Below are 118,821 nucleotides of genomic sequence, written 5' to 3' on the forward strand. Positions count from 1 at the left end.
CTTAATCTGACGCTGCTACCAGTTACCCTCATGACATATGTTTCAACTCAAAAATGAGCCCCAGTGATCCCACAGAAGACAACCCAATATGAAAGCAAGATAGAAAATGACCCTTTGGAATAATTTAAGTCATCTGGGGGCATCTTAATATTAGACACCCCCATCTAACCCAATATTTATTACTGGGGCTTCCTTTCAGGAATCCGGAAAACACTTGTTCATCATCCAGCTTTCCCAGGTAAGGATAAAGGATATTAAATACAATATTATACATTACAATAATTTTATATGACCTCCTAAAATATATTATAATACAATCCAATAAATCCAATGGACGTCCCCGCATGTGAATCCCGCAGGTGATACATTATAACCTCCATGTAGCAGAGTGTATGCGCCGTAGGGTGCAGTTAGTCGGGACGTCCAGCAGGGGGCGGCGGTGCGGGTCCCATTATCCAGACGGAAGGGGAAGAGCCAGGCAGTGCATAGCTTGACAGAGAAGGTTTTGTGTTGCAGCTGCAGGTCTCTTGCACAGATCCCAGCTCCCTCCGCTCTCATCCAGTCCCTGAGTAATCCCCTGGATCTCCTGGATCTCTGTACTATGTCCTGCAATGGATCCTGCACTGGGGGGTGATCCTGAGCCTGTGAGCTGCCTACAGAGGGCTTTCTAGCTGGGGGGTTTGCATAGCCCATCCCTTCCTTTGCCTCATCTTCTCCTGTGAATACAAGGATTGCAAATAGGAGAATCTTATCAGCCAGGGGGGATCTGATTGTGATCTGAAGGGGGTCCCGGATTGCTGCTGCTGACCCTGCTGGATTTGCCTTGCTCTCTATTACTCTCTGGATTGATCCTATCCTGAAAATGGAGGCTGTAATAGAGAAGGAGTGCAGTGCCCTGGGAGGTCTGTTCCAGACCATCATCAGTGACATGAAGGTAAGAGGATGAACATTGTAGGGGGATTTAACCCTGTGCATGCTTTATGCAGGGAATAAAGCCTTGTCTCATCTATCCTTGCTGATAATTTCCTATAGGACAGGAACTTAATCATTTACCCATGTAAATGTTCTGCAGTTTTGGTAGTCAGATCATGAATTTTGTAGCTCATCTGTCCCTGTGGGGTGACCGTTCCTGTTACAGTGATCGCCTGGTCAGGAGGGAATCTTTGTGTGTGTGGTGGGTTATGATATCCCCTCTGATCATGGGTGATAGCCGCTTCCTATGCGCAGACTTGGCAGCAGTAGTCCCATTGGTATGGACATTGGCATCCCATTATTCATATTCAATAAAGGATGGGGGGGGGGGGTCGATGTTTACGGCGGGGGCTGTCTCATTGTGTCTGTGCTGTAAGCTACATACTAACAGCTGATCAAATTCTTCCCTGGGGGGCAGTATAGAAAACAGGTGTCAAGACTGGAGGTCTGCGGAGCACTTGGATGGGGGGGGTGTCACCCTTAATCATAGGGTTAGGGGATTATTTACGCCATTTAAGATAAAATATTTGGCATAATGTAAAATTTTAACTATAATATCCCCTTGGGTTTTCGGTGGTTAACCCATTCAGTTCTGAACCCCTGGTCTTGTATCCAGGTTAGAGGCTGACACCTGCCGCCAATCGCTGTTTATTATGGACTTGGTAGCCGGTTTGTCATTCCTCAGTCAGCGCAACCAGCGAGCCCCCCCTTGTGTGACTTCACGTATAGGGGGCAGGACTGAATTCATGTTGCTATGGTGTGAGGAATTTGCAGCAGTGTTATTAAAGGACCCGCCACATGGCGTTATCTATACTGTATCGATATAAGATCTGTCTGTATACTGCTGTATTTATTATAATTAGTGTTATATATATATGGGTGTATGTATTAATGTGTGTATATATATGTAGTATATTTTCGGGTTATATTTGTTGCAGTGTGTCCCAGTTTATACCTTCTTGCCCAGTATACGGATATCGGATGTCTGTATATCGCTGTACACATGATACAAGTGTTCCTTGGATGTCAGCAGCTTGCACCACCATAGGTCACACTTAAGGACCTGTCAACTAACTATGCATTCTCCAGATTACAACGGTGGAATATCCAGAATTGTTGTGTTGTTCTTAGAAACATTCAGTTGTCTTTGTTTGCCACACTGGTTTTATGTCTAAGACTCTGTTCACACCTGTGTTTACACTTTTTGTCTGTGAAGCAATTAACACAGCACAGTACTACTACTCCTATCCTGTATATATGGGCACACTACAGTACTTCTACTCATATATATATATATATATATATATATATATATATATATATATATATGAGCACAGCACGGTACTAATACTCCTATGCTATATTCCTAACCATAACACATTATTACTACTGGCATCATATATTTTTCAGTACAGTACTACTGTATATATGGGAATTGCTCAGTACTACTACTCCTATCCTGTATATATGGTCACAGCACAGTACTACTACTCCTATCCTGTATATATGGTCACAGCACAGTACTACTACTCCTATCCTGTATATATGGTCACAGCACAGTACTACTACTTCTATCCTGTATATATGCGCACAGCACAGTACTACTACTCCTATCCTGTATATATGGGCACAGTACTACTACTCCTATCCTGTATATATGGGCACAGCACAGTACTACTACTCCTATCCTGTATGTATGGGCACAGCACAGTACTACTACTCCTATCCTGTATATATGGGCACAGCACAGTACTACTACTCCCATCCCGTATACATGGGCACAGCACAGTACTACTATTCCTATCCCGTATATATGCGCACAGCACAGTACTACTACTCCTATCCTGTATATATGGGCACAGCACAGTACTACTACTGCTATCCTGTATATATGGGCACAGCACAGTACTACTACTGCTATCCTGTATATATGGGCACAGCACAGTGCTACTACTCCTATCCTGTATATAGGGGCACAGCACAGTGCTACTACTCCTATCCTGTATATAGGGGCACAGCACAGTTCTACTACTCCTATCCTGTATATAGGGGCACAGCACAGTGCTACTACTCCTATCCTGTATATAGGGGCACAGCACAGTGCTACTACTCCTATCCTGTATATAGGGGCACAGCACAGTGCTACTACTCCTATCCTGTATATAGGGGCACAGCACAATGCTACTACTCCTATCCTGTATATAGGGGCACAGCACAGTGCTACTACTCCTATCCTGTATATAGGGGCACAGCACAGTGCTACTACTCCTATCCTGTATATAGGGGCACAGCACAGTGCTACTACTCCTATCCTGTATATAGGGGCACAGCACAGTGCTACTACTCCTATCCTGTATATAGGGGCACAGCACAGTGCTACTACTCCTATCCTGTATATAGGGGCACAGCACAGTGCTACTACTCCTATCCTGTATATAGGGGCACAGCACAGTGCTACTACTCCTATCCTGTATATAGGGGCACAGCACAGTGCTACTACTCCTATCCTGTATATAGGGGCACAGCACAGTGCTACTACTCCTATCCTGTATATAGGGGCACAGCACAGTGCTACTACTCCTATCCTGTATATAGGGGCACAGCACAGTGCTACTACTCCTATCCTGTATATAGGGGCACAGCACAGTGCTACTACTCCTATCCTGTATATAGGGGCACAGCACAGTGCTACTACTCCTATCCTGTATATAGGGGCACAGCACAGTGCTACTACTCCTATCCTGTATATAGGGGCACAGCACAGTGCTACTACTCCTATCCTGTATATAGGGGCACAGCACAGTACTACTACTCCTATCCTGTATTTCTGGATATATCTCTTCTGATATCCCTATCTATCTGTTTCTTCTGTGGAGGTGATTCCAGATTCATTTACCAGTCTCCGTGTCTCCAGTGCTCTGTGAGGGCCTGGATTAGTAGGGATTTTACATCACTCTGCTAAAAATTGGATTACGGGATAATAATCTGCTTGGAACTCCCTGGTGACGTTAAATATTAGTGAATTCCTTGATTATCACCTCTGATAATTTACACTTTTTATTTCTTATTTTTTTAGAATTTTAAGTGTTTTTTTTAAGGTAGAAGTGGGCTGTGAGTAGAATCTCATGGTATGTGGTTTCTTCTGTGTGTATACGAGTATATATGCAATTCCCCTTTAAATATGGACATTTTGAGGAGAATTACCTCAGATCTTTGTCCTAGTAGTCACAGACACAAAGATCTGAGGTATCTGAGGCCTTTTATTCTGAACTACATTGGATGAGATTTCTCAAAATTGTCTAAACACATAGTTATGTCTTTTGCCCATAGCAACCAATCACAGCACAGCTTTCATTTCTCATAATGCTTTTGAAATATGAACGCTGCGTGCTGATTGGTTGATGCGGGCAACAAGATCCATTTTGCTTTTACACAATTTTCGGAAATGTTTTTTTTCTTGTATTTTATCACAATATGTCCCGTAATGTCGCTGAGCGAATCCATTAAGTGTTTTCCTGGAAGCTTTGGGATACACACTGCACTTTTGTGTAGGTTTTAATTAGTCAATTATTAATGACATCCTCTGTTATCTCTGTGTGTATATGGCCATATAGAAGCAGGAGTAGGCCAGATGTCCGCAATAGAGATGACCCTTTACTGGGGAGCTGGAGGCCGTGTGTGTATGTGCCGCCATATGGTGCATTCATATAAAACTGTACTAATGAGATACTCTCTAGTAAAAATAATGCCACAACATCGCCTTCTGGGGAACAAGCAGTGATTTTGGAGACATATAGAGGCCAAGTATCTGTGAGCCTTTACCCTTTGTAAACATATTGGCCAGTTAAAGGGATCTTCCAACTCCTTGTAATAGTAGATGACTGTCTATGGAATTACAACTTTTATGGCTCATCCACTAGACGTTTTAAACAAGATTTGGGCACTGTATGTGGACGCAACATTCCGAAAATCGGACTTGACTAGTATATATGGTGCCCACGTCAATAAAGGGGGTCATAAACCTAAAAACTGCTTGCTTTGGCAGGAAAAATAGACCCCCCCCCCCCCCACCCCAAATCTTTATTTTTTTGCAGTGATTTTGTTTAGAAGGGAACAGCGCCCCACATTTTCCTAGGTTGTGTGTGGTATTGCAACTCCATTGATTCCAGACCGGGGTGTAGCTGTATCTAGAAGTACAGTAATACTTTCTATACCTACAGGAGTGTATGTACTGTTCCCTGGTAACAGTTTAGTTACGAGTAGCCAGGAGGCTGTTTTGCATAGCCATTACCCATAACCCCTTGCTGTTGTTAATGTCTTCCCTCTGCTATAAGATCGTAGGACTGCAGATGTAAACGCACTAATAATCTCCATTAAACGGAGCGCTGTGGTTTTCTTCGCTTCGCTCGCTGATTTACATACTTACCGCCGCCGTGGAAGACATCGTTTTGGCTGATGGTGACTTAACACTGCGGGGGTTAACAAAAATTTAAGTGATCTCAAATTATATTCATTATTACACAGAAGCGGGAAAATACTGAAGATTTGTCAGCTTCGACTTCTCAAGTTTACGACTTGCGCTAAAAGGTGGAACCCCGCCGCACACACACACACTCCTGTGTAGTGGAAGGGGGGTAAAAACTAATTTGAGCTCTTATTGGTGAACGCTTGTCACATGTTTTTCAAGGGATTGAACTATTTAGGACATTTGGACGTTCCCCGTCCGGTTATAATGAGAGCAAGTAGAACAACATATAATATATCTATGACGGGAATTCTGATGGGAGACGGACATCGGTTTATCCCCTCCCTCTTGTCAAACGTGTGACCTCCAGCTCTAACTGGACATCCCATTTCTGGTAAAAACAGGATTCAGAATTTAAATTCAAACCAAAACAAAGAGGAAATCACCATCTACCTCAGGATTGGAATCTTTTTAGATCATTTTTATTGTTTTTGTTATTGGAAAGTGGAAAGCAAAATTTCCCTTTAAATTTTAAAAGTGAAAAACATTTTTTTAAAGCAAATCTATCCTGATAAACCAGGGACACTTACTCTTAGTTCCAGGCAGCGTAACTGTGGTAATGTTCTTATATTTCTTATCTGTGGCCTCCTTCCTTCTAAAATCAACTTTTATAATTATGCTTTATGAGTCTGGGGGAATTACCAAATGCCCTTCATGCTTTGTCATCACAGACTGTTACACTGTCTATCCCTGCACCCTCAGCACTTCCACCCTCGCTCTCTCTCCTGTAATCTCCCACAGTGAGAGTAAGAAGTTCTCCTGCACAGTGTAACAGCCTATCAATCTGCAGCACGGATGGACTCTGGTAACAACCTCCCAGAGCCCTCCAGACTCATTAGCATAATTATAAAAGTTGATTTTAGAAGCAAGGAGGCCGTGCATAACAAATATAAGAAGATACCCACAGTCACTGTGCCTGGATCTATGAGTAAGTGTCCCTGGTTTATCATACTTGATTTTGGTGGTAGATTTCCTTTAAGTGTTTTTTGTCTCCCTGATGCAACGTTTGCTTTGTATGAGCTGTTTACGTCTGATATCTGCGCGCCCATCTGTATTTGCTTTTGGCCACGTGTATATACAATGGAGGGAAAAACCACAAGGTGTCTGTCTGGAGTGTAACAACGTCATCTGTTGTGTAACCTTATGGACATTTCTGCTGACAAGGGCGTCATTATATAATGTCACCCCTTTAGGGGATGGGCGGCCACGTCAAAAACTTCTATAACTTCCCATAGCATATTATTAATGCTCCTCTATCAATGACCTCTCTTTAGCTTTACATCGTCTGAATGGGAACAATTTTTAGCACAAAATTCCGTTAGAAAAGGTAATTTTTATGGTTTCGGAATATTATCATTGAAAATTCTATTTTTTTTTTTTTTACATTACATAAATGTGCTGGCTTTTGCTGCGTCAGACTGACACCAAAATCCATATAGCACTATTATTCTCAAAATCACCATCACAATCCTGCATGTTTATAAGGTGTGATTATATACATGGGTCTGATTTTGGGATGGGGCACAGACATATGATGGATTATAGTCTTAAAATAATAAGTAAATAAAAGATGTAAGAATACCCCCCCTCCTCCGCGTGTAGGGGGCGGCGCTGCTATCAATATAAACAGAGGCTGTGTACTGCTCCGGATGGGGGCTTTGAAGTTGACACCACAGCACTATGGTCTGAGTCCTGCCTGAAAGCACCCGGCACAATTAAAGGGCACTGTTATTGTTTTTGGGTCACAAAGGTCGCCCTTGTTATTTCAAGGTGCCCTTGTTACAGATCTGCTGAAACCCAAGCCCCTTGTGTTTGGAGACCCCTTGGACCTCTGCTTGTTTATTTAGGCTTATTTTCCTACATTGGATTATTCTGCTTTTCCTTCCCTCAAATTTTATTTTTGATATCTACACGAATTTAGGAAATGGAACATCCTATCATGTGCGTGGACTGATACGCTTTCCAAAAGGCGTCTCCTTACGCGAATTAGTGGGTTCTCTTGTTTATATTATGAGTAGTCCTGGTGTTGGCGCAATGATGAGAACAAATATTGATTTATGACGCCCACGTATGGGAGTAGCATCGAAAAAACAATCGACTGATACAATAAGCCTGTCCATAAGAACTTATAATCTGATGGAGGTCAAGGAGGAGACACAATGAGACCTCATTCACAGGGATGTAATCACTCATTTGTAAGATCATGGAATACCATAGTGTCCACCCTCTTTATTCGTTAACTTTATCCAAATCTGGCAGAAAATTTTAATCAACTGAACAAGACCTTAGTGGAAGTGTAGATTTTGTTTGCTAAGTAAATGTAAAATTTGGGTAGATATTTCTGGAACGGTCACCAGTAAGCTTCCATGGATATATGGTAGATGTAATGAAGGTTAAAGTTAAAGGGGTGTCCGTAAGGTTGATAAAAAAAAACTTGCTTTCTTCCGAAAACAGCTCCTCTCCTGACCATGGGCAGTGTCTGGTATTGCAACTAAGCTGCTTTCATTTCTATAGAGAGGAGCTGCAATACTGGCACCAACTATGATCAGAGGTGGCGCTGTTTTTTGGAAGAAAGCAGCCATGTTTTTTAACCTCTGGACAAGCCTTTTTAAAGGGATGGAAAGAAGTGGTATGGCCATAAAGATATTTTTGTAGGGTGATTATGGATTGAGAACAAAGTGGCATATTATGTGAAAGAAGAGATAGTAGATGAATGTGCTGAGACAAGCATTCTAGTGTACAAGTGCAGCACAAGAGAAGACTTTATGTTAGTTTGTGTAGCTGGCAGGTAGCTTGGAGTTATAGATACTTAGCAATCTCTCGGCTTTCCCAGACTCCTGAATGTTAGAACCTTGTGGTTATATGACTTTGTCTTGTAATATCTACTATATGTGTCTGGCTAAGCAGGAGGTAGATAGTAGTAGCGCTGCACAGAATGACGTATGACACACCTCTGCCATTACATATGGACACTACACATATTTGTTATATCCGGTCCATGGCATTCTTTGTGACCCACATGTACTATGGTTGCAGCTACATTAACCACATAGGGGTTGCGGGGCCTAACATTTACCCCTCTTCCTAGACTTATAGGATTGTGCATGTTATTTGTCTTGGTGGCTATTGCTATAGGTAGCAATGACAATCGGAGGTGAGTAATCACACTCATGCTGGAGATGGCCTTAGTGGCAATATGCCCATATAGTACCATGTTGTATCATGGGTAACTAAAACCTAAACTTTTTCTCTTACTCCACCCTGCCTCTGACTCCAGCTATGACTATTTTGTAAATGGCTCCTGAATAATAATTAACAGATACTTTAATTATCATTAATATTGAGCTGGTAACATTTAGATTTTCAGACTCTTTCCTGTTTCCAAAAACAGTGCGATTCCTGTCTACAGTGTTTGTGCAGTATTGCAGGTTTGCTTCAATCTCTATAATAAGAAGTTTTCTACTTTGTGTTATCCCCTTGTAATAAGGGTTCCTAGATACTGACCCTTGAAGTAATTAAAAAGTAGACGGCAGAAAATATTGAGGGACTGAGTTTGTTCACCTTGTCTTGCATAACAGCATAAGCCCCGGGGGAGGGCTCCTGCTGCAGCTAGTTGCCTTACAGAGAGAGGTACAAACTGGATCTGGACCAAACTTACCCCTCTCCCCCCCCCACTCTGACCCCGTTGTGTATTATTACCCATATTTCTATGGGCTCCTAACAACTAACCCTGTGTTTGTGTTGAAGTTCAAGGTGGCTCAGTGGTTAGCACTACAGCCTTGCAGCGCTGGGAACCTGGGTTCAAGTCCCAGGGTCAACATATGCAAAGAATTTGTATGATCTCTCCGTGTTAGCGTGGGTTTCCACCGGGTCCTCCGGTTTCCTCCCACACTCCAAAACATACTGGTAGGTTGATTAGATTGTGACCCCCATTGGGGACAGGGACCGATTTGGCAAACTCTGTGCAGCGCTGCGTAATCTGTGTGTGCCATATAAATGAAGAATTATTTTTAAGTTCCCTCATGTCCCCTTATTGCGCCCTTCTGCTTATATTCTTGGTGATATTTTCATACATTGTAGCGGTAATAGGTTTTGACAGGTTCTTATGTAGCGCAGTTCAGCAATCAGCCGGATTATTGACCTTTTCAATGTTAATGCATGGTAATTGTTGCATGTGACAGATGATCAAACCGCTTTGGGGCATTTAGGGGTGAGCGCAGGGCAAAAAGGAAAAACATACATGCCTGCTTAAAGTAAACCTACCATCAAATTCCATCATGGGGGCACTTAACCACAGTCACGGTGCCTGGATCTATGAGTATCTTCTTATATTTGTTATCCATGGCCTCCTACCTTACAGCAGGCAGAGAGAGGGGGAAGTGCTGAGGGAGCAGTAGGGGTAGTTGAGACAGTGTACCAGCCTGTGAAGCTACTGAAGGTGGTGCTCTAGTAATGACCCCCCAGGGCCCTTCTGACTCATTAGCATAATTTGTAAAGATAATTTTGGAAGGAAGGAGGCCATGGATAACAAATATAAGATGATTACCACAGTTACGGTGCCTGGATCTATGAGTAATGTCCCTGGTTTATCAGGATGGATTTTGATGGTAGATTTCCTTTAGAGAACTTGGTGGGATATTTAATAACCTAACATTCTAGAACAATGGAGACCACATTCCACGCAAACGCAGAGAGAACGTAAATGTTGTTTTCAGTGTTGACTTTTTCAAACCCAGGACCCCAGTTACCCAATGGCGTCAGAGCTAATTTAGACATTATGTGGCCCCTAACCCAAATTTCCCCCAAATCCACTCCTGACCCTGCAGATTTCCTTATATCTGGAACCCGCGATCAGGTTTGCTTTATCCTCTGATCACCTGATACTCTGCACAATATTTACCTTCTGCTCTGAAAAGGTTTGGATAGATTTAAGCAAATAGCGTCTATTAAAGGGCCAGCGTGGCATTATATTGGCGGCTCAGACGCCGTTCTGTTTTCATTCCAAGTTTCTCCTTCTTTTGTCGGCTTAATAATAAACCTAAAAGATGGGCTGATTAAATACAGCCGGCAAACAAGAGCCTCTCGTCTCGGGCTGCACGCAGAGCGTATGCCAACACAAATCTGATAGTGGGAGGGTAAGACGGGGGTCACGTCAGGCCTTTTCTTACATCTGCCGGATTGTTTACTTAGCCCCCCCCCCTCCTCCATGTCTATTAATTGTGACGGATTTAATTATGACTCCAAAAGGGAGGGAGCCGGGGGAGGCTGATCTGCACATTATTCTGAGTCAGGGAGATTCACTGACAGGCGGTGTCTTACAAATACCTTGGTGGCCGCCATGTCCTAGGACTAGAGTTGGTGGTTACCTAAGCCCGATCCCTTAGGAAATTATTCATTTATGGAATAACAGAGCCACCAAAGAATTTTGTAACAAATGTTTCCTCTCTCTCGTAGTTGGTGGTCTACAATAACCATTACTCCAAAGTCCCACCACCCAAGATTCTGGCAATGTCCTGGACAACAAGTGGTCCTCTGGCTGTCCTTGGACTCTTGTGTACCATAATCTGTGGGTTCTCAACTAGTGGTAGATCTCTCTATGATTACTCAACCTGTCCTCATGTTGAGTCAGGGAGATTCCCTGACAGCGTGTGTCTTACAAAGACCTTGGTGGCCGCCATGTCCTAGGACTAGAGTTGGTGGTTACCTAAACCCAAACCCTTAGGAAATTATTCACTTACGAAATAACAGAGCCACCAAAGACTTTTGTAACAAATGTTTCCTCTCTCGTAGTCGGTGGTCTACAATATCCCCTACAATAACCATTATGCCAAAGTCCCACCACCCAAGATTCTGGCTATGTCCTGGACAACAAGTGGTCCTCTGGCTTTCCTTGGACTCTTGTGTACCATAATCTGTGGGTTCTCAACTAGTGGTAGATCTCTCTATGGATACTCAACCTGTCCTCATGTTGTGGCAAATGGCACCACAGAAGTTGAGATGAACCAAAAACGGAGAGATGTTCTGAAGGCTCCTAAGTGCACCACTTCTGAAGCGTCCAAACTGGAAAGGGTTGTCTCTTAGTAGACAGTTCCATGAATGGTGGCAGGTAGGACCAAAGCCTTACAGATTTATTCTATTTTATTCTTAATCTATTTCTAAACTAAGGACTTGGCCAACATTTTTTTGAAAATTTGACTGGAATATGGATCAAAATGAACATGATCTACCTAGAGTTATGGGCCCCAGGGTCTTACAAGGTAGGGTGATACATTGAGCACAGAGAGTAAATAGTGACTATGGGTATCGAAGTATAATCAGATGTCTGCAGCCCGGGCCTTAACACGAACACACTAGTCCCCACATCTGGATGTGTTTGCACATTGCACTTTCGTAATTATTCTTTGCCAAACTGCTGTCTCTGTAATGCTTGTTTGAGAAGTGGTGTGAATTTTGTCATACAACAAATACATTCAAACTATGTGGTAACTTTATTTATTGCTTGGTCTGTCTTAGTATGAACTGGTGCTATATCTACTACTGGAGTATAGATTTGAGTATTGATATTTGGGACTTGAAACACATGGGGCTATTTGCAACTTCTGATCAAGCTGGGACATGTAGGAGAATTATTGTAGTTATATTCTTGTACATAGGGGGCAGTATTATAGTGTTATATTCTTGTACATAGGGGGCAGTATTATAGTAGTTATATTCTTGTACATAGGGGGCAGTATTATAGTAGTTATATTCTTGTACATAGGGGGCAGTATTATAGTAGTTATATTCTTGTACATAGGGGGCAGTATTATAGTAGTTATATTCTTGTACATAGGGGGCAGTATTATAGCAGTTATATTCTTGTACATAGGGGGCAGTATTATAGTAGTTATATTCTTGTACATAGGGGGCAGTATTATAGCAGTTATATTCTTGTACATAGGGGGCAGTATTATAGTAGTTATATTCTTGTACATAGGGGCAGTATTATAGTAATTATATTCTTGTACATAAGGGGAAGTATTATAGTAGTTATATTCTTGTACATAGGGAGCAGTATTATAGTAGTTATATTCTTGTACATAGGGGGCAGTATTATAGTAGTTATATTCTTGTACATAGGGGGCAGTATTATAGTAGTTATATTCTTGTACATAGGGGGCAGTATTATAGTAGTTATCTTCTTGTACATAGGGAGCAGTATTATAGTAGTTATATTCTTGTACATAGGGGGCAGTATTATAGTAGTTATATTCTTGTACATAGGGGGCAGTATTATAGTAGTTATATTCTTGTACATAGGGGGCAGTATTATAGTAGTTATATTCTTGTACATAGGAGGCAGTATTATAGTAGTTATATTCTTGTACATAGGGGGTAGTATTATAGTAGTTATATTCTTGTACATAGGGGGCAGTATTATAGTAGTTATATTCCTGTACATAGGGGGCAGTATTATAGTAGTTATATTCTTGTACATAGGGGCAGTATTATAGTAGTTATATTCTTGTACATAGGGGGCAGTATTATAGTAGTTATATTCTTGTACATAGGGGGCAGTATTATAGTAGTTATATTCTTGTACATAGGGGGCAGTATTATAGTAGTTATATTCTTGTACATAGGGGGCAGTATTATAGTAGTTATATTCTTGTACATAGGGGGCAGTATTATAGTAGTTATATTCTTGTACATAGGGGGCAGTATTATAGTAGTTATATTCTTGTACATAGGGGGCAGTATTATAGTAGTTATATTCTTGTACATAGGGGGCGGTATTATAGTAGTTATATTCTTGTACATAGGGGGCAGTATTATAATGAATATGTATAGTTTTTACAATAAAATCTAATCTTGAGTGTGTATTTTACCATTGACGTTCTCATCACTTGTGATTGAATAATTTTTGTAACTACTGTTCCTCTATTTCCATGGTATTCATTAATACAATTGTCTCTGGTTAATACACGAGAAAGAACAAAGTAAATTGTATGAAAATATGTGACCTACAATCTCTTAATGCCGTCTCCTTCCCCCCTCTCTCTGGTTAGGAGGGATCGGCTCATGTTCTCAAGTCGAGTTAAATATTTGTCAAGCTTCCCCATTTGCTCTTGACGTCTCTCTCCTTTGCTGCGGCGTAGACCTGAAGGATATTATGTAGTAATTCTCAGCTGTTTTTGAGAATTTTTCTGCTTTTGTTTTTTCCATTGTCCATTGTATCCTGAATAACTGTAACATTGGGGTAAGGTGCGGTGTGGAATGAGTTATATTTGAGTCTCCCTGAGCCTCACTGTCCCATGACTGCCGTGTTTACTATGCTAAATCGTCTGTGCGGAGAATTGTGTGCAGCAGGGCATGGTGCACATTGAGCAAATGTTTACGGACAGGCAGTCATTATAATTACTCGCAGGCTCTGCCTTTAATATGGATATTCTGAACACATGCATTATGGAAACTCTGGCTAGTAGTTGGTTTGTAAGCATGAAATGCTATACCTCAAGGTCATACGAGTTCCAGGTAACTAACACACCAAACATTTTGAGACGTGATTCTCCACACATGAAGAGTCAACATACCTAGCGCCCTCCATTGTGACCCGATCAGGTTTCTTTAAAATGGCTGGTGACTAGAGATGAGCGGTAATGACTTTCAGCTTGGGTTTGGTGGTTTGGGTGCACCCCTGGGCAATTGTAGCCATTGTCCAGTAGCAAGGGCTGTCTTTTTGCCAGATTGGACGTTCGCCAGCCAATTCACAATATGTTCGGGTCGTGTAGCCGAATCAGAACTGGAACGTCAGACCTGCTCATCTCTGGTGACCTTTCTGCGTGTTACATTCCTCTATTTTTTACATCCCTCTGCTGTCGAGTTCTGCCCCTGTTTACACAACCTCAGGTTCTCTAATTGTTAATAAAATCCACTGAATGAGCTCAAAGAAATCACACCAAGCCAGAAGTATGTATAATATCTCTCTCTGAGGAGACCTGATGTTATGCAAGGTTAGGCAGATGTGAGATGCTTCATGTGAGATGCTTCATACAGAAACTTTCAGTGGGGCAGGACCTGGGCTTGGTTAGTTAAAGATAAAGAAATAATATCCTTAGTTCATTGGTTAGTAAATTATCACATGGGCATCTCAGAAACAAAAGACTTCTCTTTCCCTGGAATGGGTAGTATCGTAAATCAGCCCAGAGAGTCTTATGCACCTTTCACACTTGCGTTTTTCACGTGCGTTTTCTGCGCGTGCTTTTGACGCGCAGAACTTGCATTGCACTCTGACCCATTGTAACCAATGGGTCTTTTCAGACTTGCACTTTTTTTCACGCACACACAAGTCTATGGAGACGCATCAAAAACGCATTGCACTCTGGGACACACGCAAGTGCAATGCGTATTTCACGCATCAATTGCCATAGAAAAGATAAAGCTCAGTCCTGAGTCCATTTCACGCGAATTTTCTGTGCCTGAAAAACGCATTGAAATTGCATTGAAAATGCGCACGAAAAACTAAGACACTAAACAAACTCTGACTGAAAACTGATTGCACTCTGATGCAAAATGTGCGTTTTTCACTGACCCAACCCTGATCGCCCCCTGATCAGACTCTGACGTGATCTGCAACGCAAGTGTGGAAGGGGCCTTACATTCTCTACCATCTAATATCCAGGGGCACTTACTCATCGATCCAGCCACCGAGACTGTGGTAATCTACTATGTTATATCCATGGCCTCATTCCTTCCAAAATCAACTTTTGGAGGTATGCTAATGAGCCTGAGGGGGTTGCTCTAGCCCCTCCTTGGCTTTACAGACTGTTACGCTGTCTCACTCTCCCCCTACTCCCTCAGTACTGAGATTACAACAGGAAGTGCTCACTGCACAAGTAGGATAGATGGTAGGACAGTGTAACAGCATGTAAAGCTAGATCATAGAGGGTTAGGCTAGCACCTCAGGCTCATTAACAAAAGTTTAAAAGTAAATTTTTCAAAGGAGAGAGGCCATGGATAAGAAATATAAGAAGATACCACAGTCCCGGTGCCTGGATCTATGAGTAATGTCCCTGGTTTATCAGGATGGAGTCTGATGGTAGATTTCCTATAAGATGGTTGCGGTGTGAGGAATCCTGATATGCAGAAATATTTCCTGAGAATGTAAGCCAACCCAAAGTGCATCACCGATTCAGGGACTTGGAGCTAAATACTTCCAGCTCTGTGTCTATCTGTTTTCAAGAGAGGTAACAATCTGAAAGGTTTTTGTTTTTTTTTTTTGTCATAGGTTGTTTCAACTCTGTTGCCACCATAACCCAACTATTGATGGCCTATATGGAGTAAAGACCATCATTACGAAATCCTGGCTAACCCCTTTAACTTTTGGATCATGGACCACTTAAATTATATTCTGGTGGAATAATGATCAGTTGTTAGTTATTTCTGTCAGTGACTGGATCTTGCAGAAAATGTCCTGCCCCAACGCTTAGTCCAGATCACCAGAGTCTACATTACCAGTGGAATTTTTACACGGGTGTCTTTCTACCTTTAAGTTGCATTGAGCGTTCCTCAAAACATTGTAACGCTGGTTTCCAAAGCCCTAAAGCCCTCCATAGTTTGGAATATTGTTTATTGGAGAATCTTGTAAAGTTATATCTTTGATAAGACTAATTTTTTTTTTTAATCCAAACCAGGTTTTCCGTTCCATCCTATGTTTTGTAGATCTTGTCCATCTTCTCTAAGAAGACCATCTTTAAAGATTTTCAATGCAATAGTGGTCATCTAAGTTTTTGGAAACCTACAGTTACAGATAAGTGATGAGGATGGAGTTAGGGTCCTTCAGTGTTGAGCGATCACCGGTGACGGAGAACTAAATCCGAATTCTCCTTCTTGGATGTGTCTTTGAAGTGGTTAGAAGTTGGTTTACGATTGATGAACGACCATTGAATGAACCGTCCTTCCGTGACTATAGCTTACCTATATCTTACCTAACAGTTGTTCTGTTTGAAGATGTCCCCATCAGTTTTATACTTATGTATATGGCCACCTAAACTGCCACCAATATGGGAACCATCTTACTCCCTCTTATCGCATGTCTGAATATTGTGTCAGAAGATCTATCCTCTCACTTCCTTCAACATCATGGACATTGTAGATATTAAAAATTCGGTTGATTAGAGATGATTTGTCACTAGCAGCAGAGTTTAGGTGACATAAGGACCTGAGGATTTCATTTCCACAATTTTTTCCCCATGAACTGTCCATGGGTCTTGTCTGGTGTTTACCATTCTCCCTCAGTACCAGACAGACCCTACAAACCTTTAGACTATTGTTTTTGGCGTTTTAACTTTTTGAACTTTTTTAACCATTCACTTAAAATTTGAAGGAGTTTTTTAAGTGGTCTAACAGGTTCATAAATGCGACACAATTTTTTCCATGCTTGGCTTCACTGCATTTCATGCGTCACATCCAAAATGAGCTAAAAATATCATTTTGTGATTTTTTTTTTTTAGCTGTGATTTCTGGACCAGAGCGCTTCTGTGCGATTCAGTCACACCTTGGACACGCTGGGTTTGTTGCCACCAGCTAGGGTGTGTTTCTCTCCCAGCGTAAAATGTCATAGTAAATATTTTCTTTGTTTTATTTAAGTCTGTAAATGACCCTCAACACTTATCTGCTATTCTACATTTGTCATATTTACTGGTTATGCTTGTTGCCTATTTTAAATGCATGCGGTCCCCTACTTGAGGACACCCGACTTACAGACGACCCCTAGATACAGACGGACCTCTTTGCCCCCTGTGACCTCTGGTGACATCTCTGGACGTTACTGTAACAAATTTTGAAAATCCAATTGTCACTGGGACTAAATAAAAACTCTTCTGGAGTTACAATTATAAAATATACCAGTTCCGAATTACATAGAAACTCAACTTAAGTACAAACCTGAAGAACCTATCTGGTAGATGATATTAGATATTTTTAAGTAGGAGCAGAGACATAACGTAATCGCTCTTGGTCTTTCTCTATGTAGACATAGACACCATAGATCTACTTTTTGGAAGTGACCATGCATTGGCCCCCAAGGTATCTACTAGAAGACCAAAATAGGTAGATTATTGATAAGTTTCATGCAAATATAAAAAAAATAGGTTTTGGGCATTTATTATGAGTTTATCTATTCATGCACCAGGAGGATCTGGGATCTCTTACCCTTGGACTCGAAAATATGAAATATGTAAATTTTTATTGGGTTCATCAAGAACCTTGATTATTCTAAATTCTGATCAATCAATTTTCAATAAACTTACCTGCTCTGTGATCAGTGTTGAAGCACCTACGCACCAGTTTTCCACAAACTGGTCCTTAAATACAAATTCTTGTGTGATCATACAGGGAGCCACCAAAGTACAAAGAGATTACTGTAAAGGAAATCTACCATCAGGATCATGGATTATAAACCAAATACACGAACATGCTGGTGTATGCCCCCTTTATAAGGATCTGCTCTTCTTTTAAATTCTTATGCCCTCGATTTTTAATAATATTAATTCCATTATTTATATAGCGCACACAGATTCTGCAGCGCTGCACAGAGTTTGCCAAATCGGTCCCTGTCCCCAATGGGGCTCATAATGTAATCAACCTACCAGTTTGTTTTGGAGTGTGGGGGGAAACCAGAGGACCCGGAGGAAACCCATCCAAGCATGGAGAGAACATACAAACTCTTTCCAGATGGTGACCGTAGGACTTGAACCCAGGTCCCCAGCGCTACAAGGCTGTAATGCTAACCACTAAGCCACCCTGCTGCCCTTTAAGAAAATATGCTTTAAAAACTATGCAAATGATCCTGAGGGACTCCATGCTCCATTAACTTTTATGGAGCGTGAAGCCCCTCGGGCTCATTTTGAAGCCTTTTTTCGTAAAAAAACAAAAGCATAAAAAGCTTAAAGAAGAGCAGATCCTGACAAAGGGGGCACACACCACATGTAAGTATACTTGGTTTATTATCCATAATCCTGATCGTAGATATCCTTTAAACCACCAACTTGGACCTGAGGTTATGGAACCATAGAGAGAAGTTCCAGGCTAGAAAGCTCTTCCAAAGCCAGGTGCCAGCAGGGTCTTGAAGTAACACAATCTCTCCATTCCAGGTGGTAACTTTGGCAACAAAAGTTTCGCAACTTGCATAAAAAATTTCTTTTGGTGGCTCAGATGTTCTGTTTTGTTTTGTTTTTTTTCATTCGAGAGTTTAGTTTATCTTTGTGAAAATGTCAGGGTGAAACGTATGATCCAGGAGAGAACTGTCATTCAGGGACAACCGGTTGCTGTTAGACAAAAAGCCGCCATTGTCCCGGCTTCACAGAAAAATCTGTTATCGCGGAGAGAGGTTTGCTCCGACCTTTGAATTAATCCTGGTAATTTTTTTTCCTCCGTAATGAAAGAAGCCTAAGGCTTCACAAAGAGGCGACGTGAATTACTCCCATGATGAGGTGGATTATATTTCCTTTAAAAGGCCAAAGAGAGGGAACGTTTGTGGAGACTGATGAGTCCCCCCTATCACTAACTGGTTCCCAGCTCTTCCACTCTTTGGGACTTGTCTGCCAATGCCTCCATTTTAAAGGAAACAATAAACCTAAAATTGCTTATATGAAATGACTCCTTACAATGGTGAATGTACAAGTCTCGGAAACTGAGCAGCTTGATGCCAGACTATCCCATTTCACAGCTGTCGGGTATCGCCAAACAGGGACCATGTTGTTCGGGAAGATTTGTAGGAATAATGGATTTCAGTAGGGTTCCAATCATCAAGATGTAATGGACTTATCCGACTTCTTTTGTGTCTTCACTTCTGTTTAGTCCTGTATACATTATATTTGGTGCGGTTTTGAAGGACTCTTAGCTAATAGCTGGTGCTCTGCTCTTATTTTTGTTGAGGGAGGTTTCCTCCAGTCATGTATTTCCAAGTCCTTGCCGTTCTCTGCATTGGTTCATAGGGTTAAATCCGAAAGGGAAAGGAGATGTACTGGGTTAAAAAAAAAAAATGTACCGTAAATACTCGGGTATAAGCCGACCCTAATATAAGCCGAGGCCCCTAATTTTGACAAAAAATTTTCCAAAAAATTGGAAAAACCTATTGACTCAAGTATAAGCCGAGGGTGGGAAATGCATTGGTCACAGCCCCCTGTAGTATATAGCCTGCCAGCCCCATAAAGTATATAGCCTGCCAACCCCATCAGGTATATAGCCTGCCAGCCCCATCAAGTATATAGCCTGCCTGCCTGCCCCCTGGAGTATATAGGCTGCCTGCCTGCCCCCTGGAGTATATAGGCTGCCTGCCTGCCCCCTCGTGTATATAGGCTGCCTGCCTGCCCCCTGGAGTATATAGGCTGCCTGCCTGCCCCCTCGTGTATATAGGCTGCCTGCCTGCCCCCTCGTGTATATAGGCTGCCTGCCTGCCCCCTCGTGTATATAGGCTGCCTGCCTGCCCCCTCGTGTATATAGGCTGCCTGCCTGCCCCCTCGTGTATATAGGCTGCCAGCCCCTCCCGGTCCATCACAGGTACCATGACGTCAGCCGCAAGCTGACATCCTAGTGTGTGTCGATGTGGCTGATGTCAGTAACCCTGTGACGAACCAGGACCCGATGTCGGAGACGCGACGGATGCCGGGGAGCGCCAGAAAGCAGAGTTAGGGTTTTTCAGCACATTTTTTTTGTGCTGAAAAACTAGGCTTATACTCGAGTATATATGGTATTTAGAAATGGTGACACTGGTTATCTTTTGCATTGTAGCTCAACCCTTGGAACAACAATTGGGATGTTTTTGAAAAACAAACAGCCATGATTGTCTTAAAGGAAATCTACCATGAAAATCCATCATAATAAATCGGGGACCCTTTTCATAGATCCAAGAACCATGACTGTAATAATCTTCTTATATTTGTTATCCATAATAATAATAATCTTTATTTATATAGAGCCATCAAATTCCGTAACTTTACAAATCATAGGGGACATATACAAATATAATAGTACACTACAGCGTACAGACAGTCATATGAAACAATATCCGTGGCCTCCTTCCTTCTAATATCAACTTTTAGAATTATGCTAAGGAGCCAGAAGAGCCCATCCGTATTGTAGCTTCAAAGGCTATTAAACTGTGCAGTAGGGAGAGAGGGACAGTGTAACATCCTGTGAAGTAACATTCCCCAGGAGCCCTTCTGGCACAATAACATGATTTTAAAAGTTGATTTTAGAAGGAAGGAGGCCATGGATAACAAATATAAGAAGATATCACAGTCACGGTGCCTGGATCTATGTGTAATGCCCCTGGTTTATTATGCTTGATTCTGATGGTAGATTTTTTTTTTTTTTTTTAAATCTTAAATTAATTGCATTGTATTGGCTGCTAATTTTCGCTTCACGATTGTTGCTGAAATTTAAGATTTTTTTAAAATCTCTGGAGTAGATGATGAGTAAAGATATAGTTTGTGCCGCACTCTTATCCGTCCACATCTAAATCTGTATTATAATATGTCCGTACGGTTATAAGTTACATGATCTTTCCTTATCCATTAACATCTAAATCCATGTTTAATATTCACCCCTTAAAGTTTATAATGGAAAAAAACTACCGTACTTGAAATGACTCAAAACGGCTCCAAAAATTAGTAAAGCAAATGTATGCCGATTTGTATATAATGACTGCACAGTATATAATGTAATTAGATTTTTATTGGTTGTTTTTTTTTCAGGGAAGTTACCCAGTTTGGGAAGATTTTATTAACAAAGCTGGAAAACTGCAGTCGCAGCTCAGGTGAGTGATCCTAATAAAAAAAAACCTCTTTTTTTGTGGTGTACACCCATAATGTATAGATTTTATCTATGTTTGGATATAGAGATAATGGTGTGAGGTTTTATTGATCATTTCTACCTTTGATACTTGATTTTCATATCAATAAACCTATGATCATTGCTTTGTGGCCCTATAAGTGTTTGATACTATTGAGAAATATTAACAAAGTGATTTTAATTTATTATTGTATTTTATAGATAGATGAATTTTGCATATATGACATGTAAATATTACATAGATCCCCCCGATACATTGTACTTTCTTCTCCTATAAGACCCATTCTATGCCTCGGCTATGAGACCCGCGGCATCTGTGATGGACGGGAGGTGACCAGCGTTAGATTGAGCTCCGGGAGACGTGACAATTTGTCAATGAAAGTGCTGGCCTCTGCTTTCTGAAACTGGGTCGCTGACAGGGGGGAGGGGGCAGCTGACGTCTTCTCTGCGCAATCCTCTGCACAGCAACTCCATCCACTCCACAAAGGATTGTCCGATCTGTCGCCATAGTAACACCAGAGCCGCTAGCGCCGACCGAGAAAGAGCAAAGGAAAAATACCTCAATGTCCCCTGATAAAGCCCTTGTGTATAACTGCAGCCACCGGCTACTACAGAGAATTACTGCTTTATATCAATCTACATAGAAACTTGGCCATAACCTATATATCTTTCTCTTTGTCCAACACAACCAATCAGGTTCCTGCATATATTTCTCACTATCCCTATTTTCAATGAAAGCTACAACCTGATTGGTTGCTTCCCTTTCCATTACGGAAGTGTATACACATATGTAGCAGTGCTGACTGTGTCTATCTATATGAACAAAATGGATCTCTGCAGTCCTGATCCTATAAAATATCCGTAATTTATTCAATTCATTAAAAACATAGAAGTATACATGCCTATGCATTTTGGACAAGTATCTCCTTACTCATAGCTGATGACTACCAATATATTACAGAGACTCATACACCCCTTTATAACGTGGCTAGGTTTAGGATTCATCATGAAATCACAGATTTTTAAATTTACATAGGACTGCAGGTCAACCTAATACAGTGACTGCTGCAGATGGTCCTAAGAATAGTCCTTGTTCAATGTCCTCATTGTGGTCCATATGTTAATATCCAGAGCCGCAGGTTCTAGGAGAAAGCAATATGGCGGCCAAACCCCACAGGGACAAATGTGTGATGTCTGTGTACCTGTCTATAGTGTGTGATCACATGATGTCTGTGTACCTGTCTATAGTGTGTGATCACATGATGTCTGTGTACCTGTCTATAGTGTGTGATCACATGATGTCTGTGTACCTGTCTATAGTGTGTGATCACATGATGTCTGTGTACTTGTATATAGTGTGTGATCACATGATGTCCGTGTACTTGTCTATAGTGTGTGATCACATGATGTCTGTGTACCTGTCTATAGTGTGCGATCACATGATGTCCGTGTACTTGTCTATAGTGTGCGATCACATGATGTCCGTGTACTTGTCTATAGTGTGTGATCACCTGATGTCTGTGTACTTGTCTATAGTGTGCGATCACATGATGTCTGTGTACTTGTCTATAGTTTGCGATCACATGATGTCTGTGTACTTGTCTATAGTGTGCGATCACATGATGTCTGTGTACTTGTCTATAGTGTGCGATCACATGATGTCCGTGTACTTGTCTATAGTGTGAGATCACATGATGTCCGTGTACTTGTCTATAGTGTGCGATCACATGATGTCCGTGTACTTGTCTATAGTGTGCGATCACATGATGTCCGTGTACTTGTCTATAGTGTGTGATCACCTGATGTCCGTGTACTTGTATATAGTGTGTGATCACATGATGTCCGTGTACTTGTCTATAGTGTGAGATCACATGATGTCCGTGTACTTGTCTATAGTGTGCGATCACATGATGCCTGTGTACTTGTCTATAGTTTGCGATCACATGATGCCTGTGTACTTGTCTATAGTGTGCGATCACATGATGTCTGTGTACTTGTCTATAGTGTGCGATCACATGATGTCCGTGTACTTGTCTATAGTGTGCGATCACCTGATGTTTGTGTACTTGTCTATAGTGTGCAATCACCTGATGTTTGTGTACTTGTCTATAGTGTGTGATCACCTGATGTCCGTGTACTTGTATATAGTGTGTGATCACCTGATGTCCGTGTACTTGTCTATAGTGTGTGATCACATGATGTCCGTGTACTTGTATATAGTGTGTGATCACTTGATGTCCGTGTACTTGTATATAGTGTGTGATCACATGATGTCCGTGTACTTGTCTATAGTGTGTGATCACATGATGTCCGTGTACTTGTCTATAGTGTGTGATCACCTGATGTCCGTGTACTTGTCTATAGTGTGTGATCACCTGATGTCCGTGTACTTGTCTATAGTGTGTGATCACCTGATGTCCGTGTACTTGTCTATAGTGTGTGATCACCTGATGTCCGTGTACTTGTATATAGTGTGTGATCACATGATGTCCGTGTACTTGTCTATAGTGTGCGATCACATGATGTCCGTGTACTTGTATATAGTGTGTGATCACATGATGTCCGTGTACTTGTCTATAGTGTGCGATCACATGATGCCTGTGTACTTGTCTATAGTGTGTGATCACCTGATGTCCGTGTACTTGTATATAGTGTGTGATCACCTGATGTCCGTGTACTTGTCTATAGTGTGTGATCACATGATGTCCGTGTACTTGTATATAGTGTGTGATCACTTGATGTCCGTGTACTTGTATATAGTGTGTGATCACATGATGTCCGTGTACTTGTCTATAGTGTGTGATCACCTGATGTCCGTGTACTTGTCTATAGTGTGCGATCACATGATGTCCGTGTACTTGTCTATAGTGTGCGATCACATGATGTCCGTGTACTTGTCTATAGTGTGTGATCACCTGATGTCCGTGTACTTGTATATAGTGTGTGATCACATGATGTCCGTGTACTTGTCTATAGTGTGCGATCACATGATGTCCGTGTACTTGTATATAGTGTGTGATCACCTGATGTCCGTGTACTTGTCTATAGTGTGTGATCACATGATGTCCGTGTACTTGTCTATAGTGTGCGATCACCTGATGTCCGTGTACTTGTCTATAGTGTGCGATCACATGATGTCCGTGTACTTGTCTATAGTGTGTGATCACCTGATGTCCGTGTACTTGTATATAGTGTGTGATCACCTGATGTCCGTGTACTTGTATATAGTGTGCGATCACATGATGTCCGTGTACTTGTATATAGTGTGTGATCACATGATGTCCGTGTACTTGTCTATAGTGTGCGATCACATGATGCCTGTGTACTTGTCTATAGTGTGTGATCACCTGATGTCCGTGTACTTGTATATAGTGTGTGATCACCTGATGTCCGTGTACTTGTCTATAGTGTGTGATCACATGATGTCCGTGTACTTGTATATAGTGTGTGATCACTTGATGTCCGTGTACTTGTATATAGTGTGTGATCACATGATGTCCGTGTACTTGTCTATAGTGTGTGATCACATGATGTCCGTGTACTTGTCTATAGTGTGTGATCACCTGATGTCCGTGTACTTGTCTATAGTGTGCGATCACCTGATGTCCGTGTACTTGTCTATAGTGTGTGATCACCTGATGTCCGTGTACTTGTCTATAGTGTGTGATCACCTGATGTCCGTGTACTTGTCTATAGTGTGTGATCACATGATGTCCGTGTACTTGTCTATAGTGTGCGATCACCTGATGTCCGTGTACTTGTCTATAGTGGACAATCACTGAATGTCCTTGCACATATTTTTGGCTCCTGCCTTCCCATAAAGAATCACCTTTGAGTCCATGCACAACCCCCGAGCACAATATAAATGAATAGACTCGCTGTGACCTCCATTTCTTTCCTGTCGGCTCAGCTCCATCTTGTAAATTCATTGGAATCGCCTCCCGCTGTGTCCTCCCGTAGAGTGGAAACCATTGTCATTTAATTAGACATATTGTTATCTAGAATCTCCATGAAAGCCTTGCACAAGCATCATCCATTAGAAGCTTCGGCTTATCCGCGCCCATTGATGTGAGAGGATTCGCTTTGGGTTTCGGAAGGACGGATTAGGCTGAACAAAATAAAAAACTGTTATACATTGATTAATAAAAACATTAGATTTTGAGAAAGTTGGGTGTTAAATGATCACTTACGGGTTGTCACCTAACGTTCCAAGGATCTGTAATAGGAATAATTGTCTGTTCTAGACTGTAATGTAATACCATGATCCTTTCTCTAGGACCACCGTGGTAGCAGCCGCAGCGTTCCTGGACGCCTTCCAGAAGGTAGCTGACATGGCAACCAACACTCGGGGTGAGTTGCCAAGTCCATTAATTGGATTTCACTATTAAAGGAAACATCCACTTATCACATAATTGTTTTTTATTGTAAAATTTTCAGAAAGACAATTTACAATAATCTTTAGTTATGTCTCATGCTACTTCCAAAAAGGGGCCTATTAGGTTTAGGGGGCCCATGTGGTATCTCTTCACCATAGGGAGAGGCTGGAACGGATTGGGGATCAGTAGCTACATTATTTTTCAGCAGCCTGCAGTAGCCTGAGCGATCAGTGTTATTAGTTTTGTTGTCAAATTATAATTCGGTCCTATACTGTCAAGTGGCGGTGCCTGCTACACCCAAGGACCACCCACCTGACTGACAAGTCTAATTAGCATAAGTGGTGATGATAGCTATTAGCCACCACATATGCTAATAAATCTCCACCCAGCTAATAGTAGGGAGCCTAATTTTCAGATTTAGTGCTTAAACTCACTGCTAAGTACGTTCCATATAGGCTAATAAGGTTTCCTATTGTCAGATAGACACTCCTTGGCTGGAGCACAGTCAGGCACCGCCCACCTGACAGTATGGCCCCTGAATATCATATTTGATTGCTTGTTGATGGTATGGTCTAGGAAATCAATGGGACAACACTTATTAAAGTCAAAGTTGTTGGAAGCCCCCCCTTTTAATAAGAACAGATGGCTGTCTCCACATGCTGGAATATTTTTAATTGGTGCACGGATAACGATCGAATTCCGTTCATTAGCCAAATAATAACCGGAGCTTAGTCCTGACCGCAGTATATTATCAGTTTTAGCAGCTGGATTATCCGTTCAATAACCACTTTTTTTCTATCCAGAGAGCTTAACCCTGGTAATCTTCACACTGAGGCGCTATAGCGAGTTGGCGCTGGCGGGGGGCGCTCTGCACTCCTCCAGCCTAACAGTCCATTTTATAAGAGCCGTGACCTGCTGTCAGCACAAGGCCCATTGCCTTTAATGTGCTTCTATCAGCTGGCGAGCATAGGGGGAGAGTGTCAGCGTGTGAAAGGCAGCGGCTAACGCTCCAGACCTGGGTTTCACGCGTTATCAGTGTATACCGGGCAGCGCTCTGTCTGTGTGATGCGGTTCAGGCTTGTATTGCTTTCTAGATGGATAGTCGCTAATTCTAGTTTGTGCCGGCAAAGACATTTTACGCTCATTTTACCAATGCTCGTTGCTAAAACTAAAAAAGTGTAAAAGCATGTAAAATAATACCATCAGACTGTACCAACTTAATACAAAAAAATATAATACATTCATATATGATCATATATTTCCCATAAAAATAATCCCATCACACATCGTCTAAATAATTTTGCCATACTGTGTTCACCTTTTTATATCTTGGGTAAGTTCTTTAGTATAAATGAGCACTCATTTGACTATTACTAATCATGGAAAATCCTCAATTGCCCGGGGTCAGAAAAAAAATAACACATACGTTCCAGAGGAGTCACAGGAGTCGTTCACCCAATGAGTGGTCTCCTCGGAACAGTGGTCAACACAGAAAGTCCCCCGGAGAACACAGACATCACGAAATAAAAATTGATTGCCCTATAGGTACGAGACTGTAGTACCGTGACGTTGCAGGGACTCCCAGCATCATATGTTAGGGGAGAATCGGTTTGGTCATACCAGACACATAAAGGGATAAATATCTGATTGCAGCCGGCCTGACAGCTGAGACCCCCTTGCGATAAGTTCACGATTCCCCTATACCACTAAGGAATTCTCAGAACAACCAGTGCTGTACGCTGTCCTGAAAGCTCCATAGAAACCAATGGAGCGCAGAATGGGTTTTGTGCACCGTTGATTTCTATGGGTCCTCTGGGGGCGGCTCACAGGAGAAGCTATTCCAAAAGTCCCATTCTATACAGAGGTTCCTTCCTCCTGCCAATAGTGGGGGGCTTGGCAACCACCCCGCAATTATACATGTATACCCTCTCCTACTGTAAATGTCTATAATGATAGCGAACTAAATCCATCAGGATAAACCAGGGACACTTACTCATAGATCCAGGCACCGGGACTGTACTAAACATCTTCTATTTTTTATCCGTGGCCTCCTTCCTTCTAAAATCAGATTTTAATATTATGCTAAGGAGCCAGAAGGGCTTCAGAGGGTGTTACCAGAGCCCTTCTATACTGCAGATTCACAGGCAGTTACACTGAGCATTTCCCTCCTCCCACTGTGTGAGATCACAGTAGGGAAGTGCTGAGGAGGAGCAAGGGGGAAGAAGGAGACAATGTAACAGCCTGTGGAACTACAGCATGAATGGGCTCTAGTAATATCCCCCAGAGCCCTCCTGTTATTAAAATAAGTTTAGAAGGAAAGAGGCCATGGATAATAAATATAAGAAGATACCACAGTCTCGGTGCCCTGATCTATGAGTAAGTGTCCATGGTTTATCAGGATGGATTTTCATGGTAGATTTCCTTCAAGGTTTACATGTAGTTTAGATTCCTACGCAATAAATTTTACCTACACTGATACATTGTAGCAAAGTATTGGGGCAGTAAGTCATTTTGAGGATTGTCTACTATGAATATAATTGTAGCGAACCTTCTGCTGTTACAGCTGTTATCAGTGACTTGGAGAGACTGTGTAACAGAATTCGGAAGTTGCTCATATAGGGGTTCACTCACTGACAGCAAGCAGAGGTCTTGCACATAGCAGTGCGTTGCGTGTCCTGCTTTTCTCTCTCCAGTTTGAAGGTCGGACATTAAAGCTTATAATTTTTTTTTGCCTTGGTGTCAGCCCTAAATTATTGCTGCTTTGATGCTCCTCTTCGAGGCTTTCACCGGAGCGATGGATGAAGCAGTTGCCGTGGCAACCCACTCGGGTTCACCGTCCGGCGCGGTCGCTGCCAGGGGATAGGACGAGAGGAGATCTCCTCTGCATCGTGCATGAAATTAACACTTTATGACAGAGCTGCTGCTTAGCTACGCAGTGTGCCGGGCCCCCCAGGCCCCTGTTTAGGGGAGAAGTCATTCCGCATTGGAAAAAATTCCATGATTTCTACTACCAATAGGGGAACGAGCTAAAGTATCATACAGCTTCTGTGCATCGCAGGTCCCTGACGTGTTCATTATATATATAAAAAATGGAGCACAAATCACATATCAAGAAAAAACTTATAGATATATATTGGAATAGGTTATTATTATTATTATTATTATTATTGATGATAATTTTTATTATGCATTTTTACATAGCGCCAAACTGATCTGCACTGCTTTGCAGATATATTAAGATTATTTTTTATTAAATATATAGAATTTTATTATTATAATAAATATAAATATTTAAATATTTTATATTTATATATTATATAATTATATAATATTTATATTATATATATTATATATTATATTATCTATTCTATATTATATATAAATATATATGATGTATTTGGCACTATATAAAGTTTTTATATATACTGTGTGTGTGTATAATATATATATATATATAGGGACCGATTTGGCAAGCTCTGTGCAGCGATACGTAATCTGTGGGCGCTTTATATAAATAAATGGATTATTATTATAATCTTTATTTATATAGCGCTATCAAATTCCGTAGCACTTTACAGATTTTGGGGAAAATATACTAATAAAATAAGACTTTACAGAGTAACCAGATAGATAGATATTATACTAGTGGAAAGAACCAATGCCAAAAGTGCCTTGTCTGTGGCTGAAAGGGAACCTGACAGCAGGTGTGACCATGCAGTACTACAGCCAAGTATTATCACTGTAGGGATGTGTAATCCATACCTATGTGAATGTTGTTAGTAGCAGCAGGGCTGTGATATATGGATTGTTTTTAGTCCGAGGTCACTGGGGGTAAAGCCTCCCACTGCTATGCTCTGTGCTCTCTGCAGCCAGTGTTGGGTATTGTCCCTGGAGTAATATTTAAGCATAGTATTGTGGTGTTTAGCAGCATAACTGTGAAATATATATTTATGTTCCAGAATTATAGCTTCTCCAAGTGCACTGGAGCCATGTAGTCACACGAGAGATGTGTATTCAGACTTTAGTGTATGTTGTTAGTAGCAGCAGGACTGTGATATATGGATTTATATTCCAGGATTGTTGTTTTTCGAAGGGCACTGATCCTCACACTTCTATGCTCTCTGCAGCCAGCGTTTGGATGTGAAATCTTTGCATATTTTGTTAGTAGCATCAGGACCTGTAAAATGTAGATTTATATTTCTGCATGGTACCTACTCTAAGTGCACTCGGATCATGTCCTCACTCAGCTGTGCTCTTAGTTCTGTGCACTGAACTACAGACACTGTTAGGTATTGTCCCTGGAAAGAAGTGTACATCAACTAGTATATTGTTAGTAGCAGCAGGATTGTGAAATATGGATTTGTATTTCTAGGATTATTACTTTCCCTAAATGCACCAGAGTATGTGCTCACACTGCTGTACTCTGCATATACCCCTTCTGTGTTGATTGACTGCAATAGTATCCAACCAGAACACTTTTTCAGCTTTTACTCAGAGCAAAGAGGAGGTGCCTTGGAGCAGTTAAATGGAAACATTGGAAAAATGTGAAAAATTGCATCTCTTCAGGGACAATACAGTTACGCTAGGTCACAAACATGAACAGGTTGCCCATATTGCGGTGGCCATATTGCGTGGCCTGAAGCAAAGACAAGGAAACTTGTTTGGTCTACAGTAATTCCATCTGACTCACAAACACACATGCACCCTCGGGTTCTATAAAGGAGTTTAGGAAAGTAAGGATGACTGGGTTTGCTGGTTTCTGAGATCTAGGATATATAGGATCACATCTACAAGGTGGGAAACTTTGGTCTCCTTGGGACCATACGTGGTCGATCATCGCAGTCCTCTGCTATGATGTTGTCACTTAGGTCTGTAATGGCTCTCACCATGATGCGGTTAATCTCGGTTGATGGCCTATATGACTAAGTATAATTCTCATCGCCCTGACTGCACACGGGCACAGCAGTAGTCACCAAGCGGCAGATCCATCTTCACTGTTACTTCCTGCTGCTCCGGTAATGAACATCCCCCAAAAATAGCTCCTTCATTTGCCTTGTCCTATTTAGTTTTCTGTTTAAGCTGAAGGTTGTAAGCGGCGGCTCCCGGGCGCACACACAATGGGGCACGCCGCTCGCTTTGCATACTATACAGACAACATAGTTACAGTATACAATTACATTGTCGTGTCCTTGGTTTAGGTTTTGACAGCAGAAGTATCAGGCGGTTTTATTTACTGTGGTGTTCGAGAAATTCCAGACAGATCTAGAAGAACACGGGCAGGTCTTTCCCGTCTTAGGGCAGTTCTGTGCCGGCAGAACCACCTTCAGGACGACGCCATCGAGAGTGGACAATGTGGTGCCAAGTTGCTCACTATCTAAAATTTAGGTCTACATTGAAAAAATAGGGGTTATCCAATGACTTCAAGTGTTCCCTTATCCACAAGATAACTCGCTGATGGATCTGGGTGGTGGGGCCCCAAAGATAGGGGTGAACCTAAACTCTCTACTGCCTGAGGTGAGCCATAGAATCACACCCCTTCTTCCCCATCCAGTAATAATATATCAGGTTACTAAGTGGGTTCTCCATGCAGTGTCTCACACCGATGACGCTATTACGGTAGGTGTGAAGCAACACTATTTTTAAGTGTTAGGTGCTGTTTTGTGACTGCGCCCCTAAAGCTGCCCTCATCTTGCTGAAGGTGGTGCTACCTGAGGCAAAAGGCTCAACTCTCCTCATGACTGGTGAACCTCTACCCATAGATCACAAGAGCTGGGAGTCCTTTGCAATCCCAAATGGAGCTGCAGGTTGAAATTACATCATTCCACTGCATTCACTGCCAAGGTCACTGCCATAAAGATTAGTATAGCTGTAGACCCCTTTTTTATTATTGGTAGGGGACCCAGCAGGTTCACTCGCCAATAGGAAAGTTATCCTATATTTTATCTTGCTGTAACTGGAATATTCCTAAAATATCTCGTGCCCTAAAAGCCGTCTTGTCAGAAGGTCCGTCTGTCCTACGGTTAAACACCTAGATATCAAGATCCATCACAAATTGTTAAATCTGGTAGTAAGTGTACACTTCCCCAGCAGTGCCCCCGCAGGGAAAACTGTGCATTGCACTGTGTCCATTTATATGTGTCCTCTTTGTAATACAGAACCGGACAGGATTTACATGGGTTTTAGGTGTAATACAGGACAGGATGGGATCCAGAAGAGAATTCACATGGGTTGTCTATGTAATGCAGAACGAGATGGCATCCTGAACAGAATATAAATGGGTTGTCAGTGTAATACAGGACGTGATTGGATCCTAAAGAGAGAGACAAGTTTCCCTTACTCATAATTCCCTATTAAAGTTTATGAATCCTGGATTTCTAAGTTACCCATCTACTGTAAGCTGCTCTGCTGGGATTTCTTGTAGGTCCATGGAAGCCGATATGTTTCTAAAAAAAAAAAACTTTTGCATATCTCCTGTCCTCAGTATTGAATCTCTCTGACCGGTGAATGGGTGTTGCACATTCCTGATTTTGGAGGACCCTTGTTACTAGATGAAAGGCTGCATTTTCCCAAAAACAGGAAGCGGCACTTCCATGAATAGATGCTCTTCATGCTGAGCTCCCTAAAAGACCCACCCATCAGGTATATACCCCCAGCATGATGGAGCGCGTCTTCCCCTCTACCAGGCTTCCTGTTTGAGCTCCTTTTTGATGAGCAGTTTTGACGGCAGGAATGTTTAGATAGAGGAGGGGGACATCCTGTGCCCCTATCTCCGCAGTTTTTGAATATTTGCTCCTACATTTTTGTAACGGTGTAAGGATTTGTATGGGGAGTGGATCTGCATGACCAGAAATTTAGCAATATTGTATTACTTTACTCCTTATTTACATTTTTGTGTTCTTGTGTAGGAATGTGATGTACGTTCTCCTTGTAGTAGTTTGAGTTTCCTTTTGAATTTGGGAACCCTCATTGGGACAGAGCTACTCTGACTTAAAATGGTATATTTTGGGATTTTGATCTATAATTTGCTTAGAGGGTCAATGAAGCTTAATGTTTTGTTATGTTCTACGAGACCTTGGCTAAATAGGTGTGAAATGTTGACAACCACTTTTCTAAGCCAGGAAAGTGGTTGTATCATCTCTTCTCCCACTTTTATTCTCAATTTATGCTAAATTAACCAGTAGGGGGCGACATGGAGCACAGTAAAAAGTATGATGGAAGTGACATTCTTAATTTAAAGGGGTAAAAACAAAACTCTGTGTGAAGCTTTTGCTGGTTACCCAGTCTCTGGGACTTTTAGTCCTGTCATATTGATGTGGTAATGTCACATGACCACCATGGCTTGTGATTGCATGCACTGTGAAAGTGACGTCACACGGTGGCTGAGTGGGTAGCACTTCTGCCTTGCAGCGCTGGGGTCCTGGGTTCAAATCCCACCCAGGTCAACATCTGCAAAGAGTTTGTATGTTCTCTCCGTGTTTGCATGGGTTTCCTCCGGGTACTCCGGTTTCCTCCCTTACTCCAAAACATACTGGTAGGTTGTTTAGATTGTGAGCCCCATTGGGGACAGGGACTGATTTGTCATGCATTGTAGCATAATCTGTAGGTGCTATATAAATAATGAATTATAATTTATTATTATTATCTTCCGGATTGGAGAGACCGGAAGTTAAGGAATTTGGATAACTTGCTGGGCTGGAATCATGGGTCTCTAGAGTAGCACGAGCCCCAAGTTTTTAATAAATGTCATAAAAAAACCTTTAAAACAAAAGTCAAACACGTGTATTTTTTGTCTTTTTGATATTATAAGTCACAGAAATACAGAGACTCTTTATTTAGCCTACAAAAAGGTGTCCTCTGTTGTACACCCTATAGATAATTGTCCCCGAGGTCGCACATTTTTAATGGTCTCTCTGGCAGAAACAATGGTAGAAACAAAACGGGTAAATATGGAGGATTTTTGGTGCCGGGTTCCCGGTCCTTCCCTCGTTGAGTTTCCTTGTAGACACAGGATTATATTTTCTTTTCGGCTGTTTGCATGTAAGAACCAACAAAAGACCAAACAAAAAAAAGTGACAGCGGCTTTGTCTACCCCGGTGGACGGAAGTTGGGGATGTCTCTCACATTGGAAGGTTCATCTTTTGTGCTTTGGTTTCGGGACCACAGCTGGTGCTTTGTGCGGCTGGATAAGTCGTCTTTGTCTCACTGTATACAATTGTCTTTGCTGAAAATGGCTTTTCTCCTTGTCAACATTTGTGTGTGTGTACTGTATATAGACAGCCCGTGGGCCCGTATCTCCTGCCCCTGTGGGAAGGTGTAGGCCTCCTCATGGAGAAATCACAGCAAGTTCTGGCTCTGCAGATGCAGGATGAATATAGTTACAACTCAGGTGCTGAGAAAAGTTTAAAAAGTTACATAGTTTATAGAAAGTTTTGTACAACCAATTTTAATAGGAGATGGGTCCTCCATTCAGGCTACAAAGAGTGTCTCTCCCTCTGGAGGACCTATCCAGTCCTGAATACAGACAACCCATTGATTTGAATGGGACACTGTGTAGTTCTTCACTTCCCCTGCGGTGGCGCTGCAGGGAAACTGAATACTTACGGACAGGTCTGCTCACAGATTGATTGCGGTCCTACTATCAACTACAATCTATTGGTTTAACAATTTCTTATTAGTCCTTTTCATATATTTTTATATTTTTGGATGAACAAATGCTACAATGACAACTGATAATGATCCAGCTTTCCTGAGATCCTGAATGGTGCCTGTGTAACTAGTATTTATAAGGGTTTCTGGATGATTGAGAAAGACCTGTTACTGTAGAGAAGCGATGCAGTCGTCATTGTAGGAGGATAATGTCTGATTACATGATGTTGGCACTGTAAGAGTTAACAAGAACCAGATTTGATAAAAGCCCCAAAGAACTGAGTGGACTCTTTTTTTTCCCTGGAAAGAACTGACTCTTCCATGAAGTGCATTACTGCCTCGTCCTCATCCAGTTACTACAGGACTAAACATGAAAGATTAATATGCGGGTTTTATCTTGCATGAAAATGAACCCAGAAGAGTCAGGTCAACTTACCTCCGATTCACTGCCTCCCAGACATCAAGGGTAGAGAACGGGGAGGTCACCAAAACACAAAGTAGTCACAAGTAATATACACAAAATATATATTCATACAGAGTGAAGTGCTGAGCATAGAATTTCTCTTATACTCTTTTTTTACAATAATACCGTCTATATAACGACTATAACACTGCCCCCTATGTACAAGAATATAACTGCTATAATACTGCCCCCTATGTACAAGAATATAACTACTATAATACTGCCCCCTATGTACAAGAATATAACTACTATAATACTGCCCCCTATGTACAAGAATATGACTACTATAATACAGCTCCCTATGTACAAGAATATAACTACTATAATACTGCCCCCTATGTACAAGAATATAACTACTATAATACTGCCCCCTATGTACAAGAATATAACTACTATAATACTGCTCCCTATGTACAAGAGTATAACTACTATAATACTGCCCCCTATGTACAAGAATATAACTACTATAATACTGCCCCCTATGTACAAGAATATAACTACTATAATATTGCCCCCTATGTACAAGAATATAACTACTATAATACTGCCCCCTATGTACAGGAATGTAACTACTATAATACTGCCCCTATGTACAAGAATATAACTGCTATAATACTGCCCCCTATGTACAGGAATATAACTACTATAATACTGCCCCCTATGTACAAGAATATAACTACTATAATACTGCCCCCTATGTACAAGAATATAACTACTATAATACTGCTCCCTATGTACAAGAGTATAACTACTATAATACTGCCCCCTATGTACAAGAATATAACTACTATAATACTGCCCCCTATGTACAAGAATATAACTACTATAATATTGCCCCCTATGTACAAGAATATAACTACTATAATACTGCCCCCTATGTACAGGAATGTAACTACTATAATACTGCCCCTATGTACAAGAATATAACTACTATAATACTGCTCCCTATGTACAGGAATATAACTACTATAATACTGCCCCCTATGTACAAGAATATAACTACTATAATACTGCCCCCTATGTACAAGAATATAACTAATATAATACTGCCCCCTATGTACAGGAATATAACTACTATAATACTGCCCCCTATGTACAAGAATATAACTACTATAATACTGCCCCCTATGTACAGGAATATAACTGCTATAATACTGCCCCCTATGTACAGGAATATAACTGCTATAATATTGCCCCCTATGTACAGGAATATAACTACTATAATACTGCCCCCTATGTACAAGAATATGACTACTATAATACAGCTCCCTATGTACAAGAATATAACTACTATAATACTGCCCCCTATGTACAAGAATATAACTACTATAATACTGCCCCCTATGTACAAGAATATAACTACTATAATACTGCCCCCTATGTACAAGAGTATAACTACTATAATACTGCCCCCTATGTACAAGAATATAACTACTATAATACTGCCCCCTATGTACAAGAATATAACTACTATAATATTGCCCCCTATGTACAAGAATATAACTACTATAATACTGCCCCCTATGTACAGGAATGTAACTACTATAATACTGCCCCTATGTACAAGAATATAACTACTATAATACTGCTCCCTATGTACAGGAATATAACTACTATAATACTGCCCCCTATGTACAAGAATATAACTACTATAATACTGCCCCCTATGTACAAGAATATAACTAATATAATACTGCCCCCTATGTAAGGAATATAACTACTATAATACTGCCCCCTATGTACAAGAATATAACTACTATAATACTGCCCCCTATGTACAAGAATATAACTACTATAATACTGCCCCCTATGTACAAGAATATAACTAATATAATACTGCCCCCTATGTACAGGAATATAACTACTATAATACTGCCCCCTATGTACAAGAATATAACTACTATAATACTGCCCCCTATGTACAAGAATATAACTACTATAATACTGCTCCCTACGTACAAGAATATAACTACTATAATACTGCCCCCTATGTACAAGAATATAACTACTATAATACTGCCCCCTATGTACAAGAATATAACTACTATAATACTGCTCCCTACGTACAAGAATATAACTACTATAATACTGCCCCCTATGTACAGGAATATAACTACTATAATACTGCCCCCTATGTACAGGAATATAACTACTATAATACTGCCCCCTATGTACAGGAATATAACTACTATAATACTGCCCCCTATGTACAGGAATATAACTACTATAATACTGCCCCCCTATGTATGCTGTAGACTGTGGGTGGCATAGGGTTAGGGTTAAGTATTAGTTGGGTTAGGAATGCGTGACGGAGGGTGCTGTGTGTTAGGAACCCTCTGGTATAAGAGCTGGTAGTCATTCAGCAATTTTCATTCCTCTCATCAAGCAATTGCTTGTGAGAAATTGACCGTGAACTATTTATGAGTCTTGGATCAGAGCGCTGCCTGTTATGTCATAGAGCGGATTTCATTATAAATATGGGAATACTCCACAATGGAAGGAAACAGACGATCGCTCCTGTGTGTCCTTATAAATACAAATAAAATCCTCGTCTTTCTGGGGTCAGGAGATGTTTCATATAATAAACTTTGAGGAACCCCAAGATCTCCCCGGTATGATGAAACCCTAAATGTGAGGATCTTCCAGGTGCACCCCAGTGCAAGGAAACTATCGGATCGGTGCCCCCTGGTACAAGGAGCTTCTAGGTGCAAGTTCGTGCAAAGGAGCCGCTAGGTGCGCCTAGTTCATGGAATCTCTAGGTGCCTGGGTGCATCCTGGTACAAGGAGCAACTAGCAATCTGGTACAATGCTGATGCAAAGAAGCCATTATGTGCACCCAGTGTCAGGAATTTCTTGATGCATTCTGTCCAAGGAGCCTCTTGGTGCAACGCCCAGGTGCAGGGAGCCTTTAGCTCTGCTGAGTTGCGGGGGGAGCCTCTAGCATGCAATGCCAAGGTGTGGGGAGCCTCTAGCTGCTACACCCAGGTGTGGGGAGCCTCTAGCTGCTACACCCAGGTGCGGGGAGCCTCTAGCTGCAACACCCAGGTGCGGGGAGCCTCTAGCTGCAACGCCCAGGTGCGGGGAGCCTCTAGCTGCAACGCCCAGGTGCGGGGAGCCTCTAGGTGCAACGCCCAGGTGCGGGGAGCCTCTAGGTGCAACGCCCAGCTGCGGGAAGCCTCTAGGTGCTACGCCCAGCTGCGGGGAGCCTCTAGGTGCTACGCCCAGCTGCGGGGAGCCTCTAGGTGCTACGCCCAGCTGCGGGGAGCCTCTAGGTGCTACGCCCAGCTGCGGGGAGCCTCTAGGTGCTACGCCCAGCTGCGGGGAGCCTCTAGGTCAGTGATGGCAAACCTTTTAGAGACAGAGTGCCCAAACTACAACAAAGACCCGCTTATTTATCGCAAAGTGCCAACACAGAAATTTAATTTGTGAGTTATACTCCCTTTTTTGTCACAGCTTTCATTGATACCAGCACCTGAGGACACCAATAAAGCAGGAGATAGTCCCAGGTACAGCTGATACATTAAAATAGCTCTGTGCACAGCAAGTCCTGGGCTGTCTGGGACTGCAGGAAGATACCTGGAGTCCTCTCTGGTGATGGCCTGAGTGCCCACAGAAAGGGCTCTGAGTGCCACCTCTGGCACCAGTGCCATAGGTTAGCCATCACTGCTCTAGGTGCTACGCCCAGCTGCGGGGAGCCTCTAGGTGCTACGCCCAGCTGCGTGGAGCCTCTAGGTGCTACGCCCAGCTGCGGGGAGCCTCTAGGTGCTACGCCCAGCTGCGGGGAGCCTCTAGGTGCTACGCCCAGCTGCGGGGAGCCTCTAGGTGCTACGCCCAGCTGCGGGGAGCCTCTAGGTGCTACGCCCAGCTGCGGGGAGCCTCTAGGTGCCACGCCCAGGTGCCGGGAGCCTATTGCTGCTACGCCCGGCTGCGGGGAGCCTCTAGGTCTATCCACTGGTGGGGAGCCTCTAGGTGCGTCCACTTGTGGGGAGCCTCTAGGTGCGTCCACTTGTGGGGAGCCTCTAGATGAGTCCACTTGTGGGGAGCCTCTAGATGAGTCCAAGTGCGGGGAGCCTCTAGGTGCACTCAACTGTTCTGATTTGTTTCTGGTTGTTTCAATGTAGCAGCGCAGTTGAGCACAAAAAGGTATCACTATCTCAAGAAGGTTTCTTTATCTGATCAAAAGCAGCAGAACAAGTAAGATGTATGAAATAGGAGTTTTTCTTATTCCCCTTCTGTTAATTTTAAAATAGATCCCTAAATTTTGGTGGACAATTTCCATCCTGTTGCCATGGATTCAAGACACAAAGTGCGATGTCTTCTTCATTGTATCCCCCTGATGAAGTGTAACACAACGAGCTCTGCCGCTCCTAGGGGGGTCCCAATCTTTCATTCAGGAGTCAATGGAGGCGACTTAAGTAGAATCCCATTCTTTTCCCTTAATTGCGGAGAGGTCCAGAGGGCCGGTAGGAACTTTCTGGGGTTTCCACTCTTTGTTCTCTGGTGGTCACATCCTTTTCCTGCTTGTTCTGTTGAATGACAATAGTTTTATTTATGAACTGTGCTTGTCCACTGCTTTTCTTGTCTTTATACTCACCAGTGTGTTATTCCAGGCCGTAACTTCATGTAATAAGTCACGGAGACTCCTCATTCGTGGTTACAACTACTCTGCCTCGTAATTTAGGGCCATTTAATGTCAAAAGGTCCCCAGATCAAAAAGTGATGAAAAATATTGTGAAAAATATTTTTCACATTTTTTTTAGAGTTGTGTTGCTTTCTTCGGAATAAAATTGTGAATAATTGTTTTTTTCCCCTTTTGTATTTTTAGTCTTCAGGGTAGATATATTCTTTAGGTAAAGCATTTCCACTTCTTGATGTTTTTTAGGCTCGGTTTATTTAAGCGGGTGACTTCTCGTAGACGTGTTGATGCAGGATTGTTTGCTTTTCTTGTGTATGTGGTTATAGGAGGAACGAGCTTCGCACACCATGATGCGGCTGCTGACATTTCTGCCGTGGATGGTGTAAAATCTTTTCAGTTTGTCTATTGGATTCAATTTTTTGCTTTCTTTTATGTTCTTTATTGTAAATGTCATGTGTGTGTTTTATGTGTTTTGTAGACTGTTTGCTCTTGGGATTGCTGAATACTACATTGTGAACCGTTTTCAATGCTGAGGATCCCATTATACACATGTAGGCCTGATTCGGGGGGCGAGACCTATTCCATAGCGGTAACCAATCAGGGGCCTTGGCACTCTAAAGCACCCACATTTCTGAATGCACCCATGGCTTAGTGTCTATGGACACAATAAACCTATATACTTTCCTACATATGATTTTGATGGGTTTCATCTCACAAACCTCTACTTCATTGCTCTTGCGTCTCTGGGTCTGACGCACCCTGTGTACTGGACAGGGTTCATATAATTTTGTGTAACACTTTAATCTGTCAGTCCATAAGGATCTGCGGGTGGGTTAATGTCTTAAATTCAGATTCCTTTAATGGGTTCTTCCAGGAATACTTTGTCATGGCAGGGGTACTTGTCCGGATTCGGTCATGGAGGTCTTCTGTGTCCTGGGACTACCAGTGACTAATGTCCCTGTCCCAGGAAATTCCCATTTAAGCTTTGCTGTACAGATTAATCAGAATCGGAAGAGCCATCTCACAGTAAATCTACTATCAAAATCCATCATGATAAACCAGGGACATTACTCATAGATCCAGGCACTGTGACTGTGGTATCTTCTTATATTTGTTATCCATGGCCTCCTTCCTTCTAAAATCAAAACTTAAAATTACGCTAATGAGCCAGAAGGGCTCTGGGGTCGTTACCAGAACCCCCCTCGCTGTAGCTTCAATGGCTCTTACACTGTAACCCCAGCTCCCTCAGCACTTCATCATCACTATGCCTGATGTCATCTCACACAGTGGTAGGGGGAAGTGCTCCTGCACAATGTAACAGTCTTTGAAGCTACAGCAATCAATTGTGGTTCATTAACATAATTTAAAGTTGATATTAGAAGGAAGGAGACCATGGATAACAGATATAAGAAGATACCACAGTCACGATGCATCAATCTTTGAGTAAATGCCCCTGGTTTATCAGGATGGATTGTAAAGGTAGATTTCCTTTAAATAAAGCTTGCTTATAGAGTGGCTCAGTGGTTATCATTACAGCCTTGCAGCGCTGGGGATATGGGTTCAAGTCCCAGGGTCAACATCTGCAAAGAGTTTGTATGTTCTCTCCGTGTTTGCAGGGGTGTCCTCCGGTTTTCTCCCACACTCCAAAACATACTGGTAGGTGGATTAGATTGTGAGCCCCATTGGGGACAGGGTGCGATTTGGGAAGTTCTGTGCAGCGCTGCGTAATCTGTGTGTTATTTAAATAAATAATTATTATTCTAGAAATTATAGTTATAGCATAGTAACAACATAAAACCATGTTTAAAGAGGTTCAGGGAGGTGATGGTTGAGGATTGTGTACTTGGGACACTGGTGAAGGACCTGGAGTTGTATACTTGTGTTTTCAGGATGAAGTGAGTGAAAACAATCCATCACCATGTGGGAAAAATTGGGTTGAGTGGGCAATAAGTGGGTTGCCCATTTAGTGGGTCCTATCTCTAAAAAGAAAATTTGGAAACCTCTTGCTTAAATTTTCCACCCCCACCGTTACCGTTGTAGCCCCGATGCCCCCTTGTGTCATTGTGTGTAGGTATTGTTGTTTGGTAATAGGGTTTTGTGTGTCCCTGTGTTTGTTGTCAGATTTTCAAGTGGGCCGGAGCTATTAGCCGCTGTCACATGAAGACATGAAAGGTAATCCCTTTACACGGGGGGGCGGCCGCACTCCACCCGCTCCTTGAAGGACACTGTTAGAAAATGATCTTTTGAAAGTCATTTTGTCGATTTGCCCTCCTCCCCTTCAACATTTGCATGGGATGAAATAGTGAGGGGCTTGTCTTCAGTATTTTGTACAGGAATTAGTGTCCCGGTGGGCGACCGCAGAGCTCCCGCTCTCAAGGCTTCCTAATGAATAACCTTATAGAAAGCAGCGGAGATTAACTATTTCAGGGATTGTGTAGTTCTTCTATGGAGTGATTAACCTTCAAGACTTCTCGGGATAGATTTGGAGGAGGGGATGAGCGGTTACTTGTAGAGTACATAAGACTTTTCAGAAATGTATCTTAAAGGTTTTGGTTGCAGACCAGTTACTAAGTATATATTGCTCTATAGAGTCTATAGAAATTATATGTAGGCCTAGATAGATATTTGGATACGTGGATAGAAAATAAAAAGTCAAAGTCAGCACAGTATTGTAAAATCCTAAGAAGGATGGGTGCAAGGGCTCACAAGTCTTGGCTGGACCACCAAGTATACAAACATAGAAAGGCAGAGAGCACTCCAGGTTCCAAATAAAAAAAAGATGGGTGGATTTTATTAAAGGTGCAGCAACGTTTCAATATTACCACCTTTGTCAAGCCACGGATACGTGGATCAATATTTGGATAGGTGGAAGGATATGTGGGTAGATATTTGGATACATGGATATTTGGAAAGATAGGTGGACACGTGGATAGAGATTGGGTTCATGGATAGATATTTGGATACATGGATAGTTGGCTAGACGGGCGGATGGTTGGCTAGACGGGCGGATGGTTGGCTAGACGGGCGGATGGTTGGCTAGACGGGCGGATGGTTGGCTAGACGGGCGGATGGTTGGCTAGACGGGCGGATGGTTGGCTAGACGGGCGGATGGTTGGCTAGACGGGCGGATGGTTGGCTAGACGGGCGGATGGTTGGCTAGACGGGCGGATGGTTGGCTAGACGGGCGGATAGTTGGCTATATGGATAATTGCAAAGATAGATGGATTTTTGGATATTTCGATAGATATGAGATGGCTGGTTTACTGTCCTTATTATTGATAGTCGATAAACAAATATGAGATGTTACAGATATTTAGACTATCAGCAATGATCCAATGTTGGATTTGCACTTTCTCATTGTGATGGTGTTCGTGTATCTTGCTCCTGGTGGTCTCTGTGGTCCACTCAGCGCCGGCCTTACTAATTAAACTGGTGGGATAATGTGACCACAGTGTAATATATTTTATTACTGTTAGAGGTTCTAGTCTGTAGATAATTAGACTGAGTCTGAGAATCTAATATTACCACCACAGCTTGGCCAGAGGAACCATGTTCCTGGATTTATTATGTCATGTGTCACAGTCATAAAATATGTAATAATCCAATAGGTTTATGTTCTAATAGTAATGGTCCAATCAGGAATTGTATAGGGTCTGTGTAATTCACAACTTTGTGCTGTGAGAGTCAAAAGCTAAGAACAATAATACCACAACCCGAAAAATGTTTTTTCATCAAATGCATCCAGAAATAGCGCTACACCTGTCCACAGGTTATACATGGTATTACAACTCATTTCAGATAAGCTTGTAATATCAGACCGACCTTATGGACAAATGTGGTGCTTTTTTTGGTCCCAGAAACCTAGTAATACAAAATGTTTTTTTTTCTATTCTTAATTGTGTGAATGTACCATAATCACACCATACAGAGGCATTGGAGAGTCTGATTTTTTTTTTCACCCCAAAATTAGCATGTAGCTATTGACACTACACTTTTCTACATATGAAACCGGTACCAGGTGTAAAGAGATTACAAAATCCATATTTCAGCCTTAAAGAAGACTTTAATCCACCTACCCCAAATCTTTGCATTATTAGGTGTCGCTCCACTGAATCCAACGCAGTTGAAATTTTTTCTTTAGCCCTTACAGTTCCAGAGAAATCTCTGAGGCTAGTTTAAGCACCCTATATGCTAATTAGGTACTAGATGGTCAGGTGGGTGGTGTCAGATGATCATAACCGCCCTTTTGACAGTTAAAGGCCTAAATGTGCTAGCACCAATTGCTCTTGAATGGTGAGGGTTAGAGAAAAAATTCCAGCCGAATCCAAATCATTGGAGCATCACCTATTAAAGGGTGTACAGTATTGGAGTTGGTGGAGGTGGTTAAAAGGCCCCTTTTAAAAATGATACAAAGTTAAAAACTTTTTTTCTCCACCACATGGCTTCTTCTTGTTTATGGTACCCCTGACGTCAGTATGGATTGTTACTGGAATTGCCCTCCAATGTCGGCGCACTTATCCCTCCCCAATGTAAACTTTGTTTTATTGGCTGTTGCCGCAGTGTGTGAGTTCTCCCAGTGATTCGGGTCTGTGTTTAAAGATGATCTGATGTAAGGTGGTCGTGTGTCAAGAGGCAGAGTTTTACGGGGGTCTGTAATCCAAAACCTCTCGGCGGTATATGTGATCCTGTTTAAAGTGAATGCAGCCCCCCTGCTGACACTTGAATAAATCCTCGCTGAACATAAAGCCCTATATGGAAGCTCCAGTAGCCCGCACGACGCGTGTCCTCCATACATCGTGAGGGCTGTTTATACCTGGATGGCAAGTCGATTATTCAGGCTACCCCGAAATGGGCACAGTGCTCGGGAAAAGAGTGTGTAATGGCTCCGGTGTTTACATCATACAGATCACTTCATCTCAACACCTTCACCTATAGATAAACTATGGCCGTCAGCTGTTGATCTCATTGTATGGACACAGATATAAACATTTAGCCTGTTGGCGTAGTCCTCCCCCGCACCGCGACTATGGTTTAAAGGATTGTTCAGTGACTGTTGTGCAGGTAGTTGTAATACGGTTTTTGGTATTTCTTGCTTCTCAAAGGGTTTGTCCATGTTTATCACTATGCATGTTTATAAAATAGTCAGAGGGTCGAAGGCCAGGCTTCGACATCGAGCAGTTTCTCTTCTAGGAAACGATTGGGCATATTAAACCTATGTGTCCAACCGTTTTTTCCGAACATCTTCTTTGATGAGAGGGAGACAGGAGGACACAATGGACATTAGACATAAAGTCCTGATGAAGTCGGCAGGGTCGTCCACTGTTAATTTTATGCGTAGGGTCAGCTTAAGAGGCAGCCAATATTTGGTGTTACTTTCCAACAGCAAGTCATCCAAAAATACATCTCAAAAGTGAGGAAACACTCTTTAGTTTTTGGGGAATTTTGCAGGAAAAATTCAGTTTGTTTTACCGTATCTCGGTAGAATGAGATGAAAGACAACGTTGTGATGAAAACGAAGGTCAAACCTGATTGACCAGGCCCATTTATCAGCAGTGGGGGCCACTAGAGACTTCCCTACCCAGAACTGCTTTGTTATTATTGTAGGAAATAAAAATGGTGAGAACGATGGGTGGTGAATGTTGGGACAAGTCCTTCTGTTAAGGGGTGGAAGACACAAGAACCAATATGGGTCTACTTGACCTCTTTGTTTGCCACTTGGGCCCATCCATCCATGGTGTACCGGATTAAAAACTATTGGTTGGGGATCCACTACAGAAGAAAATCATCAATGAAAAGACAATTGGGGCAAGTAAGGACCAGTTTCTCCAAAAAAAGGGGGTAAGGGGCATAGTGATGTCTACTAGTACCAGATGTGGACCCTATTGTAAAGTTTTCCATAGGGTTTCTTTTCCTTAATGTAAGCTCTCAATATTCTATAATACCATATAAAGAGAAAAAAATTTCAAGTTCTGAATATTTTGTCCCAAAAGAAATCAGAACAGCAGCTAAATTTAGACTTTTAAGGCTTCATTGGCAGAAGATTACACGCGTCTGGGCTGCCCATCCCACAAATGACAATGTTTAAAGTTCACACAAAAGCTGGTAAACAGGAAGCCACAAAAACCACAAAATAAATATAAAAGGCACATAAAAATTTAGATTTTTTTAAAATCTTTTTTTTGTATAAAGATGACAGGAAAACATTAAGCCTCACACAGTGTAAAAATTGAAATTGTGTTTACTCTTTCTCCAATTTTGCATCTTCTGATATCATTAAATGGCCAATTTTAACAACATAAAATACTCCATAAAGCCAAAAAGTATCTGAACGTCACTCATACATCTGCCTGCTGGACATAAATTGTGGGTGTCAATATGGAGGTGGCCCTCCTGGAAGATGTTTTACAATATTTATGTTCCCACTTTAGCCAGAAGAGCATATGTACGGTCAGGGAGAAGATCTCGGAGGGAGGGAGAAGATCTCCATTACAATGGATGTTCCTATTCACGCCTTTACTGTTGGGCGGGGATGAGGTCAGGGTCAGGTCCTCCACCCTAAACTCATCACCCTTGTGTTATTGTGGACCTTGCTTTGTGCGCTAGGTCATGGATCTCTAGTATTGATGAACACTCATTACAATCTATTTAAAGTGGTGACACTTGGGGAGAGCCTCTTAAAGGGGTTTTCATTTACTATCCACAGAATAGGTCATTGATGGACAATCTGTAGGGTCGCGACACCCACCTCCATCAATTCCGTGTACAGTGGTGGTGCTCCCATTCACCTTCATAAGAGCAACTCCTACATCGAACTAGAACGGTCGCCACACTAGGGACTGCCCATTTCCGATCTTACTGTCCATCAGATGATTGTAACCTTTCCGGGATTGGTCATTCATATTTTTGGGCCGGAATCCTCTTTTAAAGTTTTATCTGCTGGTCAGGGATTTTTGCCAGATGGTGTTTTTGCTATTGTTTTTTATTATTTTTCCCCACTTGGACATTTTATTGACCAGTCACCCTATAAAAATCCGTTTTGAGCTCCAAGTAGAGAACAAAGAGATTCCTTCCCGACAGAAGAATTTTTTAGGTGTATTTTTCAGTTTTACCTTTCCAATCTTCATCTTTATATCTCGGCTGATAACACGTTGCCAGTTTTTTCTTGCTAACTCCTCCACTAATCCTCGTTCAATAGCTGCACATTATCCCAGCGTCCTCCTCTACTTTCCGTGGTTTATGTACTTAAAATTCAAAGGTCGCCGCCTGCTCAGGTTGGCGCCAGATAACAAGTCCATAGGATGTGTTTCTCTAAAACCAGTCTTTTTGTCTTATCCGAGGGTTACCCGTCGCTTACTCAGTCACATGGTAAACACCATCTTGGGGCGGCCTTGATTATAACCGTGTGCCTCCAAACCGGTGATCATACAAAGACAATAGGTTTTTTTTATCAGTCGTAAAGAAAGATCTTTGTGGTTGCGGTTTGTTCCAGGGGTGAAATTATTTCTTGGCACGTCCCTTTTAAAATACTGTAGCTTTCTGTTTTGTCTGTTTTTTGTTCCTCTGATAAAGGAACGGGTTTGGTATCTTGGAAGTTGCAACGTGATAGCGACAGGTGTGAGATGGCGCTTGTGGGAATGTGAGACTTTGCACAGTGTCTCTTTGTGATGGGATCCTGGGCTAGAATAACAAGCGGCGGGTTGTCAGTAGTGCGGAGACATGGTGATCAGTAGACAGGCATGTTTGTTTATAGATATTGATAAGTGTGGATACTGTGTCCCAGTTTGATCCCAAAATCGCTTTAAGGAGCGCGTCCAATAACAGTACGTATTGGTCTTAATAAGATGGTAAACTTTCATTAGTAACATAGAGATAAAAAAAATAACCAAATAAATTAGTTTATTATTTATTAATAAATTAATAATAAATCAAATATTTTATTGTGATATTGTGACTGTCAATCCCATGATGCCTCAGGCAGGAGCCAGATTCTTCTGCAAAGCCTCTATACTTTTTGTTCTTCCATGGACACATGGGGGCACATTTACTTACCCGTCCGTTGCGTCCACCGATCCGGAATGTCCGATGAGGATTCGCAGCTGCCACGATTCACTTACAGCGTGCGCCCGATTTCTTGAATGTGACGCTTCCCCGCTCAGGTCCGCCGGAGTTCACCATCTTCTTCCCGGTGCATGTGAGTGCTGATCTTGCGACACAATTTGAATTTTAAATTCCGCGGTTTGTCCGAATCAGTCAGATTGTCCGATGGCCACGGCCCACGATTTGCCGGCACCGATGCGCCAAACTCGGATCGTGTGCGCCAAAAACCCCCTTGCAATTCAGGGCAAATCGGAAATATGTCCGACGGACCCTTAGTAAATGTGCCCCATGGTGACCAGTCCTGAGGATAGTTTCATCAGCATCGAAAATGGCCATGGGACCAAACACCCCCTTTACATTTTACATGGTTGTAACAGACTTATTTCAGTCACACTCCGCTCCCCTTCCAAGTCTTTCTGATCTTGAAACCACAAGTCCATGTTTGTCCTTATTGCTTGGTCTAATAGGGACATTAAAATACTGTACGGTTCCGTTTCCATACACACCGCCATTCCATATCCCAAAAATGTTATAATTGGCTCATCTCTTGTCTCGTTATTGCCGGATTTAAGGGGACTTTCTTGCACGTCCTGTTCCTATAAAATCACCCCTAGATACTTCCTCTCCATGTCTCCGTCCTCTCCTCACAGATAAACACGCCGCGAATATGGGGGCGACCGTCTGCCAGCACAGGAACAGCATGAATCGTATATCTGTAGAGTATATCCAGGGCAGGATAATAGATTACATGGGAGACATTTAGAGCCCCTCAGATAATTAAGTGTTTAACGAAGCTTGGTGAATAACAAATGTTTTAGTTTTGTGTCATTACATGAGTAGGTTACAGTCTCTGGTTCTGACAGATTCTATCGGATTCCTCTGATATATGGGCCACACTTTGGCTCTTGGCAGGTTTGTAGTGTTCTGTATTTTGCTGCGTTGCCTTAAGGTAATGATTGGGTAAGAAGACTGAAAGGTTGAAAAACATGGCCGCTTTCTTCCAAAAATGGTGCCACACCTGACCACGGTTTGTGCAGGTATTGCAGCTCAGCTGTATAGAAATTAATGGAGCTTAGTTGCACTACCGCACACTACCCATGGTCGTGTGTGGTGCTGTTTCTGGAAGAAAACAGCCATGTTTTTCAACCTCTGAAGAACCCTTTTAATAATTTGTGATATCTACCAGCATGGTGGTATATTATTAGCTCCACCCACTTCTGTCTTGGACCTCCCCCTTACTGAGCGCAATTTAGTATAAACCACACCCGCTTTCGTGTTTTCCTCCTCACAGAACTGTTCTGTGACAGTCGAGGCCTACAAAATCTTTTCCATCTCCTCATTGTTTTGTTCTTGGTATCTTAAATTTGACTACAAGCTTTTTAGAACGCCTACTTTGGGTCACATTTGTATAAATTTTGCCTACTTTAAGGTCTTTTATGAAGTTTTATGTATACATTAAACAGAGTGTTAATTACTTCTACCTCACCATAAGAGATGTGAGCATTTTCCCGCCAAAACCTTTTCCTAGAAAAGGATCCACCTGAGGTAAAATAATGGACTATGATCAGGATCGGATAAGATGATTGGATAAACCTTGTCCCCCATGTGACCTGGTTGCTGAGGGAAGATGAAGTTGTCTGCCCAGTAACAAGTAGCTCATTGGTTCTGAGAGAACCATGTGACTTACCTGTGTTGTATATATTGCCAGTTTTAAGATGGTAACTGGACCTTGAACTCTCCTGGATCACGTTCACATTTTTACCATATTTTTCTATAGGGGTGCGTCACAAATTGGCAAATGTCTCTTCACCACAGACCTCTCTTCTGACGCCCATTGTTCCATTCATGGATCATATGGTGGATATTGATAACGGTGTGATATTTGGGATATGTAAATCCAATCAACTTAGTCGAATAAATTCCATGTTTTTTTATCTGAAAAATAGTTTAAATGAAATCTACCATAAAAATCAAACCAGGGACACTTTACTCACAAATCCAGGCTCTGAGACTGTGGTGATCTGCTTATATTTGTTATCCATAGTCATCTCCTTTCTAAAATCAACCATTAAAATTATGCTAAGGAGCCAGAAGGGGTCTGGGGATCCGTTCCCAGAGCCCCTTTGTGTTGTAGCTTCAAAGACTGTTACACAGTGCAGGAGCACTTCACCCCCCACTGTGTAAGGTTACAACACAAAGAGGGAGAGGGAAGTGCTGAGGAAGCAGGGGGGAGATAGTGTAACAACCTCTGAAGCTACAGCATGGTGGGGCTCTGGTAACGACCCAAGAGCCCTTCCGGCTCATTAGCACAATTTTAAAAGCAGATTTTAGAGGGAAGGAGGCCATGGATAACAAATACAAGAAGATTACCACAGTCACAGTGCCTGGATCTATGAGTAAGTGTCATGATGGATTTTGATGGTAGATGGGGGGGGGGGGGAAGCCCCAATTTTTATAAAACTTGATGAATGTCATTGTTATATTTTGTCTAAACTTGTTTTGTAAATATACTATTTTAATTATCTGTTTACACTATAAAAAGATTTAGAACATTTTAGAATTTTTTTTTTTTGGTGGTAAATGGAAATTCATGGCGCCCATCTGTTCTCCCCACACACAAAGACGTGAAACGGCGGATTCTTGTAGGCAGCGTAGGGAGGAAGTGCTGAGGGCAGCGTTCTTTGCAGGCTGATGAATGTAATCTTCTCCGGGATGTCTAGAGGGAGAAAAAAAAAGATTCTGGATTCTTGGCTCAGTGTGTGAATATAAAATAACGTGAGGCTTTTATAGAACCTGCGCCCGGAAGAAGCCAGAACTAAATCGTGTCCTATATATTACAATGTCATGTAGCAGGTTGTCTGCCATATACGGGGATTAACTAGGACAAGTTACTTTTTTATATAGTACAATCCCATGGGGCAATCCCCCTACTAGTCCTCGAGTCGTACTCTTATAAAATTTTGAAAACGATATTGTAGGTTTCATATGTAAATTCTGCTGCTTTTGTTTACTCAAAAGATTATAATTCTAGAAATCCCTCCTTTATGCGAAATTTCACCTGTGTACCGATACAAGAAAAAACTCTAAAGTCATGTGACAATGAGCAGAGAAGAGTCATATTTGCCTGAGATGAGTCAAGTTTAGAGGCTGCAAGGGAATTCTCATAAGACACTCCTATCTTCTGTTATATAGCACATAGAAACATGCGGCTGGTGTCATATTAAAGATAAGAATCTCACCTTTCAGATCACTGGTTTCTATTTCTGTGAGTTACAGGACTGGAGATATAGGCAAGACTTAGAATTTTATCTGAAACCATACTTTCTTCTTATACCTTTAACTGCCTGTATCTCTGGTTCTTTAGCTCACAGGAATATCCTGAAAGATGAAATCTGTATCTTTAATATGACACCAAAAGCATGTTCCTAAATGCTATAGAACTAAAGATAGGGGCATCGGAAGTGACCTTCCCACTGCAGCCTCTAAACCTGACTCATCTAAAGAAAAATATGTCTCTTTTCTGCTCATTTTCACAGGAGATTTCTTGGAGGTTTCACATAAAAGGGGGAATTCTAGAAAGGACATTTCATACCCTACCTGAAGGGGGTGGAATTTTAATGGTTTAAAATCTGGTACAGGTTCCTTTTAAAAGGGTTGTTTTCGCTCAATGATAATTATAGGTGACAGGGCCCCTATTACAACAATGGCAAATCCAATGTTTACGGACTACAGGCGGTCCCCTACTTAAGGACACCCGACTTACAGACGACCCCTAGTTAAAGACGGACCCCTCTGCCCCCTGTGACCTCTGGTGAAGCTCTCTGGATGTTACTATAGTCCCAGACTGCAGTGATCCGCTGTAAGGTGTCTGTAATGAAGCTTTATTGATTATCTTTGGTCTGATTACAGCAAAAAAATTTTAAACTCCAATTGTCACTGGGGGCAAATAAAAAAAAAAAATTGTCTGGAACTACAATTATAAAATATACAGTTTCGAATACCAGGGCGCATTCTTCACTTCCAAGCTCTGTCCATTTGGGGCAATTGGACCCTCATTCTTGTGAGTTGTGTTAGTCCCGGTAGTTGGACTGCATTTCATCCCTGATTCCATAGTGTAGAGAGGAAGGTGTTGATCACGTAGTAGGACCGCCCACTGGACACCTAAGGAAATAGATTATATAGAACAGTAATGATATTAATCACTTTATTCTATAATGGAAGCCTATGGGTTCATTTGGCATATGCATCAATGTATACAGAGACCTAGCAGATGTCTCATCCGGTGCACAGAGGAGGAAGACGTTTGGGGAGAAAGAAACCATTGGATGAGATGGCAGGACCCCCCTAAGTCCTTAGTCTTTCTCATCTGTGCACAGTCTGCAGCTCCTTATCTGCTGCGGTGGATGAATATTTCCTAAGTCGTCGTATCATTTATTAGTATGGTAAATAATACTCAGGACTGGATAAACAGAGGCCCTGATGTCCTGCCAGGACTGCGGAGATGGCAGAGACTGGCGCTCGCACCCCCCGGGCGGTTCATATCAGGTTAAAAACACTGCAGCCTTGGAATAGTGCAGGGCACTGCTTTACATAACATCTGGCATCCCACATACAGGTATGACGAGGCAATGGCGGCATCACATCAGTGCCGCTCCTGTCACTGCCATCTTATCCAGACTTTATTTTTCAGTTTTTATTGATTGATTTTTTTTTTTTTTTTTTTTTAATTTTTATTGCTTTTGGAAACCATCAGCAAGCTGCTGATGAACAAATGTTGGGTATTTTCTATCGAGTTCGCTCCATGTGTAACCATTTTCTGATTAATAATAAAATTGGATGGAGATTGATCAATAAAATATAAACTTTTTTTTAAAACTAATTGCTCGTGGAAACCGTCATCAGGCTTCTGAAGTATAATATTAGGGTTTGTGTAGATGGGGTCACCCAGTGATCTATAGATTCAGGTATCTCTTCAGCCATGGAAGAGATGGGAGAAAGGTCTATAAACTTGTAGTAAATTATTTTCATTAATTTATTGCTCTTGGAAACCATCAACAAGCTGCCGAATAGCAAAATGAAGATAAAGTGAAAATAGGGTCACCCAGGGGCGAGTAAAGGTTTGTGCTTCAGGGAGTGAATAGTTATGAAATAATTGGGGCAAAGATCTATAAACTATCAGTAAATTTTAAAGTATTTTTTATTTAATTCATTTCTTTTGGAAACCATCAACAAGATCGAGAACAAACCAATAGGCTGTGTAAATAGGGGGCTCCTGGTGACAGCAAAATTTCCGCTGTCTGTCTCAGTTCATGATCAGTATTGAAACCGGTAAAGGCCTCTAAACCATCAGTAAATCTACAGTTTTACATTTTTTTTGGAAAATTAATTGATTTTGGAAACCATCAACAAGCTGCTGATGAAGTGTTTGTATAAAACCGTGGTCAATAAGATGGGTTACAAACTTGATATCGAAGTTTTTGTTTTTCTTGCCTTTTCTTGGGGCCTGGAGGCAACCGGGGCCCAGAATACCGGAGTGGCTGGCGGTTGCGGCCTAGGCACGCTGATGTCACGGTGCTTGGTATGGGGACCGGAGGGCTATCCTACAGTCTGGCAGGTCTCCAGCAGTTGGTGTGTGCAAGAAATATGGAGGGAGAGGCTGATGTACTGGTTCTCCCTGGGGCAACCCCTAAGTGTCTGTAGGATGAGTCCCTGGGTAATGGATGGGGAAGCCCGTGGTGGTAACAGCCGTATCCAGGGATCAGACGGAGGCAATGTTCTGCACATCAACTTACAGTTCTTTATTGAACAGCAGACAACGGCCCGCAGGAAAGGTGCACCAGCCTGATAGTAGATGCAGGCTGTGCTGGTTCTGAACTGAGTCCAAGTTGTAGAAGCTGCAGTTCTGGGCTTGAGTCTCCAGACTTGCCCTAGGTGTCAGACAGTAGGCCTGAGGCACTGGAAGATCCTGGGATTAGTATCTGTGGCAGCACTGAAGGTGTGCTGCTCACTCTCCTTGGGATGAGACCATGTCCACCTGAAGGTTTAGTGTGAATAGAGGCTCCTGGTGACACGCAAAAAAATCCTATTAGTTTGTGATCAGAAATTTGATACAAGAAAGTTCTATACGTTATTAGGAATTTTTTTACATTTTTTTTGCCTTTGGGAAACCATCAACAAGCTGCTGTTGATGGATCAGGGGATTCTTTTTATGTGTTATTGATTGCAAATTAATATCTTGCTGTTAATGGGTTAACTTATCAGTGCCCGGTGGACATTTAGGGTACAACAGATCCGGTGGTGTAAGCCCTCGCCTCGCCCTGTGTGTGATCTGTTCCTCGTCTCTGGAGGGTAGACGTCTGTTTACACTGCGCCTGACAGGTTTATGTTGCGCAGGATTGTTTGGAGAGTCATTTCAGGGTTGAACTTTCTGTACTACAAGTTGGCAGAGCCTTCGTTTTGGGTGTTGGGTGTTTTTGCGGCTACCTGAGCCGGCTCAGGATTGAAATATTGTTAAAGGGGTTTTACTGGATACAAATATTTAGCACATATTCTAAGGCTATCACCTCAATATTAGCGTCTGAGGACCAGCACCCCCACAGGTCACATGTTCTCAGCAGCGCCGCTCCCATTGTAGTGGTCGAACTGAGTCACTGCAGCTTGACTACCATTCATATACATGGGATATCTGATATTAAAGGGATTGGCCACTTCACCTCATGAATGTGTGTTAGTGAGGGGGGGCAGGATATTAGGTAATTTGCCAATATACATCTGTTAATAGTTCTGCTCCGCTTTCTTGTTATGTAAAGTGAAGCCTCCTGTCTTTTACCTCATCAGTCACACATTTCTGTTCTTAAAATGGCCACCGATAGAGGGTCATGTGATCTTATCTGTCCATGACAATCTCCCTGCCAGGACCTTATGATAATATTTATGAATAGAAGATCAAGGTCCTGGCAGGGCGATTGTTCATAGACAGATACAGATCACATGACCCTCTATCTGCAGCCATTTTATGGACCGGAATGTCTGAATACGGTCCTGGCAGGGCGATTGCTCATGGACAGATAAGCTCACATGACCCTCAATCTGTGGCCATTTTATGGTCAGGAATCTCTGGCCGATGAGGTAAAAGAACAGGAGACTTCACTTTACATATCCATAAAGTGGAGCATAACTATTACTAGATGTATATTAGTAAATTACCTAATATCCTGCCCCCACACTTACACACACAGTTCAAAAACATGAGGTAAAGTGGACAACCCCTTTAAGGATCTATTCTAAAGATGCGTTCTCAATATTTGTAGCCCGGACAATCCCTTTAAGCCTCATTCCTCACATCCCTAATGGTCGCAGAGTAGTTGGTAAATCTTCATCCTTGATTCTTGACCTTGTGGAGTGTATTAACCCTGCGGCTCCGTGTATCTCTGTCCTCCTGAGATAGCGCCTTCGGATGGGATTTTAATGGAGTAGTAGACGCGACTGGTGATTGTGATTGTGTGGCTGAGTACAGTGGATGTGTCGTTCCTTTGTGTCGCCGCAGCTCCTCAGGTTCCTTCTTAATGATCTCCTCGGGGCTTGTCCAGAGATCAGACTGCGGCAACTACAGTCTATAGAAGGGTAAGTACACAGGCCCGACCTGCACAGCTGTATACTGGGTGCCATTCATCTATGTGACAGCAACCATTTTTGGATCCGTTTTTTGCTAAATCTGCACCCTCCTTAAGAATTTGTCAGCATTTTCATATAGTTTACATTCAGTGTTAGCTATTTTACCCAGAGAGATGTGTAACCAGGACTTTGTGTATGTTGTTAGTAGCAGCAGGACTGTGAAATATGGATTTATATTCCAGGATTGTACTGGGGGGCTGTCCTCACACTGCTGTTCTCTGTGCTCTCTGCAGCCAGTGTTAGGAAATGTATCTGGAGAGATGTGTAATCAGAACTGTGTATGTTGTTAGTAGCAGCAGGACTGTGAAATGAGGGTTTGTGTGTAAAGTGCTCACACTGCTGTGCTCTCAGCTCTGTGCATTGAGCTGCTCTACGGCACCTCCTTTTTGTTGCAGGATTCTGGTCAAATAACATAGCCGTCATTCAGAACAGAGGGAAGGGACTGTGAAGCAGTTCAGTACAGAGAGCTAGGTGCACAGCAGTGTGAGGACACATATCCTGCACCTAGTATAATTCTGAAATATAAATCCATATTACACAGTCCTGCTGCTACTAACAACATACACAAAGATATTATATATCACTCCAGCTACGATACCTAACACTGTCTGCAGAGAGCACAGAGAACAGCAGTGTATTTGAATAAGCTACAGTCCTGGAATATAAATTCTTAAGTCACTATCCTGCTATTAATACTAACATACATAGAGATATGGTTACACGGATCTCCAAGGACAATGTTTGACACTGGCTGCAGAGAGCACAGAGCACAGAACCCCCCAGTGCACAATCCTGGAATATAAATCCATATTTAACAGTCCTTCTGCTATTAGCTACATACACAAAGCTCTGATTACACATCTCTCCAGGGACAATACATAACACTGGCTGCAGAGAGCACAGAGCACAGCAGTGTGAGGACAACCCCCCAGTGCACAATCCTGGAATATAAATCCATATATCACAGTCCTGCTGCTACTAACAACATCCACAAAGGTCTGATTACACATATCTCCAGTGACAATACATAACACTGGCTGCAGAGAGCACAGAGCACAGCAGTGTGAGGACACACCCCCAGTGCACAATCCTGGAATATAAATCCATATATCACAGTCCTGCTGCTACTAACAACATCCACAAAGGTCTGATTACACATCTCTCCAGTGACAATACATAACACTGGCTGCGGTGCTGCATGGTCACCTGTGATGCACATTCCCCTTTAAGGATTTGTCTTTGCATAAGGTCTGGTCACCTCCATGCGTTACTGGTGTTGCTTGGGTAGATAGGAAATAGATGTAAGCAGTCGCACAAAGCGTCACTTTAAAAATATATGCAAATGAGTTCTGTTTCCTAAAAAGCTGCATCTAGGTGGCGCTAGAGAAGAACTTAATTGCAATGTATCCTAAGGGTGGAACCAGCGATCAGCTGTGGGGGGGGTTCTGCTCTCCTACATGGACCCCACAGGGGAAGTTAAACCATATATTAAAAATGTGTCCCCCATACTGTGAGGGGGACTCATAAGGGTTAAATCCGATGCCAATAATAGGATTTTCTCTAAGTTATCTCCAGGGAACCATGAGCCCCGCAGGTCAATATATCAGTAATGTCTGACTTAACAATGCGGTTGCCAGAGGAACGACGGCCATAAAGTGGTGGAACCTTTCATTTACTTCTTTATGGACTGAGATTCCTGATACATTATTGTCAAGATCCATAAATTGTATCCATTGCTATCTATCTGTGCATTACATATACATGATTTCAGAAGATTTAGAATAAAATGCCGGGACTGCACTGAGGACTGACACAGGCCGAGTATACAGGCGGTCCCCTACTTAAGAACACTCGACTTACAGACGACCCCTAGTTACAAACGGCCCTCTGCATGTTGGTAATTTCCTGTACTTTATCCTTAGGCTACAGTAATCAGCTATAACAGTTATCACAGGTGTCTCCAATTAAGATTATAAATGATAAAATATACAGTTCCGACTTACATACAATTTCAACTTAAGAACAAACCTACAGAACCTATGTTGTATGTAACCCGGGCACCCCCTGTATAGAGAAAGCGATGGATGATATCATCCTGTGATAACGCTCCATGTTCTATGAGATAATACTCAGGGGTCAGGGGTCGCACCCTCCTAATAAGTGGGACCATGTTCTGACCGATGACAAAGGGCCTTACAGCCGCCGCACTCCATCTCCAGCTAATAACACACTATTTTTCCATAAGATAGAATGGAAGTTGTATATGATGGAGCAGCGCACACTGAGGCCTCTGTACATGATGGAGTGTGATAACCGGTCCATGCTGCTTATTTATCAATGGGGTCATTTATCCCACAGAACGTCCCCCCTGACACATCGCCCCGAGATTGAAACGTCTCATTCAGAGCTGTACTGTCAGCGCCCTGCTCCCTGCACTGCCCGGGCACCAGACACAGCGCCCCATTCATACCCGGGGAGTGCCAGGGACAAGGGGCCAGACCATGTAATGTGTCCTCTGTCACATCATCTTATATGACTATGGAAAAGACAAGTCCCAGGTGCAACAGGAATCCTAAGGGTGCGCACCCCAGACACCATAGACCCTAATATAGGGGTGTTTGTTACTTTCTATATATCTATTTTTCATATCTAATATCACCTCTATTATCTGTCAATCTCATATTTATTTATCTATCTATCTATCCATCACCTCTCATATATCTATCTCCTCTCCTATCTGTTTTCTATATGCTACCTCTATTATCTATTATCTATCTATCTATCTCATATATATCTATCTCATATCTATCTCATATCTATCTATCTATCTCATATCTATCTATCTCATATCTATCTATCTATCTCATATCTATCTATCTATCTCATATCTATCTATCTATCTCATATCTATCTATCTCATATCTATCTATCTATCTCATATCTATCTCATATCTATCTCATATCTATCTCATATCTATCTATCTCATATCTATCTATCTATCTATCTATCTATCTATCTCATATCTATCTATCTATCTATCTATCTCATATCTATCTATCTATCTCATATCTATCTCATATCTATCTCATATCTATCTCTCTATCTATCTATCTATCTATCTATCTCATATCTATCTCATATCTATCTCATATCTATCTCATATCTATCTCATATCTATCTCATATCTATCTCATATCTATCTCATATCTATCTCATATCTATCTCATATCTATCTATCTCATATCTATCTCTCTATCTATCTATCTCATATCTATCTCTCTATCTATCTATCTCATATCTATCTCATATCTATCTATCTCATATCTATCTCATATCTATCTATCTGTTGTACTTGGGGAAATAAAGCACCCATCCTTTTTTCTCACATTCAATTTGAAGTGTAGTCTCGTTTTTTCTGAAGTACAATTGCCTTGTGTTTTAAGACCAGTTTTGGGGTTTGCACCCACAAAGTTGTTTTGCTATTGCTTTGGTGCTGCTGGATTTCTAATGTTTTTGATTTTTTTTAATCTATCTATCTATCCATCCCTATCTCATACCTAATCTTTCTTCCTCTCTCTATATGTATCGTCTCTATCCTTCCCCAGTAATGACAGTCGGGTTATGTGTCATTTCCAGTAAGGAATTTTACAACCCTGTAATTCCTCTGTAATGTAAACAGTGTCCTGTTCTGCTCTCTGAACCCGCTCCATGTTTACCCCTGTACAGTGATATTTCTGAGAAAGACAAAGTAGGCAGCGCTGCTAAATATAGACCCTCAAAAAAAAGAGAGAACCTCGACCTGACAAGGAAGGACGACTGCTGCAGCCATGCATGAAATGTCTGCTCTAGTTCTAGACGCTTCCTCATACTGAGGATGGAAGATACTTCCATCATACCTGATCAGTGATCGCCGTGGAGGAGACCACCTGCAAGGGTTCAGTTTCTCTACAGCACCACCATCTGGGGAAGTAAAAAATTACAAGCAATCAATGGGTTGTGTGTGTAATGTGTGGATGCGCTAGGTCCTCCAGAGCCAGAAATACTCTTCGTATTCACTTTGGCTTAGAGAGTGTCCTTAATGGGATATTCCCATTTCAGCAAGTAATTGATATTGTTTGAATAATGAAAAGTTATACAAATTTCCAATATACTTACTGTATCAATTCCTCACTGTGTTCCATATCTCTGCTTGCTGTTCTTCTATAGGAAAGCTTCTATGTTTATTTCCAGTGGACAGAAATCTGACCATGGTCACACAGGTGCACGGCTCGTTATATCACAGGACTCTGATTACTCTATGATACTAACGAGCCGTGCACCTGTGTGACCATGGTTCTGTCTACTGGAAGTAAACATTGAAGCTTTCTATAGAATGACAGCGAGCAGAGTTCTAGAAATTATAAGGAATTGATACAGAAGATCAATTTCACAAACAATAGCATTCAGTGGGGATACCCCTTCAAGGTCGATAGAATAAAACTAAGATAGACACATTAAAGGGAACCTGTCACCAGGAGACCTATTTTTAGCACTCCCCCAGTCCACACAGAGCATAGTACATACACTGCCAAAGTGTTTTTGTATAAAAAATAGGTTTTACAGAAAAAAAGATATGTTATATTGTACCTTTCATTAGCATGTGCTGTGTGACTAGGCAGTTGCCAATTGGGAGGGACTGGAAAGGAGCAGTTCCCCCCCACCCTTGGGAAACATGTGACCTTTTCAAATATATGAATAACTCCCTTCACTTGGGATTGGCTGTAGAGGAGCAGGGGGCGGCACTAAGCCAAGTGATGGGTGTTTTCATATATTTGAAAAGGACACACGGAGGAGCTGTTTCCCAAGGGTGGGGGGAACTGCTCCATTCCAGCCCCTCCCAAAAGGCAACTGCCTAGTCACACAGCAGATGCTAATGAAAGGTACAATATAACATATATTTTTTTCTGTAAAACCAATGTTTAATACAAAAACACTTTGGCAGTGTATGTACTATGCTCTGTGGGGACTGGGGGAGTGCTAAAAATGGGTCTCCTGGTGACAGCTTCCCTTTAATGGCACCCCAGATCTGATTTGTCCAGTCCTGTCTTCAAGTAATATGTGGTTTCTTGGGAGGTGCTGAGAGGTATCAGATAATTGCAATTAAGTCTTAGTAAGTGAAGCCATCGACAAAATTTGTTGACTTAAAGGAATTTTCCATGATTACAAAAACATGGCTGCTTTCTATCCCCTCCCTCCGCTAATACAGTGCTACCCTTGTCCGCAGGTTGTGTGTGGTATTACAACCCCTATATTCACCTTTTATGGAGCTGTAATTCCAGACTCTTCCTGTGAATAGGGGGCGGTGCTGTTTTCAGAATATAGCAGCTATTGTTTTCTGATCCTGGCCACGCAGGTAGCACCTTCCAGACCATCAGACTTAAGTAGAAATACATAGAATTTTGATAAAATATTCTTATTTCCCCTCGAGCAGAACATCTGGCCACCATTGCTTCCATCCAGTAGCTAAATCCAGATGTCTCTACTTCCAGATCTGCAGAGTTTCTGAGCGTTAAGCCACAAATCCAGGTCACGTCTGGGCACTTTGCTGGATTTTATCAATGAAGACGTTTTATCTGCCGGGAGATGGATTTATAACCTGTAATACCTGCTATACTATGTATTGTGGTGATGTATTACCGTATATTTTCTCTTCTGGTTGAGCTTCATCCTTTGAATCTCTGTGTTTGGAGGGGTTGTATTCAGTCACCAATAATAAAAGGGGCACCGCTAAGGACCCCCACATGAGCTTTGTAACCTCTATGCACTTAATGTATGGAATATTAATTGTATAGCGGTATTATTTAGATATTATATGGCGCTTTTATTGTGTTAACTTATCTGGCCTTTTTATGTTTGTTTAATATGAGCAGTGAGTGGCGGTATTAACATATGTGAGTATGGCACTGCTATAGAGTCGCTACAAATCATGAATTTTCTATGAAATAATAATGCATAGAGTGTAGGGATTATACCGTAATTTATAATACCGATACTGTGAGGGGAGGGGATTGAATAGTTTATTGGAAAAAGAGATGAATAGGATTAATCTGCTTTCTTTGAGTGATGGATGATGACAAGGACCTATCCTATGACCAGGTCCTGATGAAGGTCCTGAACTCGGATTGTGTGTAGGTAAGGGGATATCAATGCACATAATGTAGGGATTATACCGTAATTTATAATCCCTCCATTGTGAGGGAATGTTGTATAGCAATAGAGATGATTAGGTTTTAATCTTCCTCCTTTGCCGTTATCTTTGTGATGGATGATCTAGCGATCCGGTCCTGATACTGCGGTAATAAGGGAAAGTATATGGAATGTATGGATTATACCGTCATTTATAATCCCCTCACTGTGAAGGATGGGGGTTGGATATTGTATAGCAATAGAGATGATTAGGCTTAAGTCCCGATCGGGTCCTGATTAAGGTTCAGATTCCGTAAAGTATCCGGTTTCCCGTTTCTGACGCTTAGAAGGTCGATAATTGTCTTATAGTTAATTGGATTCCGTTCTGAATAGAGATAATGACGGGATATTTTGTATCCCGAGATACAGAGGAGGATATGGAAGTGGTAGAATCGTTACTATTGATGGATGGATCCAATATCGTACAGTAGATTGATAAGATCGCTCCAGTAACGGGTGGTCCGATACAAATAGGGTGTGTATCTTACAGATAAGGGTCATTCCTGCCTCCACAGGATTTTCATAGCTTTTACAGCCGTATAAATAATCAGTTTCATAAAATTAATTTGCCTTCAAGGGCTGTTACATATTTAACTATATTTAACATATTTTGTTTTAGGAAATCTAACATCCCTTTAAATTAAAGGTGAGGGTTAAATTAAAGGGGATGCACTCTAGAAAGTGTCCATTTTAGGGTCGGATATGAGTGCAACAAAGTGCTTCCCTCTCTATCCTTCCTGTACATAGATGGCTTAAAATTGTGTTCTCATGCAGTATACATTACAAAAGGTTCTCCAGATCTTACCAAACTGAGGCATAGTGCAAAGCACCTGGGCCCCCAGTGAAAGAATTTCTCATGAAGACCCCCATTATTCATTATTCTCTTTGGTGGTTGCAGAAGAAATTACGTTATGTCCATTGATGTGTACAGCGCCACACGTGTTCACAGGTGACATTTGGTATTACGGCTCAATCTCATTGTCTCAGCTAGATCTGGGAAACCATTTTTTCAATATGAGAGGTGTTGGTTTACAGGTGAGCAGTGATGTTTTAGGGACACCTCTGGCCAATCATAGCCTTGGCTGGTTGCTAGGGGTGTTAATATGCCGGATTGACGCAACATGTCCAGGTCGTGCGGAGCGCACCTCAACAGCGAACCCGAACAGCATCTTCAGGTCCGCTCATCCCTAGTTCTAATAAATCCTGGTCAATATTAGCCTAGTATATTTTTACTGTCCGTGTTAAATTTCTGTCGCATGCAAGCCAGCGCGATGCGCAACAATCCGATCGCGTGCGCCGAAACCCTGTGGCAATTCAGGGCAAAAGAGAAATATTCAGCAAACCCGACAAAAGTGCGGCGTTCGGACCCTTAGTAAATGAGCCCCAATGAGTGTTTTTGAGTTTTAGAAAAAGTTGTGGTTTCATTTCTTCTTGGCAAAATCCATAATCCAGATGATCCTGGTCAGATCTGCACATCCTCCTTTCTTATAGATCAACGGAGGCCAAAAAGGTTCTCAATTTCAGATTTGTAAAAGAGGATATCTGCGTATGAATAAGGATTTGGGTAATAAATAATCGAAACTCTAACGAAAAAGCACAACTGGTAGCCCCCATCACTCTGATGGCGTGGATTAGGATCTGACTTGTAACACAGTAGTTCTACGTGGGATGATGGGGGTGCAGATTCCGCAGGCTTGGTACAGGATGCCATTGTTAATAGTCAGGCTTAGTGGGCTTGTCCAGAGCTGTTTTGTGGATTAACTAGTTAGATACCAGTCTACTGAGAAGGATTTTGATCCTTTGGCATTGTGTTGGTGGTTTTTACGACCTTTTACGACCACCTGGATGCATCATCACAACATATGTTCATTTAGACATGTTGGAAGATGTCCCTGTCTTTGAGATATTTACTCTGAGTTCCTGCTCTGTTGACCACTCAGTGCCTCTGTTGACCACTCAGTGCCTCTGTTGACCACTCAGTGCCTCTGTTGACCACTCAGTGCCTCTGTTGACCACTCAGTGCCTCTGTTGACCATTCAGTGCCTCTGTTGACCACTCAGTGCCTCTGTTGACCACTCAGTGCCTCTGTTGACCACTCAGTGCCTCTGTTGACCACTCAGTGCCTCTGTTGACCACTCAGTGCCTCTGTTGACCACTCAGTGCCTCTGTTGACCACTCAGTGCCTCTGTTGACTGACCACTCAGTGCCTCTGTTGACTGACCACTCAGTGCCTCTGTTGACTGACCACTCAGTGCCTCTGTTGACTGACCACTCAGTGCCTCTGTTGACTGACCACTCAGTGCCTCTGTTGACTGACCACTCAGTGCCTCTGTTGACTGACCACTCAGTGCCTCTGTTGACTGACCACTCAGTGCCTCTGTTGACTGACCACTCAGTGCCTCTGTTGACTGACCACTCAGTGCCTCTGTTGACTGACCACTCAGTGCCTCCGTTGACTGACCACTCAGTGCCTCCGTTGACTGACCACTCAGTGCCTCCGTTGACTGACCACTCAGTGCCTCCGTTGACTGACCACTCAGTGCCTCCGTTGACTGACCACTCAGTGCCTCCGTTGACTGACCACTCAGTGCCTCCGTTGACTGACCACTCAGTGCCTCCGTTGACTGACCACTCAGTGCCTCTCCTTTTGAGCCTTTTGCAGATTTTGTGGTCTTGGCAGAAGGATTTCTACCGATGTCCATATGACAGGTCAGAAGATAAATCACAAGATGAATAATTTTGGCCTCCAGATTACTGAGAAGGATTTTGATCATTTGGCATTAGGTTTGGGGGTTTATGACTTGTTAGATATTCTATCGATACCCTTACTCCATGTAGAGCTGTTGGAGGACATCCTCATTCCCCTATCTTTAATCTTAAAGGAATTTTTTACATGAAACAAGTTAAGTCTCAGTGATGAGATCCCCACAGATAACGCAGACTGGGGGTCCAATGTATCCCCGTCGGACACCTCATCGCTCCCCGAGATGAGCGGAGCACCCGGTGGCGCATGGTCGGCTGCCCTGTCCATCTCTATGGAGCTTACAGAGATTGCCGAGTATGCCATTATGCATAGAAAGTCTACTGACCACCCAAAACTACTCCTGATGTCATTAAAGAGCTCTTTAGACCCTTCATTTTGGGAATTTTTGCAGTTATCCTCAGCAATGTCCATGACTAGTTCAGAAGATAAATTACAATGTATTTTCTGCGTGGATCTCTGCATTCTTTCACCCCATTAAATTGGTGAATAAAAGAATCTGGGATAACAACATCCCACCTTTTCCAAATTCAAAACTTTACATTGTTATATTTATTCCATAGAGGAGACACATTGAATTGTAGCATTGTTTCATTGTAGAAATCCATTTGAAGGATAGTGGAGCAATTATATCTTCTATAAACCACATAGATCCCCTTAGGGTTATCTCACACATGGCAGGGAATATCTGTGAAAATAGCACTTTATTTTTAGTACTATAAGGTGTTCTCTTATTAAAAATACTTAAATTCTTGTAAATAGGGGGCAGTATTACAGTTATATTCTTGTACATAGGGGGCAGTATTATAGTAGTTATATTCTTGTACACAGGGGGCAGTATTATAGTAGTTATATTCTTGTACATAGGGGGCAGTGGTATAGTAGTTATATTCTTGTACATAGGGGGCAGTATTATAGTAGTTATATTCCTGTACATAGGGGGAAGTATTATAGGAGTTATATTCTTGTACATAGGGGGCAGTATTATAGTAGTTATATTCTTGTACACAGGGGGCAGTATTATAGTAGTTATATTCTTGTACATAGGGGGCAGTGGTATAGTAGTTATATTCTTGTACATAGGGGGCAGTATTATAGTAGTTATATCCTTGTACATAGGGGGCAGAATTATAGTAGTTATATTCTTGTACATAGGGAGCAGTAATATAGTAGTGATATTCTTGTACATAGGGGGCAGTATTATAGTAGTTATATTCCTGTACATAGGGGGCAGTATTATAGTAGTTATATTTTTGTACATAGGGGGCAGTATTATAGTAGTTATATTCCTGTACATAGGGGGCAGTATTATAGTAGTTATATTTTTGTACATAGGGGGCAGTATTATAGTAGTTATATTCCTGTACATAGGGGGCAGTATTATAGTAGTTATATTTTTGTACATAGGGGGCAGTATTATAGTAGTTATATTCCTGTACATAGGGGGCAGTATTATAGTAGTTATATTCTTGTACATAGGGGGCAGTATTATAGTAGTTATATTTTTGTACATAGGGGGCAGTATTATAGTAGTTATATTCCTGTACATAGGGGGCAGTATTATAGTAGTTATATTCTTGTACATAGGGGCAGTATTATAGTAGTTATATTCTTGTACATAGGGGGCAGTATTATAGTAGTTATATTCTTGTACATAGGGGGCAGTATTATAGTAGTTATATTCTTGTACATAGGGGACAGTATTATAGTAGTTATATTCTTGTACATAGGGGGCAGTATTATAGTAGTTATATTCTTGTACATAAGGGGCAGTATTATAGTAGTTATATTCCTGTACATAGGGGGCAGTATTATAGTAGTTATATTCTTGTACATAGGGGGCAGTATTATAGTAGTTATATTCCTGTACATAGGGGGCAGTATTATAGTAGTTATATTCTTGTACATAGGAGGCAGTATTATAGTAGTTATATTCTTGTACATAGGGGGCAGTATTATAGTAGTTATATTCTTGTACATAGGGGGCAGTATTATAGTAGTTATATACTTGTACATAGGGAGCAGTATTATAGTAGTTATATTCTTGTACATAGGGGGCAGTATTATAGTAGTTATGTCCTTGTACATAGGGGGCAGTATTATAGTAGTTATGTCCTTGTACATAGGGGGCAGTATTATAGTAGTTATGTCCTTGTACATAGGGGGCAGTATTATAGTAGTTATATTCTTGTACATAGGGGGCAGTATTATAGTAGTCATATTCTTTTAGGTAGGGGGCTCCCAGTTTATTTTACTTCATCTCTAGGTAGTAATATTATTTACTGTAGTAGCTCCATATAAAGAGTAACCTCTCCGGCTTCACAATGTAGAGTTCTTCTTTTAGCTACATAGTCTATAATAATTGTGTGTGTGTGTGTGTCTGTGGGGGGGGGGGGGGGGTCAGGGGGGGGGGGTGCCTTGGCATGAACTCTATGAATCCTGGCAAATGTAGAATTGACACCAAAAATGTTATTTTCTATAATTCTGCCAGGATTCATGCAGCAATCTGTTCTACCCTCCTGTATTTTTCCTTTCCAAGTCTTTATCCTTCTTAATGCTTTGCAAGTCGAAAATCTGCAATCACAGCCAAGTGCCAGCAAATCCCTCAAGCGCGGCCTCCATTAAAACACGGACGGATTCCCTTGTCTCATTTCATCTATTAATATCACAGGCACTAGATCCAATACACTGGGAAACCGGCTGCTAAAACCGGGACCGACCGTGGCGGATGCCAAATCGCTGTAATAAATGATTTATATGTAACATGAATGTAAATATAATTCGTAATTATTACTATGAGGAGACGTCTGGCTACTGGTTTATTGATGGCCGTGTATGTGGTCATGTGATCATACGCTGATGTGTATATACAGTATGTGCACTATGTGGCGGTGTCATTAATCAGCCCAGGCAGAGAATAGCGCTGCGCTTCTATGAATAGCTTCCCTGCTTAGCAGATGATAGTAACCGGAGATCTGAGCACTTGTAATATATGGCCTCTTCTGCTTTCTAGAGCTGCATATTCTAGACAGAATCTTAAAGGGATGTAACTGGAAAACGCAATCCTTATCATTAGAACTCATGTTTCTGAATCCAGTGTTCCCAATAGTGGAAATGTCCAGTTTCCTCTATGTTATAGTGCAGTGGTGGCAAACCTATGGCACGGGTGCCAGAGGTGGCACTCTGAGCCCTTTCTGTGCGCACCCAGGCCTTCACCCTAGCACAAAATTTGCTAGACATGACTCAAGGTTTCCTCCTGCAGTCCAAAACTATTTTAAAGCGACAACTCCTAGGCTGCCAGGGCTACACAAGAAGCGAGAAGGTATCGACAGGGATGGATTATGGTTGGAGCTCCTGCTCTGGGTCCCCTGATTCTTCCTCTTCAGGGGACCCTGGAAGGAAACTACAATCCAAATTGTCTTTCTATTGTATTGGTGTCCTCAGAACGCAAATAGGATTAAGACTTATGATACAGTTGGTATCAATAAGTTACTGCTTAAATTGTCATCTTGGCACTTTGCAACATAAAAGTAGGTTTTGGTTGTAGTTTGGGCACTCAGTGTCTAAAAGGTTCGCCATCACTGTTATAGTGTATGCCACTGTAACAACCACATATCATGTCATGTCTAAGGTGCATGATCTACACTTCAATCTCACCTACCAATATTTCCCATTAAGGTCCGTGAAATCTGATACTGTAATTCTGCACATTATAACTTGTATTCTGCTTTGTTTAGCAGTTCCCCCTCTGTAAGTAGAGGAGAATCTGATCCATAACGCCTTCTCTCACACATAATCAGTAGCAGGAACATATAGGACAATACAGCGAAATACTGACCTGTACAGATGGTAATAAAGCACTTGGGGTGAGATAGAAACTTACTATTATCCCCAGCAGCCTCTAGCTGTGCTTGTGCCTCTTCTCTCTAACTCGGATAGGAAATTATAGAGACGTTCTGTCCCTTATGCATATTAATGAAGTACTTGGGGTGAGAGAAAAACTTGCTATTATCCCCAGCAGGCTCTATTTCTATCTGTAGCTCTTTTCTCTAACTTATAAAGGAAATTATAGAGAAGTTCTGACCTCTGTGTATGTGATTGAAGCACTTGGGGTGAGATAGAAACTTTATCATATTTCAGCATGATATAGTTAAGACTATAATATGATTATGTGCCTGTGTCTTTCCTTTTTCACTTGGAAGCATCAGTTGGATCAAACATAATAGAGAAGTCCTAATGACAATAAAGCACACGGGGTGAAATAGAAACATAATATTAGCTCCAGTAGCTTCTGTATGTATCTGTGTCTCTCCTGTCTCAATCAGATGCCTCAGCGGAATCATGTAGGACATTATAGAGCAGTACTGACCTGTATTATTTGGAATAAAGCATTTGTGGTGATATAGAAACTTACTATTCCCAGCAGCAGCCCCCCCCCCCCCCTTCACACACTCTACCCCCTACTATACCAGAAGATGTGACATAGGCCATTAACTTGCATAGACTTTAGGTCTGTTGTCCAAAAAGTGGACCCCTTAAAAAAAAATCCCAAAAAATATTTTTTTTTTGTGCTTTGAGGTTGCAGCATAGATTTATTACTCTTCCTAGAGGAGCGGAGAGGCATCCTCTGGCAGATAACCTTGAGCAGATGTCTCTGGCTGTCAGGTTTGTCTTACCCAGACATATTCCCACTAAATAACTAGAGGGCACATATTGGAAATTTGCATATTTAATAAAAATCTCGCCCGTTCTCTGTAAACATTAGGCTGCGTTCATTCTGGCGACTCAACTCTGTGGTTTTTCGGATGTATTTTTATATTTTCTAGGACATTACATGAGGCAGATGTCACTCCCCTCCCCTCCCGGATTGTGGATCCTTCGCCCTAGAAATTCTAAAAATAAGACCCTAACTTCCTTGCAGCATAATGACTCTTAAAGGGGTCAAATTTATGTCTATTGCTTCTACATATCTGCAGTGTAGATGAGGATATTGATCGTTAGGATTGGTCAACGATTTGAGATTGGTGCAGGCCGATTGCCAGAACTCAATGATCCCTGTGGTCTCATCAAGGACAGTGCCGTGCAGTGTAAAGTGCTAGTTTTTGGTATTGCAGCTCTGCACCATTCACCTGCCACAATGATCCATCAATCGTCAATCCATCCATCATTGAGCAGCGTCAGCAGGATCAAATAGGATGTTATAGGGAAGTACTACATTGGACAGATATCACTAAAGCACTTTGGGTAAGATAGAAGCTTAGTGCTGTAACTTTCCTCTCTCCATCAGATACATCAGCATGATAATTTGAGACATTATAAAGAAGTAATGAACTGTGCTGGCATGAATAGAGCACTTAGGGTGAGATAGAAACGTATTATTTGTGTATAGTGGCTGTGCTAGGTATTGCTGCTCAGTGCCATTTACCTAAGTGAGATTTTTTGTCATTGATCCATCAATCATCCTTCACTCAGAAGCATCAGCAGGATCATATACAATGTTATAGTGTAGTATTGTATTGTACAGATGTCAATAAAGCACTACAGGTAAGATAGTAACTTACTATTATGTCCAGTAGTTTCTATGTTCCTCTGTCTTTCCTCTGTCAATCAGATGCATCGGCAAGACAGTATAGGAGATTATAAAGAAGTAATAACCTGTATTAGTGTGAATAAAGCACTTGGGGTGAGATAGAAACTTATTATTTGTCTATAGTGGCTGTGCTTGGTATTGCAGCCCAGCAACTTTCACCTAAGTGGGACTTTGTGTGGTTGATCTATTTAATCTATTTCACTCAGAAGCATCAGCGGGATCATATATACAATGTCATTGGAAAGTAGTGTATTGTATAGATGTCAGTAAAGCACTTCGGTTTAGATAGAAACTTACTTTTAGGTCCAGTAGTTTCTCTGTTCCTTTTTCTTTTCTCTCTCTCAATCAGATGCATCGGCAGGACAATATAGGATATTATAAAGAAGTAATAACCTGTACTGCTGTGAATAAAGCACATAGGGTGAGATAGAAACTTATTATTTGGGTATAGTGGCCCCATTCACCTGAGGGAGACTTCATGTCCATTGGTCATGTGACAGAACATGATATCCATAATATAATGAAGCTATAATTGGGTCAGGGTCATAGAAAAAACATCGTCTCTGATCTTTTTGTGACTTCTCCTAGTTATCTATGGTAGCCTGCGAGGGCCATGCTAAAAAAATCAAAACGTAGCACATCTCTATTATGCCTCTCCTGGATATGAGGTATCATTGTGCCTCCTGGAAGCCTCGGCCAGGTCATTCTAGCCCACGTCTCGGCTCTGTGGCCCCTCTGTATCTCAATTAGTCTCCCATCATGCAATAAAAGGAGTGAAATACAAAAGACCCCACATGGGTGACATGTCCCCGTGTCCTTGTGTAGATGTGGTCCCTTTCATCTATTGAATGTATTATTCCAGGTATCTATGGATCTGCCTCCTTTCATCTATCACGTTTGATGTCGGATGTGGTCGGTCTATACGTTTCTTTATGTAACATCGCAGCATTTTGCATGCCTGGGGGCAGCAAGGGGTTAATTAGAAGAAAGGGACTGAAGGCGTCAGCAGTTTCTAGGTTTGAGCCGTCTCTTTGTATTGAGGCTCCTGTTTGGTTTCTCAGCTCGACCTGTCGATAAGTAATAGGATTTGGTTCCAGGAGCTTGGATTGAGGATGGGGAAGGGGGTGTCACGGAAGTCAAGTATTTAATGATTTAACTCTGTGCGTGCTGATCTCATCATGAACTCTACACGACAGAAAGACGGCAAATAATTGTAGCAAGTCTTTCAGTAGTTTTAGCCAATGGGCACTGTCCTCACACTGCTGTGCACTTATTTCACTGCTTTTGATCCATTTCACAACTGCTACCTTGAGTTAAAAGTTTAAGAGGTTCTGGTTGGATACTACAGAAGTCACTCAAGGAGAGGGGCTTTGGAGAAGCTTATTACAGAGAGCTGAGAGCACAGCAGTGTGAGGACACAGCCCTCATTGTAATGGAAGAAGCTACGATCTTGTAATATAAAGCCATATTTTACAGTCTTGCTGCCACTTACATACACAAAGATATGATTACACAGATCTCCAGGGACATTAGTTAACGCTGCCTGCAGGGAGTATAGAGCACAGCAGTGTGAGAACACCCTCCCAATGCACTTGGAGAAGCACCAATCCTGGAATTTAAATCCATATATCACAATACTGCTGCTACTAACACCATACACAAAGGTATGATTACACATTTCACTAGGGACAGTACCTAACACTGGCTGCAGAGAACACAGAGCACTGCAGTGTGGGGACATACCCCTACAATTCTGGAATATAAATCCATATTTTACAATCCTGCTTCTACTAACGCCAAACACAAAGGTCTAATTACACATCTGCTCAGGGACAATAGCTAACACTCTCTGCAGAGAGCTTATAGCACAGCAGTGTGAGGACACGCCCCCAGGACACTTGGAGAAGCTACAATCCTGGAATATAAATTCATATATCATAGTCTTGCTGCTAATAACACCATACACAAAGGTCTAATTACACATTTCTTCAGTGACAATACCGAACACTGGCTGCAGAGAGCACAGAGCACAGCAGTGTGAGGACACGCCCCCAGTGCACTTGGAGAAGCTACAATCCTGTAATACAAACCCATGTTTCACAGTCCTGCTGCTAATAACACCATACACAAGGTTCTAATTACACATCTCTTCAGGGACAATACCTAACACTGGCTGCAGTTTTGCTATATTTGGGGAAATTTTCTTCCAAGCCATATCCTTTCATTTACAAAAACAGCGCCACCTCTGTACGTAGGCCATATCTGGTATGGCAGCTTAGCGGAGATGAATGAGATTGTATTAAAAATCCTGCAAACCGGGTCGGTGCTGTGTTTGCGTGAGGGCGGCCATGTTTTCTCAGTTCTGTACATTCCTGATCAATTCCCATGGTTGCAGTCACATCTTTATAGCTTCCACACGCAGGCAATGCATATATTATGGTAATGATGTAGTGTTAGGTATGGAGCAGATGCTCTCTGATAATATTCATGGCCACATCGGATGTGCGGAGCCTGGCTATGAGTGTATAGTAATTTCCCAAATCAATCGGTGTTCATGCTCCGCCGGGTGTCATTGGACGTGCGCCCTGTTATCCCGCCCCTTGTCTGAAATATTTGCACTCAATGTAGCTAATAACCATTACCAGCAGAAATGGAATCCATTCCCGCCGTGTTCTGACCGCTCGTACGAATTCAATTACGTCAATGGTTGCCTGGTAACCGCAAGGGGCTTCTGTTCCCAACACTCCGTGCCTATAGGATTATGGGAACACAGAGTAGCCTCAGATGTGGCGGCATACATTGCAGACCTACGTTGTGCCTATAACAAATTCAACTCTGTTATGTCTCTAAGGTTTGAGGCGACTACGTGTAAAGGATAAGTCATCGATCTTGGATAGAAAAGGGTCTGAAAACCAGAATCTCCACCAAGATTCCTCTTCCCAGCTCTGACGTCACATTTATGCTGTAATACCAAGCACAACCACTATACAGTGTATGGCGCTGTGATTGGTAAACAGAGAATATACCGCATTGCGCCTCCAAATGCTATTTGAATGGTCATATTACCAGAAGACCCCTTTAAAGATCCCTTTAAAGACCCCTTTTCCTCACACATGTGGAGATGAACATATCATGTGGCAGAGGTTGCTTCATATATTCGGGGGGCACTTAATTTTCTTTCTTTCTCTTTATGGTTGCCAAGATATTGTTATCTGATCATTATCATCCTCTCCACTGTCAGAGAGGAGGAGCTAGAATAGGGGGCATGTGTTATGCTAAATCTTCTGAACACTTCTGACCCCTCCTCTGCTCCAGCACCTATTTTCTGACAGTAGAGAGGATTATAATGGTCAGATACTAGGGCTGATATAATACATGGTGAGGGTTGGTACAATAAACCTACTGAATGTGGATATGGAACTATTATATAGTCACAGAGACAACCAGACAACCAGCCCCCGATCTCCGCGTGATGACCCTATGGCAGCCTGTGAGGGACATGCTAGAAAAATCAAAGCATCTCTATAGGAGCTGAAACACTTAAAAATCTGATCTTCTGGTGAAATAATGGATTCATCTACATCAACTACAAGGACAACTTCATGGCTAGGACCGTGATCCCTGATCTCTGCCTAAAATACTTGTCTATACTGAGTTACAAGCCAGGAATGCAGGACCCCTATGAGGGAAAATGTTGTCAGTAGGACCCGTCCGTCATGTGCCAGGGGCCCCGGGAATGCAGACGGGCCGGGCACCTGTCTGTGTGGGATGGGGGAGCAGCTGTGCGGGAATCTGAAGTCCTGTATATTCTACATTACATTGTTATTTATAGATCCCAGCGATCATTTATTATTCTGCGTCCTCCAGAACAGTCACTGAGCAGCTGCGTCCCCGACAAAACACGGGGAATTATCTGCTGTAAGTTACCGCGCAGAATTCACAATTTCTTAAAGGGAACCTGACCTTACTATAACCAAAATCCTCCTACTGTTTGTCCTCACAGCCAATCGGCAGAGGTAAGAAAGGTCACATGACACCTTTTACTGTTCTGAAGCAGGAAGTCCTGAATCACAGTTATTCAAATATCTTTCGGCTCTTTTGATTGGTCTCTTATGTGGCAGTTATTTTTATAAATGTAGCGACTAGTTTATTTCTGATGGAACGTTCCCTTAGAATAGGATTCTCGGAATAGTCTTAAAATTCATGACCTAAATGGCTACGAATAAAACTCTATTACAGTCCCTACCGTACACAATGTCAGCGCGAATACTTACTCGCCCTGCGGCCCAATGTCACGGGCTTTGTTCCCTCCAGGGTGCCATCTGCGGAGACGACGTCTTCTTTTGCTTTGTCTCTATGAATTTCCTTCAAGCGTAAGATTTTGATCTCGTCGTCCAAAACCGCACTAGTAGGCTAATTGCCCTCCCCGGCGGTGGCCATCGCGTGTGTGCCTCTCGTGTGCGCTGACATAGATTTCCATCTGGATGAGGGTGCGGGGGCGCCCCGGGGTCTTCTGCATTAAATGATTGTTACATTTTGGAAAAAAACTTGACGTGAATAACAATGCTGTGGGTAAATTTACTGACAGGCGAGAGCAGTGCCCTCCCTGATTGGTGGGGATTATATGGGTAAAGCAGACCTCAGGGGCTCCCCTAGTTTAGTTGTAACCTATTATTTTTGAGGGGGAGTTCTCTAAGAATTGGATGGCAATAGGCAGTGAGAAGCAAGTAGCAAATGTTTGATTTCCTGCAGTCCCTATTCTGGACAGGTGAAATATTACACAATTACCCTGCAGTGCCTCCGCAGGAGACAGGAGGCATTACACAATTTCCCTGCAGTGCCTCCGCAGGAGACAGGAGGCATTACACAATTTCAGGAGACAGGAGGCATTACACAATTCCCCTGCAGTGCCTCCATAGGAGACAGGAGGCATTACACAATTTCCCTGCAGTGCCTCCACAGGAGAGGTGAAGTATTACACAATTCCCCTGCAGTACCTCCACAGGAGAGGTGAAGTATTAAACAATTCCCCTGCAGTGCCTCCACAGGAGAGGTGAAGTATTACACAATTCCCCTGTAGTGCCTCCACAGGAGAGGTGAAGTATTACACAATTGCCTGCAGTTCCTCCATAGGAGAGGTGAAGTATTACATAATTCACCTGCAGTGCCTCCACAGGAGAGGTGAAGTATTACATAATTCACCTGCAGTGCCTCCACAGGAGAGGTGAAGTATTACAGAATTCGCCTGCAGTGCCTCCACAGGAGAGGTGAAATATTACACATTTTCCCTGCAGTGCCTCCATAGGAGAGGTGAAATATTACAGAATTTGCCTGCAGTGCCTCCACAGGAGAGGTGGAGTATTACACAATTCCTCTGCAGTGCCTCCATAGGAGAGGTGGAGTATTACACAATTCCCCTGCAGTGCCTCCGCAGGAGAGGTGAAGTATTACACATTTTCCCTGCAGTGCCTCCACAGGAGAGGTGAAGTATTACACAATTCCCCTGCAGTGCCTCCACAGGAGAGGTGAAGTATTACACATTTTCCCTGCAGTGCCTCCACAGGAGAGGTGAAGTATTACACAATTCCCCTGCAGTGCCTCCACAGGAGAGGTGAAGTATTACACAATTCCCCTGCAGTGCCTCCACAGGAGAGGTGAAGTATTACACAATTCCCCTGCAGTGCCTCCATAGGAGAGGTGGAGTATTACACAATTCCCCTGCAGTGCCTCCGCAGGAGAGGTGAAGTATTACACAATTCCCCTGTAGTGCCTCCACAGGAGAGGTGAAGTATTACACATTTTCCCTGCAGTGCCTCCATAGGAGAGGTGAAGTATTACACAATTTGCCTGCAGTGCCTCCACAGGAGAGGTGAAGTATTACAGAATTCGCCTGCAGTGCCTCCACAGGAGAGGTGAAGTATTAGACATTTTCCCTGCAGTGCCTCCATAGGAGAGGTGAAGTATTACACAATTCCCCTGTAGTGCCTCCACAGGAGAGGTGAAGTATTACACATTTTCCCTGCAGTGCCTCCATAGGAGAGGTGAAGTATTACACAATTTGCCTGCAGTGCCTCCACAGGAGAGGTGAAGTATTACAGAATTCGCCTGCAGTGCCTCCACAGGAGAGGTGAAGTATTAGACATTTTCCCTGCAGTGCCTCCATAGGAGAGGTGAAGTATTACACAATTCCCCTGCAGTGCCTCCACAGGAGAGGTGAAGTATTACACAATTCCACTGCAGTGCCTCCATAGGAGAGGTGAAGTATTACACAATTCCCCTGCAGTGCCTCCACAGGAGAGGTGAAGTATTACACAATTCCCCTGTAGTGCCTCCACAGGAGAGGTGAAGTATTACACATTTTCCCTGCAGTGCCTCCATAGGAGAGGTGAAGTATTACACAATTTCCCTGCAGTGCCTCCGCAGGAGACAGGAGGCATTACACAATTTCCCTGCAGTGCCTCCACAGGAGAGGTGAAGTATTACACAATTCCCCTGCAGTGCCTCCACAGGAGAGGTGAAGTACTACACATTTTCCCTGCAGTGCCTCCACAGGAGAGGTGAAGTATTACACAATTCCACTGCAGTGCTTCCACAAAATAGGTGAAGTATTACACAATTCCCCTGCAGTGCCTCCACAGGAGAGGTGAAGTATGGGGGTCCTCTTTTATAAAAATCAGAATGTGACGATATAACCGAGATGAGCTGTAGCTATAAAGAAATAAAACGTTGGCCAACCTCTTCTTAAAGGGATAGTGATAGTGACTTTTATTATACTACATTACCATTTCATCCTGGAAACAGCTCCACACTTATCGATTAGGTTACATCTGGTATTGCAGCTCAACTTCACCGAAGCAAACAGGTCCAAGGTGCAGTACCACACATGACCTGTGAACAGGAGTGGCGCTGTTTTGGAAAGATGTCAGCAATGATTTGGTATTAACCCTTGCTATATCTGCTAGTATCCGCATGTCTCTTTAAAGTAATCTTTTGAATCTCTGCAGTATATATGTGTATGTACGTTATTTTGAGCTAAACCCTTTGCAGCTGAACAATAGTGGGAATGGCGCAAGGGGAAAGGGTTAATGCGGCGTGTTCCAGCAGAATCCAGGCCACTCGGTTGCAGTGAGTGTTCCTGCAGGACATGGGATGGTTTAATGGATGATACTGCTGACCTGCGTGTGGCTGGGGGGCAGGACGGCTGAGTGGGCACGCTTTGTAGCCGCCCGCTCCCCCTGCGCCAAGTAATTGTTGTCGAATGCTTTCAGGCGAATGAAATCTCCCGAGCCAGCTGTCAGAGATTGTCTTCCCGCCGCGTCTTGTAGGGCGGACGGCTCCTCTTAACCTTCTCTTCGTTGAAACCTTCTTATGTTTAGACCTTGACATTTCTGCTACACAAAGAAAGACTCTTTAAGACTGGCGCACATGCCCCTTTAAGTGTCGCCTTACTTTACCCGTCTTCCTAAATATCAATATGGAGGGCAAATATCTGGACCCATTCACTGAGATCTTTAGTGCAGAGTTAGTTTCTAGGTCAGCGTTTCCCTACATAATGAATACAACTTTAATATAACTATAGTAAAGCGCAGGCTCCACACTGCCACCTAATGGCCACAATTTCATGTCAGCTGACCACGTCCACCTACTCCAGAGGATTGAGCAAGTCACATAGCGGCCATCGGAGGTCAACTATGGAACATGCAGTGTGCAAAACTGCAGGCGGTGATAGGTATTGTCCCTGCAGAGATGTGTAATCATACCTATATATGTGTTGTTAGTAGCAGCAGGACTGTTTGTGCATGTGTCCTCGCACTGATGTGTTCTTAACTCTCTGCATTGAGCTGCCATGATCCCCCCTTTGTGCTGTGGATGAAAGGTGTAGTAGGTTTGTGGGTGAATACTAAAACAGTCAGAGAGGAAAGGCGGTGGAGTATCTAAGCTAAGAACACAGCAGTGTGAGGACATTTCCCCAGCGCACTTGGAGAAACTATGATCCTGGAATATAAATCCATATTACACAGTCCTGCTGCTACTAACTACATACTCCCGAGCATAAATACAAAGATCTCCAGAGACGATACCTAAAGTTTTCTGCAGTGAGGAAAGAACACAGCAGTGTGAGGACACACCCCCAGTGCACTTGGAGAAGATAAAATCCTGCATATACATCAATATTTCACAGTCCTGCTGCTACTAACAACATACACAAAGGTATGATTACATATCTCTACAGGGACAATTTCTAACTCTCTAATGAACACAGAGCACAGCAGTGTGAGGACACCCCCCCCCCCCCCTCTAATACACCTGGAGAAACTCAAAACCTGGAATCCATATTTTGTAGTCTTACTTTTACTATCAACATCCACAGAGGTATTATTAAACATCTCCCCAGTGACAATACCTGACACTGAGTGCAGTGAGCAAATAGCACAGCAGTGTGAGGACACACCCTGGTGCATGTAGATGATCAAAATCCTGGAATATAAATCTATATATCACAGTCCTGCTGCTACTAACAACAAACACAAAGATCTGATGACACATCTTTCCAGGGACAATACCTTACAGTATCTGTAGTAGTGTAAGGTCAACATACCCTTCAAGTGACCCAGGACCTTATACCAGAGAGATCACGTCCTGGATACCTGGACCTCAGGATTTCCCTCCTGTTCTGCGTCTCTAGATTATTTATGACCTCTCAAAATTAATCTGATTACATGTCAATTATGGAAGCTTAAAGCCCATGGGGGATTTAGGTCCCCTGATGGTACCTGCGAGGCCTGGAGGCTGCGGCACGTGGACTCTACCCTGTGGCTACATAAGTACATTACACTTTGTGTATGTTCCCCCCATTAGATAAATTACCGCCTGCTGTGCATTCATTATCTCAAGGCTTGTTGTCACGGCCTTTGGTCTCTAAGCCGGATGACTTTTTGGATTGCGATACAATGACGTGGGACGTGGAACCGGATGCAACCTGATTGCACTAACACATGAATTTAATACTAGGGGTTCAGTACATACTGACATAGTATAGTGTAAGAGAGAAGAGTAAGACTTCATGGACTTAAAGCTGCTATGGCAGCACAAAGGCCTATAGTGCAGGGTGTGTGAGGTCATCCCAGTGCGGGGTGCTCGGGGTGGCTCCGTTGCGGGGTGGCTCCGTTGCGGGGTGGCTCCGTTGCGGGGTGGCTCCGTTGCGGGGTGGCTCCGTTGCGGGGTGGCTCCGTTGTGGGGTGGTCCCGTTGCTGGGTGGCCCCGTTGCTGGGTGCTCGAGGTGGCTCCGTTGCGGGGTGCTCGAGGTGGCTCCGTTGCGGGGTGCGCGAGGTGACTCCGTTGCGGGGTGCGCGAGGTGACTCCGTTGCGGGGTGCTCGAGGTGGCTACGTTGCGGGGTGCGCGAGTTGGCCCCGGTGGAGGGTGTTATGGTGAAATGTTCTTTATCGTTGCACAATATCCGCGGCTTTGGATTGTGTTCCAGTAGCTGGAATATTCCCAGCAGTGAAGTCAATTCCTAGAATCTGAGCCACGCTTGCTGGTAAAACACCAATTACCGTAAGTAGCGTCTCACTCTGCTGATCGCGCGCATAGATTGAGGCACTGGGATTACGGATGGATTAGAGGATCCGATTGTCCATCCATATTTTGGTTGGAAAAGATGAATTAAAATGATTGGTAATATTAGCCTTATTATTGTGACCCTCTCCAAGAAATTGTCCAGCCCAAACAGAGTTACATGTTTCACTACAGAACTCCAAATCCCCAGCACAAAGGTAAATGATAAAATTATGTTACCTTGTATCCACCACTAGAGGGAGCCAAGGAATGTTCTGTATACTGCTCATACACGTACAGTATTTAATGAGCTCAGTGTCTAATTATAAAGATTGAGTTCTCCAATTGCACTGGAGGGGAGGGGGGTGTCCTCACACTGCTGTGCTCTGAACACACTGAATTAAAGGGCTCCACTGCATCTTTTCATTGCTGTGAGTGACTGCTGCAGTGTTCATCCAGAAGCCTGCTACAGCTTTTATTCAAAACAGAGGTTGTGAAGCAGTGCAGTGAACTAAGAGCACAGCAGTGTGAGGAAAAAAACCCCATTGCTCCTGGAGAAACTTCAATCTGAGAATATAAATGCATTTTTCACATTGTCTTCATAGTTTTCGAGGTGTAAAGATACAAATCCTTTACTGTCCAGGTATCACATATATAAATAAATGTAGATGATACTAGAATCCAGACATTTCCGTGCCGAGATTGTTGTCACAAGCAGGTGCCCGTCCCTGTCATATTCAGTCCCTGCTCCATCCTGGTGTATAGCTGCCTGATACAACCTCCAGTCCTCTCCTTGAACTGCTGAGACCTCCCCATAGCTCAGCTCACAGCACATTAATCGCTTACATTAAACCCGGCCTTGATATTTGAAGTGGCCGTAACATTTGCTACCACATCAGAGAATTCACTGTGTCCTCTACAATCATGTGATAGGGCTACACTCACAATCTCATCTTACATAACCTTGTAGTTTCCAGACAGATAGAAAACCAGTGAGAACTTGTGCAGTCTTGTTCCCAGGCTCCAGGTAATGTGCTCACACTTCTCCTGTTATAATACTGCCCCTATGTACAAGAATATAACTACTATAATACTGCTCCCTATGTACAAGAATATAACTACTATAATACTGCCCCTATGTACAAGAATATAACTACTATAATACTGCCCCCTATGTACAGGAATATAACTACTATAATACTGCCCCCTATGTACAAGAATATAACTGCTATAATACTGCCCCCTATGTACAAGAATATAACTACTATAATACTGCCCCCTGTGTACAAGAATATAACTACTATAATACTGCCCCCTATGTACAAGAATATAACTGCTATAATACTGCCTCCTATGTACAGGAATATAACTACTATAATACTGCCCCCTATGTACAAGAATATAACTACTATAATACTGCCCCCTGTGTACAAGAATATAACTACTATAATACTGCCCCCTATGTACAAGAATATAACTACTGTAATACTGCCCCCTATGTACAGGAATATAACTACTATAATACTGCCCCTATGTACAAGAATATAACTACTATAATACTGCCCCCTATGTACAAGAATATAACTACTATAATACTGCCCCCTATGTACAAGAATATAACTACTATAATACTGCCCCCTATGTACAAGAATATAACTACTATAACACTGCCTCCTATGTACAAGAATATAACTACTATAATACTGCTTCCTATGTACAAGAATATAACTACTATAATACTGCCACCTATGTACAGGAATATAACTACTATAATACTGCCCCCTATGTACAAGAATATAACTACTATAATACTGCCCCCTATGTACAAGAATATAACTACTATAATACTGCCCCCTATGTACAAGAATATAACTACTATAATACTGCCCCCTATGTACAAGAATATAACTACTATAATACTGCCCCCTATGTACAAGAATATAACTACTATAATACTGCCCCCTATGTGCAAGAATATAACTACTATAATACTGCCCCCTATGTGCAAGAATATAACTACTATAATACTGCCCCCTATGTACAAGAATATAACTACTATAATACTGCCCCCTATGTACAGGAATATAACTACTATAATACTGCCCCCTATGTACAAGAATATAACTACTATAATACTGCCCCCTATGTACAAGAATATAACTACTATAATACTGCCCCCTATGTACAAGAATATAACTACTATAATACTGCCCCCTATGTACAAGAATATAACTACTATAATACTGCCCCCTATGTACAGGGATATAACTACTATAATACTGCCCCCTATGTACAGGAATATAACTACTATAATACTGCCCCCTATGTACAGGAATATAACTACTATAATACTGCTCCCTATGTACAAGAATATAACTACTATAATACTGCCCCCTATGTACAAGAATATAACTACTATAATACTGCCACCTATGTACAGGAATATAACTACTATAATACTGCCCCCTATGTACAAGAATATAACTACTATAATACTGCCCCCTATGTACAAGAATATAACTACTATAATACTGCCCCCTATGTACAAGAATATAACTACTATAATACTGCCCCCTATGTGCAAGAATATAACTACTATAATACTGTCCCCGATGTACAAGAATATAACTACTATAATACTGCCCCCTATGTACAAGAATATAACTACTATAATACTGTCCCCGATGTACAAGAATATAACTACTATAATACTGCCCCCTATGTACAAGAATATAACTACTATAATACTGCCCCCTATGTACAGGAATATAACTACTATAATACTGCCCCCTATGTACAGGAATATAACTACTATAATACTGCTCCCTATGTACAAGAATATAACTACTATAATACTGCCCCCTATGTACAAGAATATAACTACTATAATACTGCCACCTATGTACAGGAATATAACTACTATAATACTGCCCCCTATGTACAAGAATATAACTACTATAATACTGCCCCCTATGTACAAGAATATAACTACTATAATACTGCCCCCTATGTACAAGAATATAACTACTATAATACTGCCCCCTATGTGCAAGAATATAACTACTATAATACTGTCCCCGATGTACAAGAATATAACTACTATAATACTGCCCCCTATGTACAAGAATATAACTACTATAATACTGTCCCCTATGTACAAGAATATAACTACTATAATACTGTCCCCGATGTACAAGAATATAACTACTATAATACTGCCCCCTATGTACAAGAATATAACTACTATAATACTGCCCCCTATGTACAGGAATATAACTACTATAATACTGCCCTTTATGTGTAAAATATTGAGTAATTCAGTTCTGTAACTCTTTATAAAGATATTAGATTATTAGATTAGATAAAGATCTGTATATAGTTGCTGCATGGTTTATGTAGTGATGTCTGTGCGGCTGATGACGGATTCCTTTACCTTCCAGCTGTTTATTCTGTAAGATTAAATAAATATTTCTAAGAAGAAAGATAATTCACAATAATCTTCATATAAACACGGAGCAGAGAGTTACAGGGGCTTCTATAGGGGAGAAATGGACCAGCAGAGACACCGGTGATATTATGATGAATACATTGGGGGTCATTTCGCCCGATTCGCGTTTTCCCGACGTGTTACCCGAATATTTCCGATTTGCGTTGATTTTTCCTGAATTGCCCCGGGATTTTGGCACATCGGCGCCGGCATGCACGCGACGGAAATTGGGGGGGCGTGGTCGAACCGTAACCCGACGGATTCGGAAAAACCGCCGCATTTAAAAAAAAAATTGGTCGCACGGGCCATACTCACATGCACCACGATGAAGACGATGAACTCTGGGGCACCTCATCAGACTTCGGCGCAGCAGCGACACCTGGTGGACATCGGGCGCAGGACCTTCATGAATCGCCGGAAGACCCAAACGCTCGTCAGAGAAGCCGCCGCTGGAACGCGAATGGACCAGGTAAGTAAATGTGCCCCAATGTGTAATGTCATGTTGTATTCATGCGCTGGCAGATGACTTCCATTAGACTTTGTGTGTGCAGAGAGATTCGTCTCTAGAAGTTTTAGATTATACAAAATATAACTATGAGATATGAGGATTGCAGAGTAACGCTAAGACCCGGAGCCCTCGGCAGGAGATATCCGGAATATGGCAGAGGAGGATGTAACCTGCAGCAGTTACTGATGGCGTCCTCTGCCCATCCCATAGACAGTACAGCTGTGTACACAGGAGCTGCCGGGGTCACGCTCCACACACAACCTGTTACCTGTCCTCAACAATAACCAAACTGCAACTTACCTGCTGGTAAATACTGGAGCCACATCAGCTGGAGAGTCCAAACCTGCATCACCCACGTACATAGTAAAGACTGTCATGTACTGATACTGGTAGTCACTCAGACTAGATTCATCACTAAATACATTACATTATTTACATGATCTACCAGAGCTGCACTCACTATTCTGCTGCTGGTGCAGTCACTGTGTACATACATGACATTACTTATCCTGTACTGATCCTGAGTTACATCCTGTATTATACTCCAGAGCTGCACTCACTATTCTGCTGCTGGTGCAGTCACTGTGTACATACATGGCATTACTTATCCTGTACTGATCCTGAGTTACATCCTGTATTATACTCCAGAGCTGCACTCACTATTCTGCTGCTGGTGGTGCAGTCTCTGTGTACATACATGACATTACTTATCCTGTACTGATCCTGAGTTACATCATGTATTATACCCCAGAGCTGCACTCACTATTCTGCTGCCGGTGCAGTCACTGTGTACATACATGACATTAATTATTCTGTACTGATCCTGAGTTACATCCTGTATTATACTCCAGAGCTGCACTCACTATTCTGCTGCTGGTGCAGTCACTGTGTACATACATGACATTACTTATCCTGTACTGATCCTGAGTTACATCCTGTATTATACTCCAGAGCTGCACTCACTATTCTGCTGCTGGTGCAGTCACTGTACATACATGACATTACTTATCCTGCACTGATCCTGAGTTACATCCTGTATTATACCCCAGAGCTGCTCTCACTATTCTGCTGCTGGTACAGTCACTGTGTACATACATGACATTACTTATCCTGTACTGATCCTGAGTTACATCCTGTATTATACCCCAGAGCTGCACTCACTATTCTGCTGCTGGTGCAGTCACTGTGTACATACATGACATTACTTATCCTGTACTGATCCTGAGTTACATCCTGTATTATACCCCAGAGCTACACTCACTATTCTGCTGCTGGTGCAGTCACTGTGTACATGTATGACATTACTCATCCTGTACTGATCCTGAGTTACATCCTGTATTATACCCCAGAGCTGCACTCACTATTCTGCTGCTGGTGCAGTCACTGTGTACATACATGACATTACTTATCCTGTACTGATCCTGAGTTACATCCTGTATTATACCCCAGAGCTGCACTCACTATGCTGCTGCTGGTGCAGTCACTGTGTACATACGTGATATTACTTATCCTGTACTGATCCTGAGTTACATCCTGTATTATACTCCAGAGCTGCACTCACTATTCTGCTGCTGGTGCAGTCACTGTGTACATACATGACATTACTTATCCTGTACTGATCCTGAGTTACATCATTTATTATACCCCAGAGCTGCACTCACTATTCTGCACTCAGTGCTGTTCACATGTTGCCTCTTGTAGACAATGTGATGAAGGTGGAGTTGCTGATCACATTCTGTCAGATGACGGCCATTGATTTATCTGTTGTCATGGTGATGTCAAAGTTCAATGTAGGTCTGGATTTATATGCGGAAATTGATCTGTGTATATTTAGAGCTGCAGAGAATAGATGGTGGGGGGAAGGGTCCGCCATAGACACCTCACATGTACAGATGAGAAAATGTGATGAGTACAGTGTGCGGCAGTATTAGATGTGGACTGTTTGGCAGTATATTACATAGTCCTTAAGGGAGTAATATTTGGATATACAGCCAGTTATACAACAATCAGTTAAGCTTAATATGGTTGCAATGTATCTTTTATAGATGACCAAATTATACAGACAGTATATGGCGGTATTATATGTACTGTACATGACGCTATGTAGGCAGTATATGGCGGTATTATATGTACTGTACATGACACTATGTAGGCAGTATATGGCGGTATTATATGTACTGTACATGACGCTCTGTAGGCAGTGTATGGCGGTATTATATGTACTGTACATGCCGCTATGTAGGCAGTATATGGTGGTATTTTATGTACTGTACATGGCACTATGTAGGCAGTATATGGCGGTATTATATGTACTGTACATGACACTATGTAGGCAGTATATGGCGGTATTATATGTACTGTACATGACACTATGTAGGCAGTATATGGCGGTATTATATGTACTGTACATGACACTATGTAGGCAGTATATGGCGGTATTATATGTACTGTACATGCCGCTATGTAGGCAGTATATGGCGGTATTATATGTACTGTACATGCCGCTATGTAGGCAGTACATGGCAGTATTATATGTACTGTACATGGCAGTATTATCTAGGCAGTGCATGGCGGTATTATATGTACTGTACATGACAGTATTAGCTAGGCAGTACATGGCGGTATTATATGTACTGTACATGACAGTATTATCTAGGCAGTACATGGCGGTATTATATGTACTGTACATGACACTATGTAGGCAGTATATGGCAAATTGTCAGCCATAGTGGTTCCTGCCTCCCTTTCCTGGCATCCTATATCCTCGGGGGGATTCTGCTACTTGTATATTGACAATGCTTCCTATAGGTGAAAACTGCCTCTCTAGTGCCACCCATGGGCTGCCCCCAAAGTCAAGGACATATCTATGAGATACATATTAGAGAACTCACTGAATGGTGATAATTCTCCCTGATTTATCTAGTGTGCAGTACTTTATGCCACCCACGGTGCCCGCCTGTGTGCCAGTGTTGATACAACATACATCCCACGGCAGCACATTAATAATCCTCCATCTGGTGGCGTCTGGACCCTGTTCATCGCTCCGGAGTTTATAAAACATTCCGTCTTCCTTATTATAACTCTATAATCCGGTTACATTCCTGTATCTCAGCCCCAGTGTGACCCGTGCCGCCCTGGCAGAGGGTGCACCTCCCTAATGACTGTGCGGGTTCTGTAATTATAAGATGCCTTCCATTTCCTGAACATTTATAGTCGCTCTCTGTCCACCTGTTATTAAGGGAAACCATTGGATTCCGGAGGATTCTCTCCTTTGTGGTCGGATTGACCCTTTATACTGGGAGTTCTGTAATTGTCTCCACATGGAGGCATCACACCCTTAACTGATTGTGTGCCGCTATCTAGATGCTTAGATACTAAGAACATGTTATACGCTGCAGCCTGGAGCTGACCGGAAGCCAATGGAATTCTAAATGCAGCTTTGGTTGTGACTGGAGTATCATCTCCCACATTGTGTAACGGAGGAGGATACTGTATGTGATAAGTGTGGAGGACACAGTCAGGAGCCTTCAGGAATATTTCAGCATTATAAATGCAGCTCTGGGTGTGACTGGAGAAATACATCCCATCCTACATAATAGAAAATAGTATTCTATTATATGGATATATTTTTTTAGACTTGAACCTTGCAGAAATGAATTGCATTTCCATATGCAGCTTTGGATGTAACTACAAAAAAATAAAATCGCACAGATTGAAGCTAAAAAGAATATTTTTTAATGCAGCTTTTGATGTGACTGGAGTATCATCTCCCACACTGCATAGGGAGACTGTATGTAGTAAATAACCAAGTAGGAGCATGAAAGATACAACCAGGAGCCTTCAGAAATATTTCAGCATTCTAAATGCAGCTTTGGATGTGACTGTAGTATCATCTTCTCTGTATTAAAGCTGAGAATATTGTATTATGAGAAAAAAAGGGGAAGGAGTAAAGTTTAAGGATTGGATGTGACTAGAGAAATATCTCCACTTTAATGATGCCGACATGTATAGGGGGCAGCAATGTGATGTTAGATTCTGCAATCTGGAATTCATAGGAATTGACTGGAGTATAAAATCAATTAATTAGAGATGATGGTTGGTGGGGGGGTTTGGCAAATCTGGTTGGTGGGCAGGTTTGGCGGATCTGATTGATGGGCAGATTTGGCGGATCTGATTGATGGGCAGGTTTGGCGGATCTGATTGATGGGCAGGTTTGGCGGATCTGATTGATGGGCAGGTTTGGCGGATCTGATTGATGGGCAGGTTTGGCGGATCTGATTGATGGGCAGGTTTGGCGGATCTGATTGATGGGCAGGTTTGGCGGATCTGATTGATGGGCAGGTTTGGCGGATCTGGTTGATGGGCAGGTTTGGCGGATCTGGTTGATGGGCAGGTTTGGCGGATCTGGTTGGTGGGCAGGTTTGGCGGATCTGCTTGGTGGGCAGGTTTGGCGGATCTGCTTGGTGGGCAGGTTTGGCGGATCTGCTTGGTGGGCAGGTTTGGCGGATCTGCTTGGTGGGCAGGTTTGGCGGATCTGCTTGGTGGGCAGGTTTGGCGGATCTGCTTGGTGGGCAGGTCAGGCGGATTTGGCTGGTGGGCAGGTTAGGCGGATCTGCTTGGTGGGCAGGTCAGGCGGATCTGGCTGGTGGGCAGGTCAGGCGGATCTGGCTGGTGGGCAGGTTAGGCGGATCTGCTTGGTGGGCAGGTTTGGCGGATCTGCTTGGTGGGCAGGTTTGGCGGATCTGGCTGGTGGGCAGGTTTGGCGGATCTGGTTGGTGGGCAGGTTTGGCGGATCTGGTTGGTGGGCAGGTTTGGCGGATCTGGTTGGTGGGCAGGTTTGGCGGATCTGGCTGGTGGGAAGGTTTGTCGGATCTGGCTGGCGGGCAGGTTTGGCGGATCTGGCTGGCGGGCAGGTTTGGCGGATCTGGCTGGCGGGCAGGTTTGGCGGATCTGGCTGGCGGGCAGGTTTGGCGGATCTGGCTGGTGGGCAAGTTTGTCGGATCTGGCTGGTGGGCAGGTTTGGCGGATCTGGCTGGTGGGCAGGTTTGGCGGATCTGGCTGGTGGGCAGGTTTGGCGGATCTGGTTGATCCTGAGCAATAATCATACATAGCCTGTGCTTTACTTGGCCTCTCTAGCTTCCCCCTCCACTATCAGACAGCATTCACACACGACTTATCTACTGGATAAGACGTCACCTCGGCCTTGTCACATATCATGATGGATTTCACACAATCAATGTGTTTTGACTTGAAATAACTCCTTTAAAGGGACGGACATGGAAAAAGACCCAGTACACCATTACAGTGCAATGATACGGCTATAGTACAACAGCGCCTCAGTGTGGTGGGTCACAGTATTGCACCCCAAATCTTCATTTCCTAGGATGTGTAGAATTTCCAGGAATGTAGCGTTACCTCTGCCTGTAGGATCCTTCCCTAATAAGGTGTGAGGAGTCTTTGTATCGCTGGCGGCTGCCCCAGTCCTGGGCTTCCCCCTCCATCAATGTTCTCTTTGTTTTTTGAGCTTTGCGATATAATAAACCTTCTTTTCTTCCTTAAATTTATGGATTAATATCAGAATAACCGTAAATGTATCTATTTTTATTCTTTAATCTCTCTTAGGCGCAACAAGAGAAGTCGGTTCTGCTTTGACCAGAATGTGTATGAGACATCGCAGCATAGAGTCCAAGCTCAGACAGTTCTCCAGGTCAGTGCTGATCGTTATCATAAATATATGTCCTCAAAGGGGTATTACAGTTATACTTAGTTGACTCCTGTTCCTAGGAGGGGAAAGAGATTGCTGATTGCAAGGGCTCTGACCAGTTATGAGAACAGAATGAATATAGCAGCTGCGTGCGCATGCGCAGCCCCTCTTTTATCTTCTATGCTATGGGACTGCCGAGGGATTCCTGTCACTAAGTAGATGTTAGATCCATCAATGTTTGATTGCTGACATCGAGAATGGAAGATTCCCGACATAAATGGAGTAGCCGCTTGCGCATGTCCAGTTGTTCCATTCACGTCTATGGGACTGGTAGACTTGCTTCAGCTACTGACATCTAGTTCTCCACTATATAGTTATTGGGCACAACGAGATCCAACAGCTGGGACCCCTATAATCTAGAGAATGCATTAACCCCCAACATAAATCGAGTAGTTTGTTGTGCATGCGCAGCCACTTCATTCCCTTTCTATGGGACTACTAGAGGAAAACCAGGCAGAGACATTTAGCTCTCCTCTATATAGGTTTTAGGTCCATTACAGTCTAATTGCTTGGACCGCTATGATATAGAGAATATGAGAACCCCCTTATAAATGAAGCATACAGTCGCGCATTCTTTTGTAGGGGACCGCCAGGGAAATTCCAGATACAGACATTAGAATCAGACTGCTGGAAACACTATGGTCTTGAGAATACAAGAACACCTATGTAAATGCAGCATTTGGTTGCGCATGTGCGGCCACTCTATTCACTTCTGTTGGACTGCCAGAGATATTCCATCTGCAGACATCTATCTCTCCACTTTATAGGTAATAAGTTGATCAGAGTCAATGGCTTGGACCCATATGAATTAGAGAACGCAAGAACCCCCCATATAAATGGGGCATATGGTCACGCATGCGCAGCCACTCAGTTCACTTCTATGGTATTGCCAGAAAATATTCCAGCTAAAGACTTCTAGCTTTTCACTATTTAGGCATTAAGTTGATCGGAATCCAGCAGCTGGGACCCCTGTAATCCAGAGAAAACGAGATCCCCGACATAAATGGAGTAGCTGGTTGCACATGCACAGCCTCTTTGTTCATTTCGCTCTATCAGATATTGTTGTTGGGACCTTTAGAATCAGACAGCTGGAACCAGTATCATATAGAGAATACAAGAACCCCCATATAAATGGAGCATAAGGTTGCGCAGCCAATCAGTTCACTTGTACTCCAGCCACATACATCTAGCTCTCCATTATACAGGTATTAAGTCCATTAGAGTCAACCGCTGGTACCCCTGTAATCTAGAGAATGTAAGAACTCCTATATAAAGGGAGTAGCTGGTCGCGCATGCGCAGCCTCTCTTTTCCCTTCTATGCGACTTCCAGAGATATTCCAGCCACAGACTTCTAGCTCTCCACTATACAGGTATTAAGTCCAACTGCTAGGACCCCTGTGATATAGAGAATGTAAGAACCCCCATATAAAGGGAGTAGCTGGTCGTGCATGCGCAGCCTCTCCATTCCCTATTATGGGACTTCCAGAGATATTCCAGCCACAGACTTCTAGCTCTCCACTATACAGGTATTAAGTCCAACTGCTAGGACCCCTGTGATATAGAGAATGTAAGAACCCCCATATAAAGGGAGTAGCTGGTCGTGCATGCACAGCCTCTCCATTCCCTATTATGGGACTTCCAGAGATATTCCAGCCACAGACATTTATTGGATCACCTAATAGATCTTATATCCTTTGGTTCTGACCACTGGGACCAAGTCTCCTGAGACCACTTTGATGGAGGTGCTCTAAGGATAAGTTATCGTGGGGGTCCATCACCTAGCACCTCATTGGTCAACCTTTAGACCAGTGGTGAGGTCTGTTCACAGCGCTGTACATTGTATAGTGGTTAGTGCTTGGTATTGCAATCAAACCAAAAAACAGCAAATATTGTAGAGATGTAGACATGGGATCGTGGCTTGTAGGGATAGGTGGAAGACTGCACTGACCTCCACAGCAGTGTCACCCAACACACCTACCTAGGTTCATGCTGCCAGGTCTCACATTCTAGAATCTGGAACACGCGGCTCCTCTTTGGCTCGATATTCCGTGCTTTCAGATCCTTGGATTTGCTTCATTTTCCGCCCTCACAATCCAAACATAAATTATGGAAATTACCTTGTAGTTTCCAAACAAACACCTACACGTCGGCTGTGCATAGCCGTCTCCGTATGATTATGTTCAGGAGGATAAACAGCGCGGTGAGCGTATGACGAGTGTATGATCCTGAAATAACACCAGGACAATAGCGCCATTGTTGTAGGAAGCCCAGGTCGCGTGACTGCAAGCCTTGCCGTGTTCACGTCTGCCCTCTGATTCCCAGTGTATGGCTTCTTCTCTTCCTACTATTCACCATTAAAGGGTTGTCTGGTTTTGGGGACCTTTCTCACTTTTATATTGACCTTTTTGTTGTTTTATGTACATTTCAGCGCTCTGATCGACTGCCTGATCAACCCGCTGCAAGAACAGGTGGAAGAATGGAAGAAGGTGGCTAATCAGCTCGACAAGGATCATGCTAAAGGTTAGCACTGGGAACCATTTAAAGGGATTGTCCCATCAGGAGATCATAAAGTGGAGGTGTTCTGCTCTATAATCCAGAGTGAAGAGCCACTGACAACTAATGCTTTTGGCAGCGCCCATCGTGGTCATTACAGAACATCATTGGCCCCCGTTTTGGTATAAAGGGGGTGTCTATACACTGACACTGCCTTTAAGATGTAACTCTAACTATCCAAAGTCTTTAATAGATTGTGGAGACATTTCCTTTCCGAAGGGGCATTATTACTGCTCTTCAGGTTTAGTTTGGTGACCCGCAGAGGGGACATGGACATTAGAGGTCCTTAAAATAAGATCACAAGATCAAAAAGTACGAAACAAAAACCGCTTGATAAGACGTTGAATCACTAACATTCATATATATATATTATATATATTTTCGACTGAAAATCCAATAGTCGGAAGATTACCGTTAGTAGAGAGTGAACCAATGGGCAGAGAAAAAATACTATCTTTATCTTCCAGAATACAAAAAGGCTCGGCAAGAAATCAAGAAGAAGTCATCAGACACCCTGAAACTGCAGAAAAAAGCCAAGAAAGGTAAAATGGTCGGAGTCTGTAGTCTGTTTTCCATGTGAGCACCACAAGACCAGCACTCCCAACAACTAGATGGAGGCAATTTGTCATAAGGATCTCACTTCTATCTATCTTATATCCATCAATTATCTAACTACTGTATTTCTCCGAAAATCAGACCTACCCCGAAAAAAAATCCCTAGTTGCAAACAACGCAATAGCTTCTGATCTGTGGCACCTAGAAACACAGTTCTGGTGTCATTTATAGAGGATGATCTGCTCTTGAATATCACACAATTGTTTTTTTTTTTTAGGTCTCACATAAATTGAGATATTCGCTGTTAAAAGTACAGTCGGGAGAATAATTTCCATCTACAGCTCCCACTCCCAGATGTAACTTTAGCTGTCTGTAAAATGACACCACAACTGTGTTTCTTGGTGCCAGGGTTCAGAAGATATAAGCATTTGAATCTGCCTTCCTCCATCCTGTCAGCTGAAGGCTAAACGAAGAAGGAGGAGGATGGAGCTGCAGAGAAGAGGGAGCTGACAGATGCAATCTGATACAAGCTTATATATATATCTCTTTTTTTACATTTCTATCTCGTATCTATCTATGTTCCATCTGTTTGTCTATCCTATCTATATTTTTAATTTCTAATTGTCTAAAGCTATCAATATCACTTCTATCTCCTGTTGGAAAGATATTTTATACTACAGACCTCGTGCCATTATATAGTAGTTTTCCTCCATGACGACCTCTAAACAATAAACCTATAGCTTTTCCATTTGTGCAATGAAATACCTAAACAATCTCAGCGTATCCCAGGAAATTTTGGCTGGCCTAGCACCTGCTGCACAAAATACCTTGTAATGTTCCTGTGATAGTTCTGGTCCTTCCTCACAGTATGGTGGTTGGTTTTATTTTTTTCCAACACGTAAATGTTCTTGGATCAACATATTATTTCTGGGAGACTGTGCCCACCATGATGACCCCTCGCTTTGTTTTACAAATCATCCTTGGCCCCATCTTTACCAGAACCTGCCCAGGACCATTTATGATAATGGGTTCTTCTTTGAGGGGTCTTTAGGACCCTGGGGACACCAGAGCCCAGTTCTGACAGCTACCTATATGCCTCCTATAGCTGCACCCCTATGAGACGTTGACTTGACAGTGTTACGTGGCTGTGTTTGCAGGTAGAGGAGATATCCAGCCTCAGTTGGACAGCGCTCTACAAGATGTCAACGACAAATACCTTCTCCTGGAGGAAACGGAGAAACAAGCGGTCCGGAAGGCGCTCATCGAGGAGCGCAGCCGCTTCTGCTCCTTTATTTCCATGCTGCGGCCCGTCATAGTAAGTCCTTGTCTGCTTGATCCTTTATGAGGGTACGACCAAAGAGATGCCCAAGAGCAGAGGGTGGGGGACACTTCTTTGTTGGGTTCCAGAAGCCCCGGGCAATCGATGGGTGGGCGTCTTGGTGGTTCCTCTGCCTCTGACCTCGTGATGTTGTTGTCTTATAACAAGGAGGAAGAGATTTCCATGTTGGGGGAGATCACTCATTTACAGACAATATCTGAAGACCTGAAGACTCTCACCATGGACCCTCATAAACTTCCGTCCGCCAGTGAACAGGTAACCAGATAACAATCCACAAAGGGTTAATGATGACGAGGCTCCAACCGAAATAAGAAATATGTAAAGAAATGTTCTGGATGTATCTGAGATGCCACGTTCTCCTTTTGTCTCGTGATTAAGTGTAAGACACAGGGCCACATTAAGGCTGGTGGGGGCCCCTAGGTGCAAAATCTGGTCGGGGCCATCATTGAATGTAGTCTGGACAGAGTAGAGCAATCGCTATATACAGCCTCCCCAGTAATAACTATATACAGCTCCCAGTATTCCCTATATACAGCCCCAAGTAATTACTATATACAGCCCCCAGTAATCACTATATACAAGCCCCCAGCAATCACTATATACAGCCTCCCCAGTAATAACTATATACAGCTCCCAGTATTCCCTATATACAGCCCCAAGTAATTACTATATACAGCCCCCAGTAATCACTGTATACAAGCCCCCAGCAATCACTATATACAACCCCCCAGTAATCGCTATATACAGCCCCCCAGCAATCACTATATACAGCCCCCCAGCAATCACTATATACAGCCCCCCAGTAATCACTATATACAGCCCCCCAGTAATCACTATATACAGCCCCCCAGTAATCACTATATACAGCCCCCCAGTAATCACTATATACAGCCCCCCAGTAATCACTATATACAGCCCCCCAGTAATCACTATATACAGCCCCCCAGTAATCACTATATACAGCCCCCCAGTAATCACTATATACAGCCCGCCAGTAATCACTATATACAGCCCCCCAGTAATCACTATATACAGCTCCCCAGTAATCACTATATACAGCCCTTCAGCATTCACTATATACAGCTCCTCAGCATTCACTGTATACAGCCCCCAGCAATCACTGTATTCAGCCGCCAGCAATCACTGTATATAGCCCCCAGCAATCACTATGTGCAGTCCCCAGTAATCACTATATACAGCCCCCCAGTAATCACTATATACAGCCCCCCAGTAATCACTATATACAGCCCCCCAGTAATCACTATATACAGCCCCCCAGTAATCACTATATACAGCCCCCCAGTAATCACTATATACAGCCCCCCAGTAATCACTATATACAGCCCCCCAGTAATCACTATATACAGCCCCCCAGTAATCATTATATACAGCCCGCCAGTAATCACTATATACAGCCCCCCAGTAATCACTATATACAGCCCCCCAGTAATCACTATATACAGCCCCCCAGTAATCACTATATACAGCCCCCCAGTAATCACTATATACAGCCCGCCAGTAATCACTATATACAGCCCCCCAGTAATCACTATATACAGCTCCCCAGTAATCACTATATACAGCCCTTCAGCATTCACTATATACAGCTCCTCAGCATTCACTGTATACAGCCCCCAGCAATCACTGTATTCAGCCGCCAGCAATCACTGTATATAGCCCCCAGCAATCACTATGTGCAGTCCCCAGTAATCACTATATACAGCCCCCCAGTAATCACTATATACAGCCCCCCAGTAATCACTATATACAGCCCCCCAGTAATCACTATATACAGCCCCCCAGTAATCACTATATACAGCCCCCCAGTAATCACTATATACAGCCCCCCAGTAATCACTATATACAGCCCCCCAGTAATCACTATATACAGCCCCCCAGTAATCACTATATACAGCCCCCCAGTAATCATTATATACAGCCCGCCAGTAATCACTATATACAGCCCCCCAGTAATCACTATATACAGCCCCCCAGTAATCACTATATACAGCCCCCCAGTAATCACTATATACAGCCCCCCAGTAATCACTATATACAGCTCCCCAGTAATCACTATATACAGCCCTTCAGCATTCACTATATACAGCTCCTCAGCATTCACTGTATACAGCCCCCAGCAATCACTGTATTCAGCCGCCAGCAATCACTGTATATAGCCCCCAGCAATCACTATGTGCAGTCCCCAGTAATCACTATATACAGCTTCCAGCAATAAATATATATAGTCCCCAGAAATCACTGTATGGAGACCCCACCCTAGTAATCACTATATACAGCCCCCCAGCAATAAATATATATACAGCCCCCAGCAATAAATATATATACAGCCCCCCAGCAATAACTATATATAGCCCCCAGTAATCACTATATACAGCCCCCCAGTAATCACTATATACAGCCCCCCAGTAATCACTATATACAGCCCCCCAGTAATCACTATATACAGCCCCCCAGTAATCACTATATACAGCCCCCCAGTAATCACTATATACAGCCCCCCAGTAATCACTATATACAGCCCCCCAGTAATCACTATATACAGCCCCCCAGTAATCACTATATACAGCCCCCCAGTAATCATTATATACAGCCCGCCAGTAATCACTATATACAGCCCCCCAGTAATCACTATATACAGCCCCCCAGTAATCACTATATACAGCCCTTCAGCATTCACTATATACAGCTCCTCAGCATTCACTGTATACAGCCCCCAGCAATCACTGTATTCAGCCGCCAGCAATCACTGTATATAGCCCCCAGCAATCACTATGTGCAGTCCCCAGTAATCACTATATACAGCTTCCAGCAATAAATATATATAGTCCCCAGAAATCACTGTATGGAGACCCCACCCTAGTAATCACTATATACAGCCCCCCAGCAATAAATATATATACAGCCCCCAGCAATAAATATATATACAGCCCCCCAGCAATAACTATATATAGCCCCCAGTAATCACTATATACTGCCCCCCAGCAATAACTATATATAGCCCCCAGCAATCACTATATACAGTCTCCCAGAAATAAATATATACATCCCCCAGTAACTACTGTATACAGCCCCCCAGTAATTACTATATGCACCCCCCAGCATTAACTATATAAAGTCCCCCAAACATTACTTATATACAGTCCCACAGCATTAACTATATACAGTTCCCCTATAACAACTATATACAGCCCCTATAATAACTATATTCATCCCCTATAATAATTATATACAGACACCCATAATAACTATAAACACCCCCTATAATAAATTATATACAGTCCCCCCTATAACTATATACCCCCCATAATAACTATATACACCCCCTATAGTAACTAGCTATATACAGTCCCCCTATTATAAATATATACACATCCTATAATAACTAACTACTGTATATACAATTGCCCTATAAAACCTATAGACAGTCCACGGTAAAACAATAAAATTATACTTCGCGTTCCTCCGTTCCCCCGATGTGCGCCGACTACATCATCTTCCCTCGCGGTGTCCCTCGGACGTGTGTCAAGATGGCGGTGCCCTGCCGAAAGGAAGCACGGTGATGTCACACTCTGCATTGGCGCCAGCAGCAGGGTGCCGCCATCTTGATTTACCTCGGATCGACTAATAGCAGAGCAGGGCACGTATTGTTCCCTGGCTCTGCCATAGGCTGAAGTCGAGGCATGCCCTGTGTCTGCCGACTGGCGGTACGGCAAATACACATTTGGTGGGGGCCCCGGGGCGCGCGCCCCAGGAGCCCTCCCTATAATGCGGCCCTGGTAAGACAACTGGCTGAACAGGAGCCTTTCCCCTCTGCCCTGCCTGCAACACAACTGGCTGCAAAAAGAAGAAACAGGCACTCACCGATACAATACCACTTCTTTAGTCAAGCCAAGACGGTAAACGAAAGGTGCCGGACAAGCCACAGAATGTTGTGGATTCATCATTTGCTATTTGCCAGCTACGTTGTGCACCCCGAACCACACAAGAGTTAAATATCTGCTGCATCAGATTACCTGGGCTCACCTCCTTTGACTTTCTGTCTGTTGTTATATGGGGCACAGCACCCGATTTGCCTCTACCCTGCCTGCAAAACAACTGGCTGGAGAAGGAGCCTCTCCCCTCTGTCATTGTAATATATACATACATATTCATATACACACCAGGATGAATGGTATAGATAATTTATTCTGTTTTGATAGGTGATCCATGATTTGAAAGGCTCAGACTACAACTGGTCTTACCAGACTCCCCCCTCGTCTCCGAGTACCACCATGTCTCGCAAGTCCAGTGTGTGCAGGTAAGTGACAGGTGTAGGACTGTCCATTGTGCTGGTTGCTCCTCCATCCTATAATTATAGTTATACAGAGAAACTGAGTCTATTCTGGTTGGAAGGATAAAAATGTCCTAACAACCAGAACAACTCCAGAGCCTGTCCTAAATCTCTAAGATCTTCAGAGCTATTCCTTAACTGGAATAAATTAAAAAAATTATCCCAGATTAGAAAAATGAGGCTTTTTTTCTTTTACAAACAGCGCCGCACCGGCACACAGGCTGCCTGTGGAACTGCAGCCCAGTCCCTTTCAAATCAGTGAATCTGAATTGCAGTGCCCAGGAAAATCTACAGTGGCGCTATTCCTTAAAGGAAACCCTGTATTTTCATTGGATAACCCCCTAGAGAAGTCTGTGAATGAGGAAACATCTCCTGTTTCCCCCACTTGTGTTATTCCAAGATCAGGACTGAACAATCCCAGTCCTCATAGATGTCTTAAAGGGGATTTGCTTAAATTCTCCCTCTTTTAGCCTAAGTAGAGAGGTGCTGGAGGACTCAACATGACCATGTGCTGTAATTGAAATGAATGGCTGCCTTGTAGTACCGCATTTCACCTGCAGTGGTCACTAGAGAGAAAACCTGAAGCCTCTTGGTGATTCCTCTTGTTAAAAGAGCAGATTTTTTAAATTTCTGAACTTTCTAACAATACGTCCAGGAGATGAGGATAGTCCGCAACAAAAAGTTTTTAGGGGGGAGGGGTAAGATTTTTTATTTTTGCTTTGTTTTTGTTATAATATTGATATAATGATGATAAATGTTATGTTGCAAATTAACCTTTTAATTCCTGGCTGAACCAGGACCTGCCTCTAACTAGTACATAACGAGGGGACCCGTCCTTGTGTCACACAGACCTCCCTGTATATTGCATCGAGTAATGCCGTTCACCTCCGAGAAACTGTTTTATACTATGTAAAACAGTTCCAAGTGCATGACCCCTGACCCCCGATTCTTAATGATTCTGATAACCTATGTAGCCCACTTTGCTGGACCCTCAGCAACCACCCGAGCATGCCCAATGCTGCAACCTCTGTGTGTTATACATGACTGCGATACAGCCGGATATGTAATGGGATATCCCATAATGCATGCAAACCCATCATGTGCAGTATCCAAATATTGGCTGGTTCTACTCTTGGTGCCAAGTTGACGTCCATTGACACCATAATATGTCTTTATAGGGCTTGATATTCTAACCTGGAGCCCAAATCCTCTGCTTCGTTCTGAATGCTAAAATTATCTTTGCCTCTAGCCGCCACTAGAGGGAGCTCTCAGTATGCTTGTGTATTATAAAGCCTTATGTGGGATATCCTTAGCTCCCTCTAGTGGTGATTATGGTCAGACAGAATTTTCTATATTTATAAGGACCCTTCTGCCTCTGTCAGTGAGCTGCTGCTACATTCAGAGACCCCAGAATCCATATTCTACATAGAGGTGTGATTACACCAGCCCGTGGATACTGCCCCCTCCTGGATTGTCTGTGTTGGTGCCATGCTGCCTGGAGATTGGTGGAGTTTTAATTTGGTGCTTGCTTTTCCTCCCCCTCCTTTTTTCTCCTGCATCTTCTTTTCTCTTTAAACCCCCTCATTCACCCCCCACCCACTCGCCTTTCCCCCAACTTTTTACTGCCCCTCTCGTCTTTTCCTTGCCCCCTTCCTTTGTCTCACACAGCAGTCTGAACAGCGTTAACAGTAGTGACTCCAGATCCAGTGGTTCCCACTCACACTCACCCACTTCGCACTATCGCTATCGCAGCTCCAATCTGCCCCAGCAGGCCCCGATGAGGCTGTCCAGCGTGTCCTCCCACGATTCCGGCTTCATTTCCCAGGATGCTTTTCAGTCAAAGTCTCCATCTCCCATGCCACCAGAGGCCGTCAACCAGGTAAGTCCCATTCCTTACATAGAACATATACATAATCTACACGACTTATGTGCTCACGTTTTAAGTAAATTGGTTAAAAAACATTTATGTCTCCGTGCTGCCGCTCTGGTGGTCAACACTGGTTCTGCAATAATGAGATCAGTGATTGGATTCATTCCCTTTGTCTGGGATTGAAAATTATTTTCACTGTCCGTCCCAGGTTGTGTTCTATTAAGAAAGAACCTGTACTTACCTCTGCTCTTAGCTCCGGTCCAGTAGAGGAGGCCCCGCACTGGACCGGGGGTAAGTTGTGATTTAGAGATGGTCAGGCCCGATGGTCAGGTTCGGCCGGATTGGTGGCCTATCCGGCAAATTGATGCCTAGCAACTAGCTAAGGATATGATTGGCCATGGGGATAGCGCCTGCTAGGGGGGGGCAATTTTCCAGCAATATGTCTGGGTCAGGCGACCATCAGGTCTGCTCAGCTCTGGTTGTGACTCTTTCCCGTTCCTCACCGCAGTCCAGTGTCGCTCATCCTCTTATTCTCTCTCTGCAGAACTCGTCCAGTTCTGCCTCGTCTGAGGCCTCTGAGACCTGCCAGTCGGTCAGTGAGTGCAGCTCTCCTACGTCTGTGAGCTCTGGGTCCACCATGGGAGCCTGGGCCTCCACTGATAAGGTAATGGACCTCCACCTCCCTATACACTATGGACTATTTGTCACAGAACTATATTTGTCTTTAAGCATCCAATAAACCTGCTGTGATATAGTTACATGCAGTCCACTATAAGACCCCAGGGGTTGTCCCAACAGAGACACTTATTTCCCATCCACAAGCAGATTGCGGGGGTCCTTATCCTGTACTGATCCTGAGTTACATCCTGTATTATACCCCAGAGCTGCACTCACTATTCTGCTTCTGGTGCAGTCACTGTGTACATACATGACATTACTTATCCTGTACTGATCCTGAGTTACATCCTGTATTATACCCCAGAGCTGCACTCACTATTCTGCTGCTGGTGCAGTCACTGTGTACATACATGACATTACTTATCCTGTACTGATCCTGAGTTACATCCTGTATTATACCCCAGAGCTGCACTCACTATTCTGCTGCTGGTGCAGTCACTGTGTACATACATGACATTACTTATCCTGTACTGATCCTGAGTTACATCCTGTATTATACTCCAGAGCTGCACTCACTATTCTGCTGCTGGTGCAGTCACTGTGTACATACATGACATTACTTATCCTGTACTGATCCTGAGTTACATCCTGTATTATACTCCAGAGCTGCATTTACTATTCCGCTGCTGATGCAGTCACTGTGTACATACATGACATTACTTATCCTGTACTGATCCTGAGTTACATCCTGTATTATACTCCAGAGCTGCACTCACTATTCTGCTGCTGGTGCAGTCACTGTGTACATACATGACATTACTTATCCTGTACTGATCCTCAGTTACATCCTGTATTATACCGCAGAGCTGCACTCACTATTCTGCTGCTGGTGCAGTCACTGTGTACATACATGACATTACTTATCCTGTACTGATCCTGAGTTACATCCTGTATTATACCCCAGAGCTGCACTCACTATTCTGCTGCTGGTGCAGTCACTGTGTACATACATGACATTACTTATCCTGTACTGATCCTGAGTTACATCCTGTATTATACCCCAGAGCTGCACTCACTATTCTGCTGCTGGTGCAGTCACTGTGTACATACATGACATTACTTATCCTGTACTGATCCTGAGTTACATCCTGTATTATACTCCAGAGCTGCACTCACTATTCCGCTGCTGATGCAGTCACTGTGTACATACATGACATTACTTATCCTGTACTGATCCTGAGTTACATCCTGTATTATACTCCAGAGCTGCACTCACTATTCTGCTGCTGGTGCAGTCACTGTGTACATACATGACATTACTTATCCTGTACTGATCCTCAGTTACATCCTGTATTATACCGCAGAGCTGCACTCACTATTCTGCTGCTGGTGCAGTCACTGTGTACATACATGACATTACTTATCCTGTACTGATCCTGAGTTACATCCTGTATTATACCCCAGAGCTGCACTCACTATTCTGCTGCTGGTGCAGTCACTGTGTACATACATGACATTACTTATCCTGTACTGATCCTGAGTTACATCCTGTATTATACCCCAGAGCTGCACTCACTATTCTGCTGCTGGTGCAGTCACTGTGTACATACATGACATTACTTATCCTGTACTGATCCTGAGTTACATCCTGTATTATACTACAGAGCTGCACTCACTATTCTGCTGGTGGTGCAGTCACTGTGTACATACATGACATTACTTATCCTGTACTGATCCTGAGTTACATCCTGTATTATACCCCAGAGCTGCACTCACTATTCTGCTGCTGGGGCAGTCACTGTGTACATACATGACATTACTTATCCTGTACTGATCCTGGGTTACATCCTGTATTATACCCCAAAGCTGCACTCACTATTCTGCTGCTGGTGCAGTCACTGTGTACATACATGACATTACTTATCCTGTACTGATCCTGAGTTACATCCTGTATTATACTCCAGAGCTGCACTCACTATTCTGCTACTGGTGCAGTCACTGTGTACATACATGACATTACTTATCCTGTACTGATCCTGAGTTACATCCTGTATTATACTCCAGAGCTGCACTCACTATTCTGCTGCTAGTGCAGTCACTGTGTACATACATGACATTACTTATCCTGTACTGATCCTGAGTTACATCCTGTATTATACTCCAGAGCTGCACTCACTATTCTGCTGCTGGTGCAGTCACTGTGTACATACATGACATTACTTATCCTGAGTTACATCCTGTATTGTACTCCAGAGCTGCACTCACTATTCTGCTGGATACATGTTTATAGCATATATAGTATTCGGTCTTATGTATTATCTTCATCTTGTGATATTTTTTAGCCATATGATCCATTTTCATGATCATTTTGATTTATTGGTTATTGATTCATTCATTTAAAATGGACCCACCCGTGGAGGCAGCCATTTTTAGACTAAAAAAAAGGAAAGTAACCAGTTCTATGAATCAATGTTTTATTTTTGTCTCGGTTTGATGAAACTATCACATGGCCGTTTTGTGTATCCAAACGGAAGTGAACAGCCATGATATATGAATCCTATAAAAACTGTCTAATCGTAAGTTTAAGAAATGAAAACTAGGCTCTGATTGGCCGCAATGGATAATGATACAGAATGGCTTCCTCTATAGGGTGTGGGAATTAAAGGGGTTGTCCACTGTCAGCGAATCATTGATATTGTATGTGTAATAAAAAGTTCTACAATTTTCTATAATACTTTCTGTGTAATTTCCACACGGTTTTCTAGATCTCTGCTTGCTGTCATTCTATATCAGTGATTTTCAACCCTCTTTTGAGCCGCGGCACACTTTTTATACTTAGAAAATCCTGGGGCACACCACCAACCAAAATAGCACAAAATGTCACTAAAACAGTCATATTATACATATAGCTAATAATATAGATTCTAAATTTATTTTACTCAGTGTGAAACCTGGGCCTGTTTCGATAAACACAAAAGGGATATCCTGGCAGGAATGGTGGAAGGACACACACGAAGCTCTTCCTCAACAGTTCTCATTTTCTCCCTGGTTTTAGTATATGGTGCTGATTATTATGTGGCTCATATACTGCAAAATAAAGGGGTACAATGAGAAGTACTATGGCCATGAGGCCAGAGTACAAGTGCCAGCTCATATACTCAGCATATGAGCTGGTACTTGTAGTACTCCAGCCTCATGACTATAGTATTTCTCATTTTACATTTCTCTGGGAAACAAAACACAGGGGGCACCATAGTTTGGGGAACTTTCCCCCGCGGCACACCCGACCATGTGTCGCGGCACACCAGTGTGCCACGGCACACTGGTTGAAAATCACTGTTCTATATGAAGTGTCATTGTTTACCTTAGATATAAAAATGTAACTTGAAGAACATCACATGAGCAGGGATATAACGAGCCGTGCACCTGTATGACATCACATAACCAGGGATATAACGAGCCGTGCACCTATGTGACATCACATGAGCAGGGATATAACGAGCCGTGCACCTATGTGACATCACATGAGCAGGGATATAACGAGCCGTGCACCTGTGTGACATCACATGACCAGGGATATAATGAGCTGTGCACCTGTGTGACATCACATAACCAGGGATATAACGAGCCGTGCACCTGTGTGACATCACATGACCAGGGATATAACGAGCTGTGCACCTGTGTGACATCACATGACCAGGGATATAACGAGCTGTGCACCTGTGTGACATCACATGACCAGGGATATATAAAGAGCTGTGCACCTGTGTGACATCACATGACCAGGGATATAACGATCCATGCACCCGTGTGACATCACATGACCAGGGATATAACGAGCTTTGCACCTGTGTGAGATCACATGACCAGGGATATAACGAGCCGTACACCTGTGTGACATCACATGACCAGGGATATAATGAGCTGTGCACCTGTGTGACATCACATGACCAGGGATATAACGAGCCGTGCACCTGTGTGACATCACATGACTAGGGATATAACGATCCATGCACCCGTTTGACATCACATGACCAGGGATATAACAAGCCGTGCACCTGTGTGACATCACATGACCAGGGATATAACGAGCTGTGCACCTGTGTGACATCACATGACCAGGGATATAACGAGCTGTGCACCTGTGTGACATCACATGACCAGGGATATATAAAGAGCTGTGCACCTGTGTGACATCACATGACCGGGGATATAACGAGGCGTGCACCTGTGTGACATCACATGACTAGGAATATAACAAGCCGTACACCTGTGTGACATCACATGACCAGGGATATAAGAAGCCGTACACCTGTGTGACATCACATGACCAGGGATATAATGAGCTGTGCACCTGTGTGACATCACATGACCAGGGATATAACGAGCCGTGCACCTGTGTGACATCACATGACTAGGGATATAACGATCCATGCACCTGTGTGACATCACATGACCAGGGATATAACAAGCCGTGCACCTGTGTGACATCACATGACCAGGGATATAACAAGCCGTGCACCTGTGTGACATCACATGACCAGGGATATAACGAGGCGTGCAACTGTGTGACATCAAATGACCCGGGACCAGTGTTCATCCACAGGAACAATGAAGCTTCCTATAGAATGACAAGCAGAGACCTAGAGAACCAGGAGGAATTGATACAGAAAGTATATTGGAAAATTGTGTAACTGTTTGCTGAAAGTGGACGACCCCTTTAAGAACTCATTAAAGAGCATTTCTCCATAGTTTCACCAAGCTCTTCCCAGACTACTCAATGCCTGGTTTTGTCAGAACAGATGACAACCTTTCTGGGGTCTGGTATAGCTGGTGCCCGGGTGGTCACCCCCCTCTCAGGATGGAGAATGCTCTTTCCCCTCTGCCTTGCTTCTTGTCACCTCTCCCCCATCGGACCATTTATATTGATTGTTTTTTTCCCTGTTTTGTTTCCTTTCCTCTGTGTTGTTTGTCCTCAGTTGTCAAATGGCTATTATCACTATAGTTTGTCCAGTGACCTGTCCAGCGCAGGTCAATTCACCCATTTCCCACTCCCAGCCTCCCGTCCATGGACCCGCTCTAGCTCAGATTGTCAGCACTATTACACCATTGGGCCGGGCATGTTACCATCATCTAAGATCCCCAGCTGGAAGGTTTGTGTCTACGTCACGCCGCCTGCCTCTTCACACTGCTGTCACCCACTAATACTTGACTGTCTACTGTCTACTGAGACCTATGCCTTATGTCTGTTCTGTAAATCTCAGCTCTGCACAACCCCCTTCAGATCCATTCATCCAAGAATTAGGAACCAGCTCAGGTTAGGTGGACTTTAGATGGCCATTGCACAATTTAGAACAATTTCGAGATGATTGGGTTAATAGGTTCCTGGCGAAATCATGAGTTCAAACTTCTAGGAGCACCACCAGAGGGTGGACCACTCAACACCACTGAAAAGATGTAACCATAAGTAGGGTTCATCAATGACCTATGGACATCACTTCTCATCTTGATGAACTTCAGCCAACTTATATATTAGCTGGTCAGTCATTCCCTTGTGGCAAAATCGTCCATTAGCTGGAGGATGCCGGGACATAAACTTGGGCTGATCATCTCATTTTCCATTCTGAACGGGATTGTAGTAGTAGATACCTATTTGGGATAACCATCAAGATTTGCTTCTAAAAAAAGGTCTCCTAGTAGCTAATTCTTTTATGGTTAATATATGATGGAACTGAAATCGTGTGTAGATGAAGCAGTGGCTTTCTCAATGAGGTGGTCATCTTGAGATGTCTTACTCAGGTCACACCTCGAGGAGTCCTCAGCTCCTCACTATTTTGGAAGCAATGCTTAAACTGTCCAAGAAGTTCCAATAATGGAAATATCCAACACAATGGTTCTTTCTCATTCATGGTCACTTCATGGAGAACATGTTTCTTGATACTTCACCTCATCCTGATAATGTTGACCTTTCACAATCTGAGATTAATTGCTTCATAATTTCCAAATATCAGAGTTGTTTATGGCTTCTGTGCCACATTCACTGTGGTGATGGACAGCTACTACTTGGTTCCCACCCCTGATCCTACCTCATTGGCACATCTCCAAGAGACAAGACACCTCTAAGAGACAGTCACACATATGTCTATCACGTTCCATCACACAGATTATTTACCAATTAGTAGTGATAGTTTATCAGCCCCTTATCCGCCCTACAGTCTCATACAGTGGGTATGGAAAGTCCCCTTAAAATGATTCACTCTTTGTTTCATTGCAGCCAATCGGTAAGATCAAAACAGCTCTTTTTTTTGTTAAGTAATGTGCCCCCTGCCCCCAATATATAATTTATTTAACAAGAGACACCTAAATATCCCATGGTCATAAGTATGTGGACTCTTTGTTGTGACACACTATTTAACTTGTATGCTGTCCATTTCCTTCTGATCCCCCTTGAGATGGTTCTACTCCTTCATTGGACTCCAGCTGTTTATATCAACTGATTGGATTTGATTAGGAAAGGCGCACACCTGTCTATCTAAGACCTCAAGGCTCACAGTGCATGTCAGAGTAGAGGAGAATCATAAGGTCTATGGAACTGCCCAAGGCGCTCAGAGACATAATTGTGGCAAAGCACAGATTTGGCCAAGGTTAGAAAAGATTTTCTGCAGCACTCAAGGTTCCTAAGAGCATAGTGGCCTTCATAATTCTTAAATGGAAGAAGTTTGGGACGACCACAACTTCGCCTTGACCTGGCCGTCCAACCAAACTAAGCAATCATAATAGAAGAGCCTTGGCAGGAGGTAAAGAAAAACCCCAAGATCACTGTGGCTGAGCTCCAGAGATGCAGGAGGGAAATGGGAGTCACCTATCACTGCAGCCTCCAGCAGTCGGGCAGAGTCTTTGGATGGAAACCTCTCCAAAGTGGCAAGACATATGAAAGCCAAATACAGTGTGCAAAACACATGACGGATCTATGGGAAATAGGATTCTCTGCTCTAACGACTGTCCAGAGGGTACATTAATGAGCAAAAAAATAACTTTTTTGATCTTACCAATTGGCTGCAATGAAACAGAGTGAAAAATGTAAAGGGGTCAGAATACTTTCCACACCCGCTGTAGATGGGGGGGGTTGTGCATTGAGGTGTTATCCTTCCAGGAGACCTCTTACTTCTCATTACTCTATGCTGTATCCAATCTCCTCAATTTTGTCTTTTCTGCTCTCATAACTTGTACGTAGATGAATCTGTCTCTATAAGAGCAATACAGAAAATTTAGGAACAAAATATTATAAATATTAAAAATCTGTCCTCTAACAGAAGATGCATAACTCCAGTTTTGAAAATCTTAGGTTTAGGTCATTAAGGGGAGCTTACTGCGAGGGAACTGTATACCTACCTTTATAGAATGGGCACAAATGTTCCCTAATATACAAAAAAAGACCAAACAACTTAGTAGTCACAACTTTTTGCTGTCTGGCTGCTCTAGGCTGGTAGGTGATGTTTGCAACCTACCCTACGTCCATGATGGTGGACCACTGCCCATGTTGGTGACATGTATGTCCATTCTGATATATTTTGAAACGCTTCTAGTGGACCTGGACAGCAAAAATAATGAAACTACGAGTAGTCTAAGTGGTTGTGTATTTTTGGATTTTTGGAAACCCTCAAAACTTTGATTAATCTTAGATATCACCCATCTTAGATATCACCCATCTTAGATATCGCCCATCTTAGATATCGCCCATCTTAGATATCGCCCATCTTAGATATCGCCCATCTTAGATATCGCCCATCTTAGATATCACCCATCTTAGATATCGCCCATCTTAGATATCACCCATCTTAGATATCACCCATCTTAAATATCCAAATAGTACCATGAAGTAAGTGCAGAACTTCATTAGATCCTTGATTCAGTTAATAATCAACACAATACTCCCGCCCAAAGTTGGAGCACTAGGAAAGGTCGAGGAACAAATAGGGAGCATTGATCCTCAAAGCTATATAAGGTTAAACCATCTTTCCTTGAGTGAACAAGTGCATTGCCTATGCATACATACAGCATATAACCTTTCATCCAGGACTGGGCTAAGCCAGGTCCATACGACCAACCTACGGTGAACACTCTTCAGAGACGTAAACGTGAAGCAGATTCCTGTGGAGGAGCCTATATCTCAGCTCTAGGACTGAGCAGCGATGGCCGATTGCAGAGGAATGCCAGTGTACCTGCCACGTCCAGGGTAAAGAGTGATGTGTCGGGTCGTCTCTAACCAAACTCTCCAATGTCTTCTTCTTCTAACACATGGCTGAAATGTTAAGTGTTTGCTCTATTGTCCATCAAAAAGATCTCCGTACCAATGTCCTGCAAGAGGTCACCCTCAATGATTTGGGTGTAGCCTCCTATAAAAATCTTATGGTGGATGATACGTTTGTTGCACTTGCCTCTTTCTTATAAGATGACTCTTTACTTGGATGAAGCTACTTCTACTGGTGGTGGGTTATTGTCCTGTCGGTACGTTGTGTTCATTGTCTTCCTCTCTTATGTTTACCAGCAAGGTGAAGAAGCGGAGAACTGTGATGAGCTGGCTCTGGCATTGAGCAGAGGGTTGCAGCTTGATACGCAAAGGAGTAGCAGAGATTCCTTGCAATGTTCTAGTGGATACAGCACACAGACAACAACCCCATGCTGTTCAGAAGATACCATCCCATCACAAGGTACGTGATATGAGACCTGTCCTACATAACACTCCCAGTCACAGCTATCCTTCGTAGATTTCTGAACATTCATAACCTAATACTTCTGGCCAGATGGAGAAAAATGGTGAGACCAAAGGTCAGGATCCAGAGCATCTCAGGTGGCTTCTCTGAGACGTTTCTTTTTTGTGTTTGATACTACTGGTACATACCGAGACCATAAAGAGTCCATATTGGGGCAGATTTACTTACCCGGTCCATTCGCGATCCAGCAGCGCGTTCTCTGTGGAGGATTCGGGTCCACTAGGTGTCGATGTCCACTGCTGCGCTGAATTCCGTCAGAGTGCACTGAAGTTCATCAAGCCAGGCCGGGTGCATGTAAGTGCGTGTCAAGCAACATTTTAATTTTTTTTTAAATGCGGTGGTTTTTCCGAATCCGGTGGGTTCCCCCAATTTCCGTCGCGTGCACGCTGGCGCGATGCGGCACAATCCGATTGCGTACGCCAAAATCCCAGGGCAATTCAGGGAAAATCGGCGCAAAAGGGAAAAATTCTGGTAACCCGCCGGAAAAACGCGATTTGGGCCCTTAGTAAATGACCCCCATTATGTTGAATGAGGCAGCAGGGTATTGTAGTGGAAGGCATTTCATTAGTGGTCATTTCATTGAGGAGAAAGGTCCTGGTAGGGGATAGTACCTAGATATTTGATATAAAATTTTGGCAAGTCCTTGACTTCTTGAGCTTTCTTAGACTCCCGAGATGTTAATGTTCAGGCGTTGCTTCTTCTAAACCACATTTTTATCTTGTCCTCAGTTTCAGATTATGACTACTTCTCAGTGAGTGGAGACCAAGAACCAGACCAACAGGACTTTGATAAATCGTCCACCATCCCTCGAAACAGCGACATCAGCCAGTCCTACAGGAGGATGTTCCAAGCGAAACGTCCAGCCTCCACCGCTGGGCTGCCAGCAGCTTTCGGACCTGTCATAGTCACTCCTGGTGTGGCCACCATTCGCAGGACACCATCCACCAAGCCATCAGTGAGACGTGGCACAATTGGCGGAGGTCCCATTCCAATAAAGACACCAGTTATACCTGTGAAGACCCCTACAGTGCCAGATATGCCAGGTGGGCTTCCCACCAGCACCAGTGAAGAAGGCTCGGAGCAAAGTCCGGACTCTCCTTCCCTCATGGAAAGTCCGATGCTTACCGGCGAAATGCCAACTTCACTGTGGAGTGGACAGGCTTCTGTAAACCCGCCAATCGCAGGGCCACAGAGCATGATCATGGAAGAACAGAGGTATGGAAGATCAGAAAATGATGAGGATGATGATGATCTGGATGGAATTTCCATCCCTGATGCCCCAGTTCACGCCCATCCAGAAGAAACAGAATCCGCTCCATCAGAGGCGCCTCAAGGAGAAGACATGCTAGTAGCTATCCGTCGTGGAGTCAAACTTAAGAGAACCATGACCAATGATCGCTCGGCCCCTCGGCTGTCTTAGAAGAGGCGGGATACAAAGGCCGGGACTACTACAGAACTTCACCCTGGCAACTCTCTTTAACTCATTCCAGTCCGTGCTCGGTGGATTGTTCGGGAGCGCACACAGGGTCGACTCGTAATAACAGAAGATGATATAAATCTATATTCTCACAGTAACGCAGAGTAGCAGAGCAAGGTTACTACCCGCCATCCTACTGTACATAGTCACGTGACCTCTGCACACAGTTATTCCCGTTTTACGTTTTCTCGTTCCCGTCTTTTCCATACAGTGCCAAAATCTTTTTTTTTTTTTCCCTTCCTTTTCATTTTATATCTACGAGTCTTTGTAAATTTTAATCCGCTTTAGATGGGAAATGAACAAGTGTGCATCGTGACAGACAAAGGACTGTTTTTCGTGAACCCCCCCCCCCCCCCAACCCGTTACCCTTTAAAAAAAAAAAAAACTAAAAACTTTGTATAGATCAAGCATGAGCGTACCTTTGTGGCATGATGGGAGACGTAGTTCCACAACCGTTGCACAGCCGGAGGATGATGGGGGTGTAGAACACCTCCGCATCTTAGCAGCTTAAGATTTTTCCTATACACAACTACAAGCTTAGAATTATTATTTTTTAAAATGTTTTATTGTTTTTAGGGTTTTTTTTTTTTTTTTACTGTTATAAATTATTAACAATTTAAGCAATATTTAAAAAAAAAAAATTATAATGATTAAAAAATGAGCATGTAACCAGGGAGGGGGGAATAAAGGGTTAAGAGCGCCATATGCTGTCACTCACGCGTCACCTGTAATCTAGTGATTGCTTGTAGCGTCATCACTTCAGACATACACGACCCCAGTGTTCTCGTTCCTTCGAGGGTTCCCGTCCCTGTCGTTATTCATGTTGTATGTAAGATATTAGACCCATAATTTCACTTTTTAGAACCTGGAAACAGCGCCACCTCTGTCTAGTGGTTGTGAATAGTATTGCAGCTCAGCTCTGTTAAATTAAATTGGACTGAGGTGCAGTACCACACACTACCTGTAGACAGGTGGGGCACTGTTGTCCCGTAACCCCCCCTCTTTTAACTGTAGGCACCAATTTTGTGGGCTAGCGCATACAGAATATGTACATAGGAACCTCACACATAAAATCGCTGCCCCATTCAGAAATCCGCGAAAAAGTTTTTCCTATATGGTTAAAGCACTCAGTTTTTAATTTTTCAAATAAATACAGGCGCTCACATTATCTCACAAAGTACTAACATAATAAGGGGTTAAATATATCGTTAATTATAATAATTCATTTAAAAAAAAAAAACACACACACAAAAAATGGCTAAAGCAATTCTAAAGTTATTAGCTGGGAGTTTACAGATGTAAAATAGAGTTTAAAAAAAAAAAAAAAAAGTTGATAAAAATAAAATGTAAAAAGAAAAAAAAATTCAAAGTTAAAAAAAAAATAAATATTGTTCGTTCACGTTTCTGGCCCAGCTGGCTGGGTTGGAGTTTGCAACATTCGATCACGTCTAAACGACACCCACGCGTCGCTGTTGAGTATTGTGGAGGCAAACGGTTTTACAAAAAAAAAAAAAAAACTTTTTTTTTTGTAAATTTTTTTTTCCAAAAAATTTTGACAGAAATTTGGCACAGGGTTTACATGGTAGGAGTATTTTGTTTGGAGGATATTCTCTGTGAATGGCTCTTTGGGGGGTAAATGTTAAGTACTTTTTAGATTTGTCTATTGGTGCACATTTTCTTTTATGAAGAAATAAAAAATACAAAAATTTATGTATATATTAAGGCTGACCGCCACTTTAAGAGGTCAGAAGTCATCTGCAGGAGGGTTAGAAAAAAAAATACAAAAAAAGTGGTTTTAGGATCATTGGGTTGAATATCATATCATATAGCATGGACGTCCGGCCAATCACAGGATCTCATGTAGATGGGCGGTTCCTAACTGTCCACAAGATCGGGGGAATACTTAAAAAAAAAAATCAGACGTATTAAATTTAAATGCCCCTTTAGTTTTTTCAAAAATAAAATTTTTTACAAATTTATTGAGACAGTAAAAATACTAGCGTCGGGGTACAAAAACTTTCTGGCCAATCAGGATTTACTTTACTCAAACTGAACTCGTGTTCATTGAGCATTTAGTTTTTGAACTAAGATGGATCATCATAGGTCCCAAAAATTTTTCTTCAGTTGATTAAAGATCCCCCCCCCCCAAAAAAAAAATTTACATTATTCTATAATTCTAAAAATATTCCATATCTATTAGGCCCAGATTAGTGGAGGCTGACAATATGACAACTCCCTAGTTATTATAACTAGGCAAAAGTGTCCGTGCTACAAGTTTCCGTAAATTTAAACAGAAAATGAAGGGTTTTTTTAAGTGTTGTAATTTTTAAAACTTTTTGTTTTAACACAAAATCTGTAGTTCTTGACCAAAAAAAATTTTAAAGCACAAAAAAAAAATCCATCAAAAACCTAAAACTACATAGAAGGACTCTTCTATTTGAGGATCAGTACTGGAGCAGATTTCAAGTTCCCGATGTATAACCCCTCCCCCTTAATTTCCCAACCACAGTTTTCCCAAAAATTCCAACCCCCTAACACAATGTCCTCTTTTAATATATTTATGGTTATGGATAGTTATCACTTTTAGAAAAGTTAAGGGTTTAGGTTTGTTCTGTTAAAGGGGCAATACCCACTGGGTTACCAGACCGGAGTCCCTCGGGCACTTAGGATAATTTTATGCCAAAATGCAATATTGTTAAAGGTGCTAAGTCTCACAAAACCAAACTCTGCAAATTCCTCGTTGGCTATCGTTCAAAGTTGTAAAGTAACTCGTGAAGTTGTCGTGTTTCATGTATGAAGACGTTCGCTGCTGTGATTCCTCTCACCGTGTTATGTTGCAGTGCGGCGATATTAAAGGGCATGGTCATAGAGGGAAAGTCTGGGAATATTTTTTAATTTTTAAGCCCTTTCTTAAGAAATCCATAAAAGCTGGACCATTTAACCGCCACCGTTTTCCGATAACTCTACGAAGTTGAATACCAGGAAGGCAGCCATTTTGAAGTTTGCTTACACTGGAGATGAGGGAGGACAGAGGCTTTGTTTCTCTTTACGGCTGCTATGAGGTGGCTGTAATAAAGAGAAGCAAGTCTTCCCAGGGTTCTCGGATCACCACGGGCTCCTTTTGTCCTAAAACGTTGCAAGTTCTTGGTATTATATCTGTATAATAGAGACAGTAGTTAAAGCCACCAAAGATCCCACTTAGGTTGAGCGATGTAACAGTCTAGTGAACTGATTGGTTGCCTCTTTGGCGCTATTGGTACAGCCCACAAAATGGTTGCCTCCCTTGTATGACCTCACTGTATGCCCTTAGAATAATCGTATATAACTTGCTAATAGATATCAAAGAAGGAGGCCATTTTGTTGATCTCCACCAGTTCACGATGAACTACTTAAAAATTACAACAGGGCAGCCATTTTGAAGAAAAGTATCTGTTAATACTTAAAGGGGTTTCCCAATGAAGACAAGCCCTCTTAATAAGGCATCTGGACACTGTAGAGGCGAGTCCTTGGCTACAAGCGAGAATGAAGAGTGGCCATTCTTCTCGTAGACCTCCGGGCAGGCATCAGTATGGCCACCGCTTCCCTGCCAAATTCAACTCGTTCCCCACAGAATGAAGAGGGGGTTCTGTCTGATGAGACTACCCCTTTACTGAATCTATAAACGGCAATCTCCCTGTGACTAGGTTCCGCCCACAAAATGGCCACCCCCACTGTGTGTATCTGACGGGTCCACCTCTTCTTGTAAGGACACAGTTGTCCATGTCTGATATGAATTCAGTGACCAGTATGAAATCTGTGGTTGTCATTTCCCCGATGAGTTCCCGTTTAGTATGAGGATAGCACCCGCCCGCGTTCACTGTAGGACTCCACCCTCTTTTTATCGTTCCGTTTTGTGTTCTTTTTGCATATTGTATGGCAGTGTCACGGCAGAAGGAGCGAGTCATGGCCACCACACGTGATCCTTCTGCTCTTGTGTTTTAGTTGCTAGTTTGTACCGAGAGTTGACCTCTCCCTGTGCAGGTTGTTTTACATTGTTTAAATGACTTTTTGCTGTAACTGTGCCTCCCTGTACATTGTAACGATTGCTTCAGCCTACATAAAAAAAAAGAATAAAGAAAACCTTGATAAAGGCAAGTGCCAGTGTCTCGTATAAAGTTATTCCATAAATGCTGCGGCGACAGATTTACTGTACAAAAAAATTGCCTTACATCAATTACGAGATAAAAAAATTCTCCTTACTGTTTTTTTTTTTTTAATTCACATATTTGCCTTCTGTAGATTTGTCTCTCCCACAGTCACTGCTGGATGGTTTATACCTTGTGCAGAGATCCGAACCTAACCTCTCTCTTATCAGTCTTCCAGTAATTGGTGAAAAACACTCATTTAGGCCAAACTATTTATCATTAAATCTGCTTAAATGAGTGTTTCTTACCACTTAGGAGAATAAAGATAAGAAATATACAGTGAACCAACACCACATCTGTAAGTTACTGTCACCTGTAGCCGTATGGTATCCCACTTTCCTTTAGGGTATGTGAAATATGGAGATGGTTGGCAAACAACGCAGAAGTTGCACATTTTTAGTTATGAAATATTCTCTGGCGTCACTACAATGATACATTTCCGCCTAGGTATCACATATTTTTTGTTCAAATTTTAAAGCTGACGGCAGTGTCAAAACCTGGAGTGTGAACCCGGCCATAGCCGCCATTTTTTTTCATCATCAGCAGCAGCTTATTGATGGTTTAGATACTCATCAACAGTGACGGATGTAACAAACAACTTACAGGAAGTTCCCAACAAGAGGCCACGGATCAGGATGTCGGACAAGCGCCTCTAACACTCAGAATTTATTCAATCAAGTAAAGTAGTTTACACTTGTACCATGTTAGACCGCTTTCACGCTACTGTCCGGGACAGATATCCAGCCATGTAAGTTACGCTGGATACCTAGAGGCCTCCTAGACACCTATGGCTCCCGACCGCTCTATCATTTCCTGTAGGTACGGCCGGGCACCACTTATGCAGCTGGAGAGGCCTCACCTCTCCATAGGGATGTGTGCTACACGTGTCCGTTCGTCTTACAGCAATTTTGATAATTTTTCCACAGTGTTTAGGAAAAATGAATGGCAACAGCGAGAGGACGGGGAGGGATGCGGAGAACGCATGGACTATGGCAGATTCCGGGCTGAGGTCATAGTTCATCCATGTCCGGCCGCACCTGGAGTAGAATTAATCCGCTGCCTCCTTATATGTCTCCTATGATTTGTAAAGTGCCATAGAGACAGAGATGGTTATTATCAGTATTTTGGGCACCTTGGGCCACATTTATCACTTATCACTGTTTTGCCAGAATTATCACAAGCTACAACCATCTGTGATAAGTATATTTTCTGCCTCTTATTAATCACTTTACTTTAACACCGTTTAGGCGCAATGTTAGATTCGGCACTTACATGTGATCCTGCTACAAGCTCCTCTCTGCTTCTCCCACAGCCCAGAATGAAGATAACACTCACAGCAGCACCCAGGTGTGTGACACCCTGCACCCAGTGACCTCCTCAGCAGGGGCTTCTCCTGGAGGGGATCCCCCAGTGCTGGTCTCCTGCTGCACCCCTGTAATTCTGCACAGTATCCCCCTCAGACACTGTGCAGAATTACATGGGGGACACTTGTATGTAGTATCTGCAACATTCTGTAACGTTCTCTTCTCTTGCTGTGAGCTCAGGAGTTTGCATATTTTGTAAATAGAAGGTGATGAACTGTAAATAGAGTCTGCAGCTCCTGTCTGCAGAGTATCTAATGTATCTAATATATGTACCAGTGTCTGGCTGAGCTTTGCTGCTAGAAATGAGCTGTTCTGCAACCCCTTTGCAGAACAGGGGTTCTCAGTGCTACTTCTCAGATAACGCCACCTTCGGGCTGGAGAGTTTTTGCGCCTAAATGAAAACGTTGCAAGTGATGAATATCATTAGGCGCAGCAAAACATCTGGATTGGTAAGATAGATGAGGGAAAGCTGCTTATTTTTGCTGCGCGGCTAATTTGACGTTTAATCGCAAAAACGGTGCGCCTGAATGAAAAGGCGCAAAAACAACAGAAAAAAACGAGTGAGACATGTGGCCCCTTATGCGCCGGCTATGGAGGAGCAAGACTGATAAATGACTAATTTTACTTTTACCATGGAGGGATGCCACTCAGGATCATTAGCATAATTGTAAAAGTTGATTTTAGAAGGAAGGAGGCCATGGATAGCAAATATAAGTAGATACCACAGTCCCGGTGCCTGGATCTATGAGTAATGTCCCGGGTTTATCAGGATGGATTTTGTCCTGGATCATTTATTACCTCCTATATTTACTTGTTATATTTACACTTGTGGAGCAAAAATGAAATGCACATAAATGAATAGTCCCTGTAAAACCTTTAAAGGGCACCTACCACCACAAATCTACCTATAAAGGTAGATTGGGTGGTAGGTGCATCAATGGGACGTGAGGATAGCCCTTTTAAGGGCTAATCCTCACGTCCCCTCACTTTTTTGGTAACTTTTATTCCACATTTATTTAAATTTACTTATGCGGCTACCGGGGCGTGGAGTAGCCGCATATGAGATTACATGAGGCGGCTACTCCACGCCCCGGTACCCACTTTACCCCTCCTACTCACCCATCTTCGGCGCGCAGCTCCGCATAGCTGCGCGCCCTCGTCCGGCGACCCTGCCGTCTGCGCATGCGCAGAAGAGCAGGCCCGCGCCTGCGCGGTCACAACTCCGAAACAGGCGCGGGCCTGCTCTTCTGCGCATGCGCAGACGGCAGGGTCGCCGGACGAGGGCGCGCAGCTATGCGGAGCTGCGCGCCGAAGATGGGTGAGTAGGAGGGGTAAAGTGGGTACCGGGGCGTGGAGTAGCCGCCTCATGTAATCTCATATGCGGCTACTCCACGCCCCGGTAGCCGCATAAGTAAATTTAAATAAATGTGGAATAAAAGTTACCAAAAAAGTGAGGGGACGTGAGGATTAGCCCTTAAAAGGGCTATCCTCACGTCCCATTGATGCACCTACCACCCAATCTACCTTTATAGGTAGATTTGTGGTGGTAGGTTTCCTTTAAAGGAAACCTACCATTTAGAATGGCAGGGGTAAGCTGTAAGTACCGAGCACCAGCTCAGGCTGAGCTGGTGCCGGTACTTACTTTCATTAGTGTTATAAACCACGGTATTGCGGTTTTAACACTTTTTAAACTTTAGAGCAGAAGGAGCTTGGGCCCTGCGTGCGCACGATTACATAGGAAATAGCGGAGATGTTGCGCGCAGCGCCGAAGCCCCTTCTGCTCTAAAGTTTAAAAAGTGTTAAAACCGCAATACCGCGGTTTATAACACTAATGAAAGTAAGTACCGGCACCAGCTCACCCTGAGCTGGTGCTCGGTGTTTACAGCTTACACCTACCATTCTAAATGGTAGGTTTCCTTTAAAAGGGGAGCTTTATCACACGTGTCTGAGGTAAAACTGTTCTAGTTTCTCATGACCAATCAGAGCTCAGCTTTCATTTTTTAAACTGTTGTGGGAGAATGAAAGCTGAGCTCTGATTGGTTGCCATGAGCAACAAAGAGTTTTACTCTGACACTTCTGATAAATCTACCCCCAACTTGGGGGCAGCACTGGCACTACTTACCTCTGTGTGCGACCCTCCATATAGATAACAGAATAGGTGGATTGTAATTGCACACGAGGCTTCTACATGTTGTTACATCCTTTATAGGGAAGATGTACAGGGGTCCTCCAGAACTTCTGAATAATGTACCCATTGGTCATCAATATTTGGGTAGTACCCAATAGTACATGTGAGCCGTGTCTAGGGCCACCCCTGAATGTATATGCGCCATTGTCACTTCATTATAGCGATCAGCGGGAGCCCCTGAGGTCAGACCCTCGAGGGGTTTTACCAATGCGGCCCACTGGGTCGTCCACCCGGTCATGACTGACTAAATAGGACTTTCCTCCGTAGTGTCCTATCTGCAGGCAGCATGTTATAGAGCAGGAGGAGCTGAGCAGATTGTACATAGTGTCCTATCTGCAGGCAGCATGTTATAGAGCAGGAGGAGCTGAGCAGATTGTACATAGTGTCCTATCTGCAGGCAGCATGTTATAGAGCAGGAGGAGCTGAGCAGATT

General features: G+C 42.8%; 1 protein-coding gene and 1 long non-coding RNA gene across 5 annotated transcripts; one reads left to right on the forward strand and one right to left on the reverse strand.

The window, feature by feature from the left end:
* The first annotated feature begins 463 nt into the window (after positions 1–463).
* On the forward strand, positions 464–112,809 carry MTSS1 (MTSS I-BAR domain containing 1). 4 transcript variants are annotated; one of them, XM_072151211.1, is made up of 15 exons: positions 464–934; positions 21,235–21,296; positions 25,608–25,681; positions 88,974–89,058; positions 91,544–91,635; positions 92,136–92,210; positions 93,381–93,538; positions 93,710–93,817; positions 97,783–97,880; positions 99,582–99,792; positions 100,328–100,447; positions 105,381–105,554; positions 108,479–108,637; positions 108,950–109,112; positions 109,904–112,809. In XM_072151211.1, the coding sequence occupies exons 1-15, from the start codon at positions 863–865 to the stop codon at positions 110,593–110,595; spliced, it is 2,343 nt and encodes a 780-aa protein (XP_072007312.1). In that variant the 5' UTR covers positions 464–862; the 3' UTR covers positions 110,596–112,809. The 4 variants fall into 4 exon arrangements, with proteins under 4 accessions (XP_072007312.1, XP_072007313.1, XP_072007314.1 ...); XM_072151212.1 differs by having other exon boundaries at positions 99,666–99,792; XM_072151213.1 differs by lacking the exon at positions 108,479–108,637.
* Positions 50,129–91,325, reverse strand: LOC140132435 (uncharacterized). Its single transcript, XR_011855654.1, has 3 exons — positions 91,094–91,325; positions 51,551–51,710; positions 50,129–50,265 (listed from the first exon to the last, which is right to left on the reverse strand). It is a non-coding gene; the product is annotated as an uncharacterized lncRNA (long non-coding RNA).
* Positions 112,810–118,821: the final 6,012 nt, after the last annotated feature.

This window comes from Engystomops pustulosus, chromosome 5 (assembly GCF_040894005.1).
Source record: "Engystomops pustulosus chromosome 5, aEngPut4.maternal, whole genome shotgun sequence".
NCBI lineage: Eukaryota > Metazoa > Chordata > Amphibia > Anura > Leptodactylidae > Engystomops > Engystomops pustulosus.

Excerpts from the sequence above, each read along its gene's own strand:
- MTSS1 (XM_072151211.1), top strand. The coding sequence starts at position 863 with ATGGAGGCTGTAATAGAGAAGGAGTGCAGTGCCCTGGGAGGTCTGTTC. Across the intron at positions 93,818-97,782 it reads TTCCGTCCGCCAGTGAACAG|GTGATCCATGATTTGAAAGG; the intron begins GTAACCAGATAA and ends CTGTTTTGATAG. Across the intron at positions 97,881-99,581 it reads CGCAAGTCCAGTGTGTGCAG|CAGTCTGAACAGCGTTAACA; the intron begins GTAAGTGACAGG and ends TGTCTCACACAG.